Raw genomic sequence first — 103,046 nt, forward strand, 5'->3', positions numbered from 1 at the left:
TATACATTTAAAAAAAAACTGTTTTCCAACTACATCCAAAAACCGTTGCATTGTTTGTTTTTGTTTCCGTTATCAATAGTACTTCAGTATCTCTATATGGTACTGGATTAGCATTCTCCTCAGATGTTGAAATCTAAAACACTCAATTAAATTATTAATAAATAATGTTTGCCACATATATTTCTATGTTAACCTCTTGACTCGGAATCTAATAGTATTATAAATTCATGAAGAATGTTAAACAATATTGTCGTTAGGAAATTATAAAAAGGAGAACGAATTAATTAAAATAACATATTTACATATAACGAAGCACTTTAGGTTATGTACTCTATTATTGGACACCATATTTATTTGTTTACATTGTCGACGAGTTGATATTTTTTATCGAAAATCGGGACTTTTTCTTAGCTTACGCTGGCAGCACTTACACGATAAATAATTATAGGTTATGAATGATAAAAACTGGAAAATCCTACTATCTTCTGAATTTTAATGCAATATAAGGTTCCGTCATGCTATGGCATAAATAAACATCACTGAGAAACTATATTTAGGGACAAAATCGTCGTACTTACGCGAAAAAACACACACTTTTCACTGGATTAGAATCGTTTTCTAACATAAAAATAAGCGAAAATTGAATATGAAATGAAAAGAATAATTTCCTCTTTTTTACCTAGGGGCTATGATATCGCCGCATTTGCATTTAATTTGTTTGAATACCTATTATATCTCTCTGAACAAAACATATTTTCTGTCTTTAAATACACAAATAGTTTTCGGTATTTACATGTAATATGAGATCCTATCTATATATCCCTTGTGTTTTATTTGTTTTGGCGTCATAGTTGGTACAGTTTTTGTAAGATGAAATTTTTATTATTTATTGTCAGCTGTCACATTCGTCACTTTGCTTGATACGTGCTGTGATTTGCTCTTATACGTGCAGTGATGAAGAAAGAATATATTTCACTGCCCTACTCTTTCTCATGGGCCCGAGCTTGCCTAACCAGCTCGCCAGACTGCCCAACCATGCCATGTATAATCTCAGTGTGAACCGTTGCGTTGGTTGGTGACCGGAAGGTGGGGTCCCGGCGGTCCCTTTCGGGGGGGGGGGGGGGATTCAGGGCCCTTCCGTCCGGCGGATCAGTGTATTTTCCCTTTTGGCATTGACTACTTGGGCAAACACGCTTTCACACTTTGTCCATCCATATCGTGGCAATACGTCGCTCCCTTTACGTCTCTTTTCCTTTTTCCAAATGGTAGCGCAACAACTAAAAAATATCGATCGTTTAACTGAATTTCAAACCTGACCGTTTGGAATACTTGAATTTATAAATTTGAATTTGGAATTCTTAACCAAAGAGGAGATATTTCAGATCAAAGTGTAAGTACGACAAAACGCTAATTTCATATGTAAGGACCTAATATATATGTTTTTCATTATCAACTGAATCGTTAAATGTGTTGATGTGAAAATGTATTTTGAACCCTAAGTATTTAAAAAACTAATTACAAAATACCTAAGAGTCACGCATTTGAAATACCAAATACAAATTTTATTTTTAGGATTTAATTAAATATATATACAAGTAAAAATACAAGTATAAAATATACGTATTCGTATTTCAAGTACGTATTTTAATAACAAGTAATTCAAATAGGTACTGCTCATTATGTCTTTAGTCTTGTTTATTTGATTAATTACTATTGAGCCACGTATGTAATAAGCATACACACTACTAACTTACAAAATGGCATAGGTAATAATAAGGTTATCGCTTCCCTTTAATTACAAAATTTCATTGTAATAAATTCCAGTTTTGAGTTTTAAATAACTTTACACGGTACCTACCATGTATTTCATTTAAACTTAATTCAGTTGTTTCTTAATACATAAAGTGTTGATTTTAATATTAAGAATAAAAGTTGCATCATACCTATAATAAGTAAGATAACTATTAATTAACTAAAGTATGTTTCAGTGTAGTATAGTGAACTGAGACGATTTGTTTTCTTAATTCTGTTTAATGTTTGTTTACGAAGAGGCGCGTGAGCGCGCGGGCGTCGGGGTTGGCACTTCGCCATCGGAACGCGGTCACACACCAAAACACACTGATTTCTTGAGAAAAAATAACGAGTTCACTGTTAGTCGGGTTCGCGGCCGCTTCGCCTTCCAAGACGGCCAAGTGTAATATTTAATACATTTTATACACGTACTTTTTCGATTACAGCCTATTTAGGCAAACGATTCTATAAAGACTACGGGGAAAATGATCCCTTTGCATTTTGTTTTTCTGAAGTTATAATTTCACGAACTACAAAATATAATGAAATAGGTCGAGCGTCACGGCTGATCTCGCCAACAGGGACGGGGCGCAAGAACGTGATTTCAGCAATCGCTTAAATTGTGTTTATAAAGCTAATCGATTATTCGCAATCATTTTGCCGTTGAAAGATCATTGCAAGTAGTGCACGGCTTTGTTTTTACGTTAATCTTCTAGTTTGAGGTAAGTGACGTTAGCAATTTTGCTATATCCTTACTTCTATATTAAAATAAGTGATCTTTAAATGTGCTACTTGTAAAAAGTCTTTTTGATATTAAACACTATAACGATTGAGAGAATTAGCTTAAAAAAATCATTTCAGTTTTGTGAGGAATGGACGCTGTATACCCTGCCGCAGCTTCGGTGCTGGCGCGCGGTCGACGCCGGCGGCGCACCGAGCCCCGGCAGCGTCATCGCACCATGCCCGTAACCTTCGCGGAAATCAAGGTTGTATATTGCTACAGTTTCCACAACACATAGTATTCGGATCACACTCGCCTTAAATTAAAAATAAAAGTTATAGCCTATCAGCAGCGCCATATATGTAAATGTTTAATCCTGAGTAGCAATTACCTATACTGCAGTAAAGGGACAAGTTGCAGATGTCTTTGCTAACTGTGTACAACTTATACTAGGAGAATCATCTTTTTGGAGCTTAGCACGGCTGCGCCACATTAGGTCAACAAATATGTTTGAGTCGAAAACTTTATTTCATGATGTGAACCCAACAATCTATCTTCCAGTTGCTCACTTTAAAAGAAAAAACAAGAGTTAATAACTTTGCAGGAGGTAGACGAAGAAAAAGAGATGGACGAAGAGGCGCACGGTACCAGCGTTGTGAGCGTAGCGACCGCAGCAGAGGAACGTCGACGTAGGCCAGACCTTCTCGAAGAACGTCTCGGCCGGGAGTTTGCAGAGTTCCGACGAAGACGTGCACGTCGAGATCATTTCCACGAGCCCGACGAACTCGCAATATCCTCCTCGCCGCCCGCTGCATGTGCGCCGTCGCCGCTGTCGCGAGCCAGTAGCGAGCCGAGCCCGACCACGACCACCAACCCTTCTTGATTATTGTTTGTATTCAGTACGTTGGACTAGGAAGATATCGCGATACGAAAATATTTTTCGAAAGTATAACATGTAGCCATACCAAGCCTACGCCATTAAATATTTTAAGGGAGGTGTATACTAGACAATTACAAGTACACGTTTAAAACTAACTAAGTAGGGCTTTGTGCAAGCCCGATCGGGTAGATACACATTTTATTTCAAAATAAGAGTATTCGTGGCCCTGTGATATCCAACCCAAATTATACGTATTTAAAAATTTGTATGTATTTGTTTGATAAATTATTATTACCTTTATGTTACAGACAAATACTTAGTCAGTCCTTTCCGCGTACGATACCGCATTATACGTGACCAAGACTGACGTTCTCCATGAACGTAGTAACAAAACACTTCTAAGCCACAGCCAACGCACTCAGCGAATGGTTAGGGAAATCCCAACAATAGTGTAGTGAAATGTGTCAAATGGAATTTCCAACCATTATTTACCAACCAATTACTTGCTACTCTGGAGTTACTCTTACTGTTGACATTTTTATGATAAAAACACCAGCTTTAAATGGTTTCGTTTATTTTAATAATAATAAATAAATAAATAGCACTCTCAAGCATGCACCACAAACATCTTCAATAAATAGGCAAGTCTCTGTACACAATGTTCAGACTCACAAACATCATCATTGTTAAAGAGAACAGATAACGTATAGTATAACTTTGAACAGCGATATTTTTTATATAATCACTTATTTATGACAACATGTATTCAAAAACTTAATTAAAATAGTTAAATTTTACATTTATGTACTTCTATTTTCGTGATGAATAACAATATGCAAAAAGACACATTCGAACTTAATTCTCATGCAATTTTTTGGTATTTATGTACATTAGAAGAAATGTTATTAACACGTCTATCATAAGCTGCTTGCGATGTTCGCACAACATAATGTATTGTAAATCGGTGTTATCTTTGTATGAACGTAGTCGTATATACTTAACAATTAAGTTATACTAGTTTTACTTAACGGTTAGTTTTACTTAACTTATAATCTTCTTCTCAAATTAATCAAACATTCGTTTTTGAACTTCGAGTTGGTATTTAAATTACATTTTCATAAGATAAGAATGTTAAAAATTTTCAGCATTGAGAAGTTCTTTTGATCATAAGTAGGTAAACAAAGGTAATCAATTATAATATAACATACATATACATTTGTATTACAATTTTGATCTCATAATTTCACCAACTCCTTTAACATTCCCCCGAATAGAATGGTAAACTTTGTTACTTTGAATTAAAAAAAATATATGGCTGACCTGGGCAATGTAAGCTATACTTAGAAATTTGTTAATGTCGTTTTTCTACAGAAAATAAATGTTCTTTTTTTCTTTTCCGTAAACTTGAGCAGAATATTGGCTTTTTGTAATTTCTAAATGTCTTATATACATATACATTGTTATTATTAAAGATTCACGTTTATTTAAATAAAACAATACACTCTGGACTTATTAAACCTAACAATTGTAAATTATTTAAGAAAATGAGGTTTATCATAGGTAGGTACGTATTATATTTTTAGACGGATTATTGTAAATTTATTTACTCATATTAAAATTATCACTTATAACTTTGGGATCTTATTAATATTTTTAGTAACAAAATGTTTAAATTTTAATTTTTAACAGTTTACATTAAAATAAGATGTCCTAAAATTAAAACAATATTTTGGCTACATTCATTAGTAGCCACTCGGCAGTTTTATTGTCTCTGACAAGACTAATCTTCGATCACTGTGGCGACGTAATGTGGCAAACGTGTAATATGAAATATCTTTTATCGTCAGTAAAAAAAATAATCATTGGGTAGTCTTTACGTCTAGCGGTTACAAACTCTAGTATATAGATACTCATATAAAATCTATCTTACATTTAATATATTTTATATAATTTGTTTGACGAGTACATATTGTAATCGAATACTGCTTCAGTCCAACTCGAGTTAAGGCTAATTGTAGTCTAACATATACAACAATGGCTTTTAAAATTATGAATATACTCATTGTACCAACTCAGTTATTGTTAACACCTTTGTAAATACATTTATATTAATAATCGCTTATTTATTTATTAAATAAGAATTGTATTATAAAATTAAATCTAACTAAATAAATATTATTTTTTATTTATTCACTACCTTACCTACGTCTAAAATTGTCATGTCGTGTAATACTGTACAAAACTTAACTACTTATTTGTCGTAGTAATAATGTCTAGCGTCCATTTCAACCGTTACTTTTATAGGAATGGTATCGATCTGACGGAGGACTAACGTCAACAGTTCAATGGCCGAACGAGGCGAGCGGTGCTAATGGACGGTATGATAAGACACTGATACCGGTCTCGCCGACGGCTTCGAGACGCAGGACGGAGCGGCCACTAGCGCGCGTCCGGCTCCTCGGCCTGCGCGTCCGTCTCCGCCGCAGACGGGATCGTGTGCAGCAGGCGCGGCGGCGGCAGCGCGCCGGGCGACGCGGGCGGCTCGTCCGCCACCACGGCCGGCTGGCGAGTGAGCCGCGGCCGCGCGCCCGCCGGCGCCGCCGGGGCGCCCGCCGCGCCCCCCGCGCCCGCCCCGCCGGCGCCCACCGCGGCGCTCCCGCCGGAGCGCGACGTGCGCCACGTGCCCGTCGATGCCGTCGCGTTGGACCCGGAGGAGTCGTTGCGCGAAGAAGATAGATTAGAATCCTGCGAGGTCTTGCGCGCCACCAGCCAGGATGCGGCGCGTCTCGGAGGGGGTGGCGGTCGGCCATACGTTCGCCACGAGTCGGATCGTGAGGACGAGAATTCTACGGAGGACGATACGGAACCGGCTCGGGCGGGCGGCGCCGGTGCCTGGCGAGGCGCGGGGGGTGCGGGCGCGGCAGACCGTCGCCCGCACGCACGCAGCCAACGCAGCAGCCGCTCGCTACCCGCCTCGCTGACGGTGGTGACGCCGACTCCGGCGGCCGCACCGCCGGCTGGGAGGAGTCGCCGACAGGCGCAAGTGGTCCCGTGCTGACCGCGAGAGGACCGCTCCGCAAGGCTGTTAGTGTTTGCTGGCGTTTGCCGGTTGCTAAAGTTCGATGAGTGTCGACATCGCCCAATTCCTCTCGTAACGCGAGATTCCTCGATCGCTTTGCATACCAATGCACAATCTTTTTTGAATTGTTTTGTTAGGATAGCATACAGAAATGGATTGCAGCAAGAGTTCAGAGGGAGTACGAAAACCGTGAATACTTTTGCCTCCTCCAGGGAGACAAGCTGGGCACCGAAGGCGGCGGTAAGTGCGAAGAAAGCTATAGGTGACCAGCACAGAAAGTCCGTGAAGACGAGAAGTGCCATTCGTTTTGCTATGCGAGAGTCATTAGAGTTCCAAGCTTGTGAGCCACGGATCGCACAGTACATTTTGAGGTAGCATCCGAGCAAAACCAAAAAGGCCAATCCATTTATGATAAGCAAGGTGACAACATAGCTGAGTGCAGCGGGTGTGCTGGTCTCAAAGGGAAGGCACACGGCAAATTTACGATAGTCAGAAATGCCGAGAAGTGGAAGTGCGGCTGCGGCGAGAGAAAAGGCCCAGCCGGCTGCCATCACCACCGCTGCGTGGCGCAGGGACAGCCGCTTGTTGAGGTGCATGGCGTGAGTGATGGCGTAGTTACGCTCCAAAGTGATGACGGCCAACGTGTACACCGACAGCTCGGACGACAACACGCCGAGAAAACCCGCCAGCCTGCAGCCGCCCGACATCTGCCATGCAATAGCATGCGCGCGAAACTCGCCCAGTGTTCCAGCGTCCACTACGGCTAAAAAACCTGCCATAACCGTTATTAAGGAATTACTATATGACACCATTTTAAAAAATGATTTAATTATATGAAAGAAGAACATACCTAAATAAATGCCCATGAAAAAATCTGCAGCCGCCAAATTTGTGACGAGAAAACGGGGCACATCTATACGGCTTCGGCTGAATACGAGCACGAACACAACTGTACCGTTGCCCAGCAGCGCCAACAGGAATACGGCCCACACTCCACATCGTAGCGTCCACCAATCGAATAAATCTACGCATGGTAGAAATGGACCTGGCAAAATAATTATTTTTTGTTCCATTACAAAGGACTGACTAGGTTTTTGGAAAATCAATAAATGAATATTATTCCAATGGAAGGACCATTGGACATGTTATTCTCACCCGGCAGCGGCAAGCAACGAACTCGACGAGTCCCCGAGAGCCTCAGTTCGGCCGCACCCACGTCACCCCACCCCACCGCGGCCAGTCGAGACCCGCTTTCCCCGGTTGCGTTCACTAAAGACAAATATTTATTGAAAACGAAATAAAAGATACACAAAGCAGTTTCCGGTGAGGTGAAGGTGCGTACGGTAGTGCGGCCAGATGTCGGTGGCGTTGGCCCAGGCGGCCAGGTCGACGTGCGCGGGCGGCAGCAGCACGAGGTCGCTGAACTGCTCGCGCTCCGCGTCGGCCGCGCCGCCCGCGCCCGCGCCGCCCTCCAGCAGCGGCATGAACTCGCAGCAGTGGTACGCGTACGACAGCACCAGCGTCTGCAGAATGTCGTGACGAATTCAGTACGACATGTCTGTGGCGTGGTTCCTTTCCGTATATGTATAATGTGTTCCGTAGTTATCGTCGTTCGACCGTACCTGTATTCTGGGGAAGAGTTCAGGTGGATGAAAGCGGCGCAGCGCGGGGTTGTTGTGCGCCTTGAGATGCAGCAACCGCTGAAGTCCGCTAGCCGGTAGTACAGGGAACACGTTGTTGCCAACATTCCTAAGAATTTATATCAGTGTTATTGCTATGTAGATTTACAATGAACTCATAAATGTAACTTTAAGATCAGGCAATTTCAATATGCATGTAGGTACATACTTTGAATTGTAGACAAAATTTTCAACTTTGTTTTGTCTCTTTATTCTAATTATAATATTATAAATGCGAAAGAGATTTTCTTTGTTTCGTAGTTACGCTTTTATGTCTAAACTACTAAACCGATCATCATGAAATTTTGCATAACAGGGGTACAGAAAAGGACATAGACTATCTAGCACCTGTTCCCCTTTCACAATCGGGCTGTAAATAGGTTGTTACCGCAATCGACGTTACTGCTCTTATTGAGCCCCATTGAATTAGTCGTTATCGAGGCAAAAGAGTTGATAGACTGACACTAGTTGCCTAGGAACGGGGACGGGCCCTCCTGTGGGCGCTACATGCGTTGACATATTGACCACGTGTCATATTAGGAAAACAAAAACGCCGGCACCGCCATGGTAAAAGCTGAAGCGTAAAAAAGGACCCAAATATTTGTTTTTTATTTCAAAGTATGACGCTGTACCGTTTGCAGTTGAAACACTTGGTCCAAGGAGTAGTAGTAGTATATAACACATTATTCTCTTATTGCCTCTACTGGTGACAGGCAGGCTAGGTCATTTTCTTCCCAGAGGAACGGAATTTTGATTCAAAGGGAAATTTCTTCTATTATTCCTGCCACCATAGTATTTAAAGTAGCAAATATTTAATTTTTATTTTTATATTTTAGCCGTAAATATATCTTTTACGTTTTATATAAAAAATCAAATACATCTTAATATTCTATCATAGAATGTTACACCTAAGTATAGTTCAAAATAGTTACAAGCTTTGTGAAAATGAGACTAGATTCCGTCGACGTATCGGCGCCCGGTATAATCTATGAGCACGAAACACTGTTACGAAGTAAACGAAAAATAGTGTGAATTAACTTACAAGTCTTCTAATTTAGAAATGGGGACGAATGCTTCCATGTCGATGTGCTCTATTTGGTTGTCCTCGAGATCCCTGAAAATACACGTACAAAAATGAGCATCCAGTTGCATTGTGATAACTTTATGTCGAGGACCGAGGGAGGTTATATTTCGTTCTTATCAGATCTAGTTACAACTCCGCAGTGTGTATACTCGCAAAGCTGAATGTGGATATTTTAAAATTATCAAAATTATCTCAACAACGATCCAAGATTAAAGTAGAAATACATATGGAGCTTTTGAAGTGGACGAAAAGATAGTTAAATTTACTGTCCCAGTGCCTAATGACTAATTACGTAGGTTGGCAAACCTCAAACAAGGGTAAGGCTGTTTAGTTTATGTATTATCAAATTTCGGGTTGTTAGGTTTACTTTAGTTTCAGTATTTGTCGACGACCAAGAAGGACATTGCGTTCTAAATGTATATATATATGTATGTAATCATACTATAGTTTTAAAGAGGTGTTTTTCCCGAATTCGTCCAAAAACTATATCCAATAGAGTTATACCATTACTTTGCATGATATAATATTTGTATATCTTTAAAATAAAAAAAAACAAAGGCTTGCTACAGTATATATATCTATATTAAGTAACAAATTTATATTAAAAAAAAATAAAAACAAATGACGTGTATTTTACATAAATCCATGTCGAATTTATCATTACATATTAATTTCAGAGCACACTTCAGGCATAAAATGATCACTATCATTAAAAATTATCATTATTACATAATTATTAAAAAAGAGCAAATTGGGCTATTTAAGTTCGTTGTTTTAATCTTTATACTTACAATAGTGTCACAATATTTTTAACCGCAATAATAATAATTATTTTGGTAATAAGCTTGTAACACCAAATATCCACCCAAGTAAAGTCAAAACATCCTTTCGAGAGGAAGGTATTCGTTTCTAAGTAAAATTATACATATATGTATATTCACGCAGGTAGGTACTTTAAAAATCCTATAATAATCTTTCATAAATATATTTTAAAGATAATAAAAGCTGGGATTTGTTTCACGTTGAGTTGCATACAGGATAAGTTAAAGCAAAAGTATTACACTGTATAGCTTATTCTTGTCCATCATCTTCGGGGAACATTAGTGTTCGTCGCCGCCGTTCGTGTACGGTTATCTGATCGCACGAGGTCTCGACGATTGAATATTCAATATGTGAACTTTTAGATGAGTGATAATTTTTTTACGGCTTTGCATGGTCACGCTTCCAATAAAGTAAATGAAATAATAACTTCTTGATAGGCACGTACTACAACCCAAAACCCGGAAAGGAAGTAAGACATGGTGGGTTTTTTAAACGTTTTCCTTAAAATAGGCGTACTCATGCGTGCGGGCGGCTACTCACAGCAGCTGCAGGCGCGGCGTGTGCAGGAAGGTGTCAGCGGTCACGCGGCGCAGGCGGTTGCGCGCCGCCAGCAGGTCGTGCAGGCGCCGCAGCCCGCGCAGAGCCTCCTCGCTGATCGACTCGATAAGATTGTCCGACAAGTCTCTGCGGAGCGACGGGACGCGACATTTACACTGAGTATGACGTATGTAGACAGACGACAACTTATAAAGTAAACAAAACGAATTAAAATGTCTATTTATTAATAGTAAGACGGAGCATTTCGGATTTAATGTTTTTGTTAAATATTGTGATCTAGAGACGGTATGTTCGACGCAAGCATTTAACTTTTAAATTAATTTCAATTAATTTTATTATTATTCGAGATAGAATTTCGAATTATTTAAAGATTTAGCTTTATAAAAGAGCAACAAATAACATAATAACGATAAAATGTACCTTTGTAAAGCATATTAGACAAAATCTACAAAGCTTGCGTGCGACGTCGAATATCTTTACGTTTTAGACGCCGAGTATAATTTAATTTGTTATCGCTGGAACATTTTGTAATTAGATGACGAATATATGTACAACCTCGAATTTGACCTATACTCTGCACAGTTGGATATTTACTAAACAAAACATAACAGTAAAATATATACTATTTGTAGCGCTTGTTTTACATGATTCTATAAACTTTAGACTCGAGTCGATTGATTAACACGCGACGAATGGCACATTTTGCTGCTCTGACTCAACTTACGTACAGTCACCGATCCGTCTATTCGAGTTTTTATCACGTCGTCGATTTCACTAGAGGATTTCGAATAGAGGATTGCTCAGGACAGGATACTCACAGAACTCGAAGCTCCGCACACTCGTGCAGTCGAGGGACGCGCTGTAGCTGGTTCGAGCGCAGGTCCCTGTCCGAGGCGAAACATTCTATTAAGTAGGTCGGGTGTACCCCCCTACCGCGGCGCTATTTTACCCTAAAGTATTTTCAAGATAGTAGGTTTATTATTTTATGTATTCATATATTTTTTGAATCACTAGTTTTAATTGAGAAATCCATTTGTTAGTTCCACTGGTTTAACGGAGTTTAAAAATACAACGAATAATTTTTTATCAATTTTATGAGAAACATTAAAAGCACAACAAGCACAAAAATGAGCGAATATTTATTATTTCATAATTTATCTTTTCATTTTAATACAGAGTTCGTAGTTTCAAAGACTTGTATCTCGGCGAATCGTTGCCAAACGCAATTCATTCTGCCCACGTTAATTGCTAATCGTAATAATTCAATAATAGTACGGTCGAGGTTGCGTTAAAGTACTATCGAAAGGTCCCGAGATGTAAGCGCGGCTCGCTTTAGTGTACGGCTTTTGGCCTCGGTTAGAAGGCGACACAAAATTGGCGTTTAGTTGACATTTACGTTCAGTTTTAAGACTAGCTAAGTACCAGTTTATGTCTCTAAACAAGGTGATGGTGACATTTTTTTATAAAAAAATATGTAAACAAATGCCACGTACAAGGTTTATAATTCTTAAGACAATTGATATTAAAAAGCGTAGCGGACTATTGATCACTAACAAGGCCCTGAGCTGCGGTGCGTACTCGCACAGGTCGTGAGGCACGTGCGCCAGGCGCGCGCGGTCCACGCGCAGGGTCCGCAGGCGCGCCGTGCCGTTCAGTACGGGCAGACGATCTAGACCCCGGGCTTCCGACAGTATGCTAAACAGAAATAAAAAACACATCCTTAAATTTAATTCATTATTAGTAAAACATCAAGGTGTACAAAACACTCATAAAATCACCGTTCTCCTATAGCCATGACCTAATAAAATATAAATTATTGCTTAATTTAATGACGTCAAATCGAAACTGCGGGTCGAGTGTAAGTTCATCACACATTGAAGTGCTCAGGTCGCTGGATGCTGACATTATCTATAATTGGCCTCTCGTGGGCAGCATATCCGCCGTGTGTGTGTATTCTGCACTTCGCGGTTCTCGTTTCCCTCCCCGACCCCCGACCCAACTCTCTCCGCCTCGCGCAACGAATGACCTCGTTCCGCCAAACTTGCAACGGCTGAGTCATGCCGCTGTTTTGCTTGCCTCATGCACCGAGTAACGCACGATGCACGCATTACCAATTACGATTATACGTTTGCATGTTACGTAAGCTCATTGATTAAATGCTGACTCCTAGAGGGTAAATTTATTTGAATCTAAACAAAGTTGGCATTGTTAGGGCAGTGTTATGTTATTATATATTATATTATATATATATATATATATATTATTTTTTCTTGTGTTTTGGGAAACTTTACGGGTTTCGCCAATAGTATGTGTACTTAGTATATAACACAAAAGGACCGTATCCATCAAAGACAATCCTGTAAGGATTGTCTTTAATGGATCTGTCGTTACTAAAGGCTATGTTCACACTCAAACTATACGCCATACATACGTCATAGCCTATAAAAATGTATCCGATAAAACGGACTGCCATGAGAATGTAGCGTAAGTCATACCAGTTATACAATTATTACAACTGTGTTTTTATACAAATGATCAAAAATCCAATCAAAAAACAACCAAACTACTCGTATTCATGTTGTCACGTCAACGTCGTAATACCTGTAAGAATATAAAATGTTCGCGTTTTGATTGGCTTCAGGCTAATAGTTTCAGGATGGACATATCCGACGTATAACCACAGTCATAAGTAATGTACCTTACGAGTTTCTAACTTTATATTGCAGTCTCTTTCCTACGGACTCTTGGCCGATAAACACAATAACAAACTTGCATTACGGACATCGTATCAACAGAAGTAGGACAAATCTTGAAATAAAATGAGGTTATTTTGTGCTTTTGTGTTGATATCACGATATCAGCTTTTGTTTGAAGAAATAAAAATGTAGTTAATAATTCTTGCACGGTTTAAGATTCCGTACGGACGTTGAAAAACCGGATTCCTTTTTGGTTCAGTCGCTGTCTGTTTGTCTTGGTCTATTGTCATCAAATTTAACGAAAGAAAACAAAAAATATGGTAATTATACAGAGTTACGCCATCCACTCCACCTCCATCCACTGAAGGTTGACAGGAAAATCCTAAGTCTAACGGGACACGAAATAGTGAGACTACTTGTTACATTTTTATAATTATTGTCAAACAGTCACATGCAGATATGATAGTGAACAGCATGAATGTAAAAATTTCAAATTATAACTTTGTGCCGCCTGCAATTCAATTATTTGGGCTTGAAGTAATAATGCCAGAACATTTGTAAAGTTATTGCTGGTGGCAGGAAGGCGGGCTCATTTTTCGACTAGAGAATCGGAACTGTGATTCAATGAGAAAGTGCGGTCAGCATTCCTCGCGATGCTGTAATGATTTGTGGAGTAGCTTTTAGTCATTTCGATGCGCTTATATTTAAATCTGTTATGAAAATAACTGAGAATAAAAGAAAACAATGGTTTACAGTGTGGTAAGACGAGGTAGGTGTGCGAGAGCATGCTGGTGCAGTTGCGAGAGTGGGTTCGCGCGCAGCTCCAGGCGCGCGAGTCGCGAACAGGCTTGCAAGCCTGCTGACACGCGCTCTATGCGGTTGTTCGCCAAGGACCTATATGCAAACAGTACTTTCTTTAGTATTAGAATATCGATTACGTTGTTGTTCCTGATATTTAACATTAGATCATGTAAGATCAAATAAGAGCAATTTACCGCGCCCACAGCAGCGTAATAAGTACTTTAATAAATATTTATTTTTGTATGTACAATATACGTTTTCATGTAATCGTACCAATATTATAAAAATGAAATTTTGTGTCACGCTATAACTAAGGGACGAATTCAAATGAAACAATTTACGTACGTACATCTTCACACAAGCAACATACACTATTATTATTATCTATCATTTTCTACGTTCGGTACTTACAAGTCTTCAAGCATCGGTAGCAGATGGACAGCGGGTGGCAGCTCACTTAGTAGATTATCCTCAAGTCGCCTGTACAAAAACAAAACCTTATTTACAAAACCATTTCGTGTCAAGGTATTACAAAAAGTGTTCTTTGTAATGTAAAAGGACAAACAGTAAACAGCCAATTTAATGTCAACGAAACTGTTTGGACAATGGACTATTAGGTTTTTAACAATTCTTTGCATGTCTTGAAGTCGACCTCAAAAATACGCAAAAGTGACTTGGAGTTGTTTACAAAATGTTTAACTCAAATATACTTCTACACTAATGCATTGGTTATATTTTTTCGTCTACGTCTTAATAGGCTTAGGCTTTTGGACGTAGACAATAAGCGACGAAATCTAAATATAATATTATAATTATTTTTAGTGCTTTGTCGGGTTTGCTTAAATAATATAAAGGTTCAAAAAATAATATTGGCTTATGCAAAATCAGTTATGTTAGGCTTGACACTATATCTTAATAAATCATTTGAAATAGAATTTGCAACTTGTTGATTAAGTACACACGGATCGACAAACCGAGTCTCAGAGGGATATACTCGCTCGTCGAGAAATTAATCACATCGAATGATATTTACGCTTCTCCTTACGCGCCGAAACGTTCTGAGCTCGAACTGGTTCAATTTCGCGCTCAAACACTCACATTGATCAAACTTACTTATTGTTTGTGTTGCCAAATAAATCCAGCGCTCCGATAAATAATGACAGTTGAATTCATGGCTAATAGCTGTTCTCAATTTGCTTATTTTGAACCTAAATATAAGCTTATAAATTAAATATATTTCTGAGCCAAATAATAATATGCGCGGTTGTTTGTTACTTTAAGGTGAAAATCGTTGAAACGAGATAAAATATCAAAACAGAGAGTTTTTTTAATATTCAAAAAGCATTATAGCTATATAATTTGATCTTAAGTTGTAATTAATTATAAAACAAAACCCATTATGAGAGTTTAGTTCATAAGGAAGACGAACTCAAAAATACTTATGTCAAGGCAGTTAGTTGCAGGTGAATTAGGATTTCCAAACGATTGGGTCCTGAGCAAGTAGACGAGCGCGTGAAGCGAAGGGGGGTGAAAAAGGGAGATTGGAGGACATTAAGCCATCTGTGGTGCACGATTAAGTGATTAGGCACTGAATGTACACTATGAGAAACAAGCTGGAGTGCTTTCACGAGAAACCCATTAAATAAGCATGATAACAAGTTATTTCGTTTCAGAACGGTAAAGGAAACTAATAATAGTTATAATGTACAAAGTATGTGTACAATTATGATATACGTTTTATGGGAGAGCTGTGTACAGCCACTATACCGTCTCAAAGTACCCATCACATATTCATCAAATATTCGACTACCAAACAGCAATACTTTGTGTTACTGTGTTCCGTTTTTAAAGATGATTGAGCCAGTGTAATAACAGGAAGAAGCGACATAACATCTTATCTTATACCCCTTGTTGAAGGCAAATTGATGGTGTAAGAAACGAATCATAGTTCTGGTACATATAGTGCCGGCTGATATATGGTCATCAGATATTTTACCGCAAAACAATAGTACTTGTTATTGTTGTGTTCCGGCTTGAAGGATGAGTGAGCCAGTGTAATTATAGGCACATGGGACATAACATCTTAGTTCCCAAGGTTGGTGGCGCATTGGCGATGTAAGCGATGGTTAACATTTCTTACAGTGCCAATGTCTATGGGCGTTGGTGACCACTTATTATCAGGTATGCTCGTCCGCCAACCTATACTATAAAAAAACGGTTACATATACATGTACCGAAATTAAATATACTTTTACTGACTTGTTGGGTTTTCCATAACTGCCCGCTATAAAACCACACTGGCCATAAAACCTTACGACAATAAAACCGAGTTTACTAGTATTGAGTGTGAGTTGGGAACGTGGTCGACGCTTTGCATTATAAATTGTGATTGAGACGTAACATTTTATTGAGTTTTCTATCTTTTTTATACTAGAAATAATAATATGTATATCGAGTACTCGAATGAAACTTTTCACAGACCGCAACAGGCCACTTCGCAGCATCCAGGTCACGAGTCAGGGACGGATTAGTATGAAACTACGACGAGGTCCAACTTGCTACTGAATTAGAAAGTGTAGTTGAGGCTGGTTAGGATACTCATAGCCCCTACGCCCGGGGCTTAAAAGATAGGGCGTAACCCTGGGGTCGTGGATCTGTGAGGTCGCATGTTCTATTTCAGACGGCTTTGAGGAGAAAGGCAGCTAGGTTGGGATCTCGATGCCGCACTAGCGCGGAGTGCAGGGGGGCGAGATTACCTTCGTCCCCTGAGGGGAGCCACGAGCGGAGCACAGCTCGGCAGCCTCTTCGATCCGTGCCGAGGACGGCCATCGCAGTGGTTTTAGTGGATAAGAATCTCACATAACCCGCACCCCCCCCCCTCCAACTTACCTCTTGAAGGTGAAAAAAAATGTTAGGCTACTCGGATTTCTTCTTTGAAATTTAGAAATATTCATTCATTATTATTTTAGTTTTTTGTAACGATTGATCGTTTCATCATATCATTTATTCATCTTTATAAGAAACAACCTAACAACACAAAGATTTTGTATTATCATTGGAGTAAAATAGATTTTCATCCTCTATGCATGGATTCAAATAAAGCCTTATATCCTAATAGATATTACTTTTGATTATTAAAAAAAAATAAACTTACCCCTAACAGCAAGGGTCTCCTCTTGAGGAGAAAGTTTGGAGCTAATTTCAGCACAAGAAAACTCATGATACTTGCCCGCGGTCTTTTGTTAAGCCGTGTTCAAACCACTGAGCTATCTCGGCTCTTGTATTTATTTGTATGCGTATAACTAGTACACATGACAGAAACGTAAGCACAAACGTAATTTCTGTAGAGACAAAACTCAAACTTGTACTCTCATCGCGAATCTTGCGCTCAAAATCCGTTGCTTTTTGTGTCGTGCTGCTGGTCTGTCTTACACAACGATTCCTTTTAATGTGTAGGGTTAAGAAGGGTAGCGACTATTCTCCTACGAGGCGGCAAGCATCCTAGCGCGCTTTTCGCCTTTGAATATTCTGGCGGATTTGGACGCGAGGGTCTATCAACAGACCCGCATTCTCCGTTAGAACAGTGAAAGTGCCTCCTCTCCGGGAACATTGAAGGGCTCTTGCGACGTGGAGCGACCGTCTCTGCGAAGAACGGTACGCGCGCAAACGCGTCGTCGGAGCGATCCTGCCAGCCTTCGAAGCCTGGATCAGACAAAAGCGACGAGTCATCTTCCGACTTAGCAAGTAATGACCGGTCACGGTTGTTTTGGAGAATACCTGTGTAAGATCGGACGCGAATCAACGGCGTTGTGCAACCACTGTGGTGCGGCCCGAGACACCGCTCAGCATACGCTGGAGGCGTGCCCCGCGTGGAATGCGGTGAGGGAGATCCTGGTCCGTGAAGTCGGACAATGCTCCGGATGCTCCGCAGGAAATCGACGTGGAGGGCCGTAGCCTCCTTCTGTGAGACCATCATGGTCCAGAAGGAGACGGCGTAGCGGGAACGGGAAAGGGCCGATCCTGCTCGGCGGAGACGACGTCGGCGTAGTCTCGGAAATCCACAGGCCCAACGCTCGGCTTAAAAGATAGGGTGTAACCCTGGGGTCGTGGATGCGTGAGGTGGGGGCTTCGCGTGTCCTATTTCAGACGGCACTGAGGAGGATGGCAGCCGGGCTGGCCTCACGCTGCCGTACGCAATAGCGAGGAGTGCGGGGGGCGATTACCTTCACCCACTGAGGAGAGCTCCGTCGAACCACGAGCGGAGCACAACACTGCGTGAAAAAACGTGTAGCGACTATTCTACACTGTTTACATTCGCAACGGTGTCGCATCGTCTGCGGCGCCTACGCCTTGACCACCAGCTGAAGATGACGTTCAACAGTATGCTGCTATTTAACAGGACTGTCTATTTTCGTATTTGCGCTTTATCTTTACACGAACTGTCAAGTTACATCATTGAAGGATTTATGGTTAAAAAGTAGAGGCAACACCTCTCCTCTAGTAAATCATCATGTAACAAACGTGTAGACAAAATAAAATTTTATTTATAACAACTAAATAATGCTATTAGCGTTTCCCCGTTGATAATAACCGTACAAATAAAAGTAATAAAGATAAACCTATAATAATGAAGAGTGTTAACTAATTCATATACTTTTCTTTCCTTATCGAGAAAATGTAATATTCTTAATATTTCTTTAAATAAATATTTTTTTTCACACTTACAATATTCTTAAATAAATTGTAAACTCCTATGAAGTTTGCTATTAGTAACGACCTCAATTTATGAACGGCTATACGCGAGTACCTACTTCGTTTTAGATCGGCGACCTTATGATTATGTAACAACAGTATCCAGATAATCGGTACCCTCGGTGCAATCGATCGGCAGGCCGCGCAGAGATCAATGATACTTGCAGACAACGGTCGCGACCGCAACTCGCACTGTCACTATAACCGACTGTCTACAGCTACACACGACACTGTCCGCCGGTCGTTTGCCTACCATTTAGCGAGACAATTGACACACCGTCCCAAGAAACAGATCAAGAGTTCGTGTTTGCGCTTTATATGTGTAAAAATGTTCAATATTTAATTACTGTCTTGTACATACAGATTTTTACTACCAAACATATAAATCGTATTCGAAAATTTGTATTTAAACTTTGTAGAAGATTTTATTGACTTCACCTGATAGTGTGGGTCATACTAGTCACTAAATATTAATACCGGTGCGTACACAACCAATTTGTTGAAATTTTGCACACACTTGGTGCCGGTGGCAATACAATCCACTAAAACAATATAACATATCAAATCAAAGAACCTTTTCTTACGTATTCGTACACCAGTTGTAAGATAAACTCAGATGATTAAATGACCTTGAATGAACTGATAGGCAGGCCGCAGGCCACAGGCTGCATCGCTACCTGACTATTATTACTGCATGTTAATAATTACGCTATCTTTGTAGTCCAGATAAATACACACCTACGCCCTAGGCCTAGGTCACGCGGGAAGATAAGATTAGTTTTGCAAACGCAAAACGTGTATTCATATCATAGTACTAAAACTAAAAACGAACTGCCTTCAGCTACTACAATTTTAATTAATTTTTATACTAGAAAAATATCTGCCTGTGATTTCCTTTTTAAATTAACATGGCTATTTACTAGCTACCAGCCATTATAATATTGTGTATACAATTCAAAAAGGCATAACGTACATAACGTTCACGATCACAAACGGCAGTTTGTGAAGATGTTTTGTCACAATCTGAGTTCCACGCTGGCGAAGCCGCGGGTTTGGCTAGGCTTTTGTTTTCAAAAACCTAACATAATAAGGCATTTCCAGTGCGTGTTAATGAGTTTTTATTTATTTACTTTTTAAGTACTCACAGCACGCGCAGCGCCGGGGTGCTCGCAAAGGCGCGCTCGTCGATGTGGGTGATGCGGTTTCGCTTTAATATCCTGTTGATAGACAAATGTGTATATAAGTCCAATACCTGTTCCATCTTATAGCTAAACTAAAAAGAACGGCGTGTCTTTTTGTTTTTTTTTATAGAATAGGAAGGCGGACGAGCATATGGGCCACCTGATGGTAAGTGGTCACCAACGCCCATAGGCATTGGCATTGTAAGAAATGTTAACCATCGCTTACATCACCAATGCGCCACCAACCTTGGTAACTAAGATGTTATGTCCCTTGTGTCTGTAATTACACCGGCTCACTCACCCTTCAATCCGGAACACAACAATACTAAGTGCTGCTGTTTAGCGGTAGAATATCTGATTTGTGGGTGGTTTTACCCAGACGAGCTTGCACAAAGCTCTACCACCAGTAAATTTTAATATGCAGTCGCCTCTGGATTTATGTTTATGGCTGTGATGTGACATCCTAATGTCTATTATGTGTGTTAAGTCCGTCAGTTTGCGGGCAGAGACAGAAAACAAAAATAACTTGTGGCTCGCTCGCCTACTCTTAATACACGTATTAAGAATCACGTTAAAAAATACGCAGCGACGTGAAAGTGACGACGGGTGGTAGATGTTCCCGCGGCGCGAGGCCGTGTTATGGTTATGCGTCTGCAATAAAGACGAGCTTCGGGACGGTCGGGTCGGACGAGTCAACAAACAGCAAGGAGGCGGTTACACTCGATAAGCTAGTTTTAATTATCCTCCTTCATTCTTTAGGGACTCATTAAAATTAAAATAGAAATAATTTTAGCAGAAATACTCATACATTTCCGTTATCACAAGCGTGCAGTTATAAGTAAAGATTTCTGGTTTGATTTAGTAATGTAAGAACGATGTCGTGAAGCTGAAATTTCGTAAATATATTTATATATTCCTTTTCTGCTTTTTTATTTAAGTTTATATATTAAAATTTATAAATGTTTTTTTTTACAAAACTATAGTTATTTCCAACGAGTGCAACTTTCTAAAATTTCATCCTCTGTATAAAAGTTATGTAGTTGTAACGGGCAACTATTTATTAACCTACTGGAAGTAAATAAGCTTTAAATCAATTGAAAAAATAACGTCGACATAATAATTGAACAAGATGGAAAACTGACACCTTTGTAATATTACTTTAACGAGTTCGTGATGATTCTTGTTTCCGTAACAACTCTGGCCGTTTGTATTAAAATATTCATATATTTTTTTTCTATTCTAAGACTTTATAATTCGACGATATATTCCATTATCTAGTATTTAAGTGAGCAGCAATCTAGCTATAATTTTGGCGATAAATATCGAGATAATATTCTACTTCTTAATGGAGAGTTCGTCAAGAACACAAAATTAAAAAGTGGCATTTATGGATTTTGCAAGGATTCTGTATAAGCTTATTAATGACTTTAAATGACAAAGTATATAAAACCAATTTTACTGTATCGTTTTTTCCTTTAAAACGGGCGTTACTTTCATTCTACATATTTATTATTATTGCCAATTCAACCCACCTAGACGTAACCAAAATGTCATCCTCCTCCTCTGTAATGAAATTAGTCTTTGGCTCATTATTTATAGTACCACTTACGAATCTAATATATTTATTAGCTTTTACATAAAGCCGAAGACAATTAATTTTCTATTTAAACAGGTATTTTATAACAGATGAGTTATTTCTTAGATGCATTCTTTAGATGGCTGTTTATTTATTAGCCCGTTGAATATTATTATTATTATTATTGAAGCCTTTTTGATTTACTTGTTGCGTAGTTCATAATATCTTGCATGTGGACAATCGCACGAAATATTTATTACAAGGCATTCTAAGACGGCAAGAGCGCTGTTTTATTTTTCATTGATATTTATTAAAAAAGTGGTCTCGGATCTTTTTCGTTTATAACGCTCAGCTGTGCGCGACTCGCGTGTGCACGAGGAGCGTGCGGGTGTGTAGGGAGGGCGCCGGGACGAGGGGGAGGGGCGCTATGTAGCCAGAGACTCATAAATCAGAGCGCGCCGCCTCATCGACGCGCTGAGAAGGGTTGCTACCACAGATATAGTTCTTCGTGGACATTGGTATTATTATATTTTCATTTTATTATATTTTCAAATAATATAGCTTTTAATATTATCTACTATGGTAAGTTCCGCTTGTAATTAAGAAAATGAGAGTGCGGATTTGTTCATGCACTATGTCATTTCTCCGGCCTCCGAGGCAGTAGCTTCAGGTGAGCCGCCATGGCGGAAAATCGATTCGGAAACTATTACAAGAAGCATAGTTAGTCTTAAAATAACATTGACCGTTTTATACGTGGAGAAATCCTCATGAATACCCTCTACCTCAGATGATGATGATACAGGGTAATGCCAGACTCTTACCGACTAAAACCACCACGGTCAGTCTTCACTCTGCGGGGGGGTCGGGCGAGGTTACGGGCACACTTGAGTATTCATCCGTGACTCCACCAGCGGTTGTTCAATTAAAGAGTCCTTCATTGTCGCAAACTTCTATTTTTATTTTGCGACATGCTTGTTGGAATTGGAATAACACAGACCTATCCCGCCATTTTTGGCTCGCTGCGTTCAAATAATATGAAATATATTCACATACGACTTCCAGTAAGCTTAGTTCATGGAAGACGTGACGAAGGACGGACGGGCGACGACCCGCGTCGCGGCGGACGAGGCTGCTCGTTCATTGAATACGAAGCGTCATGTAGCTTGAATGAATATCCGCTTGTGCATGTTGCAGTTCGTAAGAGTATATCTGCTTCAGACCACCCAACGATGCTAAAATTATTCATATACTTCGCGTCAACTGATCTTCATGAAATTTGACAATAAGTAGAAGATACTACTGAGTCGTGGTACCGACTGCCTCGAAAGATGCTGTTTTATTAAATTCGTAATATTACTAAATACATGTGCGTCGTCGACGTTACTAAGTTGACTGTAATTTATACACGACGCGTGCTTATCATAATACAACACGAATCTAAATCAACCTCAGTTGTGTAATAGGGATAATTAATGTACGAAATAATTAATTAAGAGGCGTGTTGTTATTATATACTGAAATCGTAACATACGTAGGTACGTTACATACGTAGGTACGTTACATACATATATACGATACGAGTGAACCTAATATGACATACAACTAAATTTACATGTTGGAATTTTAGACAAAGTATATATTTAAGAAGTAAATTCGAATTTCAGGAATTTAAGTGTTAGTTCTCCTATTCGTAATATTGTTTTTTTTTTATTTTTATGTAACAATCATTCCGTGTCAACACGTTAGATACTTTCATTGCAAATGTCATATGAGTTTATTATTCCGCATTAAATATAACGTTCGGGCGCGATGGCCAATAAACTTTAAAGCTTTTAAAGCCATAACAAGAGTTAGATGTAAGTGTTCTCGGCACATTCCATGTCACATTACTTTTGATTATTTCAGTAAAATTCGAGTTTTATACGCAACCAGTAAGATGGGACATCGTTTTGTAAGAATTTTATGATTAATTATGAAAAAAATAATGTGAAGATACTTTTTAATATAACCCCATTTGAGCAAAACATAAAAATCTGGTACTAATGGCAACTGGAAACCACTTACTGTTTTGTATTGTCGAGGTGCGGAGATCATAAACGATAAAGTAAATTAATCGTTAAAATGTTGACATCTTCGGTGGTAATAATGCGAGCAGCGAGATGAATGGAAAATAGCCCACGCCGAATGTACAAAAATGTTTACGAAGAAATACATTCGGTGTGTTATTAGAACAAAAATGAATTTAAAATGCATATTTATATTAAAGTTCAATCAATCAAATTATATCTAACATTACAATATTATCTTACAAGAACGATTAGATGACGAACGCAAATTATCATTGAGCTGAGAGATATTTATAAGTAAATAGACGAACTCGTCTTGCCAGGAATTCTTGAAAACTTTGATGTTAAACTACGGGTCTCCACGGTTTTCAACCCGTCACCTTTTTTTTATATTTTATATATAGCCAGGCATGAGCCGAGATGGCCCAGTGGTAAGAACGCGTAAATCTTAACCGATGATCGTGGATTCAAACCCGGGCAAGCACCACTGAATTTTCATGTGCTTAATTTGTGATTATAATTCATCTCGTGCTTTACGGTGAAGGAAAACATCGTGAGGAAACCTGCATGTGTCTAATTTCACTGAAATTCTGCCACATGTGTATTCCACCAACCCGCATTGGAGCAGCGTGGTGGAATAAGCTCCAAACCTTCTCCTCAAAAAGAGGAGAGGAGGCCTTTAGCCCAGCAGTGGGACATTCACAGGCTGTTAAGGATATATAGCAGGCGGTCACCTGACGGGATGTAATGAGCAATACTTAAGTTTTCAATGCCTAACATGAAATTTAAGATGATTTAATTTTTCGCTTTAATTATACTGACTCGGTAACTTTTAAGGTTGGGACACAGTAAAACAAAGTATTGACGTTTGGCAGAAGAATAATTGATGAGTGGATGGAGGAACTACCCAGGCGGGTTGACACTAGGCGTTGCCTTGCCTTAAGTAAACTATAGTATGTGACCAACTCGAAAGCATGTCCTACTTACAGAAATGTCAAAGAAATCAATCTTTGTGAATACTATTTTATGTAAACGTAAATTTGTTTACGGTTTAAAATCACTTTATTTCTCAAGATTACAATCACTTCGAGGAGAAATAAATAAACTTAACAAATTAGTTACAATTAATATACAGAGAATTTAATTTTTGAAAGTATGCTTTTTAATAGAATACAAAAGCGCAGGTCGAGAAATTTGCAGTACAAAATGTAATTGAAAATAAAACATCTTTATCAATTGCAAATAGTGATCAATGTGATGGTAAAGTCTATTGTCAAATGAAACATTTAAAAGAGCGACTTGAAAAGCATGTTTCTGATAGTCGCGTCGAAGGAAGCCGAGTAGCGTCTTAAGTATCGACTGATTTTATTACCAGAATCCTATTATCCCTGAAATAAACATGAACGTTACGACATTGTGAGTAAAAGTAACTAACTCGCATAATTTAATTGTGTCTTATTAGGTTATAACAAGTTTTTGTAATTTTGATAAATGGTATTTATTTTAATGAAAATTCCAAAAAAAATTGGATATATATTCCTATATTAAGAAAATGACCTTTCTAAGAATAAGATTAAGCATTCAATTTAGTCTTCTGCTCTTATCTACACTGATAAAGTTGTCTGTCGGGAGTTGTTAGGAATAAAGATGCGTGGGCGAGGCGACTGGTCGGAAATAACGTGAGTTGTGCTGGAACCAATGCGGAAACTGACTCTTTGTTTGAGCTACCCAGTTAAGGGTAGATTCTTATACTTGATGAAAATCTCCTTCTAATCGATTTCGGCTACGGTGGCTAATCTCAAGAGAGATTTTAGCCAACTGTGCAGGACATATAATAGTGCACAAATGTGTGCGCAAACACAGATGCAATCTCCATTCTCTCACCCTCAAAATCCGATAGGACGGCAATACGACACGACAATCTACACTACAATACGTACTTTCAACTTCCAGACTTCGGGCTGTTAATGAAAATTTTCGACAGAAAGGTCCAATAACTTTTTATTGGTCCGACTTGGGATGGTAAGTGGTCAAAACCGTAGACATTGGCGATATAAGAAATAATAACCATTTCTTACATTGCCAACGCGCCACCAATCTTGGGAACTGAGATGTTATGTCCCTTGTGTCTGTAGTTACACTGGCTCACTCACACTTCACAGCGGAAAAACTGCTTAGCGGCACAATATTTGATCACTTGGTGGTACCTAACCAGATGAGCCTGCACAAAGCCCTACCACCAGTGAATGATAATATATAAATATTTTGCAGGATTTCGACAGATCGGGCGTCGTAAGATCTCATATAACTTATACTATCTCTGAACCCTGTCTTTTAGTTCCAAAATTAAATAAAAATCGAAAAGATAAGGATATCCCGTGGGAAGTTACCAAGCAAAATCTTTGGGATTCACCTTTGGTTTACGTTATGAAACATAGTTTGACAAGAAATTGAACAAGAGCAAGTCTTCTTGATTAATCAATTAAAGAATAAGAACACTGGTTGCACGCAATACCCTCTAAAAATGTTGGGAGACTGTTAGACAATGAAAGTTTCGTTTGCAGTCGAAGCACTTGGACCTTGGAGTACTCTTGCAATTTTTTTTTTTATTAATCATTTAATTTCTCGTTTTATTGCCTCTACTGGTGATGAGAGAGCTGGTGAATTTTTCGCGATTCAACGAGGAAATGCTGCAAGCATTATTGCCACCTGGGTCATGATTTGTTTAGTAGCTCTTTTTAATTTATATTTGTATTTCCTTCAAGCCTTAATGTAAATAAATTAATAAAAAATGTCTCGTTTTTCGCATTATACGGCAAGGCGTTAATTTGTTGCAGGGTAATAATAATATAATAATAATACTGTCAGAAGACTGTTCTCTACATAGTGTTTATGCACTTATTACTGACTAGCTGACCCATGCTCAATTCTTTGGGCGGTAAACATTTTTACTTGCCGAACATTAATTTAATTGTCTCACATATTTTAAATTATCTCTTAAACTATGCAACCAAAAAAAGAAACTGTAAAAAAACGATTTTTTTTATAAATAAAATTACCTTGGTAATAAAGCAATTTATTTCTAAATAAATTGACGTGTTGTATATGGAAAACACCGTCTAATAGAAATATCACTCAATACATTACAACACGCTGGCTTTTCCATACCTATGTCGTATTATCTCTTTAACCATTGGTCCAAATTATAAGCAGTAAAACGGAAAAATCTTTTGTTTTAAACACTTGAGGCGATAAGTTTACTTATTTTGATAAGGATTCATAATTGTTGATAATATGACCAATAAACATGACCTAACGATTTAAATTATTTTTTATATAAAAAACTACTTTTTGTGAGTTAAATATAAAAGTTAGGCTATGCTGTCGCTGACTTTTTTGTAGGCATTATCAAGTTCTTCAACTTTTCTCTAGAACTCAATCGTTAAGCCAGCGTTCGTTAGAAACGTCTTCGTTCGATCGTTTTTTCTCCGACTAACTGCAAATCTCACTAATACGAAAAAGTTTTTCATTTTTCGGGTTAATATAGAGCCTATGACACTCAGAAATGATGTGGCGTTCTATCGGTAAAAGAATTTTCAAAATCGGTAAGTTGATTCAGAGACTTACCAGATTTACCAGTTCTGTGTAAGCATTGAACAAGAGCGGTGATATTATGCATCCTTGGTGGACTCCAGCGCGGGATGAAAGTCTTCAGATAAAACATCATCCGTCCGCACGGATGCAGTCTCATTTTCGTAAAGACGTCTAAGAAGATGAACTAAGTGTTTCGGGATCCATGTCCAGTAACACCCTCCATTGTTTGGGCCATTTTACTGAGTCAAATGCCTTTGAGAAGTCAACAAAGCAAATATAAGTAGGCTTGTTAAACTCTCGTGCCTTCTCTATTATCTGGCGAACAATGAGGATCTGTTCTGAGAACAGATTTCCTTTTACAAAACCGGCTTGTTCTGGTGCAATTTCCTTGGACAGAAAATACTTCAGTCGTTCATTGAGTATGTGTAGCAGGATTTTACTAGCATGAGATATAAGGGCTATAAGGCGGTAGTTGCTACACTTCTTAGTGCAAACAACCCTTCTTGTGCAAAGGAATGCAAACCGTGTGAGACCAATCTGTAGGCCATGTTCCTGAGTGCCATATCTTGTTGCATATGTTGTGGAAGATATTGACACCTATGTCGCCTAAGGCTCTAATAGTTTCGACCGGTACAGCATCTCTTCCTGTGCATTACTCCCTACAACCTCACAGATTTTACCTCCTTATAATATTAGTATAGAAAAACAATTAGTAAATTAAAAACAACCTTCATTAAAATTTAAATAAATAAAAACATAAATGTGTATGTATATTATTTTATCAGACGATTATTGTCATGACAACTCTTCTTGCTTTACGTTCTAAAACGGGATCTCCATTAGGCCGTTGTATTATCTAGATAGCCCTCTTATTATTCCGCCGTTTATTAGTTATCTCTGTGGCATTAACGGCGGGAACTTAACGTTGAATATCAAACTAACACTACACGAGCGCGGCCGTTAGCATTCGAGCTGTATTGTTGGAGGCCGGTTTGAATAGCGACGATCGACGATTAATCGTAACTCATTTAAACATTGTAGCGACCGCGATGAAGGCTTGGGTGACGATTAATAGCCCGATAAGGGTGTTAGAGGTTCTGGCTCGTTTTATCTGCTTTATTAATGGGAATTTAACGATAACACGTAATGCTTGCGTCTATATCTATTAGCTCTGATAACATGTAGTTTGATTAATACTTAAATAGTATAGTGAGGTAGTAGTGAGGTAGCTCAGATAGTGCTTAAGATTAAGGCAAAATTCTTGTAGTTACGTAACCACGTTTTGGTAAAACGTGCGGCGCGGGCGAATGAGTGATCACCGCTCGCCGGCTCGTCACCCGATTACCTTCACTGGCAGCCTCGCGCGCGCCACGACTCGTAAACTCGAGGACCTCTACACCACCCCTCCTCCCCGTCCCCTTACGTGTCCCCTCTATGTCGCAGCAGTCGCTCGAGTCACACGTGTTATTCAAGCTGCTGCGGCATGTGCTTGCTTGTAAAAACTTTTATTTCTCACTTAGCCTAATAAAACTGTACTTACTGTACACGGATGTAATAACTTTGAACTAAAGGATGATTGATTGAATGATTTAATTGCTTGTAAAATTAGCATGTGTGCGTTAAATATTCTTGAAATTGGCTTTATTGTAACTGATTTACTTGTACATTTTACAAGTCCCTGACGACATTTACACAGTTACTCTACGAATGGTAATTAATATAATATTACATGACATATATATATTATATGACGCTTCGATATTTGACTATGATCTTTGAATTTTGATCAACGAAAAAGGCAGAAAAGAGCTCGAAATGATACTTATATTAAATAGTTTGGGCCAAATTGCAACGACATATGTACGTATGTATGACGTATTAGCAGATACATAGTACGAGTATTTTTACTGGTAACCAACTGACGGGTCGCTCGGCTTTTAAAATACAGTTAACTTAGTCGGACAGATAAGTCGGTATGGGTGTCTTCTAGCCGACAGTTGCCATAACTATAACTATAATATAAGAAAGGGATTTGCATTTCTTTAAATTGTTTACATTAGTGACATCATTTATTTTTAACTCCGTTTTAATCCTTATCAATATAAAATAAAAAACATAATTTTAATAGTTTTCTCTAAAAAAAGCTCATGAAAAGAAGTCGTGGGCCGTGTCGTACGGGCAGATTGTGCTGATTGTATTACACTCACACATGGGGACTTCGTGTAACTCGGAACGTTAATATGATTAAATGATAAATGGTGATGAATGATAAATGAATGAAATGCCTCGTTGATCTTGAGCTAGTATCCCCCCCCCGTGCTTGTGATAACACAGCCGTGGTTCGGAAAGGGTAAAGTCGGTTCTTTGCCTGAACTCTTTTCGTTCATATCGGGGTGCCATCCTTTCGAATTATGAAAGTGAGGAAATCAATGTACTTGTTTGCGCACAAACTTGTATATAATGTGTGACGCGCTCGTTGTTTATCGATAATTTCGACCGTCGAGATCAAAATCGGCCAGGAGGACAACATTATGTTTAAATATATAAGTTAAACGTTACAAAATTTTACAAATTATAAATATTGAAATAACAGTTCGTAATAATTTTTATTCCAAGTAATAAAAACATATATTTTTAAGTTTTTAGTTATTGTGCGGGGGCACGCAAACTAGATTATTTTTTAATATAAAAAATATATCAATTCAATTTTAAATCAGGCTACGAATTATGATTCAATACTAAATGTACTCACAAGGTGTGTAGCGCCGGCAGCGCGGGCAGCGAAGTGGATGTCAACTCCCTGATCTGGTTGCCGGCCAGGTTGCTGCAAACACGTCAATAATTGAACTTATGTGAAATTAATATTAATAATTCACATTATATGTTGGCATGTAATTTATAGATTATAGAATTGACAGACCGACATCAAAAATCAAAAAATGAGAGGAAATTAAACTATGAGCTATGGCTTATTAAAAGAACGACGCTAATATTTTTTTGTTACAACGGCGCTGATATTTCTAATCGCGGAGAGTTTATAATTTACTACTAAGGTACGAATTGACTCATTTTGTTTTTAATTTAGTTAAGAATTTAATTTTAAAATAAATGGTGTTGAAATATTTACTTGTCGAGCGTTTCCCGTATAAATTTAGTATGTTATTAATGTCGCGTTAATGCCGTCACGGCGCCGGCGCACGTGCGTGGGCGCGACTGATAGGCATCGGGCAAGTGGCCTAGTATTAACGAATTCTAAGTTTAGTAATAAAATAACTTTTTAATCATATAAATACTAATTAATTAACGTGATGAAACGATAGCACGGCTGGCTGGTGCACATCGTTCACTAACAGTGCTTGCAGGCGGGTGGCGCGTGCGAGCGCCGCGCTGGGCACGGCGCCTAGGCGGTTGCGCGCGAGCCGCAGCACGCGCAGGGCGCGCTCCTCCTCCAGCGCCGACGCATCCAACTCTGATATTTCGTTATCCTCCACTGATCTGCGTTAAATTTCTGTGATAGTTTATTGTTTATACGACAATATGTTAATATAAACTATGTCAATATTGCTGATTTTATAGTACTCGGTAGAAAGACGTGCAAGCCCGTATGGGTAGGTACCACTCACCCATCATACATTCTACTGCCAAACAGAGATACTTAAAACTGTTGTGTTCCGGTTGGTAGGATGAGTGAGCCAGTTTTTTACAGGCACAAGGGACATAACATCTTAGTTCCCAAGGTTGGTGGCGCATTGATATTTCTTATAATGCTAATGTCTATGAGCGTTGGTGACCACTTACCATCAAGTGGTCCATATGCTCGTCCGCCTACCTATAATATAAATAAAAAAACTATTCATATACTTACTTTAAAGCTACTGCATAGAAATAATAATATCTTAAGACTGATGGAGCATAATGATGTAATATTTCTTAAAAGTAATATTAAATAACAAAGCAGGTAAGCCTATTGGAATTTAATAGACAAGGTAATATTGTTTTGTTCGGTCCGAACATGACAACAACAAATCGCATGACGGTTAAGTGTTAAAAATGAAATAAAAAAATTATACAGTTATTTAGTTTACCTTTTAACCGTCTTAAAAAAGGGTTCTATGTTTTTGAGATTGAATTGAAATGAAGAAGAGTTGTTGATAAAAGCTGATAAGCCAATCCGCAGATTGGCACGCGGGTCAACGCCCTTAAAACACCACACCATTCCGAGCTTACTGTGTGTTTATTGCTATTTGTGTCCAGTTTACTGCTTTCAGGATGTTGGGCATCAAGGACGTTTGTTGAAGCTAATGTCGACTGTTTTTACACAATGGACATGATATCTAACAGACTACAATACTTATTAGTATATTTTATAATAATAAGAAACTTCACTCACCAAAAAAGACATAATACATTTAATGCATTAATTGCTTCTGTTAGTAACAAAAAGTTACTGAGAGAAGCCCGTTTTATAATTAGACTCTGCTGTTGTTAAACAATTATTAAGCATTATCATTTCTAGTGATTATTTCCTTTTTTTAATTTAAAAATAATAATAATTTTATACAAGGAAAATATGCCTTATTAAATATAGTCTAGTTTAATTACCAATACCTACACGTAAGCAAATTTTTGAAGTGTTTCATTTTATAAATATTTATTTTAATTAACAATACTGTACCAGAAAGCCTAAAACATCTTTCCTAAATTATTTACACGTCCGCGAAGGTCAGAACAACGTATGATTCATTCATTTACGCGTACAAAACATGCAAACATACATACATACTTGGACGTTTAAGTTGTATATTATAAAAAAAATGTTGTAGATTAAAATTATAATCCTAAACATTAATTTAAAGTATTATTAGGTACCTTAAATGGTATAAAACAAGTAGTTTTTCGCGTCCACAAATTTGTTCGCTTTCTTTTCGATTCGCTTTAATTGATGAAAAAAAAAACGGCACATTATGTATATAATATAAATTCATATTAAATGTAAATAATAGGAAAGAAATTTTAATGTTTTGTAATGAAGTCGTTAATGGTCCTTGTAAAGCGCTGTCATGGCTCTCGGTGACTAAATGATTAGAGACACAAAACCCAAATTAACTAACATATCGTAGCTTAACACACTACTGCGTAAAGCAGTACGAAATATGCTTTAATAAAAGTTTCCATAGCAACCTTTTGGACTTGTAACTCAAACGGATGATTGATATATCTACTTGTAGGATCGCACAGACGAACAAACAAACATTATACTTTATCAACATATGGAGTAAACACTGATAAAATAATTTATTTGTCCCACAGTATTAATTGTTATATGATTATAACGAGTAATAATAATGTATAATTAATAATAAGGAATGTTAAAACATATACATGTAAGATAATTGACTGTAAATGTACAGTTACACTACAAAAGAATCGAGATGACCTAGTATCATATTTAGATCAGGTGAACCTCAATCGGTTAAGATTCAGGTGGCTCATAGTGGATTCAAGCCCGAGCAAGCGCCACTATTCGTAAGTTCGCAATTGTTAGTGTTCTGCAATGGAAAACATCGTAAGGAAACCTAAAAAATACAACACTTGGTGGTAGGTCTGGGTAGGTACCACCCACTCATCAGATATTCTACAGCTAAACAGCAATGATTAATATTATCACGTTCCGGTTTGAAGGGTGAAAGACCCATTGTAACTGCAAGCACAAGGAATGTAACATATTCGTTTCCAAAGTTGGTGCGGTCAGGTGGCCCATTTGTCCGTTCGCCGCTTATACCATAAAAAAAAACTTTTCCTCAAGAGAAGAGTGGCCTTTTGCCCAACCACAGATTTATTTGTTTTGTTATTGGGCTTTTTTTATAGAACAGGTAGACGAGCATATGGAGCTACCTTACTCTTACCATCGATCACCATTGGCCATAAAAATTGGCGATGTAAGAAATATTATCCATTCCTTACATCGCCAATACGCACCAACATTGGAAACGAAGATGTTATGTTCCTTGTAAAGTTAAAATGTTCCTATATGGTTCCTAATTCCTATGGTTTGATTGCATTATTTAAACTAATATCATGACCGTACGAAGTCAAGATGGGTCGCTAGGTTTATAAAAATCTTAAATCTTGTCGACGAATTTATCATAATCATAATATTTTGGTACGAATGTCAGTATATGCAGACAAATAAGCTTCGAAAGACCCCCGGGCTATCAATTACAATGTTTTTTATATAAATCTCCTGAATAGAAGGCGAGGGGTGGCTTCCCTTGTTCCGGCGGCAGTGCGTCTCTGTTGACGACATAAGTAGCGCTATTTATCACGTTTACGTAGCGATTGTTAGAGCGCACTGTAATAACATAACAGGCGAATACTGTCGAGCGATCCTCGCAGTGCTTACGTACTTACCGCTACCTACTCGCAATTAATATAACCGGAGACCTTGAGTTCATCGACGTCTACGTATCCGGCGACCTTACTTCTATCATCAAAATTGCATCCGCGTCGCACTTGCGAAATGTTTGCATGTGTCGTGTGAAAGCTCCATATGGTGATTTCGCACGCACACATCGATGTGTAATGTTATCGAGTAATAACTTTTATTTATAGGCGATTGCAGCGCGCCTAGCGCGGCCTCGCGGTTCCACGTCATCGCATTTGCATTTGCGCGAGACCCTCATCGGAGGTCACACATGCGGCTCTTCGCCCTCTGCCCACTGCCATGATAGATACACATATGACAATTTGGTCTCTTATAAAGATACAGCACAATGTACTTGAGCCGGCCAGAGAATGTAAAGAGGTATTATCAATTGTTTAATATGTCGAATGAGGGAAAGTGCCTTGAGTAAATATACTAAGGAGAATAAATATTGGAAAAATAGTGCAAGTATAATGTCTAAGCACTCATCCATAAAATAAAATCGCGATGTTTTCCTCTTTTGAACATTCATTCTTCCCTTCTCGTCCAAACACGAGTGAATCTACCGGTAAGGGCTCCGCAGTATCTATCACGAAGGGGACATCTAGGTAATTGTAAACGGGTCGCCATTTGATCTTATAAAGAATATCTATATTATATCTACTGATAAAACCCCAGATTAAAACCCCGTTGTAGTGGTTAGTATAGTAGCGAGTACGTAGAGTGCACTGTACCGATATGGTTTGCATTATTTTACTAGTGGAGGATGTGATACGAGCCGGTGGGAGGTGGCGAGCACAGGGATCGATGTGTCGAGACTGCTCCGCACGAGAACACGGTCACTGTTTATCGTTTATAATCGTATTTAATATCTTTCCAATTTTAATCAATAAATGGTAACAACTATAAAGCTGGTCGGGCTGTTAATCATTAATGTAATTAGTTTCATTATGTGACTTATCAAACATATATGAGTTATATTCAAATGTTCAGAAATGTGTTTATTGGTTTATAAAACATAAAACGAATTAAAGCTACGGCTAAGCGCGTGTAACACAGTGCGCCACAAAGTGGACACGATTATGACCGGCTGCGGCCGAGCGGCTTTTTAAAGCAGATTGAGATGATTTATGACAGGTATTATATAATTATAATAAATTTTGCAAAAAGCTTTACGTTACATACGTTGTAATGTATTTTTAATGTAGATCAATGTTTGTTTTAGTATTAATACAGTACACCCCTTTTTTAAACAAGGCAACACAATAACATGACTAAGACACAACATTTACTCGATGAAATATTTAATAGTTATACCTACGTTATGAGATGAGAATTACTTAGAGACTACTTTAGCGATATTTTGATCGTTTGGTTTGTCAGTTTTCATTACAGTAGCCCGAGGCGCAATTAACGAGTCAAAGCAAAGTTGTGAGCAGGCGAAAGCGGCTTTTACAATAATTATTGTGGTACTTTGTTGATTGGCAGATTGGTGGTGAATCCCACTGTATTTGAGGTACACGTAATTAAAGAGGGCAGAATTTCCAGGTTAAGCCTAGATAATTTGTAAGTATTTGAGGAAATGTTCCCACTGACCAATTATTATCAAAGCACAGTTTAAATTAAAAGACAGAAACTTGAAATTCAGAGGAGACCCTTGTTTTCTAATACAAAGACAATTAATTTATTTTTGCGTTTCAGGCAATGAAATCTTCAACTTCATCCAATTGATCAGTTCCAACTAGCAGTCTCCATCGCATTGAGACTTATTGAGACGGTCATACCAATGAACATTGTTTTTGATGAACACCACTATTATATTATTATATTTTACTTTGTTTTGTTTATATTTAGTAAAATGCTTTATTTAAAGGCAATCAAAAAATATCGCAATCAATAGTTTTAGATTAGAAGATTGTAATGAGTAAAAACCGGGTTATATGCAACATAAAAACTTGATGGATATGCCTACATTTGTGCATAAAAAATGCTAATAATATATAAAAATTGCATGGCATACCACGTATTAAATTAAATGAAAAAATAATGTATAATCAAATCTTAACACAATTCGAAAATTATTCATGCATAAATAAACTTAATAATTCTTTAAGAATTTTTGTAAACGGAAACAATCCAGCATTATTCCAAATGTTAGGTAGTAAAACAAGCGAACCGGATCGCTTCACGTCCATCGCGGGCAGTATTTGAACTTGGGAGCGATGTTAGCATTGACAGTTTTTCCGTCAGTAAGACTATCAATTTGACACAAAGGTTCAAAGTTTTTTAAAATGTTTTCCAACTTTTCAACTTAATTAAAAAAAAATACTGGTGGTAGGGGTTTGTGGAAGCTCGTCTGGGTAGGTACCACCCATTCATCAGGTATTCTACCACAAAAAAAAAGTACTGCTGGTACTTGCTATTGTTGTGTTCCGATTTGAAGGGTGAGTGAGCCAGTCTAATTAACATAACATCTTAGTTCCCAAAGTTGGTGGCGCATTGTAGGCAATGGTTATGGTTATATGGTTAACATTGGTTACAATGCCAATGTCTATGGGCGGTGGTGACTACTTACTATCAGGTGGCCCATAGTCTCGTCTGCCTACATATAATATAAAAAAAACTTAAGTTTACGCTAGAATGACTTGCAATGCGGCATTAGTTTGGCGGATTTTATGCATTATATAAATAAATTTAATCAATGCGTAATCGTAAATTTTAAGCTTGTTAATGATGTGTGGGAAAAATGAGCGCAAATTACAGCTTTCATTCATTATCCTACCAAAACGAAACTGCATAGTGCGCTCTGAGAGCAGTGCGGTTTGACCGGCAATAACATAATTACCAAAGCGGCCTACTAAAACTATTGTAAATATAGAGAAAATATGCAATTCCGCTGAGAAAAGCCTGCAAATGCTTATAGTCCGATCCTTAGTAATGAGTATTTATATAATCGACCGCATTTTCGAAACTATAGCATTAGTGGTCAGTGATTACCGTCGTAAAACTTAACCTTCGTTTATTTAACTTCAATAAAAAAACCGGTCGAGTAAGGGTACGACTCGCGTACCAAGGGTTCCGTACAACAATAAATAACATGCAAAGTCTATGTGAGTACGCAATATAGGACTCGAATTATTCTAAGGCAAATGCTACCTGATAATAAACAGTATGAGAACAGTAACAGCAACGGATTTTATAGTAAAAAGTATAAAGTTCGGCAAAATTATATTTTATAGTAATAGTGAGGAATATAATAAAAATTATAACATACCATGTAATCTTTAGTTTATTTATTTATTTTTATATAGGTAGAGAAACAGAATACAATCAGAATAGATTATACCTAGAAACGAATTATATTTAAAGAAATTTTTATTAATTAGAGGTTCGTGTACTTCTGTGTTGTGATCTAATGTTTGAATAGCTAATAATATGTAGTTTGTTAATACGATCGTACTATGGTAAACAAGCGTGTCCCGTGTTTGACATTACTCTGCCGATAATACCCACTACTCTCGCGACAACATCGCTCCAGAGATTTAATACTTTGTTTGTCGTCTCTCTGCTGTTCGCGAGCGCGAAAGCGTCTCCCTGTTTACTGACTGCGGCTTACAATCTGCTAGTTAATTAATTATGTGCTTTGATTTATAGTTACTTGTGAGTTAAGTCACAAAATGTCGAGTCTGCACACGGGGGCGAGTTAACGACCTATGCGACGCGTCACGCGACAACTTGTGTCGAATCGTTTTTTGTCGACCCCGCAGTGTCGACTAACGAGACGGGCTGCGAATTAGGAGATAGAAGGCGCGACTCTGTGTTAAATATGAATTCACGTGCGTCTATATTTTAAGATATATTTCAACATATTGGATATATTTATAAATATAATTGAATTATTTTTATGAAAGTAGGTAGGTATGTATTTTATTGCAAAGTCATCACTTTACTTTGAAATAAAATATGAAGATTATTTATCATATTTTGTAATAAAACTGTTCCATACGCGAATGTTATTGCAAAGTCTATTAATTTATTTCTATAAATAATAATTCGGAATTACTTTTTCGACCGACTCCAAAAATGAGAGCATTCAACCGGTTGTTTTAATTTCTGATCGCACAAAGATATACGCATAGCTTTATCGCAACAACATTTCATCAGTCAACGAGAATAGGCCAGAGACGTGTTCATATTTTCGCTACTTGCCAGTTGTTTCGCTCGTTTACTCCACTCCGGAATCCAAACAAGTCTCGTAAGAGAGCCTCTCGACCTTTAGTGATTCAAAAACGAATCGATAAATTCTTATTCGAAGTAGTTGTTATTATTCTACTTTGTAAGGGAAAATATTACGGGTTTGTTCAATAGAGCGGAGCTAATTTGAATGATATTAAAGGCACAGGCGTCGAGCGGCGCTCGGCGGTGACAAGGCAATATAGAGGATTTACATAGCTGAAAAAACTGTCCGCACTCGGCCTGCATGAATAATTTATAATCGATCTATCAAGTGAGTAATATATGACGGGATTACGTGAAAGCGAGAGGTCGCTGACATCTCGCCTCTTTTTTGTAATTTCAAAAGTGTGGCATAAAACTGATACAGAAACCCGCGTGTATGTGTATGACTAATCTTATTAACTTAAATGAGCAATTCTTTTATATCATTATATTGTATGAGTTATGGACCAAGTGATTATAAGTCTCTTATCGCGTTACTTGGAGCAGTCTCGGCCTTCCGGGTGAACAAGGCAATTGCATCATTGTAAGTGTCTGTGCAATAAATCCATTTTTCTCTGCAAAAGTCGCATGGGATACGCTATCGTAGTGCAACGGGTTACCATAGTTGCCGCACGGACAGTAATTATAAATGATTACACTTTGATTATTCGAATGAATATTCCGAAATTCATTTCATAACATTTTTCTTGTCGTATTTTTATTTGTTTTTCTAGTTATTAATAAAGTTTTTGCAGAACTACTGTTACGACACACGAAACTTGGATCCAACAAGATGAAATTCTATGAATGCCTCCGAGAAAAGGGATTTATTTGCCGCGACCTCCACCGCCTTCGGTTCACAATTGCGATATACATATATTGTAGATGTGTTTAGGAAAGTGTTTACGCTAAAAATACCTGTCCGATAACCACGTTATTATATGAGTTCCTAAATAAATGGGATAAGGGTAAGTTGACGATAATGGAAAATTAAAACACATACAGAGATAACAAAACAGTCCTAAAAAGTTCAAATCCGATTAGCTGACGTCTACGTCACCAGCGTAGATAAGTGCCCTGTTAGTTTAAGAGTTATTTTGGAAGAAACTGTTCATAATTTCTTACCTCGACCCAGAATTATCGCAATAAGTGACCACAAGAAGTAAAAAAAACCTACGCTTCGAACAGATGACCTCTTTTTTTAAGTCGGTTAAAAAAGTGAACTACTGTATACTAATTAATATTACGTGTTAAATATTATACTAGATTGTATTGTTATCAACACCAAAACTTGTACTAAATTTCAGCCCAATATATGGACGGAACTGGTTTCAAGTTCTTGCACATAATAACAGATAAACTTAAATAAAAGTATTATTATTATTTCCGTGCCTCAACATTAATACTTACAAGTAATGCAATCGCGGGAGTTTCATCGGAGGCAATCGCGCGAGCGCGCACCGGTCCAGCCATAACCGCGCGAGCGGTGCGCCGCTCAAAGCGCCAGATGACACCACTTCCAACCGATTCGCTGATAAATTTCTAAAAAAAGTATATTATAATTATAATAAACATATAATCTACGTCTTACCGAGTCGAGATGGCCCAGTGGTACGAACGCGTGAATCTTAACCGATGAACGTGGGTTCGAACCCGGGCAAGCACCTCTGAATTTTCATGTGCTTAATTTCTGTTTATAATTCATCTCGTGCTTTTCGGTGAAGGAAAACATCGTGAGGAAACCTGCATGTGTCTAATTTCATCGAAATTCTGCCACATGTGTATTCTACCAACCCGCATTGGAGCAGCGTGGTGGAATAAGCTCCAAACCTTCTCCTCAAATAGGGAGAGGAGGCCTTAGCCCAGCAGTGGGACATTTACAGGCTGTTACTTTACTACGTCTTACCAGTGTGGTTACAGGCACAAGGAAATTAACGTATCAAGACAAGGTTTATAATTGTTATGACACCAGTACCATAGTCAGAGGTGGTGATAGCACTATTATTGTTAATATAAACTTATTATATATTATAAACTATATTATAAACTTGGCTTGGAGGACAGCGAGCAATATGATCGTATGGTCCTCATACGATTATATTCCTCGCTGTCCTCAAAAAAATAGTAACAGCCTGTTAATGACCCACTGCTGGGCTAAGGCCTCCTCTCCCTTTTTAGGGAGAACCTTCTCCCTCAAAAAAATAACATTGTTTAATTTCCTTGTGCGGGATTAAATTTCTTACACGACACTTCTTTCTAGTGGCTTCTTATTGAAAAAAAAAACCAAATTAAACAATAATTTTGTTGCAAATTTTTTAAGTTACACAATTATGAATAATATGTTACTTCAACAAATTCGATAAAATAATGTATTAATATAAACAACCTTGATAATTGATTTTGATTGATGTAATACAATATTATCTTGGTCGTTGTGCAAGTGCATACCTCGTGGCGAATGCGGCGAAGCAAATGGTCACTTCAGTACGTCGTTGTAAAACTAAAGTTTAGTGCCGTGTGTGTGTGTGTGTGTGTTTCTATCAGTAGTACTCACAGATCGCGCAGGCCGGTGGCGGGCTGCAGCGCGTCTGGCGGCAGTGCACTTATGTTGTTGTTAGACACGTCCCTGTACCAAACGGCAAGGATAAACACATATACGTCGAAAAATATCGAAAGTAAATATTGTTCGTTTTGTTCTACTATTTTCACAATAATATAATAACTTAAAGACTTACATACTATGTTAGACTAGTAGAAATCAGAAACACTTCGACCCGGACGGCTTAAATTTTTTACAACTATTACTATTTTAGTATTTTATTGAAATTAATATTGTATATCAGATGAGACATACTAAACACTTTTAAATTAAAAAACTATGACTTTTATTTATAATCAACTATAGATAACTGAGACGAGATCCGTAAGGTAAGAAATTAACTATAAGTAATATATATGTTAAGAATAAATGATATACGTATTAAATATATAATAAGCCCTGTCCCGACTTATTGACTATCGAAGCAGAGCTTAAACAATAATATAATGTGTAGTTATATATAGACCTTTAATTTAAATAAGAATAATATACACTCACATTAAAGGATATAATATATATTCGGTAAAACGGACTATTTTTGAAGTTTCAGAGGACGGAATACGTATAAAAAGTGTGAACACGCTACACACCAATGGTGGAAATAAAAAAAGCAGTGCAATAATTTATATAGGTTTATATAACCCGTCTTAGAACATATTATGTACATGAAATCGTCCACAAAATACATCACTCTTATTCTGTCGTTTTAGATTTTTGTAGCGCTGTCGTTACCGTTTACTTACTTATGTGTTTGCGTGTGTGTGTTTTTGAATGATTTATAGTAATGGCTCGATAGTTGAACGATATCTAAATCTCGAGATGTGTCACTTTTTACTACGGCGAAGTAAGAGTTGTAAGAACTAGGACAGGGCGATATGGAGTGCGTCACATCTCCACGAGCGGAGTTGTTAATGCTTCTTCAAGTGGTCTCGCCGAACGGGAACGACGCTTTCAACTTTTTATTTTTGTTATGTTATAAATTTTAAAATCGTGTTTATTATCGTATGATCCGCTTATTCAACACATTTTAAAATATTTAGACGTTAAATGACCTTAGGACTTTTTCGTTCGATGTTTTTACTATATTCTTTCGAGAAAGAGATGTCAGATGAAATGATGAGCCAGCTGATAGTGACTGATCACTATCAGCTGGCTATCAATTTACTCTGACATGGCGTACACTACACTAGGTATTAGAATCTTAAATAGCCAGAGACTGATGTCTTTAAATTACGTATAAACCTGGTTAAATACCAGCAACTATGCATGATATGGTTGTTTAGGAGTAGACATATATTTCTTATAAACACTAGGTAAGAGCTTAGAGCCTCTTCACGAGCAGAAATCGTATTAATTACTTTTAAGTATTTATGCAGAGCAACGATTTATAGCTAGTTTGTTATTAAAATATAAATTCAGAAGCAAAAACAAGAAACAGATAATATTTTCTTGAATCAAAGATGTGCTGAACTCAATTAAGATTTTGGATAAATGATATACCTACTTGCTAAAGCAAAAATGTTGAGAAAAGGTCTTACTTATATATTTATTTATATATATACATAGGTACTATTTGTTTTAGTGACTCAATTTTAAGTAAGTAATTGAGGCTAAACTGCAATTTAAGTATATATTGTTCAGAGTATCCGATCGATACAAACTCAAAACTCGTGAACTTTAGATACTACATGAAAATTGTTGGTTTACAAAGCAGTAAGTGATCGCCTAATAGCGGAGGGGCGGATTACGGGCCGCGCGCGTGGGAGGGCGGGTGTTCCCATGATAACGAGCGCGGTGCGTTATTGCCGCCATCCATCATCGCCCGTCAGCGCCACCGCCACTGCCACCCCTCGGGTCGCTACATCTTACGTAGGTACTAGAAAATTACCTATATTTTTTAATGCCAATATTTTGTTAACATAAGACGTTATGGCTAAAGTTGTTCTTCTCAACTCGGTAGGTTTCTCACTCGACAGAAATTAAAAACTGTTGCAACGCAGACATCATCATCATCATCATCACTAGTAAAAGTTACCGGCCTGCCTGTTAACTGCTTCGTGGGTTTAGTGGCTAGCCTGACTGGCTGTTCATGAAGTCCAGCACACAAAGACTTGCAATTCGTTAGCAATGGCCGCGGTCACCCATCATCACCTTTATAAGTGTCTTGATATTTATTAGTCTTATCAGTATTTTTGCGTCATATAGTTATCAGATTTGAAATCGAAATCTTTAAAATTTCATATTAGAATGTCGAATCATTATCTGATGTTTAATATAGAATGTACAAGGATGCGACGGCGCGACGAGCTCTTCGGGCCAGGTCGTAACATTCATTAAATACTTTAGTATAATTTTATATTACATCTCGGGCAATAATATCGGGTGGCGGGGTCGTCGCTAGCAGCGCTTCGCTGTTTCACCCGCGGGCAATTATTTTGCATAACCTCTCCAGAGGCTTAACGTCATAGCCATAACTCGTATAATAAATTTGTTAACGAAAGGTACTATATAAAAATACACACTCGTTTAATAAGTGCGACAGGACCAAGGAATACCGTTAGCCGTCGAAATGTCACAGGGGAGGATTCCTGGCAGATCGCCATTTCGCCCTTCGGCCACCCGGCTAAGCATGCGTGGCCCGTGCGGAGCGCCGGCCTCGACCGGCGCCAGTGAATGGGCCGCACGCGCTCGCGTGGACGACTTACATGATAACGAAACGTACAAAATTCTTATCCTTCATTTTATATACGAACGTTTAGTCATTAATTTTTATAACTATTCGTACCGAGTTCGCATTGATTAAGTTAAGGATTTTTTTAAAATGATTATTCAATAATCAACAAAATTATATTATACTGTATGCAACAAAGATTTCTACGGCCGTAGCGGTTTGTTTTCCAACTTGTTAAAAACTAAATAATACCGTTACTTTACCTGTTATACAATATTCCGGATACATATATTCCGGACTTTTCAGTACAAATGATTAACGTCCTAATAGCACCCGCACAGACAAGTTTCTCTTTATATCTTTAAAAACATGCAACACACAAACATATATACAGCCTATGTCCGTCCAGAAACTGTATAATATCATAATTGGAAACTTATATATCAATCGCATCCTTGAACTTGTGTGAATTCAGGTAGAGTCACAACTAAAGCTGACCTATATATACAATATGATAATTACGATACGATACTTCTATTAGTATGATTAAAAGAAAACCATTAGTAATTATAATTAGCAACAGTGTGCTGTTTAGCGCATGTACTTTGTTTGTTTTTGTTATTCCTTGTTTTTTGAGTTTTATGATGTCCTACAGCGATTCATCATACTACATAAAAAAAATGCGATAAAAATGGCTTTGGAGTAAAAAATGTACGTCTGATTACATCCACATAAGCTCAGTGATAAACAGCAAACCAGATGTGATCTATAAATGTCACCTACAGGCGATATACTCGAGTGTTTTTGCTTTCAAAATTCAACATTTACTAACATAACGTAGCAGAAGCCTTGAGTAAATTTTGGTAACACTTTTGTAAGTTTTTACTGGTGGTAGAGCTTTGTGCAAGCTCGTCTGGGTAGGTACCACCCACTCATCAGATATTCTAACGCAAAACAGCAGTACTTAATATTGTTGTGTTCCGGTTTGAAGGGTGAGTGAGTCAGTGTAATTGGATATGTAAGCGATGGTTGACATTTCTTACAATGCCAATGTCTAAGAGCGTTGGTGACCACTTACCATCAGGTGGCCCATATGCTCGTCCGCCTTCCTATTCTATAAAAAAAAAAGTAGCAACATATAACAGTACGGATATTGAAGATCTGGTAACAAGCAGCCAATAAAACAAAGTTGGTAATTTTTTTTTCTTTCGACTTTGTGTTTCCTAAACGGCATAAAATATTCAATAAGAACAGATGTAGGCTGTTGGCTACAGTTGTTGAGAAAGGACGTTATCACACTTTACAAAAGACATTGTGTTCAATTTTGCGTTTATTGAAACAAATATTTGACCTTTGCCCAAGCGATCGTGATTTATTGAATGTAAAATTTCCCTTTTTGTTAAACCATATCTTTTATTTTCTTTGAACAAAAAGAAGTAAGGATATAATGAAACTTGAGATTTGAATTGATAATAATATTTAGTCTTTTTGTCTTTAGTGATAAAATTTAACTTTTTTTTTTGTATATTGGTTGCTGGTGTGGCTTTCGACGGAAAAGCATAACAAGATTACAACAATACGGCCGAGACCACGCCTGGTCAGACACGTGGCGGTGTTCTACATTGATATCAATAATACAAAACGTAATTATTAACTAGATATAAAAGTTTTTTTTGTTTGTTAAATATTATACTTGTATGTTCAACAATTCGAGTGCACTATACAAATATAATACTATGATTTATATTTAAGAGATAATATACAAGCAGCTTATATCTTAACATATGCTCAGGGTTTTGTCTTTGAACATAGCAGTTTTATACGTAGTTCGGTAGAAAACCACCACTCAAGTCGTATGGTTCAAATTGACAACCTAATCATTAACACGAATCATTAATTTGTACATTAACACAGTATACGTTACGCAGGGCTTATCGTGAAGTGTTTTAGCGGATTTCCCTCATCAGCCGAGCCGCACTGTCTAATGCCATTGAACTATTAAATTTGATATGTCGATTCAGTCTGTTTACTGATGTTCAAAATAATTTAAGTTTTCGTATTTGGGACATTATTAATCGGCTCATCAGATAACTAACAGCTCGGACCATGCAATATAGAAGCAACGCCGTATCTAAAGAGCAGCAAAAAAAAAATTACGAATTTCTGTTAAGGAACGAATTACAGCTGTCGGTCACAGCTTACATTGTTTTATTTTGCGTCTGGGATTCGTGTACTTAATTTAGTTTGTTGATAAAAATGAATGACGGTTTTCTTTGGCGTGCCATAAGTCGGAATAATCTCTTATTCAAAATAGGAGTAAGAAGATACATATTACATATGTATATAGCCAGGGCTATATACATATGTAATATATACATATGTAATCAATAATAATATCGTCACTTGCATCGTATGTCTGAATATTGAAATTTTTAAAATTATAATTAATGGCAACAAAACAATTACTTAGGGTTCAATTAAATATAATATAAAGATGAAAATTAGAAATAGCTAACTATTATCATTTAAGGTTTAATTTTCATGTGAACTTTCAAACTGTCGATACATTGGATATTTCCCAGACACATCAAAGGAAATAAAATAATTAGAGGAAATTTAGTAATGAGAAAAGGGTAATATTATCGTTCAAAGCCTCAAGATAGGTCAGATTGCAAGTTAGGACAATTTTCAGATCGTTTCGCGATGTAGTTGCGTCCCTGTGCCAAAGGATGACGAACAAGGACGTCTGATGGGTACGGTACGTTAATCTACGGTGCCCTATAGTGTCCACAGAATTCAGTGTTTTAAAAGAAAATATAACACAATGGAACTTTTAAACGATATTGACACTACCAAATAAATGGTTATTTTGCAAAAAACAAAAACGCAAAGCAAGACAGCAAATCATACCAAATATGAAACTACTACTACTAACTCGAGTTTAACGGATAACAAATATTTTATTGCCCATGGCCTCCACTTGAATGAAGCCGCCATGAGAATGACAAAATAATACGACGACTAAAAATAATTTATGATAAGCTTATTTAAAACTATAGCATGTTATAAATAGCAAATATGCTGTCGGTGATGTTTTTACATGGAAGCTATGGAAACAAGTATTCAGCGACTCCTGTTCGACAGCTCGGGACGAGAGCACTTACACGGAATATAATCGGATAACGTTTACTCGTTATGACGAGTTTTGCCTCCAATCACTATGTGTAATGTAGGTCACGAGTAAATTGTACAAATAATATATTCCGCGCGCCGATCCGAGGAACTTATCCTTCCTTACTGAACCGCTCGCTCAATTCCTTTACTTCAAATAGCGTCGATTACGTTAGCGTTCATTTCTTTTTAATATTTCGCTTTAATTAAGAACGTCTTATCTGTTTACAACTGCCCAAGGGTTGAACTATTGACTAGATATCAAGTACACCACTAACTTGTGGAAAGAATTACTTACAGAGCCGGTACTTGTTACTATAATATGACGTAATCACACGCGCGGTATTAGCTCTAGTCGTGAAGGGTACTGTATACTATCGTATATCGTACTCTTCAAACACTATGTGCAGCACACATAAAGTATGTAACTTCAATATGAAACGGGATAGTTCGGCTATTTAAACCATTTAGGTGAAGTTGTCAAAAACCTTAAAATCATCCAAGACATTTGTATCTTGACAGACTACAACAACATCGTATTATGAATTTCCAAGAACCCCTTGTAATCCTATTTATTTTATAACATTTCTCTAAAGTATATATATTTCTATTTGCAGTTTTCAACTTAAAAATGGACGAAGTGGCACACAATCCTTTTGTATGAGATATACATACACATATACATTTGACGAGCCGGTTGGCGTGGTTGGTAGAACACTTGCCTTTCACGCCGAAGGTTGTGGGTTCGATTCCCACCCAGGACCGACATTTGTGTGCATGAACATGTATGTTTGTCCTGAGTCTGGGTGTAATTATCTACATAAGTATGTATTTACAAAAAAAAAAGTATTATATGTAGTATATCAGTTGTCTGGTTTCCATAGCACAAACTTTGTACAAGCTTAATTTGGGATCAGATGGCCGTGTAAAAAAAATAAATAAAAAAAAATACATATACATATATACCTATACATACATATCTCATTTTTTATATTAAAAAAAAAATAATTGAAGTCGGAGCCAAGCACAAGAAATATGATTCACTTACACTTACTTCGTGGTGGTAGAGCTTTGTGCAAGCTCGTCTGGGTAGGTACCACCCACTCATCAGATATTCTACCGCAAAACAGCAGTACTTGGTATTGTTGTGTTCCGGTTTGGAGGGTGAGTGAGCCAGTGTAATTACAGGCACAAGGGACATAACAACTTAGTTCCCAAGGTTGGTGGCGCATTTGCGATGTAAGCGATGGTTAACATTTCTTACAATGCCAATGTCTATGGGCGTTGGTGACCACTTACCATCAGGTGGCCCATATGCTCGTCCGCCTTCCTATTCGATAAAAATATATATATATAAACAGCTTTATCAATTAATTATAATTAATTACCTACAAATTATATTATTAAAAATTAATGAGAGCTCTTGAGTGGAACACTTGCCATAGCAAGTGCATACATGACTTCGTTTTTTAACTGACTTCAACAAAAGGATAATTACATATAGGTAATTTTCTAAGTAAACCTTTAAATTAAAACCTAATATTTAGGTATTTCAAGTTCAAAAAACACAGTTTAAAACATGAATGTTTTATTTTTTAAAAGATATTATGCATTCGGTTACAAGAGATGTGTAATGAATCATTTTGTTTCCTTTTTAGTGTCTATAAATTACACGACATGGCGCTTGCCATAAAAATAATCGTAACACCGGCAAGTATTAATGGTATAACATTCCAGAGGAACGCTGGGCCCGTGGAATTCGCTTTATAGAGACAGGAGAATGTTTCTATTTGGGCCACGTCGGATTAATATAGGCGCGAGGCTCATCGGGCACGCGCGAGCGCCGCTCCGCGCTCACCGCAGCGAGTTATCCACCTCCTCGTTTATATGGAAACAAGTTTGGGACGAAATTCTGTGAGGGATGTCGTAATGCTTACGAGTTGCCTCGGGCGATCCTCGGAATACTGCGGGTCGTTTTTGTTGCTGATACATAATGCGATTTGGCTAAGCGGCTTATCGAAGAGCATTGTAAGCGTAGTGTGCGCTATTTTAGAATAGAAGGTGGTGAGTTTTCCTTGTTGTTATGTTGGAGGAGGCGGTAAGCCGGACCCCCGAGGGGGAGGCGGCGTCAGAGGAGGGGTTGACCTGCAGCCTGCAGCTGTATGCCCTCAGTTCTATAAATAGACAACCTAGATCCTGTTGCGTCCGCTTGATAGCACGTTTCCGTGAAACAAATTATTTATATTTGCGCTGATAATATTTATCAGCTTATGCGTGTAAATTTATTAAATTTAACACCGTCGCTTCTAATTATGAAAATTGCTCTTAAATCACAGTGATTTCTTGACCTATTTTTCTTATCAACTGGTTCGTGGGGGGCGGTCAAATTATTTATTAATTTCCCTTTTCTGTCGGTAAATCATCAGGCGCTGTGCTAGTAATGATGGCGGGGCGGGGAGCGGGGCGAGTGCGAGCTCCTAATGGCCTTATTATATTACCATCGATTACCTTCGAAATCAGCAGTATATACTTTACTAATTTAATTAATTGCTTTTCGGATATATTCATCTTAACCGATAACACATAGCGATTGAAGTTCAGTAGTAGTAATTACCTACTTTTTATTTCAAACATATTCGTCTATATTGAACGCTTTGTAGTCACGGACTTCGAAAAATGGTACGCATTTCTTGAGTTAATTAAAAGCAACCGGGTGACGCGACCTTCTTTATCCTCCTCGTCAATCGCCTCGTCCTCCCGCACTCCACACCGCTCCCGCAGCCACGAAACAGTTTATTTTTGTTCTGATCATCAGATTAACATTATGTCAAAATATCTAACTTGAATTCAAAATTAATTATTTATTTGTTGAAAAAAATATTTAAAGTTTAACCATTCACACCAATTTTAAGAGTTACCAATAACCATATACAATATATTATTAAAACAAATAAATAGTTAGTGTGTTTTTTATCGGTTCGTCTTCTGGGGTAAAACTTTCTGAAATACAATGGTTTGACTATGAGTGGTGTGACTTTGATTTAAATTATAAATGATTCAACTTTATCATCAACGCCGTAACCTAGTCTGCCTTTGTACTATCAATTTTGATAATAAAATATGTAAATATATATCGTGCACGTAATGTCTTTAACAAAATCATTCTGAAATGTGAAAAGTTACCATCTTAATATTTAATTCAGTACAGTCGTTAAGAATACAAATTTCACTTTACAGACAACATTAATTAAAATTAATTAATGTCGTTGCCATTGTCGTTCTTAGCTCAAATATTGTTATTTACCTCGACGAAGTGGGGCCAGGTCTTTCAGAGGCTCAGTACGGGTTCAGGGAGGGTCGATCAACCATCGACGCCCTGGACGCCCTGAAGACCCGGACCACGGAGGCGGTGGCCCGAGGGGACGTGGTCCTGGCGGTATCGCTGGACGTAGCGAACGCCTTTAAGTCTTCCTTTCGAGGCTATAAGGGAGTCACTCCGATACCACGGGGTGCCTTCCTATCTCAGAAGGCTGTTGGGGGCATACTTCCGGGACCGGGTGGTCCTCTGGGAGGGGGGTGATGAGCGACTTGTCCGTCGTTGGGTAGGCTGCGGTATTCCACAGGTCGTATTCGGCCCAATCCTCTGGAATGTCGGATTTGATTGGCTTCTGAGAGCCCCGTCCTTCCCGTGTGTTGTGCTACACGGATGACACCCTCATCACGGCGACGGGGCGGACCTTTCAGGAGGCGGCCCGCCTGGCCGAAGTCGGAGCGTCACTTACGAAGGACTGGATTGGGATGCTGGGCTTGAGGGTCTCTGTCACAAAAATAGAGGCCCTCCTATTCTACGGTCCACGTCGGACCCCCTCGAGAGGCGTCTATCACCGTCCAGGGGACGGTGATTAAGGTGCAGGCCCAGATGAGGTATCTGGGCTTGATCCTGGACCGAAGATGGAGCTTCGGGCAGAATTTTGTCAAACTCGGCTCAAAGCTCATAAGCCCCGCTGTCGCCCTGAGCCGCCTCCTACCCAATATAGGAGAGCCGGAAATACCATGTCAGCGTTTATACGCTGGCGTTTGGCTATTTGGGTGGGTGCTCTCACCGCTCGTAACAGAGCTCTTCTGCGGAGGCCGTAGAGTCATAGCGGTGAGAGTGATACGTGGGTACCGTATGGTGTCGTGGACGGCAGCGACACTTCTCGCGAGCGATCCGCCCTGGGAACTCCAGGCGGAGATGCTTGCGGAAGTGACTTCTGGGTGGAAACGAAGTCAAGCGGCGTCTGTCCAGGGTCGGCGGAGGTAGAGCAAGTCAGGGCTCTAGCCCAACGAACCTTGATTCGCAGGTGGGAGGAAGACCCCCTCGGCAGGCCTAGCGACAGTGGAGGCGGTCCGCCCTCACTTGGGTCGCTGAGTGGAACGGAGTCACGGCACACTCACATTCAGGCTAACGCAGGTACTTACCGGACGCGGTTCCTTCGGTAAGTACCTGCACCGGATAACGAGGCGGGAGATGACACAGCGTGCCACATTCTGATGGAGTGTCCCGCTTGGGGGCCTCAGTGCCTTTCCCTGGCGGCCTTAGTCGGCGGAGACATCTCGCTGCCGAGTGTGATAACCGCCATGATCGGTAGCGAGAGGTGCTGGTTGGCGACGATCTCTTTCTGCGAAAATGTCATGTCGCAGAAGAAGGCAGCGGAGCGGGAGCGCGAGGAGAGGGCCTCCGCTGACTCGCTTCGCCGAAGTAGACTGGGGAGAAGGCGTCGGCGCTTTACGAATCTTCTCCTCCCGCCAGTATTAGTGTCATTCATTGACTTACAACACACGGGATCCTATACTCTTCCTCTTTTCTCAATTAAGTTCAAAATATACAAAACGTCTGGGCACGTCCTCCAACAGTAAAACGAATTCCTAAACGGGTAGACCGATTTTGATACGGATTTTTTCTGTTTGATACCTGATGTGATAGAGTTGGTTTTTAGCTATAAATTATGAAAAAATCTGTCCAGGTATTTGAAAATAATGAGCTTATTTCGTATTCGACAAAAAAGGTTTTACCAACTATCTCAGGTCGGATTGATTTGAAATTGCGATCCTCAGACGCGACGACGCTTGTATTAAAATATTACTAGGTACTTATTAAAGTTAAAGGGCCAACATTTTACTCATTAGATTTTTTACTTTTTAGAGCTTTGTTTTGTGTTGGGGTTTATTTAACTCTTTAATATATATTTATATATAAATGTACTAAAATTGAAAGCACGTGTAAATTTCAATAATATAGGTATTCGTTACAATAGTATTAAAATGAACTTTCTCTTTGTATTATGATATTATGTAACAGTAATAACGAGTACCGAGTAACTCGGCAGAGCACTCGGTACGGCGAGTAGCGACACGCGACAGTGACACCCGCCGAGCCGCTCATACTAATCTACACATAAAACCCTACAAATCTGTCCAAACGTAACAAACATGAAACTAAAGCCCCAAGGTGAAGTCGACACAACACGACACAAGATAGACAGGTCAATGTCAATATTGAATTTTTTTTATTAGTAAACAATTATTACACAGAAACGGGATATATTTTAATATATTTTCACAAATTATTACGAATCATAAATATACAAAAAAATGAATGTATTGATATATTTACTATAAGTACTTTATGTATACAAAAAATATTTTTGGTTTCAATGAAAAAGTAATAAAGTAAAGAATGGTAGCATGTAAAGGGAGACAATACCTATACAAATATATAAAATTTAAGTGTCTGACTGTGATTTCAAAATAACTGCCTTTTTCCAAGTTAATATGGCTATTTGCAAGTTATCAAAACCAAAGCAACTATTTTTTTATTTTACAAAAATTACAAATGCATATAAAATGTTATTAGGAGTGTTCCAAAGTACCATACAGTCTTTATTTGTTCAGGTATTGTTATTTTCCACTATATTAAGTAATAAATACATATAATCATGTTACGGATGTTAGCCCACATTTGCCATGTCGTTGATTTGTCGTCGATCTTAACTTGATAATAATATAAGTTATTATGCTAAAAAGTTTATAGTTTGTAGCTACGCGTTCAATGTAGGAGACCAACCTCAAAATAATGGAACGTTTATTTTTACTCTATATTTGAAAAGTATAATATTTATTATAACAAAAAAAATACAAAACTTTTTTTTTGCTACATAAAGTATTAATTTTAATTTCTAGAAATTTATGCAGATAGATGACTTTATTTATATAATTTTTGCCGTTAATTGTTTACTGTATTACCGTTAATTGTAAACCGCATTGAATAAATTTTAAATATGTGATCTTTACTAATATCCTAATCAATTTTGATGACAGTTGGTGCGGAGCAAGCATCAAAGCATCAAGAGCTACACTGCTCCTTAATAATTTAAATATTCTACATCTATTATACAAATAAGCATTATTTCAGTTGAAATGGAAGATTTTCAAGGAATCTCGTCACAAACTGAGGTTCTCGGTGGTGTAGCTGCGGGTTGTGCTAGTATTGTAATAAAGTAGACGAAGACGTTCAGATAATAATTGTTGGGTTTTTCATGTCAGAACAAAAAAAACTAAGTACTAGTAAACTAGTTTTAAGTAGAAAATTGATGAGTGTTCAAACGTCTCGTACGTATATTCAAAATAATTGTTTTAAATTTGAATTATATATGTTAATTATATCTAATAAAAAATATATATATATATTTATTTCTAATATTGAAATAGACAAGTGCCTTTTAACATAGATATGTATTTATAAGAAATATTGAAAAAAAATAAGAGGCATCGCCGTCGCAACTCGTAAACAAAGTTATGTTAATTAATCGACGCTTCTAACACAGTATAAGGAAGTCATTAAATAGCAACTAATTACTTGATTTGTGAACTTAACTCAGGAAGTTGGAATTGACTGATAATATTACAAAGTTTGAGAGTTGATTAATATCCTTAACCAGGCTATACACGTGTTACCATACTTACAGGACAAGGAGCCGTTCGTACAGCGGCGGTAGCGCGTGTAGGCCGGCGGCCCGGCACGAGAGCCGTGCGCCGCCCTCGGCGCAGGCGCAGGCGGGCGGCACCGTAACTGGGCAAGCCGCCGTTGCCGCCGCCAACACCATCACCAGCGCCAGCGCCGCCGCCATGCTTCACCTCGCACCGTCATTCGCGCCTCTACGTCCTCTCGCAAGTAACCCTCTCATCCTTTCGTACAACTTCCACTCGCCTATCGGTACGGTACAGTTTTTTTTTCAAATCTCGATAAAGATGTTTTGCACTTGCTTATTTATGAGAAAGCTTTTTTAAAACGATGTTATTTTTTACAACTAAATAGTAAGTTAGATGACAAAGAATCGTGATATCGCGTGATAAATTGCAATAAATCTTCAAACGTAACACACAAACGTTTTGTGCGACGGTGCGGCGCGTACTGGCGGTCGGCGGACGCGGAGACCGAGTTGCTCAGCGCGAACCGGGGGGCGGCGTCGGTGCCGCAGAGTCTGGCCCCGCGCTAGACAACACCGCCGCCTCTGCGCGCACTTTCTGTTCACGGCAAAACTTTTAACAAACAAACACTATGTCGTCCAAACAAAAGATGTTTATTGTTTTAATATGAAAATAAAACGTGTAATTCCTTTCCAATAGGTAACTAGTGAAAGCTAAAAGTAATATTCGTAAGATATTGAGAGTTTTTATTGGATAAATAATAGGTCGCTTTCGTTGTTTGTGGCTCATTATGTTTACCCTTGTAACCTTGTACTTGTGTTGCTCTTTTCTAAAAGTAATAACATCTGTAAAACTCATTGCTATTTCATTCCACTTTGACGACGATGCAACGGTACAACTATAGCGCGAACTCATACTTACAAAGGACTTAGTAAATAATCATATCTTCCTCATATAACTTCTGTCTGTACTACTACATGCTACCTGCTTTATTATTTGTTACATATATAATACGTATACGTTTATTAACCACCTTACATATACATGTAAAATAAACGTGTACGTGTATACACACGTACAAGTTTATTAGTCACAGCAATATAGTGTACTGTATGCATTACAGTTACGCCATCGGTACATCGAAATATTTCTATTTCATGTTTTAATATTACGTAGAAGCGTATTGTTAAATATAAAACGAATTATGACAAAATAAGTCTGACGGAAATATGTAATTGCAACTTTAAAGCTTACGATTAGTAGTACATCAAAGTACAATTTCAATTTGTCATTTTGTTGAAAATTAAAAAACTCACAAGCAAAAGGAAAATATACTACATTTTCCTGATTCCAGATATACGAGCTTATAAATAACTCGATATAAAGTCATACTGAACTGTCTAAGGAAGTATATTTTGATGTGAGTTAGTTAGTGAAAATTGGATGAAATTGAAGATTCAAAGGAAAAACTAACACTTTCATGGCCTTGAAGAGACTGGAGGTTTGCCAACCATTTGAAAGTAAGAAGCAGACAATCACCAATAGAAATCAGGTGAAAACATTAAATCGGTTAATTCAAACCGATTTAGTTTATATATTGTAATTACTAGACCGAGTGGTTAGAACGCGTGAATTTCAAACCCGTGCAAGCACCACTAAATTTTCATGTGATTAACGTTTTGATTATCAAGACAGCAATTTCCCTCGGCTCAGCTCAGCTCTTATGTAGAAATAGTATATTAAGCATTATCCTATGTACAAATAGAATAAAACAAAGTTGAGCTGAGTTAAATTCAGCTGAGTTGAGCTGCTGGTAATGCATTATATACTTTTTGTACGAAAAGAATAATGTCTTATATATATTTTATACATTAGGAAGAATTTCTTCTATACTTTTCGTACATAAGGAATTAGGCTTTATGTTTTGTTTGTATAAAAGGAGTACTTCTAATTATCTTTATTTTTTTCGAATAAATCCTTATATACTATTTGTACATAAGGAATAAAGCCTTATTTACTTTTGGTTCATAAGGCGTAATGCCTTATATACTTTTTGTAAATAAGTAATAATGCCTTATATACCTTTTGTTCATAATGAGTATGTGATACCTTTTATACTTTTTGTACGTAAGGAATAATGTCTTATATACATTTTGACATAAGAAATAATGCCTTATGTACGTTTTGCACATATGCAATAATGCCCATTTGTACATTTTTTAATTTAATTTTATTTATTTTGGACAACCAAAAATAGGTACATTAGATCAATGATTCTCAACCTTTTTTTTTGTTGCGGCACACAACGATTTTAAAATTTGGCGGCACACAAAGAAAAATATAAGTTTAAAAATTATTTACTTACCTATACACACTGCGTAAAATAGATTACAAAACCAATCAAATTTTATGGATTTTAATATTTATTCCTGTTAAAATGGATTTTTCTTTTTAAATCATATTATTTAATAATATTAAAATAATTAAAAATTTGGCGGCACACTTAGAATTTCGCGGCATACAAAAGTGCCGCAGCACAGTGGTTGAAATTCACAGCATTAAATAGACAGTTAAATAGAGGTTGAAAAGGTTTTTTGACAAATGTTCTACTAATTATAGGTTATCACATCATTCGTAAAACATCACATTATAAATAGAACTAGTGATAGCCCAGTGGTCGAAAATCGACCATAATTTATTTAAATTTTATTAAAGTTTGAATGTTATTTAGGTATTCAATTGTTAAATCTACACATATAAATAAAATTGAAGTGTCTCTCTGTGATTTCTGAAGCTGCTGTTAGGGGAGAAGTACGTTCCCACAACTACGTACTCTCCCCACCCTACCGCTACGTAGCCCGAGCCCCTCAATAAGAGGGGAGGATTAGTTCCATTCCGAATGAGGACCACTACGGTGTCATCCAAGTCCCCTGCCCAATGGGGTAGGGAAGGGACGTAATAGGGATCGCAGGCCACAGCCAGGACAATCTCCCACTGCAGCAGTAGATCCTGAGACCCGGTGCAGTGGTTTATATTCGTCTGAAGGAAGCTGAGTTCTGCGCTCATGTTGACATTGCAGCTTCCTTCTCGGCCTGGAACCGTTGGACATTGGTGGTGGTCTGTGCGCCTAAGGACCACCTGACCCTTCGTGATGGATAGATTGCATACCCTCGACCCCATCATGTGCCTGGAGGGCTTTCCAGCATCCGCTCAAACTGCGGAGCGCAGCTTCCCGGTGCTGCCTGCCGATTTTTGGTCATTGACGCTGCATCGGAAGCAAGCCAACGTTTAGTCTTTATTTCATAGACTTTTTCTTACTGATTCATCATCGCAGAGCCTAAACCACAGGGGTTAGAAATATCTATCAATATCTCCTAGGAAGGTACAAGTAATACGACCCGGGTTCCTTCAAACGAGGCGTGAAGAGGCATCTTGCTGGCCGGGACGGCTAGTGCAGAACATTCTTCTCGACTGTACTGGCCGTCGTCGTGTTTGGACTCTACTACCACTTACCATCAGGTGGAGTAGAGTTATTTGCCTTCCCGGCAAAAATATTTAAAAAAAAAAATTTCCATTATTTCCATGTGCACCTCTTGATAGTCTCCAAGCTTTACCTCAACATGACTCTCAATTCCTCTTCTTCTTTGTCCAAACCCTCTTCCCAGTTCAGCTGAGGTCGGTCCTTGTACTTCTGTACTCAGATTCTCTTTCTGGGCCTGTTTTTGCATGTTTGACTACCAGGTTTCGGGCGGTCGCTCTCTTCCCTGCGGTCGGTCCTTAAGGCTTTCTTGATGGGATGGTTATCGTAACGTCTCAGGATATGGCCTTACCAGCGCAGTCGACATTCCTTCAGTTTTTCAACAATTGGTGTTACCTTGAACGATCCCCTGACATTCTCTTTCCTTACTTTGCCGTAATTCCTAGAGATTAATTTTAGGATGTGCTCGATGAGAGGTAATTTTCATTCCGAGAATACCATCCATGAGAATATATCATTTGAATTTGAAAGTATATAGTTCCCTCTTAAAGTGTGCTTCCCCATGACAATTATAAGTCCCATTGCCTGTCGTTGAACATGGCCGGCACTGATTTTAATGAGAAGTGTTATTCACATGGACAGTTTTCACGTTGCATGCTCCAAAGTGAGCTCTGCGACTAACTAAGTAATTTTAGACCCAAAACAATTTATATTAGTTTCGGAGTCAGAGGTCCACCACCTACGCTGCTTATGTAAAAACCCTAGATTTAGATAAAACTGCCAACTACAATTGTGTACACGTTTCTGTGTAAATAAAATTTATTGTTATTATTATTTATATTATAGGTAGCCGGACGGACAAATGGGCCACCTGATGTTAAATGATCACCACTGTCCTCAGACATTCGCTATGTTAGAAATATTAACCATTCCTCTTCTTGGGAACGAAGATGTTATTTCCTTTGTGCCTGTAGTTACACTGGCTTACTCATCCTTCCAACCAGAACGGAACCATGCTAAGCATTGCTGTTTAGCTGTAGAATATCTGATGAGTGGGTGGTACCCACCGAGACGAGCTTGCACAAAGCCCTACCACAGTTTACAAAGAGGTGCTTCAATTATTAATTATAAATCAAGTTTTCAGTGAGTTTAGTTTTGTTTAACCTGAGTTTGATAGAATTGAATAAATATATATATATTGGTACGCTTGCTCATTTAGAGTATTAACTATATCCAACAGCATGGATAGATGCCGGGGTGTTTAAGCAACATAATCATATAATATCGTAGATCGGAAGATTTGTATAAAATATTTTTTTCTTCAATCCATTTAAGTCACTATAAAATATATTAAGTGAAACTACAGGGACTTAAAGTAACTTCACTGATGATTATTAAAAGAGTAATCATCAATCTAAAAATAAAAAACCTTACAGGGTTTTTTATTTTTAGATTGATGATTATCCTTATTTTTTTCTAAACAGGATGACATTTCATGGTTCTTAATTTAAAATCACAGACTTCCTAACAATTATTTATCCTTTCTTTATATTTCAGCGCGAGCGAAGCCAGGGATAATGGCTAGTACTAAATAAAATCACAGACTTTGCCAAGGCTACTCAGTTTATTATCCTATCTTTTTCAAACAAAATGATGTAACATTTAAATAAAAATCAAATCCAAAAAATTTTGACTTACATAAAAAAGAATTATACTTATGTTGTTAATGAATTTTAATAAAAACAAAAAATAAGGCAATTAAAAACAAATGTTGTTCATTGAACTTGACTTACATTTTAATAAGCTACTTAAGGGCTTATATAGAAAAAGTATATAATATGAAAAAAAAACCGTTATGTAGTTTTGATTAAAGTTTATAAAGCGGTCATTTGACCATTCTAGTAGGTTTAGTTTTAATTATTATTATTATTTTCAAGGGAAACTTACAATGTTATGACACTTAAAGCATAATAATATAAAATAATACATGCATCTACTTTCCACCAATGTAGTTTTTTTTTTATATGCCCCGGGATGGCAAATGACTCTACTCCACCTGATGGCAAGTGGTAGTAGAGTCCAAACGCGACGACGGCCAGTACAGTCAGGGAGGAATGTTCTGTACTAGCCGTCCCCGCCTTGCCGGCCCGCAAGATGCCTCTTCACGCCTCGTTTGAAGGAACCCGGGTTGTAAGAGGAGTGGAACGCGTGAGCTGGTAAGAAGAATTCCATTTTTTGGTAGTGCGACAAAGAAAGGAGTTGCCAAATTTCTTTGTGCGCGATGGAATTGATGTCACAGTTAGGCGGTGACATCGAGAACCAGCTCGCGTGGACTTAAGAAGGAAGGGGGAAGCAGGAATTAGAGAAAAAAATTCCTCAGAGCACTCGCCGTGATACAGTCGATAAAAAGCGCTCAGTGCTGCTATCGAGCGACGCAATTGTAAAAGTTCATGGGTGTTTGTGACCATTACGTCGCCAATAATGCGTACTGCATGTCGCTGCAACCGGTGCAAGGCCTGCAGTAGGTACTTAGCAGAGCCATCCCAAAGGTGCGAGCAATATTCAACGCAAGACCGTACCTGTGTTTTGTATAACAGGCACAGTTGTTGTGGCGTGAAAAAACGCCGCACCTTGTTCAGAACTCCGAGTTTCCGTGAAGCTGTTTTTATAATAGCCTCGATGTAATCCCTTGGACTAAGGTCGCAGCGAACGTCCATCCCCAGCATGGCGATTTTGCTCTAACGTCCTATCGAGTTCAATGACAAGATTCTCCGCCTCTCCTCAGTTTTCGCCCACCCAGCCACTGCGCGTCCGTGGTATCCACCATGCACTGTACTATCATCTGCATAGCAATGTATGTTCCCAAGAGAGAGAATATCATTGATATGCAAAAGAAAAAGTGTGGGAGATAGCACAGATCCCTGGGGGACCCCAGCATTCACTACATAGAATTGTGAAGCACAACCATCTACTAAAACACGAAGGCTACGCTTGTGTAGGAAGCTGGCAATCCAGGTGCATAGCTGAGCAGGCAGACCATATGCCGGCAGCTTGGAGAGAAGACTTCTGTGCCAGACCCTGTCGATTCTCCATGCTTGTCGATAGCTTCACCCCAGAGGTGTGTTACGTACGCTAGAAGACCACCTGTGGACCGTTTTGGTCGAAACCCGTACTGACGATCATTAATTAGACAGTGATCTTCTAGGTAATGGATCAGTTGGTTGTTTAGAATCCGTTCCATCACCTTACAAAGTACTGTGGTGATAGCTATTGGTCGATAATTTGCCGGGTCAGACCGATCCCCTTTTTTGGGAACCGCTTACACATTAGCTTTTCTCCAAGCCTCCGGCACACATCCCGAAGAGAGAGAAAGTTGGAACAGGCGCGTTAACACAGGAGACAGCTCCGCCGCGCACTTCTTCAGCACAATGGCTGGTATTCCATCGTGACCGCTAGCTTTCCGTATATCAAGTGATTGCAGCTCCGCACGCACATCACGTTGCCTGATTTTGATGTCAGGCATCGTGTGGCCACATGAAGGTATTGTTGGCGGCTGCGCACTACAATCATCGATCACAGAGTTGTCGGCAAAGAGTTTAGCCAGGAGGTCGGCTTTCTCCTGCGGACTGTGAGCTAGCGATCCGTCCGGATTTCTGAGCGGTGGCAGCGAAGGTTGGCAGAAATTGTTTTGCACAGACTTGGTCAGACGCCAGAAGCTACGGGAGCCCCTAGGATGCGATATAAGGTCATGACCAATCTGTACAATGCGCTGTGCATCCGCTCTCGTGTATGCCTTCCTACAGGACTTAGAATTTTTATTGTAGTTTGCTTTCAGTGAGTCAATGTTAGAAGCCCCGCTAATGCAGCCGTTGATCCACGCGCGATATGCCGCCTGCTTAGATGATACAGCGTCGGCACATTCACGAGTGAACCAACGGTAACGCGTACCCCTATTGATGAGATCTGAGCTAGGAATGTAGTATTCCATTCCTAACATGATCTCATCAGCAACAGCAGCGGCACTAGCTGTCGGGTCATTCCCACTGAAGCAACGTTCCTTCTAAGGGACTGACGCATAGTAATCGCGCATACCGTCCCAATCTGCCGACTTATAGTGCCAAACGCGACGTTTGCATACTGCTGATGGCGGCAGCTTGGCCTGTGGCACTTTGGTAGATATAAGGCCGTGATCCGAAGAACCAAGTGGAGCTTGAACTACAACCTGATATTCCACCGGGTGAGAAGTCAGCAGAAGATCCAGTAGAGAAGGCGCTTGCCCATCAATGTCTGGGATCCTGGTGGGCTGATCAACCAGTTGGGTCAAGTCGTGTGTGAGAGCAAAAGCATGAGCAGTTCTTCCAGCATGGTCAGTTTTGAGGGATTTCAACCATGATTCATGGTGAGCATTACAATCCCCCAAAAACACCAATTCCGCGTTAGGAAACTGCTCTTGCGCAGCATCTGCCACCCGACTAAGATGGTCAAATAATCGGCTTGTCTCCAAGTCACCATTGTGGGATCTGTAGAGGCACACGTAGACTCGACTCTGACGAACCAGGTCCACACGTACCACCAACATGGAGAAGGAGGGGTCCTCCAAGCAGCGCAATCGGTGACAACAAACATCCGCCCTGACGAACAAGCATACTCCGGCTTTCGCTTTAAAAGATTCTTCAAGCATGTAGCCGGGATAGTTAAGGTAGCTGGTGTCGGCAGGGCGGAGTATTTGCGTCTCCGTGAGAAACAACATTGCTGGCCGTGCTGTCTCGAGATGGTGGTGGACAGCGTTGAGGTTAGCGTGGAGTCCTCGGATGTTAGAGAACTCGACCTCAAACAGCGTGGGTATGGTGGGGGTGTGTACCGCTGAACGACCGTTATTTCTTAGTTGCGCTACCATTTGGAAAAATAAGGAAAAGAGACGTGAAGCGAGCGACGTATTGCCACGATAGGGATGGGCAAAGTATGGAGGCGTGTTTTCCCAAATGGTTGCCAAAAGGGAAAATATACTGATCCGCCGGACGGAAGGGCCCCCAAACCCCCCCGGAAGTGGCCACCGGGACCCCACCTTCCGGTCACCAACCGGCACGACGGTCACCCCGAGATTATGCGTGGCCTGGTGGGGCAGCCTCGCGAGCTGATTAGGCACGCTCGGGCCCCTGTACTATGCCACGGGCGGCCAGCGGAACAGCCGTTTCTTCAGGTCTCTCTGTCCGGCAGGTCAATACAGTTTCCCCCGGCATTGGTTCAACAGCCGTCTCCACTGGACCAACACCCATCGCGGCAATACTCGCTCGGGCACTGGCTGTACGCTGGCTGACCTCGAAACGCGGCTGCAAGCCACTTCACGAGTTTTTCACCATGCGTACGGTGGGAACAAGCCAGGCGGATGTTAGCGTCCTACCACCAAATGAGCAGATCGTCGCTCAGATTTCCCTTAGTCGCCTCTTACGACACCCATGGGAAAGAGAGGGGCAGTGAAATGTATTCTTTCTCCGTCACTGCACGGATAAAACATTCGTTACAGTCAGATAGTATTTATCACTTACTGCAACATTAATTTCAAGAGATAAATATCTGCTACACTTTCAGCCGAACCTCTCTTTGACAAGGAACATTAGTTTCTTTTTGCCTTTATATTTTAATTTTATTTCTTGTAATAGAGCAGCGAATTGGTGCGGATCATCGTGCGCCAGCGTAAATGTGTCTCGAGCTTTACCAAGGAAGTTAACAAAGTCTGCGTAGTATCGCGGTGAGATGTGCGCGAGGCGCACGTGCGTGGTGGAGGCGTAGGCGCGCGGCGCGGCCTCGAGCAGGGGGCGCAGCGGCGTGGGCGGGCGCGGGGGAGGGGGCCGCGCGCGTGAGCAGCCCGCCGCCGTCACGCAGCACGCAGCCGCGCCGGCGTGCCGCGCGCCGCGCCCAGCAGCGCGCTGGCGAGCGCCGCCTGCTGCTGCTCCGCGTGCTGCAGCGTGTGCCACGTGCCCGCGCCTTCTGCCACCGCGCCGCCGCCGTCCAGCGCGTACGCCTCCTCCACCATCGGCAGCCTCATCGCCCGGAGGCCGACGCGGTAGGCCAGGTCGGGGTCGGCGGGCAGCAGCGCCAGGAACAAGAAGCGCGCGAAGGTGTGCGCGGGCGCGGACCGCGGGTGCAGCTTGGTGCCGAGGCACGAGACGGGCCCGCCCGCCAGCAGCGCGCGGGACACGCGGGCGCATACGCCGCCTGCCGCCTCGCCCTCCACGCGCTGCAGCTGGCTGATCAGGCGCTCCTCCTGTTTACAATACCGCTCTTGCGCATAAAGGCCGCTGGGTAACATTCTCTGCATGCCCAGGCCGAGTAGAGCTGCTTCCAGCGCAAGGGCGAGATACGTCTCCTCAGGGTTTTTACTACCTGCTACTGGCACGTGCTGATATCTGGGCGGAAGGCCGGTGTTGGGTTCCTCGTCGATGTACGTGTGCAGCCTGGGCGAGGCACGCTGGTCGTCCGGCGCGAGACACGGGGCCGCCAGACATTCGTACACGCACCAGATGGCCTCCAGGGTCCAGCCCGTCCAGCATCTACTGTCTCTGCCGATACACCGCTGCGAGTGCGACAGCGCGCACGTGCTGGCGGCGGCCAGACACGCGCCGGCGTCCATGTGCGCGGACACGAGCGACAGCTTGGCGCGGTCGCACTGGCCCGCGTACGAGTCGCCGGCGCACGCACCGCTGCCCGCGCTACTGCTGGACGCCTTGCCGCCGTGCGCGCGCAGCGCCTCGATGCGCGCGCCCACCACGGGCAGGTGCTCGTGCCATAGCAGTTGTCCTAACTCATTAAACTTAGGGTAGGGCTGTAGTAAGGTAGAGCCTGTGGAAGCACCAGCTTTATCAGGTTTTTCAGGATCACAGAATTCATCTGAGCTTAAAATATTTTTAAGATGCTTATTTTCCCATGAAATATCCACCGCATCCAGGGCTTTATGAAACACTGTTCTCGGCGTCAGCTGCGCCGGCCTCTGATTGTGAAGCCGCAATCTTTTACTCGCTCGTCTGTACTCGCGTTCATAGTTATTAGGTCTAGATTCCTCATCGGAACTTTCTGAATGGGAATGCATTTCTCTTCTCTGTCTCTCTCTATGTTTTTCTCTATCTCTCTCCTCTCTCTCCCGCAGTCTTTCCCTGTCCCTCTCTTCTCTATCCCTATGTCGCTCTCTGTCCCTGTCGCGGTGGTCTCTATCTCGGTCCCTCTCGCTTCTTTCTCGTTCTCTCTCGTACAATGGAAACGATCTATAATCTGGATCCTCAGTCGGACAAACTTCAACAGCCGACCATTTCTCAAGTAGATGCCTCCACTGCATCCTGTGATGTTTATTGCTACCAGGATCTAGAACTATGCTAACCCACAAAGCACCTAACTTCCCACAGTTGCCGGCATTTCTCAGTCATCGGAGTGTTCTGATTCCTCCACAAGAGCAACCTGGGGTCTGATAGGAACTGTTCAGTCATTAACATTAGCATTCTTGGACCGTTTGAAACCGTACCTAGACCGTAGTGCCTAGTTTCCACCAATAACAATCAAACAATTACTAAAATTAACAAAAACAAAACCTACATAAAATTACATTGCTAAAACATGTTGTTAGTATGTAAAATGTATCAAAAATACCTGTGGTTTGAACTACTACTAACGCCATCTAGTATATAAAGTTTACATCACTGATCCGGCGTGTTTTAATAGGTTATGGGCCTCTTCCGAATTTGTCAGTTATTTTAGTTTAAAATAGATAAATTGTGTCTGTGTTTCACGGAAACATGAACTCTAACTACGTAACAAGTGTGACGAAATTAAAAGGCAGGGAGAATTATGATGAGTGGTGTTTTGCGGCTGAAACTTATTGGCCTTGGACGGAATGAAAAAGTACATCAAACCACCAGCCGGTTTCGAAATTAAGCCAGCAGAAGATGGCAAAACAAAGGCAAAGTTAATTTTGACGATTGATCCAGCATTGTACGTGCACATAAGAAATACCGAATGTTCAGCGGCATTATGGACTAAATTAAAAACCATGTTTGATGACTCGGGTTTCTCGAGGAAGATAACCTTACTTCGACATTTAATTTCCATTAGACTGGATAGTTGTGACTCAATGGTTACCTATGTCACACAAATTGTCGAAACAGCTCAACAGCTAAATGGCACAGGATTTACAATCATCGATGAATGGGCGGGATCATAATTATTAGCAGGTTAAACCGATCGTTATTCTCCTATGATAATGGCTATAGATCATTCAGGAATTCCGATAACTGCTGATGTCATTAAATCAAAATTGCTTGACATGGAAGTTGCAAATGAATTCGAAACATGAATCAATCCTAAAGAATGATCTTAGCGGTGCTGCATTTATGGCAAAAAATAAATATTATGTAAAAAAACAAAAAAAAAACACCATCTAGTGAATAAAGTTTACATCACTGATCCCACATGTCTTAATACATTTAATAATATTAAGTGAAATCAATAAAGGTGTAGTAAGATATTTTGTGTAACCAAATAAAATTAATTAATTAAACAAAATTTTACCAAAAACAAAACATAAATTAAATCACATTGCTATAACATTGTAATATTAAATAAGACCAATAAAAGTGCAGTAAATAAATAATTTATACATAAAAATATATCTTTTTTAACCATGTATTAAAAGGCAAGTAAGAATATGACTACAATTGCAAATTTATACCAAACTAAAAGATTGAATATTAAGATAGGTTTGTACAATCATATATAAATTAATAGATTACATTTTTACCTTATTTATTTTATATCGAATTACCAACAAAAGTGATAATAATACAACAACCAATATATAATTAAGGCTAAGCAAGATTAATTGCACTTTTAATTATAGTTAATTACAGCATGCTTTTTATTAATTTTGTATTAACCAAGTAACCAATATATGACATTAATTAGATTTTCTAATCATTAATGAATAACATATTATGATAACAATAAATAATTTATAATCATTAAATTAAATTAAATTTGAAATTTATTGTACTTAGTATTCATAATAATTTTAATTGAAATTAGTTAAATGTTAATTTGAACAATATTGAAATATGATCTAGGAGAAAAAAGTCTAATATTATAGTCAAGAATGTCAAACATAATAGAGAAAATTCACAACAAAACAACAGTTTAAAATATATATACAAAAAAATATAAAAAAATACAATTAATTAGAACTAACTAAATTAAATAAGAATAATGTCAAATCATATTTTACTTTAAAAAGCATTGATTTTTTCAAATATAAAATATGAATAATGAATATAATTAATTATAATTTTGGCAGCTATGGCTATCGCAAGAATGAATAACGTCCACAATATCTTTCTTGAGTGGAGTGAATCTTTAGGTCTTAATGTCAACCCTAGCAAATTTCAAGCCATCATTATTGGCAGCAGGAAACAAATATCAAAAGTCGACTGGTCTTCTTTGCCATTCATAATGTTTTACAATATTTTCATACCTTATTGTGATCATGTTAAAAACCTGGTAGTTTTTGTGATGATATTCTTAGCTGGACTCACCATATGAATGACATCAGCAGGAAAGTGTTTGCAGCTCTGAGGTCTTTATGTTGTCTTCAACATTTTCTTTTAAATAACACTCACACAGACCTACTTCTTCCTATTCTTGATTATGCTGACACAAGCATTGTAGCAATAACGGAAGACCAATTCAATAAAACAGAGACTTCAAAATATTTTTATTCTATTTATAAATGGATTAGGCAAATATAACCATGTTTCACAATTTCGTTCTCGTCTAAATTGGTTACCCATCTGATTTTGCTAGAAAATGCGCATCCATTCTGGGTGTTGTTTTACCCTTTTACTCTTCCTTCATCACTTGATATTCATTAAAAGATAAAAATGACGACGACGACTCAGTGCTTTTATTTATGTGCTCTGTGTTTTGTTGCGCGATGACTGTTGTAATAATCTTTGACGTATGTGCGAGCTTCTCGAGCACATATTTGCTATAAATATTTGGTCCGTGATGGACCAATGACTCTTTTAATTGAACGAAATCACATTTTAAGCTGACCATGCGATTTTCTAGATTCGTAAAAGTTGTTTTTATTTTCGTGTTCGCGTTGTTTTCTTATAAAAAATGTATGTCTGTCTGTCCATAGTTGTTAAATTTATTAATGAGGTTTACTAAAGTAATTTCTTTTTTTCAATGTTGAATTAATTGAATATTTCGACACTTGCACCAATGGAATGTAATAAAAATTGCGATTTTTCTCTTTTCACACTTATCTGGCTTTATTACTTTATTTACTAATAAATAAAGTTCGATAAATTATTGTGGATTTTTTCTATTATGTTTGACATTCTTGACTACAGTCACACTTTTTTTTCTCCTAGATTATATTTTGCAATATTGTTCAAATTAACATTTAACTAATTTCATTAAAATTATTATGAATACTAAGGACAACAAATTTCTAATTTAATTCAATTTAATTTATTGTTATCATAATATGTTATTTATTAATGATTATAAAATGTAATTAATGTAATATATTGGTCACTCAGTTAATACAAAATTAATAAAAAGCATGCTGTAATTACATATAATTAAAAGTGCAATTAATCTTGCTTAGCCTAAATTATATGTATATTGGTTGTTGTATTATTATAACTTTTGTTAGTAATTTGATATAAAATAAATAAGGTAAAAATATAATATATTAATTTATATATGATTGTACGAACACATCTTAATATGCAATCTTTTAGTTTGTTATAAATTTGCAATTGTAGTCATATTCTTACTTGCCTTTTAATACATGGTAAAAAAAGATATATTTTTATATATAAATTATTTATTTACTGCACTTTTATTGGTCTTATTTAATATTACAATGTTTAGCAATGTGATTTTATGTAGGTTTTGTTTTTTTAATTATAGTAATTGTTTAGTTGCTATTGATGGAAGCTAGGCTGATGTATGTATTATTTTATATTAATATGCTATAAGTGTCATAACATTGTAAGTTTCCCTTAAAAATTAATAATAATAATTAACACTAAACCTACAAGAATGGTCAAATGATTGCTTTTTAAACTTTAATCAAAACTGTTATATAACTGCTTTTTTATATTATATACTTTTTCTATATTATATGTGTAAGCCCTTAAGCAGCTTATTAAAATGTATGTCAAGTTCAATGGAGTACATTTGTTTTTAATTGCCTTATTTTTGGTTTCATTAAAACATAAGTGTAATTATTTTTTTATGTAAGTCAAAATTTTTTGGATTTGTATTTTATTTAAATGTTACATTTGTTTGAAAAAGATAGGATAATAAACTGAATAGCCTTGCCAAAGTATGTGATTTTATTTAGTTCTAGCCCCTGGCTTCGCTCGCACTTAAGTATAAAGAAAGGATAATGATTGTTAAGAAGTTTGTGATTTGAAATTAAGAACCATGAAATGCCATTCTGGTTAGAAAAAATTAAGGTAAAGGGTTTTTTATTTTTATATTGATGATTACTCTTTTAATAATCAATAAAATCCCTGTAAATCCCTGTAGTTTCACTTAATATATTTTAAAGTGACTTAAATGGATTGAAGAAAACAATATTTTATACAAATCTTCCGATCTATGATATTATATGATTATGTTGCTTAAATACCGCGACATCTATCCACACTGTTGGATATAGTTAATATTCTAAATGATCAAGCATACCAATAAATTTTTTTTATTCTATTCTATCAAACTCAGGTTAAACAAAACTATTCAATCACTGCAAACTTTATTTATAATTAATAATCGAAGCACCTCTTTGTAAACGGTGGTAGGGAATGGTTAATATTTCTTACATAGCCAATGTCTAAGGACAGTAGTGACCATTTAACATCAGGTGGCCCATCTGTCCATATCTAAGGTTTTTACATAAGCAACATAGGTGGTGGACCTCTGACTCCGAAAATAATATAAATTGTAATATTAGTCAGCGATTCTGATATTATAATTTATATACATCTTATTTATATCAAAAAACGATGTTAGCTGTATTTCCTTTTGGGGCTAAAATTACTTAGTTACTCGCAGAGCTCACTCTGGAGCACGCAACGTAAAAACTGTCCATGTGAATAACACTTCTCATTAAAATCAGTGCCGGCCATGTTCAACGACAGGCAATGGGACTTTTGATTGTCATGGGGAAGCACACTTTAAGAGGGAACTATATACTTTCAAATTCAAATGATATATTCTCATGGATGGAAAGAGGCCCAGAAAAAGAAATGTCGACTGTGCCGTGTGTCGAAAAAAATAAGTTGCATTATTCTAGATATAAAACGGCAAGTTCCGTTAACACCGTTAGTTGTTTATAAAGATGTTTTGCTTATTAATTTTACGTTCGAAATTAACAAAAAAATTGCTACAATTAAACTTACAATTTATAAGTAACAATGTTTATTTTTGTTTATGAATTTCTGTAACATCAAAAGAAATAGTTTTCATTTTTACGCTCAGCGTGCTAAATTTGTTTGCCGTTTTAAAATGTTTTTATTATTAGTTTTATATTCTAAAATTCTAAGCAGTGTTTAAATAATTCTTAAAAATTGTATCATAATTTAATAAATTAAAATTGTGTTGCAATAAAATTGTTAACTTTAATTTCATTATTTTAAAGTGAGTGTATTAATTAAGTGACTGCAGTTTTTTAAATGTTTTATTATTAGTTTTACATTCTAAAATTCTAAGTAATGCTTAAATAATTCTTAAAAATTGTTTTATAATTTAGTGCGTTAAAACTGTTAACTTCAATTCATTATTTAAAATTGAGTGTATTAACTGAGTGACGACCATCTTGAGAGGATAGCCGTCGCTGAGCGCTGCAGGCGATGGTTGCTAGAGTGGTGAACGGGAATTCGAGGATTTACGTTCTGCGTAACGTCGAGGCAAGGTGTGGATTCACTGTGTGAGTACAACTGAGATTTTATTAAGCATAAGGAGGGTGAGGTTAGCTATGCTGACAACACCGTTCCTAACGATTCGGTTGGGGATTCTAATCCGTTATATTATAATAATCAATATAGACGCATTACGTACTTATTGTCAGCCAAAGCAAAAACACAAATCGCCGCCGTGTGCCGTATTTACAAATATGCTGGAAAATTATTAAAAAAAAAAAGTGTTTAATAAAAATAATAATAATATTTGTAACGAAGCTTATAGTAAATTGTAACGTAATGTGGCTTACATTCACGTTACAGTTACATTTGTTTAAAATAAAAACGACGAATATCTAATTTGAATTTCTAGCTTCAATAAAAGAAAAACTTAAATAATACCGCTAACATTGACTTGGCCGTGAAATGACTTAAGCCGAGATGGCCCAGTGGTTAGAACGCGTGAATCTTATCCGATGATCGTGGGTTCAAACCCGGGCAAGCACCACTGTATTTTCATGTGCTTAATTTGTGATTATAATTCATCTCGTGCTTAACGGTGAAGGAAAACATCGTGAGGAAACCTGCATGTGTCTAATTTCATTGAAATTCTGCCACGTGTGTATTCTACCACCCGCATTGGAGCAGCGTAGTGGAATAAGCTCCACAACCTTCTCCTCAAAAGGGAGAGGAGGCCTTAGCCCAGCAGTGGGACATTAACAGGCTGTTACTGTACTGACTTATGCAATTGAATTATGCGTCATGCATTCTTAACCTGATAGAAATATTATGATTTACTATCTTTGTGATGATCGTTGACGTTTGTCTAGGGATACACTTTCCTTTCGGTTTATGACTCGTAATCTTTTTTATTTTATTTAAAACAATATTTGGTATTTTGGAGAATCTGTTTTAAATCCTAGATAAGTATTTAAAATGTTCATGTTCAACTCGTAAGTTAAAAAAGTAAGTAAGTTAAAACTTTCTTAGAAATTTCAACTTAATTTTAATTGATCTGGTTCGTAACATCGATTGTGGTTCTTTATAGGGGAATTCTTAAAATATTTACCATGATGCATTTTGTTATTTTTGGAAAAATAACTGGGATAGTTTGGGTAAGTCTTTTGAATTATAAAAATCATAGTAATAAAAACGTAATTGGATTCTAACTGGAATTATTTCTTATTTTCAACCATTATTTTCAATGGTTACACTATTGTGGATTATTTTCTTTAATTATATTCTACTATTCTTATCAATGGCTGTTTTCAATGTTTCAATTTTTTTTATTTAGATAATATTTTGAAGGCTTAATTTGGATTTTTACTCTTAAGAATTATTCTAAAGATTATTTAAAGAATATATATTGTCAAGATGTCTTCATGGATTTTTGAACGCTTTAAAGAGTGTTTAACATTACTGGACTTTGGTATGTAGTTTTTTTAAGGTTTTGGTATGTAGGAAATATATTATTAGATAAGTCTATAACACTGACCCATGTATGGAGAGAATGACATAGTAATTTTTTATTTGATATAACAGAATAATGGCATAAATTTCTGTAGACTGTAACGAGCAGAGAAAGTTTTTTATTTCTCCAGTAATAATTACTACACATATCGTTTAGATCTTTTAAAACATTTACAGTTACGTTATTTTCGACAGACCTAGACTTTAGCACAAACTTACCGGCAAGATATTTCCTTCGGATATTTAGAGGTTGTATATAAAATTCACTCTCCATGACATGTATTGGTGTGGTTCTTATAAAGCCGCCAATAACTCGCATTGACTGATTTTCTACTTTGTCCAATTTACTTAGGTGACTCTTTAGCCCGATATCGTATAAGAAACTACCATAATCAAGTCTGCTACGGATAATTGAAATATAAAGTCGACGTAGGTGTATTGGATGATTCCCCTATTTACTACCAGCTAACACTTTAAAAATATTTAAAAATATAAGAGTTTTGTTTCTAATTTCATTAATGTTTCATTAATGACTTTGAGCATTCCATTGGAGTATGTTTATAGATTGTGGAATATTGTTCCTATCCATATTGGCTTAAGAATCTTAAACATGGCCACTCCGATATTAATCTCACTATAGCCGATAATACAGCTTCATAAATTATACTTAAGCATTCTTTAATCTTTTCTTCCCACGTCAAACCACTATTTAATATTTTATCTTTTAGCATTTTTAGTACTGATTTCCATTCAACAAATCCTCGCTCATCTTTGTATGTATTCCCTTTTTTTCCATATCCTTGTTCTTCACTGCGTACTGTTTCTGAATATCTATCTTCCACTGTCTCCAAATTGTTAAATTCCATTATTTCTATATATTATTATATATTACATTATTTTTATATATTATCATCGTTTTCGACATTTGCTTTTCCGGCCTTCCTCAGTTTTTTCTTTTTTGGTTTTTAAATTTTGTTTTTGGTGACTTCAGCGTATGATTTTGTGAGATTTTCATCTACGGTAGGTTCTTTATAACAATTAAATGTAGACGAATCGTTAGCTTTATTAATTGTTGGAAATGTTTGCTGTGAAATAACAGGTGCTGGAGGGGGCCTGGGTGGAACATAAATAGTTAGTGCCTTTTTGTATGTACAATTAAATTTTGCCATTAGCTCTCGAACTCATTTTTCTTTAATATAAATGAGGCATATTCTGGTCATAGCCATGTTAATGCCGCAACAGTTATTACAAATAAATGAAGATCACTCACAATTTTGATGGTTGTCACCACATTTCGGGCAAACAATTTTATTGTTAGATGGACAAATTTTGATCGTATATCCGTATCTCCAGCATCGAGAACATTGCGTAACAGGGAATACATAGGGTGTTACTATTACTGTGGTGTCAAACATCTTAATTTTTGATGGTAACGATGACCCTTTAAAACATATTCTCATAGCTTCGCTATTCTCCCATCTTCCATCCGAGCTATTTCTGCGTTTTAACCTCTTTACTCCCATAATTGGTATACTACTATATAAACTTTCTAAATTTTTTTCATCAGTACGGTCTAAATCTGTCTTTTATCACTCCATACGTATGATTTATTTCCATAGTTTTATATGTCCTATATCCATTTTCATTAAAGAACTTGTTAATTATTAATTCCTCAGCACTATCTTCTTTGTCAAACTGAATCAACACTTTAAATGAGTTTATGTATTTAACACGAACAACATTCTTTATGTTCTCTGATTTCAAAATCTTAGCCAGTTTAAATTGTTTTGGAATTGGTTCAGTGGATGTAATGCAAACTTCAATCTGGTCCTCTGGTATTCTTTCCCAGTCATTAAAGTCCCCGTCACGAGCAAACCTTTTACCTTTCCTCTATACGGTAAACCAAACTTCTTCTCTATTAGCCTCCCTGTTTCTTTTATTTGGTCTTCTATCGTTGTCATGCATCTCACGGTTCCTAATCTCTCCATCTTCCCCTGAATACTCAAAGTTATCACTCCTATCAATTTGCATTATATGTTCCGTCTCAACCTGTATATTGGATCCATTAGTAGTCATATTTATCTATTATACTCGAACAAAACACTCAACATTGTAAACAACGTTACGACGCGGTGTCGAGCGCAGTGGTGATTAAACCGGTTTTGAATCCGACAATAACGCGTCTACAATCAGCAAGCGTCTTCGCGCGACGACGACGAATCGCGAATTGGTATGTAGTTATACATATTTAAAATCACAGCTGGGTTAGAACTGAGCATGATTAAATTAAAATTTTTATTATCTTTATATTATATTTAAAAAAAAATGTCATTCAATGTAATGTTTAAGTAATTCGATTCAAGTTAAAATATTGTTAATTTCGTTCAAATAGTAAATTTTGTTATTTTATATTCAGATTAAACTTTGATTTGAATTTAAAGATTTAATTTTGAGGTTCCTGGTTCTCTAATATGAATTAAAACGTTAAAATATTTTAGTTTGGATATAACAATTTATTGTTTTGGTTTAATTAAGTCTAATACACTTGACTCTTTGGTAATTTGATCCATTTGATAAGTGAATCAATGATTTTTGTGTACATGTAGTACTACTTTAATCTGATATTTATATATATTTTTTAAACTGTTGTTTGTTATTTGATTTTCTCTTATTGTTTGACATTTTTAATTATTTTATTACACTTTTTTATTTCCTTAGATTATGTGTCAATATTGTTTAAATTACATTCTAATTCACTTGAATAAAAATTATCATCAATACTAATGCTTTATTCCTTATGGCCAAAAAGTAAATAAGGCATTATGCCTTATGAGTCAAAATGATAAAAGGCATTATTCTTTATGTACAGAAAGTATCTAAGACATTATTCCTTATTAACAAAAAGTATAAGTGATTTAGTTTTGGTATACTATGTACTTTAGCATTTCAGTCATCATCATCACCCTTTTCGCGTCCACTGCTGGACATAGGTCTCTCCAATGGCACGCCACTGAGCTCGATTTTCAGCTCTTAATCTCCAACCGCTGCCAGCCACATTGCGTATATCGTCACTCCACCTAGCTGGAGGGCGTCCTACGCTACGTTTGCCAAGGCGTGGTCTCCACTCCAGAACGCGTCTACCCCAACGATCGTCGGTTCTGCGACATATGTGTCCAGCCCAATGCCACTTCAGCTTACTAATCCTTTGGGCTATGTCGATAACCTTGGTTCTCTGTCGGATCACCACATTTGGGATTCGATCCTTCAGAGAAACTCCGAGCATAGCCCTCTCCATAGCTCGCTGAGCGACCTTAAAATGGTGGACCAAACGCACTGTCAGCAATGTTGTTTCTCACGGAGACACAAATACTTCGTCCTGCCGATACCAGCTACCTTAATTATTCCGGTTACACGCTTGAAGAATCCTTCAAAGCTAAAGCCGGAGTATGCTTGTTCGTCAGGACGGATGTTTGCTGTCACCGACTGCGCTGCTTGGAGGACCCCTCCTTCTCCATGTTGGTGGTACGTGTGGACCTGGTTCGTCAGAGCCGAGTCTACGTGTGCCTCTACAGATCCCACAATGGTGACTTGGAGACAAGCCGATTATTTGACCATCTTAGTCGGGTGGCAGATGCTGCGCAAGAGCAATTTCCTAACGCGGAATTGGTGTTTTTGGGGGATTTTAATGCTCACCACGAATCCTGGTTGAAATCCCTCAAAACTGACCATGCTGGAAGGACTGCTCATGCTTTTGCTCTCACACATGACTTGACCCAAATGGTTGATCAGCCCACCAGGATCCCAGACATTGATGGGCAAGCACCTTCTCTACTGGACCTTCTGCTGACTTCTCACCCGGTGGAATATCAGGTTGTGGTTCAGGCTCCTCTTGGCTCTTCGGATCACAGCCTTATTTCTACCAGAGTGCCACAGGCCAAGCTGCCGCCACTAGCGGTATGCAAACGTCGCGTTTGGCACTATAAGTCGGCGGATTGGGACGGTATGCGCGATTACTATGCGTCGGTCCCTTGGAAGGAACGTTGCTTCAGTGGGAATGACCCGACAGCTAGTGCCGCTGCTGTTGCTGGCGAGATCATGCTGGGAATGGAATACTACATTCCTAGCTCAGATCTCGTCAGTAGGAGTACGCGTAACCGTTGGTTCACTCGTGAATGTGCCGATGCTGTATCATCTAAGCAGGCGGTATATCGCAAGTGGATCAACGGCTGTATTAGCGGGGCATCTAACATTGACTCACTGAAAGCAAACTATAATAAAAATTCCAAGTCCTGTAGAAAGGCATACACGAGAGCGGATGCACAGCGCATTGTACAGATTGGTCATGACCTTGTTTCGCATCCTAGGGGCTCCCGTAGCTTCTGGCGTCTGACCAAGTCTGTGCAAAACAATTTCTGCCAACCTTCGCTGCCACCGCTCAGAAATCCGGACGGATCGCTAGCTCACAGTCCGCAAGAGCAAGCTGATCTCCTGGCTAAACTCTTTGCCGACAATTCCGTCATCGATGATTGTAGTGCACTGCCACCTACAATACCTGCATGTGGCCATACGATGCCTGACATTAAAATCAGGCAACGTGATGTGCGTGCGGAGCTGCAATCACTTGATGTACGGAAAGCTAGCGGTCCCGATGGAATACCAGCCATAGTGCTGAAGAAGTGCGCAGCGGAGCTGTCTCCTGTGTTAACGCGCCTGTTCCAACTTTCTCTCTCTTCGGGAAGTGTGCCGGAGGCTTGGAGAAGAGCTAATGTGCAAGCGGTTCCCAAAAAAGGGGATCGGTCTGACCCGGCAAATTATCGGCCAATAGCTATCACCTCAGTACTTTGTAAGGTGATGGAACGGATTTTAAACAACCAACTGATCCATTACCTAGAAGATCACTCTTTAATTAATGATCGTCAATACGGGTTTCGACCAAAACGGTCCACAGGTGATCTTCTAGCGTACGTAACGTACCTCTGGGGTGAAGCTATCGACAAGCATGGAGAATCGTTGGTTGTCAGCCTCTATATCTCCAAGGCTTTCGACAGGGTCTGGCACAGAAGTCTTCTCTCCAAGCTGCCGGCATATGGTCTGCCTGCTCAGCTATGCACCTGGATTGCCAGCTTCCTACACAAGCGTAGCCTTCGTGTTTTAGTTGATGGTTGCGCTTCACAATTCTATGTAGTGAATGCTGGGGTCCCCCAGGGATCTGTGCTATCTCCCACACTCTTTCTTTTGCATATCAATGATGCTCTCTCTTGGGAACATACATTGCTATGCAGACGATAGTACAGTGCATGGTGGATGCGGAGAGCGGAAATTGAGGAGAGGCGGAAGAATCTTGTCATTGAACTCGATAGGACGTTAGAGCTCATCGCCAAATGGGGCTCTGATAATCTTGTTGAGTTTAATGCCAAGAAAACACAGGTATGCGCTCTCACGGCGAAAAAGTCAACATTTTCCCCTCTTCCCTCCCTCTGTGGTACTCCGCTGGTGATGCAAAGCAAAATCGCCATGCTGGGGATTGACGTTCGCTGCGACCCTAGTTCAAGGGATTACATCGAGGCTGTTATAAAAACAGCTTCACGGAAACTCGGAGTTCTGAACAAGGTGCGGCGCTTTTTCACGCCACAACAACTGTGCCTGCTGTACAAAACACAGGTACGGTCTTGCATGGAATATTGCTCGCACCTTTGGGATGGCTCCGCTAAGTACCTACTTGAGGCCTTGGACCGGTTGCAGCGACGTGCCGTACGCATTATTGGCGACGTAAAGGTCACAAACACCCTTGAACCCTTACAATTGCGTCGTGAGATAGAAGCACTGAGCGCTTTCTATCGACTGTATCACGGCGAGTGCTCTGAGGAATTATTCTCTCTAATTCCTGCTTCCCCCTTCCTTCTTAAGTCCACGCGAGCTGGTTCTCGATGTCACCGCCTAACTGTGACATCAATTCCATCGCGAACAAAGAAATTTGGCAACTCCTTTCTTTGTCGCACTTCCAAAAAATGGAATTCCTTACCAGCTCACGTGTTCCCCTCCTGTTACAACCCGGGTTCCTTCAAACGAGGCGTGAAGAGGCATCTTGCGGGCCGGCAAGGCGAAGGCGGCTAGTGCAGAACGTTTTTCCCGTCTGTACTGGCCGTCGTCGCGTTTGGACTCTACTACCACTTACCAACAGGTGGAGTAGAGTCATTTGCCCTCCCGGCGAATATAAAAAAAAAAAAAACTGTCAGTGTCCACGTCTCGGCTCCGTAGGTCATAACCGGTAAGACGCACTCGTTGAAGACTTTTGTCTTCAAGCATTGCGGTATTCGTGACGAAAAGACTTGACCGAGTTTTCTATACGCTGCCCAGCCCAGCTGTACTCTTCTTCGTGCTTCCTCCTCGAAGTTGTTTCGACCCAACTGCAAAATTTGCCCAAGGTACACATACTCCTGAACAACTTCGAGAGGAACTCCGTTAAGAGCTATTGGTTCCGGACTGACGTGTTCGTTGAACATTATCTTGGTTTTTTTCCAAGTTCATCCGGAGACCAATTCGAGCAGAAGAATCAGCCAGGCTGCTCAGCATATATTGCATGTCCTGCACGGTTTCTGCCACGATGACGATATCGTCTGCAAATCTCAAGTGCGAAAGGTACTCGCCGTTTATGTTTATGCCCCGCCCTTCCCAGTGCAGCGTCTTGAACATATCCTGTAATGCATTAGTGAACAATTTCGGTGAAATGACATCCCCTTGTCTCACTCCTCGATGTAAGAGGATAGGGTCAGACTGCTGGTTCCCCAGGGTCGGGTTGAGGACGAGGCGCTACTGATGTATATAATTTACCGTAGAAGTCCTGAACTTCCCTAAGAATCTCGAGCTTAGAGGCGACGACTTTTCCCTTTGAAGTGGTCAGCTTCGTCAGATGGCTTCGACCTAGTTTTTGAACAAAGACTTTCGACCCCCGATTTTGCTCAATCGCTTCTTTTATAGAGCGTGTATTGGAGTTTCGGAGGTCGCGTCTTACTAGCTTTGAATTTTTTTTATTAAGATCTGACGAAGTGACTGTAGGGTTTTCACGTCGTTTTCGCATTAGCTCTAGAGACTCTCCCGAGAGCTTGGACCTCTTGCCGGTGTTTTGCGCTGGATATAATTTCGTCCCCTCGTCCCGAAGGATACCCACCACTTGGTCGACTTCTTGGTTGATGTCAACGTCAGTGTTGGTTTCCAAGGCAGCGAATCGGTATTCCAGTTTTAACTGAAATGTACTAGACTCCACGGCGTGGAGCAATTTTGGTCGGAGCGTAGACCTCATTAGACGGGCGCGCTCGAGCTTATAGTCAATATTTAGAGTGCCTCGTACAAGTCGGTGATCACTTCCGGTATTGAACCTTGTGTTCACAGAGACATCTCTAAATATTCGCGTCTTGTCCGTCATAATAAAGTCAATCTCGTTTCTAATCATAGCGTCTGGGCTTCGCCACGTCCACTTCCGTTGAGGCTGTTTCTTAAAGAAAGAGTTCATCAAGAATAGTCCCTCTTTCTCCAAAAAGTTGACGAGCATTTGCCCCCTATGATTCATCATCATCATCATCATCATCACCAGCCGAAAGACGTCCACTGCTGGACAAAGGCCTCCCCCAAGGATTTCCACGTTGGCCGATCTTGCGCTGCCCGCATACAACGGCTTCCCGCGACTCGTTCTAAGTCGTCGGTCCACCTTGTAGGAGGCCTGCCCACGCTGCGTCTTTCGGTTCGTGGTCGCCACTCGAGAACCTTTCTGCCCCAGCGGCCGTCGGTTCTGCGAGCAATGTGCCCCGCCCACTGCCACTTCAATTTAGCAATTCTTCGGGCTATGTCGGTTACTTTGGTTCGCCTGCGGATTTCATCATTTCTGATTCGATCTCGCAGAGAAACTCCGAGCATAGCCCTCTCCATTGCCCTTTGAGTGACCTTGAGCCTTCTTATGAGGCCCATTGTGAGCGAACACGTCTCTGATCCATAAGTCATCACTGGCAACACACACTGGTCGAAGACTTTCGACTTGAGACACTGCGGTATTTGGGATGAGAAGATATCGTGTAGCTTCCCGAACGCTGCCCAGCCGAGTTGAATTCGACGATTGACCTCTTTCTCGAAGTTGGACCTACCTAGTTGGATGGTCTGACCTAGGTAGACATAGTTGTCTACAACTTCGAGTGCAGAATTTCCAACCTTGACTTGAGTGGGTGCAACATGGATGTTCGACATGATTTTCGTCTTGTCCATGTTCATTTTTAGACCCACTTGTTGGGAAACCCTGCTGAGGTCATCGAGCATAGTGCCGAGGTCTTCCAAGGTCTCAGCCATAATTACAATGTCATCGGCAAATCGAAGATGAGTGATGTACTCGCCGTTAATATTGATGCCAAGTCCGTTCCAGTCCAGAAGCTTGAAAACATCTTCCAATGCAGCGGTAAACAGTTTCGGAGATATCACGTCTCCCTGTCTTACACCTCTCTGCAGTTGGATAGGTTTTGAGTTCTGATCCTGGAGTCGGATCGACATGGTGGCGTTCTCGTACAAGCACTTTAACACCCTGATATACCGATAATCAATTTGGCACCTTTGAAGAGAATTCAGCACGGCCCAGGTTTCGATCGAATCAAAGGCTTTCTCATAGTCCACAAACGCTAAGCAAAGTGGCTGGTTATACTCCTCAGTCTTCTGTATAACTTGCCGCAGCGTATGTATGTGGTCTATGGTGCTAAAGCCTTTCCGGAATCCGGCTTGTTCGGGTGGCTGGAAGTCGTCAAGCCTTTGCTCGAGACGATTCGTAATGGCTCTCGAAAACAACTTGTAAACATGACTCAGCAGTGAGATGGGCCTGTAATTCTTCAGAAGGGTTTTATCACCCTTCTTAAAGAAAAGTACCACCACACTTCTGTGCCATGCTTTTGGCGTTTGACCTTTGGCAATGACGGAGTTAAAAAGCCTCTGAAGAGCCCTGAGGATCGGTGTACCACCCGCCTTCAGAAGCTCGGCTGTAATACCATCATCACCAGGTGCCTTGTTGTTTTTGAGTTGTCCGAGAGCCATTCTAATATCGAAAAGACTGACGTCCTGAAAATCTTCAGTGTAGTGTCGGGTTAGTCTTGCTCTGGGATCTGCAGCATGACTACTGACAGGTGATTGAGCTGTCGTGTACAGCTGACCGTAGAACTTCTCAACCTCTTCCAACAGCTCAGATCTTGACGTGACTATTCTGCCATCCTCAGTTTTCAGCCTTGTCAGTTGACTCTGACCAACAGACAGATCTCTGGCGAATACTTTAGAGCCTTTGTTCCGCTCGATGGCCTCTTTAATGCGCATTGTATTAAATTGGCGAGTGTCGCGAGTTAGAGACTTTGAAATCCGTCTGTTGATCAGCCGATAGCCGGCAGCATCAGCTGGGGACGTCAGAATCATTTTCCGTCTTTCCTCCATAAGCCGTAGGGTAGAGGCAGAGATCTTTTTGGTTCCTTTTGTACGGCTGGTCTTGAAGGTCATAGACCCAGCCGTACGGACAGTTTCCACAAGCCTGTCGTTGTATGTGTCCACTTCCTCGCAGTCTGCTAGGCAATCGAATCGGTTTTGGAGTTCGAGCTAAAAGGCTTCGGGATTTCGGATTTGAAGAGGTGATGGTCGGAGCGTAGACTTCATCAGTCGGGACCTCTGGAGTTTAACATTGATATTTAACGAGCCTCTTACGAGTCTGTGATCGCTCCCAGTTTTTACTGCATTGATCACGGAGACGTCATTAAATATTTGTCTTCTCGTCGACAAGATGAAGTCTATCTCATTCTTGGTTTTCCCATCAGGGCTCACCCAGGTCCATTTACGCTGACCTGGCTTCTTGAAAAAGGAGTTCATCATAAAGAGTCCCTCCTTCTCCATAAAGTCGGCCAACATCTGGCCCCGAGTGTTGCGGTCTCCAATTCCATGAGGTCCCACCTTTAACTCATCACCGAATCGTTTGCCCAGCTTCGCGTTGAAGTCCCCCATTACAACAGTGAAATGAGTCTTGTTGGTATGTATGGCTTTAGATAAATCCTCATACATGACCTCAACCTCATCGTCGGAGTGTGTCGAAGTCGGCGCGTATACCTGTATGACCTTCAAAGAATACCGCTTGGTGATTCTGAGTATAAGGTACGCCACCCTAGCCGACACACTCTCGATTTTCACAACGTTGTTAACGAGGTACTTGTGGACTATGAACCCGACACCACCTTGAGACAGTTGATCGCCCTCTCGGAAATAGAGAAGGTTACCGGATTTCAGGATCATCGTATCCTCCCCCTGTCTTCGGACTTCGAATAATCCGACGATATCCCAGTGTAACCTGCTCAATTCTTCCTCCAGTTCGATGATCTTCTCGTCGGTCCGCAGTGTACGCGTGTTATATGTTGCCAGGGCCAGAGGTCGTCGGTGTTGGTAACACGAAATCTGCCCCTATGATTCCTGCTTCCAAATCTGTGTTGTCCTACTACCGATTTGTTGCTAGTATGTACTCCCACTTTAGCGTTGAAGTCCCCCATGACAACATTGAAGTGGGCCTTTTGGGTGGTGTGCAATGCCTTAGAAATATCTTCGTACATTTCTTTCACTTCATCATCCGAGTGTGTCGAAGTCGGTGCGTATACTTGACATTGATAACCTTGAGGCTATACCTCTTGGTGAGTCTGATCACAAGATACGCTACCCTTGCCGACACACTGGAGATTTCTAAGATGTTGTCAGAGAGAGAGATTTGTGGATCAAGAACCCGACGCCACCTTGGGATGGTTGGTCTCCATCTCTGAAGTACATAAGATGGCCTGATTCTAAGGCTATGGTATCCTCTCCCTTTCTTCGGATTTCACATAGCCCCAAAATATGCCACCTTATATTCCTCAGCTCTTTTTCGAGCTGTGCCAGGTGTTCGTCGAGCCGTAGCGTGCGTCCGTTATACGTAGCCAGGGTCAGTCGGTGTTGGCGGCCTACCGTAACCCGGGGATTCTTAGCACCCCCTGCCCCACCCTTACCATGACCGCCGCCTTGGCCAGGAACAGCGGGGCGACCGGGAACTAGGGGCCGTTGGGTATAGGTGTGTGCCATAAAAGGTTTTGCCCGTAATCACCACGCTGGGCAGGCGGGTTGGTGATCGCAGAGCGTAGCTCGTCGTACAGATGACGCTCCTGCCCGTCACCGGTCTGCAGTATTTAGCTACGCCTTAATGGAATGGTTATACCGCCATTAGTCGGTCGCCAGAGCCTCGTTTGTTAATCGGCAGGATGCACCACGTGCAGGTGAGGTTGGCTGGAAACAGCTAGATATAGTTGTGCTCCCTTACATCTCATAGCATTTCAGTAATGTTTTTCTTTTTTTATAATTTAAGCTGTACTTAATTGATTTTGTATAATTTTCAAACTGTGTTTATAGTTAAACAATATTAAAGATAAATAAAATTAATTGAATATGTATTAGAGACATTTTTGATAATTTTGCTCATGAGGACGTGAGAAGTATGTCAGGATGGATGCAACTCATCTAAGCTATGTAATTTTAAGAAAGGTATATTGTACATAAATATGGTTTTGATTTGACTATTTTATTAAAATGTAAGAAAATCAACAAGACCGGTAGTCAAATAAATTATAATTTTAAGTAGGGGTAAGGACTTAACAGGGCCGTGTGAATTGATTTGTCTCTTAGTTCGTCTGGTGCATTGGTAGCAAAATCAAAGGTACGATATGTATATTACTATAATATGTATTTACTGTGTTAATGTATAATGTGGTTTATATGATATAAATATACTCAGTGATGTGTATGTTTTGTTTTATTTAAAAAAAGAATAGTAGATCCTAACAGATATACTTTTTGCTTCAGAACGCACGGCGGCTCAGTAGGTTGTCGAAAGCCCGATATAATCGCTGCTAGGGGCGGGGCTGGAGTGATCATAGACGCTCAGATAGTCTCGGGTCAGAGACCGCTGGACGACGCTCATCGTGCGAAACGTAGCAAATACGGGAAACACGCTGAGCTAGTCCAGTTGGTGGCTGATAGACTAGGGCTATCCGGAGTGGAGAGTGTAAGTGCCACTTCGTATACCGTCTCCTGGCGAGCTGTTTTTAGCGGCGCTTCCCGCAAGGGAGATGCGCGAACTCCTCGGGCTTGAAAAATCCATATTCGAGCAGATACCAGGCCTCGTTCTGAGAGGCTCACATATTAACTGGACCAGATTCAACCAAATGACCGCCGTCTCGACGGATTGAGCACCCAGGGTCCTGTGGTTATGGGTTTCTACAGGACCCAAGCGGTACCGGACCCGCATTCTTACCATATGGGTAGAACCGCTACGCAGGTCTCCTCCCCAGTATCAACTGCGTACCGCTTCCAACACCAACCTGTACAATGCAGCCACGGCCGTGGTGACTAGACGGAAGTAGGAGACAGCATGGTCAATCCGGGGCCGACGACTCTCAACTAGTCGGGCGCTCAGCACAAAGTTGGGTGGACGAAGGCATGCGGAAAATAGCCAAATGCCTCGTCATCTAATTAGTGACGAACATGAATGGATTAACGAGATTCCCGCTGTCCCTATCTACTATCTATCGAAACCACAGCGAAGGGAACGGGCTTGGGAGAATCAGCGGGGAAAGAAGACCCTATTGAGCTTGACTCTAGTCTGGCATTGTAAGGAGACATGAGAGGTGTAGCATAAGTGGGAGATCGTTCGCGGTCGTTGCTGAAAAACCACTACTTTCATTGTTTCATTACTTACTCGGTTGGGCGGAAGCGGTACGCGGTCGATTATATCGGCGGGCGTACGGTGTTTCGTTCCAAGCGTGCAGAGTGGCGGCGTAGCGGTGGCACTCGTCGTAGTCGAGTGACATATGGACTTTGACACATTGACTTAGACAGATTGACTTTGACCAGATTGACTTTGAATCGAAGCCTGATCATTGCGGTTTTTCCGTTTTTCTATTATTCAATTTAATTATCGACTATTGCTATAAGGGTTAAGAATTAAGTTTGGTTTTGACACAACGGCGGTATATGTTAACATCATATCGGTTCGGTTCGGTTCCGATCCGAATAAATATAGATTAGTCATAGTTTGATTGGAATTGAATCGGGAACGTATCGTAATCGTTATAAATTAGTAGAATTTGGCCTCTTGTTTGTTTAATTGTAATGTTAGAAGCAACTTTTAATTCTATTTTTATTTAATTTTTGTCGACTATATCATAGTTACTCATAATTTTTATCCTTTGTTTTTAAAATATTAACATGGGGTATAAGTTTGACCTATAAGTAAAGAACACTTCAATATCGAATCCGATACAACAATATATAACTACGTAGATCAGCGCTATCGCTCTGAATACTTATATTACTAGTAACTATACCCGATCCCAGCGAATGAATAACCGTGCCACCGAATCCTACCGTAGGCTTATTATCACCGTTATCCCATTTTTTTAAATTTCACATATCGATATTAAATCACTCCCTAAGTCAATAAATCCGATTTTTCTAATGTTACTATTTTTATATCTTATGTATTTATCTACAGTACTTCGAAAATTTTGGTTTATTAAAAGAAAGTATTACTTATTAAAAAAAGCTGAAAAAACAGCTTTTTTTATTCCTAAGGTATTCGATATCCAAGTGTCCTAACATTAAACATTTTATGCATTTTTTAAGGGTTTTTGACTTTTAAAAGCAGAATGACTCATCTTTACGATTATAATACTTAATTAAAGTTGTTTTGCTACAAATATTCGTTTTTATAAAACATTGCTACCTTTATTATACTTGAAAAAAATAGTTTTAATTGATCTATTTTGTAAATACGCTAATACTTTATCTGGATTATCAAATTGTCTGCTTATGTACTTTAATTGAATCGATCTATCTTCTATTCCATGTGAAAGACATTCTACGGCTCTTTTCCCTTTAATGTCACAGCGATATATTAGTGCTACTTTTTCGTAAAAGTAATCCCCTAAAGAATTGTCAATTTTGCTTTCTTATTAACGTATCCGATAACATCTGACCATAATTTTCATCTGACTTGAACGCATTTAAAAATTTAGTTTGCCACTCTGCCTACGGTAACAAAACTATTAATTGGTAATCTCTCACACCATTTTTTGTTTTTTTTTTTGGTACACCGCTTAGTTTTAGTAACGCATCTGTCTATCACTCCATCCATACAAAATAGCACATAACCACATTAACCTTAGGTAACGTATTACTTATTGTCCGATTTATTTTAGATGGGTCGAACTCTGGGACAACATTAGAACTTGAAAAGTGTTCCTTACTGTAACTACCTTTTATACTCTGAATAATATCGGTAAATTTTGAAATTAACTCACTCGCTGAATCCATCCATCTTCCACGAGTTGGCGATCGATTTCATGTTGCTGGTCTCCGTGAATGATGTCACTCCCTGCCGACGTTACACGTTCTTTGACCGCTACAACGGTCTCGATCCCGGCTCCGGCAGCGACTTCAACTTCGATTTCGATTTCTCCCGCTTATCTTCTTTGTCGATTGCGGCGCAGTGGCGTGCAAACAGTTCTGCTACAGGCCACCCTGCTTCGATGTATTTTGGCAATACTTAACCCTGGAGATCTTGACTGACGATTTTGTTCCATTGAAACGTTCATTATTCTTACTGAAATATTTAAAAATATTTGAACATAATTTGTTACATAACAACACGATAAAAGGTACGCAACAGATTTGCGCGTGAAAAGCGATCCCAATTCTGAATTTATTAGCATCTACTACTCTTATTTAAAAATAAAACAAGACATACACGTCACTAAGTATATTCATTTTTGTAAACCACATTACAATATTATACATTAATACAGTAAATATAAAGATAGTACAATAACCTCACCTTTAGTTGATTTTGCTACCAATGCACCAAACGAACTGAGAGCAAATCAATTTACACCGCCCTTTTTAAAACACTTAACCCTACTTTAAATTATAATTTATTTGACTACCCTCTTGTTGATTTTCTTACATTTTAATAAAAATAATCAAATCAAAACCATATTTATGTAAATCATACCTTTCTTAAAATTACATAGCACCATGATCGTGCGTCGGAATCACGTTTAACGCGTTGGATTATACTCTGGCAAACTCACGTTATTGTTCTCATTTGGAGATTTTAATGTTAGAAACAACGCTTGCATTTGTTGATTCTGCATTTCAAACAGTAGTCGCCATTGCGAGTCATTATGATTGGTACCGTGAGTAGATTCATTTTCACGATTTGATCCCACTTCTGATGTCGGAGGGGACATCAGGTCTTTGATCATTATCGTCGAACATCATGTGGGCGTGCAGTGGGTTATCGTGAAATGATCAACTTTAACTTAATATAATCACACTTGATTACACTTCACAATTAATATCACACACAAAGTACTTTATGGAACGGTAAGACAGTTCCGTGACCTCACTCGACCGATGCTTTGCAGAGAGTGTTCTGCCCGGACCCGAGCCATACCATCACGACTCTGTCGAATGACAGATTGACATCGAAAAATTGACTTTGACCAGATTGACTTCGAAAAATTGACTTTGACCAGATTGACTTCGAAAAATTGACTTTGACCAGATTGACTTTGAATCGAAGCCTGATCGTTGCAGTTTTTCCGTTTTTCTATTATTCAATTTAATTATCGACTATTTCTATAAGGTTTAAGAATTAAGTTTGGTTTTGACACAACGGTATATGTTAACATCATATCGGTTCGGTTCGGTTCCGATCCGAATAAATATAGATTAGTCATAGTTTGATCGGAATTGAATCGGGAACGTATAGTAATCGTTATAAATTAGTAGAATTTGGTTTTTGTTTGTTTAATTGTAATGTTAGAAGCAACTTTTAATTCTATTTTCATTTCATTTTTGTTGACTACATCATAGTTATTCATAATTTTTATCCTTTGTTTTTAAAATATTAACATGGGGTATAAGTTTGACCTATAAGTAAAGAATACTTCAATATTGAATCCGATACAACAATATATAATTACGTAGATCAGCGCTGTCGCCCTGAATACTTATATTAACTATACCCATTCCCAGCGAATGATTAACCGTGCCACCGAATCCTACCGTAGGTTTATTATCACCGTTATCCCATTTTTTAAAAAACATGAAATCTATCTTGAACTCGTGGAAGGTGGATGGATTCAGCGAGTGAGTTAATTTCAAAATTTACCGATATTATTCAGAGTATAAATGGTAGTTACAGTAAGGAACACTTTTCAAGTTCTAATGTTGTGTTAGAGTTCGACCCATCTAAAATAAATCGGACAATAAGTAATAGGTTAACTGAGGTTAATGTCGTTATGTGCTATTTTGTATGGATGGAGTGATAGACAGATTATACATCATGCGTTACTAAAACTAAGCAACTAACCAAAAAAAAAAAACAAAAAATGGTATGAGAGATTACAAATTAATAGTTTTGTTTATGTAGGCAGTGTGGCAAACTAAATTTTTATATGCGTTCAATAAGATGAAAATTATGGTCAGATGTTATCGGATACGTTAGATCAATCAATCAATCAATCAATCAACAGCCAATCGTTGTCCACTGCTGAACATAGGCCTCTCCCAAGGTGCGCCAAAGCTCCCTGTCCTCCGCCTTCCGCATCCAGTTGGTGCCCGCCACCTTCTTAAGGTCGTCGGTCCACTTGGCTGGCGGGCGCCCTACGCTGCGCTTGCCGATTCGCGGTCTCCACTCTAGGACTCGTCTGCTCCAACAGCCATTGGTCCTACGACATATGTGACCAGCCCACTGCCACTTCAGCCTGCTAATTTTGCAAGCTATGTCGGTGACTCCGGTTCTTTTCCGGATAATCTCATTTCTGATCTCATCCTTCAAAGATACTCCGAGCATAGCTCGCTCCATAGCACGCTGAGCGACTTTGAATTTGTGGACTAGTTCCGCAGTTAGTGTCCACGTTTCGGCACCGTATGTCATGGCAGGTAAGACGCATTGGTTGAAGATTTTTGTCTTCAAACATTGCGGTATAGATGACTTGAGAACTTGACGAAGGTTGCCAAATGCTGCCCATCCCAAGCGAATTCTTCGATCGGCTTCCTTCTCGAAGTTGTTCCTACCGACTTGTATTATCTGTCCTAGGTAGGTATATTCACTAACAACTTCGAGAGGTTTCCCCTCGACGTATATCGGTCCCAGCACGACATGCCTATTGAACATGACTTTGGTCTTGTCCAGGTTCATACCGAGACCGACACATCGGGAAGACTCGCCTAGGCTACGCAGCATTTCGGTGAGTTGTTCCAGCGACTCTGCTATGATGACGATATCGTCGGCAAATCGAAGGTGTGAAATGTACTCGCCGTTTACATTGACTCCATACCCAGTCCAATCCAGCGTCTTGAAAACGTCTTAGCACCCCCTGCCCTGCCGATATCGCGACCGCTATCTTGGTCGGGCCTAGCGGGCTTGCCGGTAACTGGTTGCCCTTTTTTGGGCGCATCTGCCATTAAGGAGGGTTTGCCCATACTCGCCGCGCTGGGCGTGTTGGCGAGTGCAGTGGGGGGGGGGGGTAAGTTGTTTATGGGGGGGCTTCTACCCATCCCCCCTTTTCCCCGTTAGATAAGAAAGCAAAATACGTTAGATAAGAAAGCAAAATTGACAATTCCTTAGGGGATTACTTTTACGAAAAAGTAGCACTAATATATCGCTGTGACATTAAAGGGAAAAGAGCCGTAGAATGTCTTTTACATAGAATAGAAGATAGGTCGATTCAATTAAAGTACATTAGCAGACAATTTGATAATCCAGATAAAGTATTAGCGTATTTACAAAATAGATCAATTAAAACTATTTTTTTCAAGTATAATAAAGGTAGCAATGTTTTATAAAAACGAATATTTGTAGCAAAACAACTTTAATTAAGTATTATAATCGTAAAGATGAGTCATTCTGCTTTTAAAAGTCAAAAACCCTTAAAAAATGCATAAAATGTTTAATGTTAGGACACTTGGATATCGAATACCTTAGGAATAAAAAAAGCTGTTTTTTCAGCTTTTTTTAATAAGTAATACTTTCTTTTAATAAACCAAAATTTTCGAAGTACTGTAGATAAATACATAAGATATAAAAATAGTAACATTAGAAAAATCGGATTTATTGACTTAGGGAGTGATTTAATATCGATATGTGAAATTTAAAAAAATGGGATAACGGTGATAATAAGCCTACGGTAGGATTCGGTGGCACGGTTATTCATTCGCTGGGATCGGGTATAGTTACTAGTAATATAAGTATTCAGAGCGATAGCGCTGATCTACGTAGTTATATATTGTTGTATCGGATTCGATATTGAAGTGTTCTTTACTTATAGGTCAAACTTATACCCCATGTTAATATTTTAAAAACAAAGGATAAAAATTATGAGTAACTATGATATAGTCGACAAAAATTAAATAAAAATAGAATTAAAAGTTGCTTCTAACATTACAATTAAACAAACAAGAGGCCAAATTCTACTAATTTATAACGATTACGATACGTTCCCGATTCAATTCCGATCAAACTATGATTAATCTATATTTATTCGGATCGGAACCGAACCGAACCGATATGATGTTAACATATACCGCCGTTGTGTCAAAACCAAACTTAATTGTTAACCCTTATAGCAATAGTCGATAATTAAATTGAATAATAGAAAAACGGAAAAACCGCAATGATCAGGCTTCGATTCAAAGTCAATCTGGTCAAAGTCAATCTGTCTAAGTCAATGTGTCAAAGTCCATATGTCACTCGACTACGACGAGTGCCACCGCTACGCCGCCACTCTGCACGCTTGGAACGAAACACCGTACGCCCGCCGATATAATCGACCGCGTACCGCTTCCGCCCAACCGAGTAAGTAATGAAACAATGAAAGTAGTGGTTTTTCAGCAACGACCGCGAACGATCTCCCACTTATGCTACACCTCTCATGTCTCCTTACAATGCCAGACTAGAGTCAAGCTCAATAGGGTCTTCTTTCCCCGCTGATTCTCCCAAGCCCGTTCCCTTCGCTGTGGTTTCATCAATCAGTCAGTACAGGATACTCAAACAATTGTGACGTGTCGTAAATAAATATATATTATTCCTTCGGTCTTTGAGTATTGGCTAGCCTCATACCTGGATCCGTCTCTCAATATTATATGCCTCAGTATCTCAAGATAGCCTACACGCTAAAGTGGTGACCCCGACGTGATCTGGGACCCGACGTGATCTGAGACCCGACGTGATCTGAGACCCGACGTGATCTGAGATCCGACGTGATCTGAGGCCCGACGTGATCTGAGGCTCGACGAAAAAAAGGACAAAGTTACACTCTAGCCCTAAGGCCGACTTCATCCAGGGAACGACGTGATTTTTTAAGATTCCGGCTGCTTCTAAGTACTGACTCGCAAGAAAGCAACAATGAGTATCCCCGCCGCGCAGCAGAGCAGATGTGCAGCTCATTCAGCATCTCAGAACGACGCTGTGGAGCTTGCCTCAGTGACGGTCTCGTCAAGGATACCGGATTTCTGGCACGATCAGCCAAGGTTGTGGTTTGTGCAGTGTGACGCGATTTTAGGACCACAAAAACTGAGTTGCAACAGTGAGTTTGAGTACCCTGTACTGACTGATTGATTAATGTATTATAATAATCTAATAATAAATTGTTATGATTTCGTCATGCCAAATATGGAGTACAACTAAAAAGGCGATGTGCTGACGGCACAACGACGACGGCCAGTACAGTCGGGAAGAATGTTCTACACTAGTTGCCCCCGCCTTGCGAGCCCGCAAGTAATGTTATCCCGGTGTATTATTGAAGTTATATTTGTCGACGTAAAATCATAAAACTTTTTCCTAAATCTAAATTATGTTAATATTACTAAATTAATTTACAAGTTTATTTTACTAAGTAATGTTATGATTAAAATGTATGATTTGACTAAGTAATATTAAAAAGAAGGTGTAATGGTTGAGTAGTCTTTTAAGAGACGAACAATTACTCCTTATTTGTTAAAAAGTTAATCTTTAAATTAAAAATTTAATTGTAAAACTATTATCTAGATTTATAAAAAACAACACATCATTGTTTAGTTATTTTGATTACATTTAAGTAAATAAGTTGCATTATTCTAGATATAAAACGGTAAGTTCCGTTAACACCGTTAGTTGTTTATAAAGATGTTTTGCTTATTAATTTTACGTTCTAAATTAACAAAAAAATTGCTACAATTAAACTTACAATTTATAAGTAACAATGGTTATTTTTGTTTATGAATTTCTGTAACATCATAAGAAATAGTTTTCATTTTTACGCTCAGCGTGCTAAATTCGTTTGCCGTTTTAAAATGTTTTTGTTATTAGTTTTATATTCTAAAACTCTAAGGAGTGTTTAAATAATTCTTATAAAATGTTTCATAATTTAATAAATTAAAATTGTGTTGCAATAAAATTGTTAACTTTAATTTCATTATTTTAAAGTGAGTGTATTAATTAAGTGACTGCAGTTTTTTAAATGTTTTATTATTAGTTTTACATTCTAAAATTCTAAGTAATGCTTAAATAATTCTTAAAAATTGTTTTATAATTTAATAAGTTAAAATGATGTTGCGTTAAAACTGTTAACTTAAATTCATTATTTAAAAGTGACTGTATTAACTGAGTGACGGCCATCTTGAGAGGATAGCCGTCGCTGAGCGCCGCAGGCGATGGTTGCTAGAGTGGTGAACGAGAATTCGAGGATTTACTTTCTGCGTAACGTCGAGGCAAGGTGTGGATTCACTGTGTGAGTACAACTCAGATTTTATTAAGCATACTTATTGTCAGCCAAAGCAAACACACAAATCGCTGCCGTGTGTCGTATTTGCAAATATGCTGGAAAATTATTAAAAAAAAAGTGTTTTTAATAAAAATAATAATAATATTTGCAACGAAGTTTATAGTAAATTGTAACGTAATGTGGCTTACATTCTCGTTACAGTTACATTTGTTTAAAATAAAAACGACGAATATCTAATTTGAATTTCTAGCTTTAATCAAAAAAAAAAACTTAAATAATACCGCTAACATTGACTTATGCGATTGAATTATGCGTTATGCATTCTTGACCTGATAAAAATATTATAATTTTCTATCTTTGAGATGATCGTTGACATTTGTCTAGGGATTCACTTTTCTTTCGGTTTATGACTCGTAATGTTATCTATTTTATTTAAAACTCTTAATATTGTTCAAGTGTTGTTACCGTGAACAATATTTGGTATTTTGGAGAATTTGTTTCAAATCCTAGATGGAGTATTTAAAAGGGTTTGTGTTAATATTCATGTTCAACTCGTAAGTTTTAAAACTTTCTTAAAAATTTGAACTTAATTTTAATTGATCTGGTTCGTAACATCGATTGTGGTTCTTTATAGGGGAATTCTTAAAATATTTACCATGATGCATTTTGTTATTTTTGGAAAAATAACTGGGATAGTCTGGGTAAGTCTTTCGAATTATAAAAATCATAGTAATAAAAACGTAATTGGATTCTAACTGGAATTATTTCTTATTTTCAACCATTATTTTCAATAGTTACACTATTGTGGATTATTTTCTTTAATTATATTCTACTATTCTTATCAATGGCTGTTTTCAATGTTTCAATTTTTTTTATTTAGATAATATTTTGAAGGCTTAATTTGGATTTTTACTCTTAAGAATTATTCTAAAGATTATTTAAAGAATATATATTGTCAAGATGTCTTCATGGATTTTTGAACGCTTTAAAGAGTGTTTAACATTACTGGACTTTGGTATGTAGTTTATACATATTTAATATCACCGCTGTGTTGGAACTGAGCATGATTAAATTACACTTTTATTATATTTATATTATATTAAAAAAAATCTTATTCAATGTCATGTTTAAGTAATTCGATTCACGTTAAAATAGTAAATTTTCTTATTTTATATTCAAAGATTAAACTTTGATACCAACATTTAAAGATTTAATTATGAGGTTCCTGCTGTAATATGAATTAAAACATTATAACAATTTATTGTTTTGGTTTAATTAAGTCTAATACACTTGACTCTTTGGTAATTTGATCCATTTGATAAGTGAATCAATGATTTTTGTATACATGTAAAGTAATACTTTAATCTGATATTTATATAATTTTTTAAACTGTTGTTTGTTATTGGATTTTTTCTTATTGTTTGACTTTTTTTTTTAAATTATTTTATTACACTTTTTTATTTCTTTAGATTATGTCTCAATATTGTTTAAATTACATTCTAATTCACTTGAATAAAAATTATCATCAATACTAATGTAATTTTCTATTGTATTAAAATCCGAATTATATGGAGGCAATCGCAACACAGTGTGTACATGTTCAACAAGTACCGTGTCAACGAAAAAGTCTGTAGACCTCTCTTAGTGATAATATATAAAATCGTAAATCTGGGTTTTCGTCAATTTTGAGTCAACTGGAATTTCATGTTTGAATGAAATGGTGTTTGAATTGGCGGGTCTTTTAAGGTTTGCTGGTTATCGCCAGTTAAAAAATGACTGAGAAACGTCTCATAGGTAGTGTGCGACACAGATAACGCTCTACGAAGCCGAAATTAGCTAATTGTCTCTTTTCAAAAGTCGATGTGCAATACTTATTCACGAGGACTATAAGATAGACAATGACAGTCCACCACAAGGCTACCTGTGAGTAAGGTTTATTTACGCTTATTTAATGCCTTATATACAATTTGTACAGCTCGGCTCAGCTCAGCTCAGCCAATCATACTTATTCTACATAAGGCATAAAGCCTTATAAAATATATGTACATTAGGAATAATGCATTTTATAATTTTTGTTTATGAGGAAAAATGCCTTATATACAATTTGTACATAAGGAATAATGAATTTTATACTTTTTGCACATAAAGAAAGACGCTTTACATACTTTTTGTACATACACACACAGCTCGTCACAGCTTGGCTGAGCTCAGCACAGTTGCACATTTAATATTATATTAGTATTGACGACGCTCTCTGTTTCTTTTCATTACCAGTTGGTAATGTATGAAAATGTATACAAAGGAAAAACTAAAAACGCGAGACGAACCCTGGCGGAAAGTAGTTGTTGCTATTAAAGGTAGGTGCTTAAGCGTAATTTAAGTTATTAAATATTAATTTCACTTATTCTTAATTTAAGTAATAAATAACCGTAAAGTAACGAGTAATATTGATTTTCTAAAAGAGATTATTAATAGTTTGCTATCGTTAGCGGCTACAAATAACGTTAAATAATGAAAGAAAAAAAAAGGAAAAAATAATTATTACTTTTAACAACTTCAGTAATAGTTTGTCAATAACTTACATTTTTTTTTTTTTTTTTTTTTTTTTTTTATTTTTTTTACGACGGTAAAGTTTTAATGCCCACGGTAGGTAGGTAGGTAGGTAGGTAGGTAGGTAGGTAGGTAGGTTAGGTTAGGTTAGGTTAGGTTAGGTTAGGTTAGGTTGGGGTGCATGTCAGTCACCTCCACGTGGTGCACCCTGGGCAACGGGGTCGACCAGCAATCCGATGTTTTTCCGGAATGCTTGTCGATCGCGGCTGAGACTGACGCGGCGGAAGTGTCGCGGGCCGCTCCTGGGACTTCTCTGTTGCGCAGAGTTGACCAGCGAGCGGCTCCGTGGCAAATAGGAGGACTCCGGGGTCCTTTTGGGCCGCCGGAGAGAGAGAGGAGGAGTTGGTCTCCGGAGTCCTTTCGGGCTGCCGGAGACAGGAGTAGAGGAGTAGAGGAGGAGGGAGAGGCGGGTTCGTCCAGTTTCGGTGTCGATGCTGGGCGGACAGACTTCGGTCACCGCCTTCTCGAACTCGTTTCCCCATCCAGGCGCCAGCCTGTGGTGGGACCGAGGGCCTTGCCTTCACCGGCCGGGTCGAGAGGAGAAAACCTCAATAAAAAACAACAGGTGGGTCGCTCACCCAAAGCGACGGCCGCAGGTGGGGTCGCGGTGGTGTGCTAACGCGTTCCCGTAACCCCGCCACCATGCGGTGAGAAGGAAACGAGGAGGTTTTAGTGGGTAGGACGATGGCCTTCTGCCCCGTGAGTCCCACATACCCGTCCCGGTCGTGTCGGGCGGCAGGCGTAAATGCCTTTCCTCCTCGGAAAAAAAAAAAAAAAAAAAAAAAAAAAAAGGTTAGGTTAGGTTTGTCGCTTCCGGCCGTCGTCAGGTTAGGTTGGGGTGGGGTGCATGTCAGTCACCTCCACGTGGTGCACCCTGGGCAACGGGGTCGACAAGTAATCCGATGTTTTCTCGGAGTGCCTGTCGACCGCGGCTGAGACTGACGCGACGGTAATGCCACGGGCCGTTCCTGGTACTTTTCTGTTCAGCAGACTGGACTGTGCGAGCGGCTTTGTGGCAAATTGAAGGTGGAAGGAAGAAGCTCTCTGCTTTCTTTCTTTGTTTTGTTTTGTTCTTCTTCCGTTTTGTTTCGTTTCGTTTTCTTTTCTTTTCTTCTGTCTCATTTTTATTAATTTTGTTTGTTTTATTTTCTTGTTTTATTTACTTTACTTCTTTCATTTATTTATTTATTGGAGGTTACTCCCAATGGTGGAGTCGGTCGAGTTAGAGTTGGTCTCCGGGGTCTTTTTGGGCTGCCGGAGAAAGGAGGTGGGAGAGGCGGGTTCGCCCAGTGTCGGTATCGATGCTGGGTGGACAGACTAAAAGGTCACCGCCTCTCAAACTCGTTTCCCCGTCCGGGTGTTGTGGACATGTCTCGCAGCCCGTGGTGGGACCGAGGGCCTTGCCTTAACCGGCTGGGCCAAGAGGAGACAACCTCAATAAAAAACATTAGTTTGTAGATCCCGTGATACCACCCGACCTCACGGTGTATATAGGGTTACCAAGGTACAGGGGGCTCTGCCTTGGTGGACTTTTTATTTCCCCCATACTCGTGGGATTAAGTATGGAATTTAAAAAGAATACAAAAAACAACAACGGACTCGGCGATCATACGGACAAAGATAACATGGCGGTGGAGGCGGGCGCCCCAATAGCGCGCGCCGAAACCAAAGACACTCTCGTGTCCAAAAAACTGGTGGTCCGACTGGAACGACTCTCAGAGTCCGACTCGTCGGCCACCAGCATGGTGATGGTCTCTTCGAGAGACCCCGCCTGTCGTCGGCGGAAGGGCGAGAAGCGGCCCCGTCCTGGGCCGGAGAGCTACTCCGGCTCCGAGAGCGACGCGGGTATGAGCGAAGGCGGCTTCTCGGGGTCAGGCATCAGCAAATGGCTGAAGCCCTCCCCCAAAAGGGGGCGTGGTCGACCGCCCACGACGGGCGAATACGTCGGCCTCGGGCGCTCCCGCGAGGAGCTAAAAGCCGCTAAGGCAAAGGAGCGGCGGTACGAGGCGGAGGACGCACTGGCCGCGTACAGTGCGGCGGCCAAGGTGGCCACTGAAGAAAGGGCGGCCCGAGCAGAGAAACGCCAACCCGGCGTGACCGTGGACGTGCCGCAGACGTCTGCCGCGCTGGACGCGGCGGTGAAGGAGGCGCTCGACGTCGTTCTGCAGGTTGCCGACAGGTCGGGCAACCTGAAGGGCACGTTCGTTCGGGCCCTGAAGTCCGCCGCCGTCACCATTAAAGGTGCGGTGGCGGATCTAAGGGCCCTCACTGTGACGGAGGAGGTGGCGCGGCTGGAGGCGGCTAACACGCGACTCTCCGGCCAACTGGCTGAGCTGCGCCGGGAAGTCGCCGAAATGCGCCAGCGGCCGGTGGCGGCGACGGAGGCGAACCTCCAAAACGTCATGGAGGAGGCGCTGCGCGCGTACCGCGAGCAGTTCAGCACGATGCTGAACGCTCGCCTCGAGGGCCTCGAGGGCCGCCTCCTTCCGGAGCCTCGGCTGCGGCCTCCACTCGCCGCTGACCGCCGTAGGGTAGCGCAGGCAGCGGCCGTAGCCGCGGCGGGAAAGGAGGCTCCAGCCGCCTCCCACGCAACTGAGGGCGTCGAGGCCAGCGCCGCCAAGCCTGCTGCTGTCAGGCCGAAGCGGCCTAAGAGAAGTATGGCTGCCCAAGAGGCGGCAGCCAGGAGGGTGGCTCCTCAGTCGTCAGCGGAGCCGGCCGCCACTCCGGCCACGTGGAGCGCCGTGGTCGCTAGGAACAGGCCAAAGAAGGCAGAGAAGCCGGGCGCCAAGCCAGCGGCGGCGAAGCCGACTTCTTCCGGGGCCACCAAGAAGGTCCCGGTTAGGAGGAAACTCCGCCCCCCTCGCACCGCAGCGATAACGCTGACGCTGAAGCCCGGTGCTGAGGAAAAGGGGTGGAGCTACGAGAAGGCTCTGGCCGTCGTGCCAGGGCGGAAAGGGCGCCGCGCAGAAGGAAAAGACAAGGAAGGTGGCGACGAAAGGCCCGGTAGCCACGTCTCCACGCACAGAGGCGGAGCCGATGGAGACCACGCAGTGATGGCCCTGCGCTGCCTCCAGGCCAATATCAACCACTCTGCCAGGGCTCAGGACCTCCTAGTCCAAAGCATGGCAGAGTGGCAGATCAACGTGGCGGTGGTATCGGAGCCCTATTTCGTTCCCTCGCGGGACGACTGGGTCTCCGACCACGAACGGGTCGTGGCCATCGTCGCCCCTGCGGTCGCTGGCGCTCCGGCCATCGAGGGTGTGGCCAGGGGCAGGGGGTGCGTGCTGGCCGTCGTCGGCGGTGTGACGGTCGTCGCCGTCTACGCCTCGCCCAGTCGGAGTCTCGCCGAGTTTGAGCAGATGCTGGCAGAGGTCGGGACTCTGATCGGGCAAGCGGCGCCCGCACCGGTGTTGGTCGCGGGGGACTTCAACGCCAAATCAACGGCTTGGGGTTCTCCTGTGGCCGATGCCCGGGGAGAGGTGCTCGAGGAGTGGGCGGTCTCGTTGGGGCTGGCGGTCCTCAACAGTGGGTCGGAGAGCACGTGCGTGCGGCGGCAGGGCGAATCGATCGTGGACATTACGTTCGCGTCCAACGCCCTGGCCCGCCGTGCTCAAAACTGGAGGGTCGAGACTGGCGTGGAGACACTGTCGGATCACCGATATATTCGGTTCGATGTCTCTGCGTCGGCTCGTTGGGATGTTCGGCCCACTGTTGTCGGAGGAACGGAAGGTCGTCCGCGTTGGTGCCTGGGCCGCCTCGACGGACAGTTGGCGAAGGAGGCGGCCATCGTCGAAGCTTGGGGGGCCGGTTCCGACCCGGTCCTCCGGATCGACCAGGAGGCCGACCGGATCGACGGCGCCCTGTCCCGAGCGTGCGACGCGGCGATGCCGAGGGCTAAGCCGCACCCGCAACGTCGGCGGGTGTACTGGTGGCGTCCGGAGCTCCGTCGGCTGCGCAAGGCGTGCGTGGCGGCACGGCGCCGTTACGTTCGGTGTAGGAGACGAAGGGTTCGTGATGACGACGCGGAGGGGGTTTTCTACACCGGATATAGGACCGCCTGCCAGGCCCTACAGAAGGCCATAGCACAGGCCAAAGAGGCGGCGTGGGAGGAATGGCTGGAGACGCTCAACGGCGATCCGTGGGGGCGTCCGTATCGGGTCGTGAGACAAAAGCTCCGACCCTGGGCTCCTCCGCTGACCAGCAGTCTCCAGCCGCAGCTCTTGGCGAGGGTTGTGGACACGCTCTTCCCCGAGCGGGGAGAGTTCGTGCCACCGGCCATGGTGTCGCCCGCGAGCAGGCCCCAAGAGGAGGACGACGGGTCACCGGTGACTCCGATCACCGAGGCGGAATTGCAGGCGGCTGTCATCAGACTAGGGTCGAAAAAGACAGCCCCTGGGCCCGACGGAATCCCCGGTCGAGCCCTGAAGATCGCGTCGGAGGAACTCGGCGAGAGCATGCGGCGCCTCTTCACCGCATGCCTGTCTCAGGGTAGGTTCCCGCGACGGTGGAAAACGGGCACGCTCGTTCTGATCCGCAAGGACGGGCGTCCGTCCGATCAGCCGTCAGCCTACCGCCCGATCGTGTTGCTCGACGAGGTGAGCAAGCTCTTCGAGCGGGTGCTCGCTGCCCGTCTCGTCGGCAGTATGGAGCCGGGACTCGACGAGCGGCAATACGGGTTCCGTCCCGGCCGCTCGACGCTCGACGCGATCGCCAGGGTGAGGGGCCTGGCCGAGGAGGAGGTGTCTCGGGGCGGGGTGGTGTTGGCAGTGTCGCTGGATATTTCCAATGCCTTCAACACCCTGCCCTGGGAAACGGTGATGGAGGCCCTGCGGTTCCACGGTGTGCCGGGCTACCTGCGGCGTACCGTGGCCGATTACTTCTCGGGCAGGGCGGTGGCCTTCCCGACTGCGGACGGATGGGCCGTCAGGTCGTTGTCGTGCGGTGTTCCGCAGGGGTCGGTACTAGGACCGCTCCTGTGGTGCATCGGCTACGACTGGGTGCTGCGCGGGGCCACGTTGCGGGGGGTCAGCGTCACGTGCTACGCTGACGACACCCTCGTGTCGGCCCGCGGCAGTTCATACCGGGAGGCGGCCTATCGCGCCACGGCTGGGGTGGCGCACGTGGTCCACCGAATCCGCGCGGTGGGCCTCGAGGTGGCCCTACACAAATCCGAGGCCCTCGTCTTTCACGGGCCTCGAAACGCGCCACCTCCGGGGGCGGCGATAACGGTGGGCGGAACTTCCATCGCCGTCGGGTCGACGATGAAGTACCTGGGACTCGTACTCGACGGCAGGTGGAAGTTCGAAGAGCACTTCCGGCGCTTGGCCCCAAAGTTGGTGGCTGCAGCCGGGGCGCTAGGGAGAATCCTCCCGAACGTGGGTGGGCCAGGAGGCTCCTGCAGGCGCCTGTACACCGGCGTCGTGCGCTCGATGGCGCTCTACGGGGCGCCGATATGGGCGGACGCTCTGAGCGCCCGCAACGTCGCCTCGCTGCGACGTCCACAGCGAGCGATGGCGCTCAGAGCGGCTCGGGCGTACCGCACGGTGTCGTACACCGCGGCGTGCCTGCTCGCTGGAAGCCCGCCATGGGACCTCGAGGCCGAAGCTAATTCGAGGGTCTATTGGCGGATCAAGGCGGCAGTGAGAGCGGAGGGGGAGAACCGGCGCCACCCACGTGAGGTTCGGATGTGGCGGGAGGAGGCCCGCGAGAAGGTATTCGCCGAGTGGTCGGAGAGACTGGGTGTCCCGGGTGCTAGCCGGGACCTCGTTGCGGCCATTCGGCCGGTGCTCAGGAAATGGGTCGAGCGCAAGCATGGCCCACCCACGTATCACCTCACACAGCTTTTGACCGGCCACGGTTGTTTTGGCCGGTACCTGTGTGAGATGGTCGGTAGGGAGCCGACGGTGGAGTGCCACCATTGTGGCGGAGGAGCCGTGGATACGGCGGAACACACGCGCGTAGAGTGCCCGGCTTGGGCGGAGCCTCGCGCGGTCCTATCCACGGCCGTAGGTGGAGACCTGTCGCTTCCGGCCGTCGTCGAGAAGATGGCCGGAAGCGAAAAGATCTGGGCGGCAGTGTCCCGGTTCAGCGCATGCGTCATGTCGCAAAAGGAGGAGGCAGAGCGGGAGCGGGAGGACGACGTGGACTCGCTCCCGCAACGAAGAAGGAGACCTCTTCGACGGCGACGTGCCTTCGCAGGCCGGACGCTGCCGCAGAGTTAAGGTGTGGTTGGCGGCGGAGCCAGTCTGTTGATCCGCCGCGGGGCTTCAAGCCCTGACGCCCAGCCTCCAGTGGCGGACTCGGGGGAGTCCGTCACGTAACAGGATGGAGGCACAGAGAGGAGGGAGGCGCGCCCTAACATCCTGGCGCGTTTCCGAGATGGGTCGCCTTATGGCGACGACCGCTGGCGGGGTTGCGGTTGTAAGTCACAACGTTCCCGTGACCCCGCCGCCTTGCGGAGAGGCGGAAATCCGGTGAGGTTAGGTTAGGTTAGGTTAGGTTAGGTTAGGTTAGGTTAGGTTAGGTTAGGTTAGGTTAGGTTAGGTTAGGTTAGGTTAGGTTAGGTTAGGTTAGGTTAGGTTAGGTTAGGTTAGGTTAGGTTAGGTTAGGTTAGGTTAGGTTAGGTTAGGTTAGGTTAGGTTAGGTTAGGTTAGGTTAGGTTAGGTTAGGTTAGGTTAGGTTAGGTTAGGTTAGGTTAGGTTAGGTTAGGTTAGGTTAGGTTAGGTTAGGTTAGGTAGGTTAGGTTAGGTTAGGTTAGGTTAGGTTAGGTTAGGTTAGGTTAGGTTAGGTTAGGTTAGGTTAGGTTAGGTTAGGTTAGGTTAGGTTAGTTAGGTTAGGTTAGGTTAGGTTAGGTTAGGTTAGGTTAGGTTAGGTTAGGTTAGGTTAGGTTAGGTTAGGTTAGGTGTTTAGGTTAGGTTAGGTTAGGTTAGTGGTTAGGTTAGGTTAGGTTAGGTTTAGGTTAGGTTAGGTTAGGTAGGTTAGGTTAGGTTAGGTTAGGTTAGGTTAGGTAGGTAGGTTAGGTTAGGTTAGGTAGGTTAGGTTAGGTTAGGTTAGGTTAGGTTGGTTAGGTTAGGTTAGGTAGGTTAGGTTAGGTTAGGTTAGGTTAGGTTAGGTTAGGTTAGGTTAGGTTAGGTTAGTTAGGTTAGTTAGGTTAGGTTAGGTTAGGTTAGGTTAGGTTAGGTTAGTTAGGTTAGGTTAGGTTAGGTTAGGTTAGGTTAGGTTAGGTTAGGTTAGGTTAGGTTAGGTTAGGTTAGGTTAGGTTAGGTTAGGTTAGGTTAGGTTAGGTTAGGTTAGGTTGGTTAGGTTAGGTTAGGTTAGGTTAGGTTAGGTTAGGTTAGGTTAGGTTAGGTTAGGTAGGTTAGGTTAGGTAGGTTAGGTTAGGTTAGGTTAGGTTAGGTTAGGTTAGGTTAGGTTAGGTTAGGTGTTAGGTTAGGTTAGGTTAGTTAGGTTAGGTTAGGTTAGGTTAGGTTAGGTTTTAGGTTAGGTTAGGTTAGGTTAGGTTAGGTTAGGTAGGTTAGGTTAGGTTAGGTTAGTTAGGGTTAGGTTAGGTTAGGTTAGGTTAGGTTAGGTTAGGTTAGGTTAGGTTAGGTTAGGTTAGGTTAGGTTAGGTTAGGTTAGGTTAGGTAGGTTAGGTTAGGTTAGGTTAGGTAGGTTAGGTTAGGTTAGGTTAGGTTAGGTAGGTAGGTTAGGTTAGGTTAGGTTAGGTTAGGTTAGGTTGGTGAGTAGGTTAGGTTAGGTTAGGTTAGGTTAGGTTAGGTTAGGTTAGGTTAGGTTAGGTTAGGTTAGGTTTGGTTAGGTTAGGTTAGGTTAGGTTAGGTTAGGTTAGTTAGGTAGGTTTAGGTTAGGTTAGGTTAGGTAGGTTAGGTTTGGTTTGGTTTGGTTAGGTTAGGTTAGGGTAGGTTAGGTTAGGTTAGGTTAGGTTTGGTAGGTTAGGTTAGGTTAGGTTAGGTTTAGTTAGGTTAGGTTAGGTAGGTTAGGTTAGGTTAGGTTAGGTTAGGTGGTAGGTGTAGGTTTGGTAGGTGGTTGGTTAGGTTAGGTTAGGTTAGGTTAGGTTAGGTTAGGTAGGTTAGGTTAGGTTAGGGTAGGTTAGGTTAGGTTTGGTTAGGTTAGGTTTGGTTAGGTTAGGTTAGTTTGGTTAGGTTTGGTTAGGTTAGGTTAGGTTAGGTTAGGTTAGGTTAGGTTAGGTTAGGTTAGGTTAGGTTAGGTTAGGTTAGGTTAGGTTAGGTTAGGTTAGGTTAGGTTGGGTTAGGTTAGGTTAGGTTAGGTTAGGTTAGGTTAGGTTAGGTTAGGTTAGGTTAGGTTAGGTTAGGTTAGGTTAGGTTAGGTTAGGGTTTGGTTAGGTGGTTAGGTTAGGTTTG

The 103,046-nt window shown here is 40.2% G+C and overlaps 2 protein-coding genes and 1 pseudogene across 2 annotated transcripts; 1 reads left to right on the forward strand and 2 right to left on the reverse strand.

Annotated features, from left to right (window-relative positions):
* The first annotated feature begins 2,112 nt into the window (after nt 1–2,112).
* Nucleotides 2,113–4,651, forward strand: LOC126776934 (uncharacterized). Its single transcript, XM_050499806.1, has 3 exons — nt 2,113–2,513; nt 2,653–2,777; nt 3,117–4,651. Exons 2-3 carry the CDS (start codon nt 2,664–2,666, stop codon nt 3,393–3,395), a joined length of 393 nt encoding a protein of 130 aa, XP_050355763.1. The 5' UTR covers nt 2,113–2,513; nt 2,653–2,663; the 3' UTR covers nt 3,396–4,651.
* Nucleotides 3,950–53,775, reverse strand: LOC126776750 (lutropin-choriogonadotropic hormone receptor). Its single transcript, XM_050499482.1, has 17 exons — nt 53,369–53,775; nt 40,477–40,548; nt 39,333–39,464; nt 30,632–30,775; nt 30,033–30,104; nt 20,009–20,080; nt 14,523–14,591; nt 14,064–14,204; nt 12,169–12,309; nt 11,433–11,498; nt 10,597–10,740; nt 9,193–9,264; nt 8,094–8,220; nt 7,814–7,994; nt 7,627–7,740; nt 7,322–7,516; nt 3,950–7,243 (listed from the first exon to the last, which is right to left on the reverse strand). Exons 1-17 carry the CDS (start codon nt 53,530–53,532, stop codon nt 5,832–5,834), a joined length of 3,318 nt encoding a protein of 1,105 aa, XP_050355439.1. The 5' UTR covers nt 53,533–53,775; the 3' UTR covers nt 3,950–5,831.
* An 8,556-nt stretch (nt 53,776–62,331) lies between these two features.
* Nucleotides 62,332–64,828, reverse strand: LOC126776690 (zinc finger SWIM domain-containing protein 6-like; annotated as a pseudogene).
* Nucleotides 64,829–103,046: the final 38,218 nt, after the last annotated feature.

The sequence above is a fragment of the Nymphalis io genome, chromosome 21, assembly GCF_905147045.1.
Source record: "Nymphalis io chromosome 21, ilAglIoxx1.1, whole genome shotgun sequence".
Lineage (NCBI taxonomy): Eukaryota > Metazoa > Arthropoda > Insecta > Lepidoptera > Nymphalidae > Nymphalis > Nymphalis io.

What these genes read in the sequence shown, in the direction of transcription:
- LOC126776934 (XM_050499806.1), top strand. Translation starts at nt 2,664, where the DNA reads ATGGACGCTGTATACCCTGCCGCAGCTTCGGTGCTGGCGCGCGGTCGA. An exon ending in TAACCTTCGCGGAAATCAAG is followed by an intron (nt 2,778 to 3,116) that starts GTTGTATATTGC and finishes ATAACTTTGCAG; the next exon opens with GAGGTAGACGAAGAAAAAGA.
- LOC126776750 (XM_050499482.1), bottom strand. Translation starts at nt 53,532, where the DNA reads ATGGCGGCGGCGCTGGCGCTGGTGATGGTGTTGGCGGCGGCAACGGCG. An exon ending in CTCCCGCGATTGCATTACTT is followed by an intron (nt 30,776 to 39,332) that starts GTAAGTATTAAT and finishes AATTTAACGCAG; the next exon opens with ATCAGTGGAGGATAACGAAA. An exon ending in TCGTTGCTTGCCGCTGCCGG is followed by an intron (nt 7,517 to 7,626) that starts GTGAGAATAACA and finishes TTATTTTGCCAG; the next exon opens with GTCCATTTCTACCATGCGTA.